The sequence below is a fragment of the Mchenga conophoros genome, linkage group LG19, assembly GCF_057382185.1.
Source record: "Mchenga conophoros isolate Kocher_MC1m ecotype Shallow Benthic linkage group LG19, M_conophoros_male_GT1.1, whole genome shotgun sequence".
NCBI classification, from domain to species: Eukaryota; Metazoa; Chordata; class Actinopteri; order Cichliformes; family Cichlidae; genus Mchenga; species Mchenga conophoros.
This window is the reverse complement of record NC_140544.1, coordinates 12,211,305-12,347,505: the sequence shown is the minus strand read 5'-3', so window position 1 is coordinate 12,347,505 and position 136,201 is coordinate 12,211,305. Positions and strand designations below refer to the sequence as shown.

The following is a 136,201-nucleotide window of genomic DNA, read 5'->3' as shown; positions in this document are numbered from 1 at the left end:
TCGGTATAATGTAAGGCAACGATAAGAAAATGAAATATCGCGATAGAATATGGGTAAAACACGCACGCCTTCGTTTTCATACGCACACGGTGGAAAAAGCATGGCGGCGACGGAGAATGAGAAGAGCGAAAGCGGATCGTTAAATGAAATAGAAGAACCAGAATTGGTTTGTAAAAATGCTGCAACTTCAGTGGTGTGGAACTGGTTTAGCTTTCGTCCGTAAGATACACAACAAAGCCCTATATTTGGTAGAGCGTGCTAGCGGGCCGACGTTATTACCGAACCGTTTTTATGTACACGGCGCTCAAAAATGTTTTAGTACGACTTTGCTAAGCTACGAAGCCGCACCGCTTGATGGATTGTCGGAGCATTACGGCTACCGTAGGCAGGAGCCTGGCGGAGTGATACGTACTGTGCTTCAACATAATATTACCGTATTGTGTGTGTATAACCTCTTTTTAAGTGTTGTGGATATTAAACATGGTTATTCTAGGATATGTCGGCCAGTTTCCAGGGAAATGCCTTTTGGTTAAACTGTCAGCGAGGAATTTGCACTGTTACATTTGTATATAACTGTAATGCACATGAAAAACAGCTGCTTGTTTAAGTGAAAATACATTGTTAGTGCAAAAAACCCACCAAAGTTGTAAAGTATTTTGTTTTGCTTCAGCTAAATCGTTATTGCAAATTTTCAAATATATATCGTGATAAATATTTTTGGCCAAATTGCCCTGCCCTACTCCCAACAACCCTTCCAAAGAGGCCACACTTTGCAGTTTTTCCTAACTTTGAACACATGCAGACTGACACCAAGTCAGGAAGTCCAAGCTGCAGCTCGTGGGATTTTTTTTTTGCAGTTTCCCTGCAGTTCTTGCACTTTTCCACTCAGCACTGCACGGTCTGACGGGGTCAGTATGCTGGGACACCCACTGCTGTGAGGATTCACAGCTGTGTTGAATGTTTGCGACTTGTGAATAATCTCTCTCACTGCAGAATGATGGGCACATTCTTTCACAGACTGATGAGCAGCAGCAGTTGCTTCTCTGAAATTACTGATGTTGTTCCTTCTTGACAGCAAACTGACAGAATTCAGCTTTTATAGCAGTGCTCACACTTCCTGATGATCAGTTACTCAAATGCATTTGATTAACTGGCTGCTACCTACCCAACAGAAACAAAAAGAAACAATAAAATTTTGTTTTTTGCTTCTGCAGCAAATATGGCCTTTCGCCAGCTACAGCAAAAGCAGTGGAGGTTAATCGCTGCCTCACACAGAGACTTTCTACCCGGGAGGAAAATATATGCAAAATACCCAAACCCATGCACTCATCCTGAATGTCAAGGCATGTGTGAAAATTAAGCCACTAGTCAAATGGCTCTCACTTTCCTCCTGTGAGCGGTCTAAAAAAAAAAAAACAAACAAAAAAAACAAAACAAAGGAAACACTTTTATCAAATGCATCTCTGCTGTTGCTGCAAAGAATAAACGACACTGTGGAAACCAGGGTCGGTAATCTTAAAAATCTAAAGACACAAAGAGAGACTGCAGAAACCAGGCGTCCATCTGACTGGTGGATACAGCTCAAAATAATCAGGCCTAACAAGTGGATAAACATTTAGGGAGTATTTAGATGAATCATACAGACGGAAACGTAGTCTGTTTGGAGCTCCTAGTACTGGAATCCACATGTGAAAGTGTGTTGGCTTGCAGCTGGCAAGGAAAAACAAAATTGCAGAGGATCACTGATCCCAGTGGTTTTAAAAAAAAAAAAAGACAGTTGCCCAACAAATTCTAGGCAGGAAGTGAGCAGAGTCAAGAATCTTAAAATAACCTCTCCAGAGTCTGAATGTTTAGTTTCCCCCAATTTTCCCTGGCCTGGGAAGGGGTCATGGGAAAACCAAATAAGCAGTGGGGAAGCAGCGAGTGTGTCAGAGGTGGGGCTGGGAAACACCCAGGAACGCTCCAGTAGGCTAACAAAGAAGGAAAAGTGATGGAACAGATGATTATAGAGGAAAGAGAACAGCGCTCACCTCTTTAGATCCACAGTAGTGACGTTGAAGACGACTCCTTTCAGCCACAGAATCATGAAGAGTCTCTGGGAGAAGGGGCAGTTCCCAATGCTCTCGCCATCACTTCCTGCCTTCAACAAACACACAGACAGAGGAGCAGGATTAACCACCAGAAACATATTCCAGGTACCAGTCCTGAGAACTGAGTACACAAAAGATGGGTGGAAGCATCTCACATTTAATTACCACTGGCATACAACCCAATCTAGCAGACAAAGATCTAAAAGCACCTATGACTGGTTCCCATGGCCGACAGCACTTTGCTTACTGTTTAGTCCAAAACACAAACAGGTCCTGATAACCTTTTCAGCTGTACTGCACAACCTGGGCGCTTTGCTGCGCTCACCCACAGGGGCCCGTTTCACACAATGACTCTTTCAGACTCGAGCAGGAGGCAAAGACTGACGAACAAACTCACATGCCTTTGAAGGCGTCTGCACACTTCCCCCTTCCATTTGGAGAACCACAGCCTAAGAGCAACAGGAAACTTGTAGAGTGATTAAGGCTCAGATAGCCTTGTGCTTCCTTCTTAGCCAGACTGCACAAAAACAAGGCCGAGTTGTGGGGGGAACGAGATCAATGGAAGTGGTGTGCGCTCCAAATGAATGACGCACACTCATCGTTTAGCGATGGGAAGGAGCGCGGTAAAGACGCTATTTGGATATTAAATTTAATCTGTTTCAAACAAACAAATCAATAGCAGCTCAGCTTAAGTACTGTAAAACTAGGGAATGATGCAGCAAATTAATCTGCGCACAAACACACACAGCAGGCTGTTTTATTAGTTTTACACCACATGGGCACAAATATCATCTGGACTCCACATCAGAAGGCAGAGTAAGCGTTTCATCTGATTAAGAGTTTTACACGGTGTCATAAAGAAATCCTGCTTCCTTTCTTTTCTTAATTGTCATTTTTAAAAACATGCATTGAGAAAAATGGCATTTTCTTTGTTCTTCCTCTTCAATATTCACAAAAGCAGACACACAACAACCTCCATCATCCAGCTCGTGCGCTCTGTGGTGACCAACCCTGCCAAGCTATTCTATTAACAAGGACATACATGGAGGTCATTGAAACCCTGGCATTCTGGAATTCACTCATTCATTCAGTGGATGACTGTAGCAGAGCCTCTGAATAAGCTGAATGTCATTTATTTTTTGTTGTCTGCCTCGTGTGACGTCACTCGCTGCTCATTCCCTTCAGCTTTGCTTCTTTCGTCCTTTTCAGCCTTTTTCCACCTGCACAGAGGCGTCTGCTATACCAAGTAATGCAAAAGATATACAAATCACACATAAATACCACCGATTTGCAAAAGGGTGCTGAATGAACATAAGATTCAAATGATTTTTAACTTTACAAATATATATTTGTTAATGTCAGATCTGCAGGTCCTCAATAGGGCACTTTGTTGTGCAGGGTTCAGTCAGTGCAGCAGCTCCTTGCTGCTGCGGACAGGCTGGCTGCTGTTGTCCTCTGTGTGACGCCCAGTGAGACGGCTCTGTTTGATCTGCCTGCTGGCTCCCATTGTACTGCCACTGTCCTCTCCCTCTCTGAATTCAATTTCTGAAAAGCTTGGATTAGATCACTGCCATTGTTTAGCAAATGAAAGTCCCCTTTTCACATTACACGATTCAATTCCAAAATAAGGCTTTAGCCCTGAGGTGCTGGACTAGCATTAGCTGAACCTAAGGGGATCAGAAAGACATCAATGGGATGATTACTCCATTTTCCCCGCAGCGCTACACCTACAGAGAAGCATTCAGGTCTGCATCAAGGGTGGTAACGCAGCACAGCAACTGTTCCCATGGCAATGGCCAGAACGTATGACATGGAAAGCAATGCATGCATTGTGAAAAGGATTACAATGCACAGGTGAGCGGTCTGCAGCCGGCTCTCTTTTGGTGGTGATAAAATGCAAATACACTGTTGAATGTCATTTGTAAAGATGTTACCACTCAGTGAACCGCTTTCAAGGAGAGTTCATCAGAGTTCTGCAGGTCGAGTGGTGAGACAGGAGGCCACAGCAGCTGAGAAAGACATTTCATTTTTTCCTTCCTGTCTCAGTGCGATTTCAGGTTCTGGGCATTCAGACTCCTACTCTCTGGACTCTGCAGCAGAGCAGGCTGCAGACACAGAGAGAGAGATTACAGGAAACCAGAAGGAAACTGGGGATCATGTGGTGCTAACCAACAGGAGGGAGAACAAGTGGTAACGGATGCTTAAAGCGTGACGAAGAGGAAAGATAGTAAGCTTCAGTGTGCTTTTTGGCCCTCTTGTTTCTTCCTCCTCCTTCTCTTCCCTCTTTATCCCTTACCCCTTATCCTGGGCCCCTCTGTGGAGTCAGAGGGGGGTTGGGCATTTGGAGAGGAGGGAGAAACTATTCCAGAAATGTCCTGTTCCTCCCGCCGAAGATGGCGCTTTGTTTAGTTTAAGCAGTGATGCTGGCGGAGCTGCATTTCCGACGTGCTCCTCGGGAGCAGCTGCTAGGCACTAAATGAACTGTAAGAACGGCTTTTGATTGACATTTTAAGCACTTCTGCTTTTAAAATAGCCGAAATAAATCCAGAAGGATCAGAAAACCTTAGATTTCGTGTTTTTCTTCTAATATGGAGCCTATGGGCCCAACTGACACTTTCCAGAAAGCCTATATTAAGGTGTGACATTCAGGAAAGGGCTTCAACACAAAGCACTTTCTGTTTGTAGATCGTCAGGTACGTCATCAGCTAGCAGGCAAAAAAAAGGCAATAAAACTCTGGAGTTAGGGGGAGAAAATCTTTAGAAGGCAAAGCCCACGAGTTTGGAAAGAAGCACATTTTACAAGTAGTACACAGATTCACACAAATCGGCTGCAATAACGTTTGGCCCACAGCAGCAACAGCTGACTGCTGCCAACAGGCTCTCCAGCTTTATTTTAGGCTCAGTGGATGGTAAGTCAGCAGATGCTTGTTTATTTAATCCCAGCGCACACAGCTGCTTGATGAAGGGTGTGAGTCATGTTTAATCTTGGATGTTATCTAGGAGTTCAGGACAGCGTGACGCATCGATGAGCACATTGAGGGTGGGTCTGGGTGGGCAAACACACGCAGCCTTCTCCAGCCAGTGAGATCATACCTCTTATCACTTCCCCTTTCTTCGTGGAGCCAGTGATGTAACAACTAAGCCAAAACACACAAAGTGGTCCTTTCTACCAGCCACTCCCACAAACTCAAGTTTTCCTTGCTAGCAAAAGAATTCCAAGACACAGCAAGTTGACCAAACCGATATTTAGAACAAAACACACAGAGGAATGCAGGCAGCGGTACCCAGGACAACCGGCACAAACTGGCTCCAAGTGTGTGACATGGAGGGAGTGCACACTAGTTTCCGTTAAATCAAAGAGAGCAAGTCATCTTTTATAGCCTGGAAAGCCCAGGTGAGCTGCATCAGCTGATGACCTTCTCATGTCAGCCAATTACCAGCAGGAGTAGGCCAGGACTTCCTTGGGGACACTGGAAGGGCCATGACAAGCAGCCAACTCGTCTTGAACGCGCTGAGGTCACACCGCTCATCGCTTCCTCATCGACGTTTTTTCCTATTGGATGGTTCAACATTACTTCCCTTGCCAGGCGTCAGCGGGGATATTAGCAAAGTGTCATGTTTCTTTGTGTATTATTGTACAACGCCAGCTCACGGTTGGCTCTCAGATGCTACACAGCCACCCCTCACTAGCCTGGGCTGCACCCCAGGAGATCGAATCAAGTAAGGTGGAAATTACTTTTCAACATCCTTCATTTCCAACATCAAAGCACTGCAGAACCACGCTGGGTTGTGAGGCTTTCATCCACCTTAAAGTGGGGATAACACTCAGTTGAGACCTCTTTGAAATCTACATGAAGTGCATAGCTGGTGCTGTGCAGTGTAATATCCTCCTCTTGTAAATATGGTTTTTAATCCCAACAATCTCCATACCCTCATGATCACAAATAAATAAATAAAATTAAAAGTTAGAAGGCATTTAAAGATCTCCACGAAGCCTCTCACTCTAGCAGACCTGCACACCTGAAACTATAACATGAAGTCGAGTCTGTGTGCAGTTTTATCCACAAAAATCCACTCAAACGTTTAAAATGCATTTTCTTTACTTAAGAATCTGATTAATGGTTTCAAATCATCTAAAGTCACACGCAGTATCCGTAGAGACAACGTTCAACTTCATCCATCCATCGCCTGTTGTGTGTCATATTTAAATCACTAAGCCAGTCAGGAACCTGGTAATGTCGCCCAACAGATCTCAGCAGTGATGACAAGGATTCCTGAACGTTTCATTGCCATCTGAGCTCTTAAAGATGGCTGTACTTTTAACTGGGACGCAAGGTATCCTTTTATCCACTGCAGTCCAATAACATTTTACAACCTGGCACATAAAAGAGTTGCTCAATGTGCAACAACACCTTTCTCTCACTCACAGAAAGGCTCTCATCATTATCTAAGACAGACATTCCTTTTCTAGAGCAGCGGTGTGATATCACAGCTTCTACAGTGAGCAGCTGAGGACAATGATCCTGTTCATGCTGGGCCCAGTCCTCCCAATCTCTGCTCACCGCCTAATTTTAGTAACGTGGCGGCCCTCGCCTTCCCCTCCCCGCACTTCACATTCTAAATAGGTTGGGCTGCTCAGCGAGTTCAAGCCACACTTGACCGAATAAGGAACTGACGAAGTAGCGAGCTCTGGAGCTCGGCTGCTTCGACACACTGCAGGAATGTCCGTTTGAGGGTGGGCAGCCCTGCTAGCGTCATGGCAGCGCCTCTCCCTGTTTGCTGGACACACACTCACACACGTATAGGCCAAGGTAGGATTAAAAGAAGCTGGACCCAAAAACTGCCCGCTGTTTGTCAGCTTACGCTGGCATTGAATGATTAAGCTAAACAGAGTCAGGCTGGAATTCATGAGACACACTGTCAGACATGGCAGGGTGAGGGTCAGCTAAAGAACCACAGCCAATTTTAGTATTTAACAATGTAAAATAACTGAAAATACAGAAGTTCTGCTGTAGCATTTTCTCCAGAAACTTTCCTAGTTGTACATGAACTGACTCTGTATATGTCACCGCCTTATTCATAAGCTGACTTCTATGAATAAGACACCAAAAGGAATAAAAACAATAATATGTTCTTATTTTATTTGGAAAGGATCTAATTTTTATCAAGTTTTATTTAAGAATAAAATAAAAATCTGTTTTAAAAACTTTTACACACAAACTATCCAGTGTTTGGACTTCTGAGACATTTTATAGACCAAGCTGATCATAAAGAAGATATAAAAACATAAAGTAGATTATGGATAACAAAAAAAAAAAACAACAACAAAAAAAACAAAAACAAAACAGCATTTTTATGTTAATACCAAGCAGCCTGTCAAGTCTGCCCAAATAAATCAATCTGAATTCAGCAGCCGTTTGATGAAAATCAGAAAAAGTAAGAAATGAAGAGGAGCAATAGTTCAACATGTGAAGTAAGTTTTAGGTACTTAAAAGGGTTCCTGGCAGACTGACCAAATCAGCCGGTCAGATTTGACCTCCTGGTTGAATCACTCCAACCTGAGACACTGTGGGTGCCCGAGCGCGCAGGGGAGTCGGATTCGGCTGGGACATGGAAACATCGCAACATCCTCTCTGTGGCTGTGACTCAGGCTGACATCACTCAGGGGAAAACTTAAGACTTCCACTGAGACACAGGCCTACTGTTCACAGTCAGATTCAGTGGAAAGTTGTGGAAAGCTGACGTCTAAATGAGGCTTACTCTTGCTGTGGCAATGATGTAAGTTTACTGAATAACCAGAGGAGATAAGCAGCAGCCAGGTCAGGTTTCTCCAGGCCCAGGGTGAGTGGAAGTGATGAGTAATGCAGATCCAAAATGAAGGCAGAGCAGACAGTAAATGTGGGAGACGAGCATGAACCGACTGACTCCTCGCTCTGCTGTTTTTTTTCCAAGTATCTAATACAAACAATAAGCTGCATACTCAGGTTGGCCCCGACCCCACCTCTGCAAAAATTTCACTGACCATAAAGGGAGACGCGCTCTTACTCGCAAACACAAAAGCCAAATGTTTGCGTTGTTCCTGCCCGTTTCTCCTCACACTTTCCTTTGAAATGACACAAAACTGGTTCCTGAAAAAGCCTTTAACAGTAAACTTGAAGTCTGCCTGCACAGTGATGTAATTAAAGCAACCCCGAACCCTGTAGTGATTTCTTCAGGACAAAAGCCCCGTCTAGACAGCTATGACCCTTTGGCATCAACACATCCTTAGTGTGCCATTACCACACATGCCAGATACATATATGGCAGCAGAAGCCCAGACCGTGGCTACACAAACACCAGCCACATCATCAGGATAGACTCTGACCCACCGGCGAGCTGCATTTCAGTGCCTGTCTGGTGCATGATCAACAGTTTTTGTTTTACACCATCATAAAAATCTAACATGCAAAACACTCATGGACAAGCCTGACTTTGCATTTCCACATATACAAATGTTTGCCGCAAGTAAAGCATCAAGTCAGCAATAAGCATGCACCTTCATCAATGATTGGGATTACAGTCAGTACTGATGTAGTGCATGTAGTTTAACCTCTGAAAATAAAGGTAATAGAGGAGCTACAGCCAGAGGCTGCGGCAGGTACAGCCTTAACAATAATAGTATAACACATGACTCAGTGATTGGATCCATTCCGTGCTGCTCTGGACTGACCTCATTTCCGGTCATTGAAAAATGCTTTATTAACCATCGGCTTCCTGACTGAACAGCACAGAAATGAGACCAGCTCTTCCGCCCCTCAATGAGATGACTCAAGCTTTTAAATTTGAACATCATTTACATAAGAGCCATTTATTTAGGTACAACTAGGGCCGTGTTGCTTAAGTACATGTTATAGTCCACTGGCAAGAACATAAATTAACTTCTGAGTGGTTCCAAAGCCCCAGTTCAGATTGGTGTAATAACACACTGCCAGATCGATTAGGCCAGTGGCCAGAGAGTCAGTCAACCAGACAGTTACAAAGAAGAAGTTGTGACAGGCCAGGTGCTGCAAAAGCAAGTCCATGGTGCAGAAACGAGGACACACAGCACAAGCTCAGCAAGCTCCACACCACTAACAAGCCATTAATCTCTGTCCTCTAACTCAAGATGCTGACTGCAGCGTTACTCACAAAAAATAAAGCGCTCTATTGATTTTCCTATAAAGAAACAGCACTTAGCTCCCTAGAATACCACCCGAGGGACAAAGGAACGGTTTATTTTATGCTGAAAAGAAACAAACAATAAATGGAACCTCGCTGCTAAGGGTAGCGATACTAAACCTTTCAAACTACCGACATTTTAACGGTTACAGCTTTTGGGTGAGCAGTGCATTGTTACGAGCCGCAGTATATAAGCCATGCATCTGACCGTCACATGCTCCAACTGATTGCACAACATGATGAGCCGATCTTGGCCAGGCCTGCAAACAGCTCAGAGTGTAACGCGTTAAGATGAAGTTAAACCCGAGCTGTCATTGTTCTCTTTTACAGACCGAGCTAACAACGTTTTAGCCTCCTTGACCGCACAGAAGCGCTGCATAGCTGTGAACTCCTCTCTGGGCTTTGTAGGCCTTCATCTCCACTGTAAACAGTCTGCCACCCAGACCTAAAAGCACTTCTTGAACATGTTTTCAACCTCTGCTGGCCTGAGAGCTGGAAGCAGCATAAGGCTTTGCGACCGGTCGTGTGACCCTGGCACAGTCTCAGCCAGCAGACGCACAAATGCGAGTGGAGATAAAGGCTGTTTGTTTCCTTTGGCTCATCTATATTCCACTCACTGTCATCCACCCATGATCATATGCTGGTGCAGAATGACTCATTTGCATGCATGTCCCGAATTAATTCAGAGAATCTTCGTAAGGAAAATTGAATAAAACATACAGAATCATTTGAGTGCAAGTTATGAACACAAAAACAACAATGAAGAATGTAAAGAACCAGCATGGCTGTGCTCCCATCTTATGCACAGCTTTGCATTTACATGTTGTTGCTGCATCCTGTCACCAGGTGGCAGTACCAAAAACATGTGGAATAACCATAAACAGAATAAGGTTAGAGGAGAGTCGCCTTCTACCGTGATAGCCCCCAAAACCAGCAGAAGGGTTGGAGCTGAATGCCATCAGGGCGGGAAAGCTGATCGTCAGAGAAGGAGATGAAGTTGGCGAGGAAATAATGTGAGAACCGTTGAAGAGCAGAATGATTGTGTTAAATGTGAGGATTTAGAGGTTGCAAGTGTGAATCTTTCAGGTTACATTTGTAGCCCGAGCCCGACTGACCAATCACATTTAAGCAGAGGTTAGTTTTATTCACAGAAAAGCCCAACAGTTGGCGTGACCATGGAAAGGGGACCGACAGGAGACAGCACCATTACCACAAAACACTGATCTGCAATGCTCTGCGCTTAGGTCAAAGCAGTCTAATGTGCTCCCAAGTCTGGATGATGTCGTGATTAAGAGGAACAATTTCAAATAAATACAAATACAAAAGATAGATACAAGCTTTATTCTCCCATTTAATTACGACATCTCATTTAGTATTCTAATGTGTTGGGTGGATGCTAGGAAGTCACCCTCCACAGCCCAACAGCTACTTGTGATCAAAAACAATATCTAACCTGCTGCGCTGTGATGAGGTCAAGGGTCGATCCTCCCACTTACAAAGTCATCACATTGTGCTGATGTGACAGAGCAATAAACGGAGACAACACGAGCTTCACCTCCCCACCCTCGATGAGCCCACTCCAAGTGTTCCCATAGCAGTTTGACAACTGTTGCTATAAACACTGGTGGTAAAAAGCTGCAAGATAATCGAACAGTCTCTGAACTGGGTGAGCCAGCTACTTTTAATGAGTAAACAGTGGACACTGTGGCAACTGATATTACGGAAGCATAATTAGTCAGCTTTGATATGTGGCAGAGGCCTAACAGATCTGACAGCTGTGTGTGGAGAGCACACACACACACACACACACACACACTTTGTTATCAGCTGTTCCCAGAGGCCCAGCTAACAGCAATGTGCCTATGGCAACCTGCATGCCAGCCATTGTCTCCCATGGCTGTGTTTAATGCAACACAGTGAAAACGGCTGCATGAATAATAGATGTGTACAAGTCAAACTCTGGTACATGCAACACGGAGCCATGTGAGAGGGAGTGAAGGGAAACGCTAGCACACTTCCACGCAGACGTGTCCAGAAGATACACAATGAAGAAACTTCTGGCTGCGCGGGCTAGAAAGGGAGGGGTTGGGAGGGAAGAGCCGGCCACAAGTGCAAACCTTCCAGGCCTCGGGATGATGTAACCTCTCCTGTAGGCAGTGAAATGCAGTAGTAGAAGCAGCACTGGACGGTTTGTTCCTGTAGTTTTACGCTGAGGAGACCTCCTCTTTAAACTCAGAGTCTACAAAAGCACCACAAACAGGACGGAGGCGGGGTTTGTACTGCATCCAACTGATATGATGTAATGGAGGTGGTTCTCCTAGATAGGGATCCCTTTATAAATTGGGCTTATCGAGGGTAATTGCTCTCATATGTAGCATGTATCAGTGTTTTCAAAGCCGCAATCATCCACTGTTACTGTTATGAGCCTGCCGTTTTGGTCAGTGACACCCTAACGTACCAACACCCATAAACTCCACCACCTAATTCGCTACCCCACAGCCTCCTCCCACTACCCCAGCCCCCTTCAGTCCCAGTGTGCTTCTCCCTCTATTCTTCCTGGTGCCATTTTCCCGCTCTGGGAAGCATCAGGCTCAAAGAAAGAAAGAAAAAAAAAAACAAAAAAAAAAAAAACAGGCATCCACCGCCACCACCTCCACCAGGGTCTCCACTGAGCAGGAGATCATCCATTAAGCTACCCAACTGCCCGCTTTAAACAATTTTAATGAAAATGCACCAACAGCATTGTCTGCCACACACTTTCTTTTGTGTGTGAAACAAAGCTGGAAAACTGGTGAAGCAGTTTGTCCTTCAGGCTCTTTGTTGCTTTGGTGAATCAAACATCAAACACCCTGCACTCTTATTTAAAGCTGAACCAGGGTCAGTTCTCATACCATCTACCACTTAGTGCCCCAAACACGAAAATGCAGCTGCAGCATGTATCCCACTGTCGGGTGGACTCTTGTGAAGCACAGCTGCCGGGCTTTTGTTGCAGAATTAGCGCCCAGTTTTCAGCACGGCAGGTTGATCTGCACCCACGCTGAGGGGTGGAGAGGTGGGAGATGGCCGTATCCGCCCTGCTGGTGACACTGCGGGCTCCACATGGCCACAATGGCAAAGAGGTTTATGGATGTAAATGAACATGTAGCCCCGAGCCTCTCAAACACACGCCTCCATACAGCCGTCCTGCGTGGAGACACTATATGTGCAAATCTCTAACATTACTCGCTTTCGAGGCAGAAATAAAGCGCGTGAGAGCACAATGCGCAGATGTGGGTTAAGCCAAGTGAGAGAGAGAAAAACTTATCCTGCGGTCTTACCTTCACAAACAGCTCGATAACGGGCTCATTATCCGCCTTCACTCCGTTCTGCGGGACCGACAGCGACATGGTAGCTGCTGCTCTGAAGTTTCTCCTCACAAAGATGAGTTTTCCCCGCTACCACGCCCGACTTAGCTCTTATCCGCCTCCCCCCTTTTTGCGCACTCAATCCCGAAGACGCCTTTTTCTTCCCTCCAGGTTCTGCAGAGCAAAGCGGACCAGAGCAGCGGCGCCTTCCAGACAACAGAAATGTTTCCAGGCTACACACGTACGGCTGACCCGTCACAGGATCTATCTGCTGGGTGGGTGGTGATGGTGACGAGGACGGCGTGAAGAAGCTACGGGAATATTTAAAGCGTGACGTCATCAGCGGGGAGGGTTGGAGGTGGAGGGAGTCCGGTCGCTAAGGATCCCAGTAAAACGCAGGGGCGTTTCCAGGACTTTCATAGGGGTGGCACAGGCACCATAAAAAAGTAGTATCATTGTTTGTTTGTTTTTAACATTCAGTAAGTCAGTTGAAATAATAGTTATATCTATCTATCTATCTATCTATCTATCTATCTATCTATCTATTACAGAAAAGGATTAGGGCCACTGGGGAAAAAAAAGTGGGCACGTCTTTTTTCTTCTTCTTTTCCTAAATTCTGAGAAAAAAGTCAGAATCCTTTCCTTTGTTGTAAATATACATTTAAATACATTTTTTAAATTTTTAAATATTTTCCTTTTTAAAAAATTATATAATAATAAAATAATTTAATTTAATAATTTTTCCTTTATTTTAATTTCAGCTTACTTTTTATCTTATTTAAATATTTGGGTCTATTCTGTTTTATTGTAAGCTGCAGGCATTGCTGCTTGAAAGAAGGCATTAAGTTTTAGAGAAATCAGTCAAATTCAAAGTTCTGCTGCTGACTCGAGAAGCAGTTTTTCTATACAGAAACTGCTTTTATGAACAGGTCGTTCAATAAAGGACTCTTCACTGATGTTGAGTTATCAGAGTTCTGGGTGAGGAAAAACTAAACCTTGGACTTAATCTTAATGATATTTTTAAAAAATCAAGCAGAACCTAGAGTCACAAAATTCTTGTTAGGGATTCTATGCAGTCCTATGAAAAAAAAATCATTGTTTCCTTAGGAATTAGGAGGATAAGTGGAAGCCAGGTAATCAAATCTACTTGGTTAACTGATCATCTGCAAAAGAGCAGAAGCTTTTGCAGCCTGCTGGTCTGACACATTCATGCATGTGTTAACATAATGCTACAATTTTGCCAGGTTAGGAAATCCCAACAAATTTACCCAAAGGTCAGACGGTGTAGTACTGAGAGACATTACACAAGCACTACGTCTCAGACTCTTCATGCCTCAGTTAGCATGTTAAATGTTAAAAATCATGACAGTAAAATTAGAAAAATAGTAAAAAAGTATGAATGGAGAAAACTTCTCTCTCTAAAAAAAGAATGAAAAGGTGATGATTTGCACTTGTTTTACAGCCACAGGATCGGGGCACCTCGGAGTCTCTGAGTTGAAAACAAACTCCTCTATGTACCAAAGTATTCTAGAGTCAGATATGAGGCCATCTGTCCAAAAGTTAAAGCTCAAACACATTGGAATGAAAGGAATTAGGGCCCAGTCAAAGTTCTGACCTGACTAAAATGCTGTGGTGATTGCAAACTTCAATGAACTGAAGCAATGTTAAGAAGAGTAGAGTAAAATTCCTCCATAACAATGTGAGAGACTGATAAAATTATGCAGAAAACTGTTACTTTGGGTTGTTCCACAAGCCCCTTCCATCATGAACTTTACTTTTTTCACAGATTTTCTTATTTTTAAAAAAGGACCTCCCTCTTTTTCCTTTTAGCGTTTTTCATCGTCATGAACCTGCAACATATGGAAGCCATCATGAGGAGGAGACGTGCTGCTGAGATCACAACACTGTATGTGTGTGGTGGAGATAATGACATTTACCACAAAATGTCAGTGGTGGTTGAAGCTCATAATTCACAATCATATTTCAGGCAGTTAGAGATCCACCCAGTCAGAGAAATTGTTGCTTTGCTGAGTAATGGTATAGTACTTTTTCTTTAGGCAAATCTGCCTGGGGGTAAATACACGTTCTGAGGGAGGTGTCTCCTGCATCTGCACTGAAGTCTACATCTACTACTGTGCAAATGTTTGTTACCACCCCAAACTTCCTTAAATTTAGCTTCCAAAGAGCCAGACTTGTAATTTTTTTTTTAAAGTGGTGTTCAGCTTTGATCTTTCAAAGCTTTTCTTTGGCTGTTTTTTGACTCGTTTTCAGTCCAATCCTTTTGTTAGATCTTATGAATTGTTCGAGTATAAAAAAGGCTAACTCAAGGGATGAACCAGTGTTGTGTCCACATTTCACAGACAACTTAACAAAGAACCCATTTTAAATTGGATCTTTAGGAACTTTGCATTAAAAAAATAAACACTTCTTTAATACAATCAATGAAAAATGACAAAAGATAGCACAATTTACTGACAGTGATTCCTAAACAGCTATTATCTGAAAACCATTAAGTTCATAAAACAGCATGGTGTGTGTGTTATGAAAGTGGACGATACAGGTACAACAGTGAGTCTGCAGCCATCTGTAAAACATGGTGCAACGCCTCATAGTTTGGGGATCATGTCAAAATTGATAGATCTAAACGTCTTCCAATTTTGATCCAGCATAAAATACTGGAACGAGTCTGTTTACAGCTTCATTTCAAAGTCACAATGATCCCAAACACACTGACAGCGCACTAAGATCATATCTGGATATAATTAAAAAAAGAAAACTTATATATATATATATATATATATATATATATATATAAGTTTTCTTTTTTTTAAATCTATATATCTATCTATATCTATATAGATATATATCACACAATGTAACACGACCGGTCATGGATTGGTCTCCAGAGCCCAGACCTCAACATTACTGAAGCAGTGTGGGCTCATCTTAAGGCAGACAACATCCAAACAAGAGCTTTGCATGTCCCTCAAAAGCCCAGAGAACAATTCCTGAAGAATATTCAAATGTCAGAAGTTACTTAGCTGTCTAAATGAGTTCAGTGCTGTATGTTTGTTAAGCTCACGGCTTCTTAAATTTGATCTCATACATTACATAATATAGAACTGTTTTCAAATTAAATCTAAGCTAAACGAACTCAGGCCTTATACAGAACCTTATTCCAAAAATGTTTGTCCTTTAAGATGGATTTAACAGAATTTTACTGATTTGACACAAAAATGTTTGGCAATTGCACTTTTGATTACGTACAGAAAATAGAAACTAGCATTTTTGCTGCTTGTCCTGACAGCAGCCTATGTTTCCAAACAAATAAAACAAATAACAACAACAACAACAACAACAACAACAACAACAACAATAATAATAATAATAATAATAATAATAATAATGAGGAGAATAATAATAATCCCTTTTTAGATTCTTTTCTACAACATTTTATTACAACCAAAAAGAATGACAAAATGTTCCAAAACCATTAATCCTATAAAAAAGGTTTTAATTCTGAAAGGACAAGATGACAAGAGGCAAAATTACTAAATACAAAGATACTATTAGCAGTCCCACAGAGATTAGCTTGGTACAAGAGTGTCAACACAAACTGCATCATCTATCGGTTTGGGAAAAGAAAAAAAAACAAAAACAAAAAAAAACAAAGCAGGTATCACATAGTCTTCAAACAAGAATTTAAAACTCAAAAATAAGCAGGTTAAATGATGCCGAAACCTCTATTAAGTTACAATATGGGACAAAAGGTTCCGTTACAGCCTCTTTAATAGTGGACACAGCCGTCTCTCACAACTAAAAGGCAAAAGTAACTGTATGTTACTGTATAGTTACCTATACTTCATAAGGTCAGTGGTTCATGCACATCAGAGACAATCACTGCACATGCAATCATTTCTCAACAGAATCTACTGTAGGCTGTGGAAATAATATTTAACCTGCCCAAATCAAAACCTCTGAGCCTAACTTGTTTCCCTGCTGACAAATTAAAATTATGAACATCACAAGCTTCTTTACAGTTCAGATAATACACTAACCAACAAATCAAACCCTTCAGAATGTACCAAACCAGTAAAAAGAAACACAAAAGTCAAGGTTTAACAATTTGTACATTCTAAAGCTGAACCAGGTTGATGACAAACATCAAGAGTGATTGGAAAATTCACGAGTGAGAGCCGCTTGCTTTCAGGACATCTGTGATGGAGACATCTGGGCCTTCCTCATGGAGCGCAGCGCTTTCTCTCTAAGGTGCTTTTCCAGATCATCCAAGGTGTTTTCCACGTCACTGTCCGATTCCTAAACAACAACAACGCATCATTTACTCAACGACCTATATCCGCTGTTGTACCGAACAGAAATCAGACAGAGGGGAAACTGATGTTACCTTTCTGGAATCTCTGTCCTCCTCTGCAGCCTGGTTCTCCTGTGTGTCTCCAGTCACAGCAGCACTACTGCTCTTCTCCTTCTTATGCTTCTTGTGCTTTTTATGCTTCTTCTCCTTCTTGTGTTTCTTTTCCTTCTTCTTCTTCTTTTTCTTTGCACCGCCGTCAACATCCGAAGTCTGAAAGAGAAACATCAGAACTTGACGACACAGGCATGAAGCATGTTTATATCAACACAAAGTTAAGAGAAGGATTATGGCAACGGTGCTGCAGCTCAGCTTACAGTTAATGTGTTTCTGTTGGAGGAATTTAGAATTTACAGTTTCAAGTTTTAAAAACACTGAACATATATGATGACATTTCCTTTTAACAATGCTGCAAAAGTTCAACTTCCTGAGGCTATAACTTGCCATGATTGGCGTGCACAGATTTTAACAGTTAGACCATTAACCCCCACCATCCTTCATTAAAAAAAAAAAATTTCAAATTTTTTTTTTTTTATATCTGCGAATAAGCTCAAACCTTGCTTGGAGATCGACTTCCAGAACCGCTGCTGGCTTTCTTGGCTGGTGGTGGAGACGCACTGGCAGAGCGAGACGGGGAGGGGGAGGCGGATGCTTGAGTCGGACGTTTCTGAGCTGCTGGTTCAGGGGAAACAGATCTGGAGGACGCTCTTCTTATAGGCTGAGGGCTTGGAGATGGTCTGAGAGAGATGACACAGGTGACATCAGATAATTGGCACACAAAAATGTCACAGGTAAACAGAAATTGAAACGCTGTTCTGTCTGATACATAAGTGATCCCTACCTCTGGTTGTCACGGCGTTCTGGGGTGCGTGAAACTCTGCGGATGACTTTATTGTGTGGAGGTGACTGCTGTCTGCGCTGGTTAGACGGAGATGTGCTCAAGGTTTCATAGCGCCGTGGGGGGGTTGTGGATCCTCTAACAGCGTGACTGCGGTTTGCAGGGGATGGGGAGAGGCGTCTGGATGCCGCAACAGGGGATCGAGCATCTCTGCTTCGCCGCCCAGGTGGCAGCATGGGGCTCCTCCTGTGTCTGGGTGGAGATGTCGAGGAGGGAGGGGATCGTCTTCTTGGAGGAGGAGAGCTTCTATGTCTGGGGGATCTGGAGGGACGTCGCTTGGTAGCCGGTGAAGAGCGTTTCATTGGCGAGTTAGACAGTTTCCTTTTCTGAGAGGGCAAAGGTGAAGGACTGTAGCGACGTTGGATAGGGGGAGAATATCGTCTGGGGGATGGAGATCTACGACGGGGTGGTGGGGAAGGAGACCTGTGAAGCAGGAAATACAACCTTTAGGAAATACTTTAAAATTGGTAAGTAATTCATAAAATTTTAAGTATTTCATAAAAACCACAAGACAGGAACAATGACTCCTGTATGAAACACATGCTATTGCCCAGGAGTCTGTTTGCAACACAGAAGTTTGGAGAGATCATTTGTCTAAATTTAAAAGGAAACATTCTTATACCTGCGTCTTTGAGGAGGAGAGGGAGATCTGCGACGCCGAGGAGGAGTAGGGGTGCGACGTCTGCGTACTGGAGATGGAGAGCGTCTTTTCCTGCAAGGAAAAAACAAAATCAGAGTCACCAACTTGTGGCCGCCCGCCTCCCATAACTAGACAAGCTGCAGCTTTATTCAAGGTCTGTAAAGAGTCAACACATTTGTTATACAGACCTTGAAGGAATTTGGTAATAAAGGATTCACTGGCCAAACTAAAGCAATCACTGGATTAAAATATATATACACACACACACAACAGTAAATAACTGCCAGTGACAAAAAAGCTACAAATTCTTAATGTAAAAATTGCGTCACAATCTTTAACTTAGATTTGACTGCAAGTCAGCTTCAGCCACAGTACTGCAAAGCCCAGGGTCGAGACTGGCCCACTGCCAGGCACGAGCACAATGAGCAAGACTTAAAAAAAAAGAGAAAAAAAAAAAGATATTAGCTGTTCTATGAACAACACAGACTGTGATCCAGTGCTCTCCAGCTAGTACAGCCTACGTTACTATGTTATGTGGAAAATAAACATCCACTTTTAGGAAGAGCAGCACCCACGCAGCTCCATTTGTGCCACATTATGGATGACAGTGGGCGGATAGTGATACACTGTACTTAACGTAACACTGTCTGGCCCTGAGTAGGCCTCTGTCGGCGCAGAGGAATAAAATTAATACATACAAACAATATAAGCAGAGCACAAACTATTAAGACTTCGAGGTTAAAGTGAGATAATAAAAGTCAGATAATGTGTAAATACTGTGTTATCTGACCTCGGGGAGGGATCCCTGTGTCGCCTTCGAGGAGACTGTGTACGACTGCGCCTCCTCCTGACCTCACCATTTCTGGCACCTGACCCTCCTGTTGCCCTCTTGGGTGCCTCATCTTCTGAGGATGAAGACCCCGTTTCTGAAACCACACAAACAAATGACATCAAGAGCTGCTTCAGCGAAGCCTTGGCAGTATGCGGTCAGGGAAAAAACACCAAGGTTGGGGTTAGGACACAGCTTCAAAAGTCCATGAGACGATGAGTGCAAGATGACATGGACAGACTCGTTAAAGAGAGAGGGGCGGGGGTATGGGAAAAGAAAGAACGGGGATAAAAACGCTTTTAACCTGAAGACGATTGTCGGTTCTGCCTGCGATACTGACGTCGCTGTTGCACCGAATCTGCTGTTGCCCCTTTCTCATTTTTATCCTCCTCTGAAATGCAGAGCATTGAGTGTCCCATCAGTGTTAGCAAAGCCGGAAACAGACTGCCAAGGAAATGCTACAAGTATTACAGAAGACAGACTTATAGCTGTGATGCTTGGTCTGTCATCATGTTACAACATTTATAGTTTCCCCTTGCATTAGCACACAGTTTCTTAACAGTTCTGGTGGCTCAGCTTCACCCTGTAAAGAGATCCTTCAGGTTACACAGACTCAGCCTTCTCAGTGTGGGAGCAAGCCAAAGGCTGAGGCTTGGGAATGCTGAGAATTTCACACAAGTACCCAACTATGTGTTGGTAAATTAAATTTCTCAATGAGAATAATTACAACTAAGCTCTCCAAGTACACAATACGGTGCACAAGCATGACAAGTGAACATGTACATCCTGCTGAAAGCCACAGTAACTGCACAGGGCGCAAAGTGATGAGTTAAAGTGTTAAACAGTCACCATATTTCGAGATCCGTGAGGTGAAAGGCAGCATGGTTCTTTAACACGTTTTACACTTACCCGAGTCGGAGCCTTCAGATGGTCTGGGCTTGACGTTGTCAGGGGGAGAATCAGCCCTTCCTCCTTGTTTTCTCTTAAACCCTGAAAAACAATGCACAGCAAAAATTATATGCACTTGTCACAGATTTATTAAAATAACAGCAACGAGCTTAGAGATACTCATTAAGTTTAACATTGGAATCCAACATTGGTTGTGCAGAAGAAGCATAAAGTCTTCAAATGTTTTCATAGGTAAAAATATTTTAATATAATGTACAAAGGAGGAACTGAAGCACACCTGATGATCTGGGTGGGGAAGGAGAGCCCCGGCCCCTTCTAGCTCGTGGAGACGGTGATCGTCTGTTCTTGCCTGTGGGACTAATGGAAGTATCAGGATGATGGACCTGTTTTCGGGGTGGTGTGGTAGATATTCTTTTCACTGCTTTTTTAGGCGAGCGAGAGCCTGATGAGCTGCTACCAGAGGATGAAGCAGAGCGGGAGCGCCTCCTGTAGGACAAAAAAAGGGCTTAAAGGCGTCTGTATACCACAGACAACATGAAGTAAAATATTAAATCCATGCCAATACAAAAAAATAAATAAATATGCCGACCTGCGGACGGGGGAACGCCTGGGTCTGTGCCTGGAGCTAGCTGGCGCACGTCTAGGAGGGCTCCTACGACGAGGAGACATTCTCCTTCTGGGACTTTGTCTTCTGCGAGGGGAGTACGATCTGATTGGGTAGAGAATCAGCAAATATAGAAAACTCCTTTACAGACTTTGATTTTTCATAATGAAAGTTTAAGTTAAAGCCACACGTCAAATCACCTAGAGCGCGAGCGGCGTCTGCGAGAACGAGAATGAGAGCGTGAGCGATGGTGTCTTTCCCTCCTCGTGTCCTTCTCCCTTTCTCGTGACCTCGGTCTCTCTTCTTTCTTAAGGGTTTTCTCTGGCGACTGTTCTTTGACTTCATTCACAGAGTCGGCTTTCACTACTTCCACAACTGTCTCACTGCAAAAGAAAAGTATTTAAATGTCTTAAGTTCTAAATAATACCAGTCCAACTAAATGCCCACTTCAAATAAAAGCAAGAATTCCACAAACCAGGTGGTAGAAGCTTCTTGGACGACTGCCTCTGGCACAGCTCTTCCTGAAGTATCTGGTTCTACTGGCTCCTCTGAAGATTTTGTGGACAGCTGCATCAGGGGCGGAGGGGGTGAACTGCCACCAACTGGACTAGCTTGTTTGCGCCTTGGTGAGCGTGAGGGGCTGCGTTTCCTTTCCCGCTTCGCTGGTGACCTCCTCCGTGGTGATGGCGACCTCCTTCGCGGCGATGGTGACCTCGTTTTCCGCCTGGCCAGAGAGGCAAATACAAGAGGTTTGCATGTTCTACAACGAATTCACAAGCTGTAGTTCCATCTATGGGTCTCAAAATGAAAATAATCGTACCTCCTGGGGCTCTTTGACTGAGCCCGTTCTCTAAGGTCCTTTTCCTTCTTTTCCTCATCCACCTTCTTCAGAGAAGCAAGTTTCTCCTGTTCAATCTGCCAGAAACAGATCAATGAGAGATGAATCATTTTGCTCCTATTTTTAAATAATTACTGAGTTCAACATGATATATTTTATAGAGTTTTTTTTTAACAGAAAAGGGGTCTTATTACTGCAATTTGTCAATACTTATTTTACACCATTATATTCCCGTGTCTGTGCTACAGGTCCCCTCCTACATGTAATTTGTTGAGGAGCAGCTGTGCAAACACAACAAAAGCCACCCCCCCACCCAAAAAAAGAAAAAAAGTCTTGTATGACACACTTTCAAAAAAAGATAAATGGAAAGCCACCAAGCTCAGCGTGATCTTGCCCATCCCCGCTTCCACCATTTAGAAAAACTCACCTGTCTCTGTTTGATTTCCTCTTTCTTCTGTTCCAGAAAAGCTGATGGGATGCCCGCAATGTTCTCCTGGGCGCTCAGCAGCAGGGGCCAGAGGTCCTTCATAAACTCCCGGGCGTTCTTCCCGTTCAGAAAGCCAGTCAGGTTGATCTGCATCATCTTGCTATCCGGGTGCTGCAACACACACACGAAGGGAGGAGAGAAAAAACAAAAACGTAGCCATTGAAATACTTGAAGACCAAACAGCAAGGGGGGGTAGGGTCCCACAAACGGGGCTCCCTACCTTCTACTCCTCTATAAATTTATACCTCAGACTATTTAGATAACCATCTTAAAAACATGTAAGACACTGACTAGGCTATTTAACATCCCTGGATCCAATATTAGACTCAACCTACAAAAATGAGACTGATTTAAATTGTACTCACAAACTCAGGAAACTGAGATTGTGAGCTAGCTGAGGGGAGACACATCTAATGATGTTAAAGAAATAAAATAAACACAGCATGCAATTCTGCTGCCCTAGATTTACAATCTACCATAACAAAATATAAAAAGAAGAAAACAAAACCTCCCATAATACAAAGAAATTGTAGTATAATTTGATTTCTTCAGTGCTAGCCCACTACCATACATCCCCTTGGCCGCTACCCACCCCTTGCTTTCCAGTCTCCCCACCGTCTACACTTCAGGAGGTAAACAAACAGCCACAATACAGAGTGCATTAAAACCCAACACTGCAAGTACAGTTCCGGTGTCTTCAGTGAGTCCCGTGGGATCAGTGGGCACGGAGCTCCCTTGGCTTGCTTCCGCCTCCCTACTGCTTGAGACTCAACCACCATGAGCTTAATGTTATATCATTTATCTAAATTGCAAGAGACGAACAAGCAATAATGAGTACACAGTTACACAAAAACTGAGTTTTATTTCAACAACTGATAGAATGATTGTGAGATAGCGTAATCTCATTAACTGTATCAACTGTTTTCCATTATGCAACAGTACCCTTTAAATTTAGCTCAAACAGCCCACCCACTGGCAAGTAAAAGATAAAATAATAAGTAAAAAATAATACACATGTGTGATGCTGGCGACATAAAATATGAAAATACATACATCTGGATTTTCTTAGAATAACGAGCCATAAACGAAGATAAATGGCACTGAAATCAAAACTTGCATTCAAAAAATATACGAGTACACTGACAGTATGGTAATTACAAATACAGAGTATAAATTATCTGAAATGTTTCCTGTTTTATAAAGTATGTCTGTGCAATGGAAGTTACCCAAGTTCCAGACATCTTACATGCTTTGATCTATCAGTGGGACAGAGTAGAGTTTATGGAAAGGAAAACAGCTGGACATAATGCTTAAAATAAAACAGCCTGGAGTGAATGTACACTTTAGTCTACAAAAATAGGATCTACAATATTACAGGTTTACTGTTAAGAGGGGTTTTGTAGAAAATAAGTGAACTTGTACTAACTTAAAACCAAGTTGAAAAGTATTGTTTCTTACGAGGTTTATGCTGACCTCCAGAGGTTGAAGTTCTCAACTTGCTGCAGTGACGTTATAACACTTGTGTTCTTGACACCCTCACATGACTGTTTTGTGTGGTAACAAGTGAAAGCGAAAACACTTCTGACCACACTCAACAGAGTGCAAAAGACAGTAAAAACTTGCAATCAGAGGTGGCCAGTGAGACAATACTTTTCAGTTTTGCGTGATAACCCAATTGGTAGAAAGTACAGAAAATCAGGCTGTTTCAGCCCTTTTATGTCCTGTTTTGAGCCTGTACCTCCTGTTACGTTTAAAGAGAGTTGGGCAGTCTACCGATGGGCTGTCAACACCTACAAAGAATATGATTATGGCATTTTTTTTAATTGATTTATTTTTTTTAGGCGTTTCTTTCACTGACATGATATAGGTGATCCCTGCATATAACTCACCTCAAACCACACACTGCATCATGAAGGGAGAGTTGGGCTCAGTGACTTTGGGCTCAGGAGAGAGCTAATTAGGTGTTGGTGCTATACTTCTGATGCAAGGTATAACATCCATATTGGTTCAGGCCTTTTAAATCATAAATCACATCATCATTAGAAGACTGCTGGATAAAGGCACTTTGTCACATAACAGCAAAACATGGTAATGTCATTATAAATCAGTCTTACACCAACTGTTACTTTTCCCATTCAATCTCAGTTTGACTAGGACGTGTAATTATTTGCTTATATCGTTCTTACTGACTAAGTACTAAGCAATGCCCTTCAATATATGACAGTTCTGAAAGAACAAAAAATAAACACGATTAAAGACATTACCTTCTCCTCAAGCTGGTTAAATATGAACTCTATGACGACGTCATCCTCGAACCCCAAAATCTCTGTGACTCGCTGCGTAATCCAAGGTTTGATGACTTCTAGGTTCACTTTGGTCATGTCCACCTGAGCGTGAAACAGACCGTTAGTGATGAGAAACAGCAGCACCTGTTTATATGCACCTGTACAGATACAAGATATCTTTCATAACGTTTTGTCTCTTCTCTCATCTTAACGGTTTATTTCAACCCTGCGCTGCCAGCTCACACTGTTTTATACACAGCTGCTTTAATTCCATCTGATATTTGCGATTCTGTTTTGTAGCCAGATTTAGTAAGTCGTTTTTAACTATTTTTTTTGCTTTGTTATAAATATATTATTATGTAACATGGATTTTCCTGGCTCAAAATGGGCACAAAATGCAATCAGAGCACAAAGCGATTGTGTTATCTGACAAAAACCTGTCCATTTCACTCTGTCTGACGACTAAATAGATTACACACAAATCCCACAAGACAAAACACAGTGATTCATCTATGGCAAGGATTTAAATAAAGAAGAAAAAAAGCTTTACTGTCCTTAAAAGATCTGACTTACATATTTAAAAATCATACAAGGTAAATTTAAAAACCCTTTTTGTCAAACAAAAGATTTAACATTTTCTCACCACGGATGGCTTTGGGGGGAAAAACGTAGCACAAAGCTCGGCTTTATATTTCTGCATAAATCTATATTTTACTGTATTTATTTTTAATTTAATTTAACGCAAGATATTAGTTTTGCCATATTACATTTACTTTACCAAATGTATCATTCTACTCTATAAAGCTGTCTGGTTTTATGTTTGTTGTACTTGTCTTAACTTTTAGATGTTGTACAAAAAAAGTTCCCTTTTGGGATCCAGTTTAATTTTTATCTCGTCGCACCGTAAATTGTTTTTATCTGACTCTGACGCTTTATATTAATGGACGTCATGGGTCAGTCGTTATGTTGAAGAACCTGGGATCTTTTGCTTGTTAAGACCAATGTGTAACCATGTGTGGACCATGGAACAACTTAGTGGTCATCAATCCAAAATAATACAAAACTTACACATGCCAGAATTTATCAAAAAAAAAAAAAGCTCATTTTCTTTAGAAGCCACTGGGCAAGTAACATGAATCTGATATGTGATATACAAATAAAAATACACAGACAGAAGACAAATACAAACAATGCTTAACGTTAATGTAGCAACTGATCACACATTTGGCTCTTTTAAGATCTGCTTTTAAAATGTCATGTGTCAAGTTTTCCTTATAAGTGATAACGTGTTGCAATAATCACTTTTATTCAAATGTGGTGCGCTCTAGATGGCGTCCTACCCTCAACCGCACTGTCACTTCTTTGTGTCTTTTTAAGAAGTTACAGTGACAAAAAAAGAAGGACTTTAAATCAAAAACTTTTGTGGCTTTCCTTAAATGTTACTCAACTACAGTGGGGCAAAAAAGTATTTAGTCAGCCACCGATTGTGCAAGTTCCCCCACTTAAAATGATGACAGAGGTCAGTAATTTGCACCAGAGGTACACTTCAACTGTGAGAGACAGAATGTGAAAAAAAAAAATCCATGAATCCACATGGTAGGATTTGTAAAGAATTTATTCGTAAATCAGGCTGGAAAATAAGTATTTGGTCAATAACAAAAATACAACTCAATACTTTGTAACATAACCTTTGTTGGCAATAACAGAGGTCAAACGTTTACTATAGGTCTTTACCAGGTTTGCACACACAGTAGCTGGTATTTTGGCCCATTCCTCCATGCAGATCTTCTCGAGAGCAGTGATGTTTTGGGGCTGTCGCCGAGCAACACGGACTTTCAACTCCCGCCACAGATTTTCTATGGGGTTGAGGTCTGGAGACTGGCTAGGCCACTCCAGGACTTTCAAATGCTTCTTACGGAGCCACTCCTTTGTTGCCCGGGCGGTGTGTTTTGGATCATTGTCATGTTGGAAGACCCAGCCTCGTTTCATCTTCAAAGTTCTCACTGATGGAAGGTTTTGGCTCACAATCTCACGATACATGGCCCCATTCATCCTGTCCTTAACACGGATCAGTCGTCCTGTCCCCTTGGCAGAAAAACAGCCCCATAGCATCATGTTTCCACCCCCATGCTTCACAGTAGGTATGGTGTTCTTGGGATGCAACTCAGTATTCTTCTTCCTCCAAACACGACGAGTTGAGTTTATACCAAAAAGTTCTACTTTGGTTTCATCTGACCACATGACATTCTCCCAATCCTCTGCTGTATCATCCATGTGCTCTCTTCAGATGGGCCTGGACATGCGCTGGCTTCAGCAGCGGAACACATCTGGCACTGCGGGATTTGATTCCCTGCCGTTGTAGTGTGTTACTGATGGTGACCTTTGTTACTTTGGTCCCAGCTCTCTGCAGGTCATTCACCAGGTCCCCCCGTGTGGTTCTGGGATCTTTGCTCACCGTTCTCATGATCATTTTGACCCCACGGGATGAGATCTTGCGTGGAGCCCCAGATCGAGGGAGATTATCAGTGGTCTTGTATGTCTTCCATTTTCTGATGATTGCTCCCACAGTTGATTTTTTCACACCAAGCTGCTTGCCTATTGTAGATTCACTCTTCCCAGTCTGGTGCAGGTCTACAATACTTTTCCTGGTGTCCTTCGAAAGCTCTTTGGTCTTGGCCATGGCGGAGTTTGGAGTCTGACTGTTTGAGGCTGTGGACAGGTGTCTTTTATACAGATGATGAGTTCAAACAGGTAACGAGTGGGGGACAGAAAAGCTTCTTACAGAAGACGTTACAGGTCTGTGAGAGCCAGAGATTTTCCTTGTTTGAGGTGACCAAATACTTATTTTCCACCCTGATTTACGAATAAATTCTTTACAAATCCTACCATGTGAATTCATGGATTTTTTTTTTCCACATTCTGTCTCTCACAGTTGAAGTGTACCTCTGGTGCAAATTACTGACCTCTGTCATCATTTTAAGTGGGGGAACTTGCACAATCGGTGGCTGACTAAATACTTTTTTGCCCCACTGTATATTAATTGTTGTCCCACCTGTTACTGACCAGGCAGTCCCCTGCAAAGGATCAAAAACGGCATTTGGGTGGAGACTAAAAATATAAACAGGTTATATATAAATAAACCAAAGTTAAAGTAATGACTATTTAACAGAAAAATGAACATTTACCTTTTATTTTTTGCTACCGGATTAAGAAAAAAAAAAAAAAAAAAAAACCTGACTTAAGCTCATTAATCACAGGCCTGGTGAGGTGGTGGCCATTAAAATGTCTCTCACAGACACCCTCATACCTGTGGTGTATGAATGTCCAGGCTACACAGATTGCCATAAACTGCCTCATGTTGATACAAGTTTGTAGATAACTATTTAACATGATTTTTTTAACAATTATTTGAGAAAATAAAATGTAAAAACAAATGTTACCTTTTTGTCCAAACATTCTGCAAATTTCAGCTGCTTCAGCAGTTTCTTCTGCTTGTTGCTGAAGCGGTTGTCCTGCTCCGCACTCGTACCCTGCAGAAATAACAGCCAACATCAGCGGATTCGTGATGATCAGCTTTCATCGGAGATGTCAAATCAGAGAAGAACAGAAACCCGTCTCGAACAGTGTTTTTAGTCTCAAGCTGCACAGCCTCCTCACTATTGGGCCCATGTTAGTTACAGCAGTCTTACTTACCGATAACATTAACGAGAGTCAAAGTTTAAGATGGAAAAACATTACGTTGCTCAAGCTAACGTGTCTTAAAATAAATACTTAAGACACGTGTGTTCCCTAGAGCGCCACTTCATGTTCTTTTTAGCTCATCTAACTGAGCCGCAGGCGACACTGACACCAGTCGGTTAGCATTAGCCATGCTAACCACTTGCTTAATCCTCGAAAGCGAACGCACAGGCTAATAATAGGCACAGCCCGAAGGCTACTTTGACTGACAGCGGAGTTGACATTGACAGAATATTAAAAGACACATTAATGTCATTATTCAGCAAACACGGAGGGCTTGCTAAGGCCAGCACAGCAGCAGTCGTGACTAGCTCATGGAGACAGGAGCGATGCACCGCCCGGGCGCCATCTTTAGTTAGCTAGCTAACTTGACTCGTCTATTTCCTGTAAATTTGTCTGTAAAATAACACGTACGGGGTTTTAACGTAAGAAGTTACACACTTTCATAAATTATAAGACAGAAAACATCAATATAGGGAACACGCAACAACTCCCAGAATACACCAAGTGAAGCAGACTAATTGCAAATCCTGAGACTGTTGGCTCCCAGTTGATAGTCGAAGCCCTGACCGCTGTTTAGCTAGCTGCATGGCTCTTCACTGAAGACACATAGGAAACATCCATCCCATAAAACGTATATAGATCTACATGCAGCTAAATAATAATATACCAAATACAAAGATAAAAGTTTGAAGAACTTACGCGGAAGAATCCCGCGTCCATTTTAGGTGAAATGGATCGTAACTTGTGCTGTGGAGAAAGCTGTGTGCTGGTCCGCCGGTGAAATTCAGGGTGACGAGCCGGATGAATGGAGTGCCCCCACAGGAAGCAACAGGTACTGCAGTTACAGTGGGAGGAGGAAGAAGATTCCGCTCATCACCTGATGCACGAAATATGGCAGACTAGAATGTGCCTCAATATGCAGAGACAGCTTGCACAGATATTATTAAGACCCAAACCTTGGTTTAAACTGGTTTGCTCAAATGTTGTGGATTTAAAAAGGTATTTTGTTTTTATTCATTGTCCAGTTAGGGGCTTGTCAAAACCTGAACCTCACCAACCGCCATTCACCAGTAAGAATAAATGCTCAGATAAACAAATGAGAAAAACAAAAAATGATAAAATTAAAGAGCTTCCCATGAAAATTCTGTGTGCAGCAAAACAAGTGTTATGTTGGAATAAAAAATAAGAGGTAATCTGTCATTTATATCATCACTCTTGTGGTAATTGGGGAAATAATTGAACATTTTTATCAGTTTTTTGTCCTTCAAAGCAACTTCAGTAACATTTTTTTAGTTTGCTTTTGTCAACTGGTGGTCCATTTCCTACAGAATACTAAACATTTGCATGCATCATAATGACGATCATTAAATTAGATTTCTGAAACTGAGACTAATTGCTTTTTCTGTAAGAGAACCAGTTGTGTTTACATGCAGTAATCCCCCAGACTTGTCAACCACGCAATGCTTTTCCAGTCTTATTTTGTCCAAATTTGCTGAGCTTGTGTGACTTGTAGCCTCAGTTTCCTGTTTTTAACTCACCCAGTAGGACTCAGTGTAGTCTTCTGCTGTTGTTACCCATCTGCTACAAGCGTTGATGTGTTGTGTATTCAGAGATGCTTGTCTGCAGACCTTGGTTATAACTTCTTTTGTTTTGTTTTGTTTTGTTTAATTTACTGTTGCCTTCCTGTTCGCTAGATTTTCACCTGAGCGGCCACTCTCTTGATATTTTCTCTTTTTTAGACTTCTGTAAATCCTAGAAATGGCTGTGTTGGAAAATCTAGCCAGTCTGAAAATAACAATTTAAAGTGTCTTAAATCATGTTTCTTCCCCAGTCAGATGCTTGGTTTGAACTCCAGCAGACTATCTGGACTGTTTCTACATGCCTTAATCGGTGTGATTGGCTAGTTAGATATTTAGAACAGGTGTACCTAACAAAGTGGCTGGTGAATACCTTAATTTTGTATATGTTACTCAAACAAATTAGAGAATAAAAGCATATGAGACAACTTTAACTATTTCTTAAATAGAAGTTACATTTTTCATTTTATAGCGTTCTTGTTTTTAAGCTGATCGGGTGTTTTGGATGCAAAAACGACACAGAAAAAAGAAACTTTGGCAGCGTACGGTATTCAATGCTCTTTGGGTAAATAACATTTTTATTATTAAAGGTCTGATTCAAAGTACACAGCATTTTTAATATATTGTTTTCCTAAGTAAATACGGCCTCATTTGATACTGTTACTCATTCATATTTGTAATCACACCGCTGGCAAAAAAGTAAAGGCTTCCTGTTCTGTGCCACGGCAAAGGTAGTGCGGTTGTATATACTGTGAGTTTCGTTTGATAGCCTATATTATAAAAGAGTGCTTTACAAAACAGCCAGGATACATGATTTTTCATTACAGTCCAAAGTCAACTGAGTCAGTCATTCCAGATGATCCTGGATTCAAAATGTCCAACAGATTTGTTGTTCTACACGTGGAACTTGTCCATATTGTGTTAGATATTGTAACAGACGCTGAAACACGCTGGTGTGCTCATGCATGTGATCAACATCTGAAACTCTTTAAAGCTTAAGAAATGTTTCTGTTCCACCTGAGGCAACATGCCCATGTGTAAAGTGATGCTTATACCATGAGAACAATAAAAACCACAAAGATGAAGAGAAGGTTTGACAGCATCTGATTCCCTGAAAAGACTGAAGTGTGTGTGTGTCTGTGTGTGTGCATGTGTGTGTGTGTGCACGTGTTTGACATCTCACTTTCCACTGAATATAAAGAGGTTATGACTGAGAATTTCCATTTTACAATCAGTCCCTGGCACGGTGCAGCAATGCTCCAGACAAACAGATGATACTGGTTGACAATTTGTAAAAGTGAAGTAAAACAAAGTGTGCTGTTGGTAAATGTAGACTGAAGAAAAGTCAGTGGTAGGTAGGGCATTGGTTAGTCTTGGTGCAGCAGGTTTTGCTAGCTGACTGGCAAACCCTCGCTGGTCCTCTTGTCTCGGATGGAGCGGAGCATGTCCGACACCAACTCCTCAAGCCCGAAGGCTGGCGCCCAGCCCCAGTCTCTCCTGGCATTGGTGTCATCAAATCTTACAGGCCAGCTGTCTGCTGCAAAAACCATCAAGGACAATTTAGTTTTATATTGGTTTATTATCAGTCCAACCAGTGGTTTAAAAACAAAAAGATACCATACCAATGGTCTGGCGGACAGTGTCAGGATTGTAGGTGACCTTGAGGTGAGGGAGATGCTTGCGGATTTCTTGGGCCACCTCTTCAGGGGTGAAGCTCATGGCAGCTATGTTGTAGGTGCGCAGTGACAGCTGGCACTCTGGAGCCTGCATGAACTCTACCGTGGCACGGTGGCAGTCAGAGATATGCATCATGGGAAGACGGGTGTCGGGTCGCAGGTAGCACTCATGGTGACCTGTGCTGAGAGCATCATGGAAGATCTGAACAGCGTAGTCTGCGAAGACAGAGGTCCGGAGCACTTAGTCTATGACATCCAATGGATTGGAGTACATTTGCACAACACACACAGGTAATACCTGTAGTTCCACCACCAGGAGGTGTGTTAACTGATATCACTCCAGGGTAACGCAGGCAGCGGAAGTCCAAGCCGTATTTATGATGGAGATACTAAAGAAAGAGAAGCTGATTGAAAATGAAATGGAGTCACAGGCGTCTCTGTAAGCACGTGTACAAAAAACATTTTACCTCCCCCATCAGTTCACCATGCACTTTAGACACGCCGTAGATGGTTCGAGGTCTTTGAACACAGAGGTCAGGGGCCGGGTCACGTGGAGAAGAGGGACCAAATGCCCCAATAGTACTGGGGACAAAGAGGCGCAAACAGTTCTCTAAGGCCAAGTCCAGCACATTATGTAGGCCTGGATGGGCAGAAAAGAAGAGAGCATGAGTTCAACCCTGATTGTTCCTTAAAACCTGGTTATGTGTAAAGGATGTGCATGTTCAAGCAGACCTGTGATGTTGATCTTTCGTGCCAAAGCCACATTAGCCTCACCCACAGCACTAAGCAGAGCGCTGTAGTGGACCAGCCAAGTGACGCGATTGTTTACAATAAGTTCTCGGAGGTGTTTGTAGTCCAAAACATCAGCGTATACAAACGGGCCTAAAAAACAACAGTGATGCCAGAAAAAAAGTAAAGTAATCGGTAACTTTTAAAGTAATATGCATACTTGAATTAGATTTTACATACCATTGGCGTAAACGTGAGGTGGAGGCTTCTTGATGTCTGACAGGATTACATTGTCCCTTCCATACTGTTTTCTAGACATTAACAAAAGTATGATGATATTTAAACTTCAAACCTTTTAGCAAGTTTCAAGAACTCAGGAATTTCTACAATCTCACCTCAGCATCTGTGCAAGTCCCACACCTAACTGCCCAAGCCCACCTGCAGACAAAGGCAGGCGTTAGCTTTCTACCTGTGCACACAGATAATCTGTATTTGTGGAAGACTGGTAAATCGATAAAAGTCAAATCCATGTTGTTGGTTTTCACTTTCAGATGAATAAAGCTTTTTGTTTGTTGATCCTAGGACAAAAAGTGACAGCAGGCTATTATTCTCCCCACAGTCACCCATTGGCCCTTTTATTTCACTAGCACTGTCTGTACACACTCTATTGTGATGAATCAAAATGGGCTCCCGCTGTTGGAGCAAAGTGAACACAACTCAAAAAACCCTGCAGCACATGTTTGTAGCATTTCACACTGATACTCCAGTAAAACGAATTCTTCATTATCATATTTCTACACTTGATTTGATCTGAAACTGGGGCTCTGCTTGGAAACGATCCGACTCATTCTCTCTCACAACAATTCAGAACAGAGGCAGCGCAGTGAAAGTGGTAGAAAACAATGGCAGCTTCCCAGGCTCAGTGTTTGGGCAACTGTGGAAAAGTCCTTTCCTGAATACATCGACGTCACACACAAGCAACTATTGTGCGTTAATGATGGATGGAAATTTGCATCACCTGTGATGAGCACGCGCACGTTTTCCTGAGGAGATGGGGGGCTGGTGTCCTGGCTGTTCCACCTGCTCATCTCCCTGGAGGTGGAACTGAAGCTGCGGCCGGGCCAGCTCCGCGACCTGCTGAGACAGCCTCGGCAAAACAGGCCCAGCACCGCCGCAGAGGGCACACAGACCCGCACACCCGGTTTCATGTCCAGGAGCAGTCCTTGACAAAGTTACACCAAACTTAAGCAGAGCAAATATATTACACCAAACCCTTTAAAATCTCTCGAATGACACCTGGACACAAACAAGATGTTTCGAAATGTTTTAAAAAAGGGGGAAATGTATTACCTGTGTCCTTATGATTTAGAAAAAGAATCCCAGGCAGATGATTCTTGTTCCACAAGCAGCAGATGTAACAGTGAATTCACAACTAGTCCACTAAACTAATCTATAAAATAAGAGCTGATAAGACAGCATTTAGGGGTGAGAATCAAAAAGATTACCAGCCCATTGGTCACCGTTTCAGTTCACCCAGTCAAGCTGGATAAATAAGCAGGTGCGTTAAGTCATGCTGGGCTATGTGGTTCTTCTCCACTTTGTGTAATCACCAGGGCTTGTGGCTCCTGACTGAGCAGGACTACAGTCTCCAGCGTGCAAAGCAACGTGTGTGCAAACATGCTGACTTGCTGTGCACAGGGATTTGCATTGTGAAGAGTGTTTAGCTGAGCTTAACAGGACTGGGAGGTGTGTCTGTTATACAGCTGACTTCTATTCATAATATTTATGAGTGAATACATATCATGAAATCATTATCCCTTTGCAATTATGCTAAACACTGGAAAAATAACAAAGCTTTGGCAAGTTTTGTCCTCTGTATTTAACAGCTCCAGAGTTCTGAAGGAATCACTTAGACATGTTGGTGAAATATGCCTGTTCATAGTGATGCATGGGGAGCTGTAAAGGTACTCCTGCTTCAGTCTAGTAAATGTAAATCTATAGTCATAAGGCAGTCAGGCTATCTTAGCATACAGGTTAGAAAAGAGAAATCAGAGTAACATCAATCATTATTTAACACAATATGGGATAAATATATATGAAAATGCTAGACCGAAACACAAGCCTAGTGTATTAAAATCACACAAGCACCACATTTTTTGTAAGAAAACTTTTATGCAAGTGTAAAAAATACTGTACATTAAAACACATTAGGCATTGCATATTGTTAACATTCATCAGGTTCATCTTCTCTAATTCACACAAGGTAGGATCACAAAGTTCTGCAACTCTGTCAATAAAAAGCACCTAATTTAAATTTAGCTGATCTTTCTCTCAAGTTTGTGTCACCTCCGGACCGCTGCGGTTTTAAGATCCTGTCTAAATATAAAGCATCGAGGACGCCAGCCATTTCTGTTTGTTCTGCTAAACTGGTCTGAGTCTGACTGAGGTAGGAGGGACACTTCATATACTCTATACTGTTACGTCTTTACTGCCGTTTTGAAGGCAAGTCTTCACACGTCTTCAAAAAGACTAAGATTTTCCACTGCGGTAAACAGAGCTGAGTGGTTGGACAGCTTCACTGTTGGTGATTTTTCCTTCTTTGAAAAACATTTTAGTTACAATTCAGTGTGCCATTTTCCTGCTTAACATCTCTAACAATGGGTATCCACAGCTTTGTGAAACAGGTGAATTTAGACATGTATCCAAAATCTAACGGTTTTGTCCAAGTCAGTCTAATCCTCATCGAATTCTTCTGCCCCCTGCACATTTCTGAATGTGATGCGTGTTGGAACACATCTAAAATCGTGAGCCTACAACTTGAATATCATTCTAAGGGAGGAACATGAAGATCGTCTTGCCTTTTCAACGCACTCACACTCCTCACCTGACTGGAACACTGTGGAGTCTGCTGTTTGGTCTGGTACACTGTCCTCTTCACAGGTAAGTATCTTTAATAAAAGCTGGATCATACTGGCATAGACGTTTTTAAATCCATGGTGTGCAATAAGAATGGGACTTCCAGGTTCAGAGTGATCTACAAGTTTCAGCCAGGGCGAAAACAGTCCAGAAGTGCCCAGCGGGCAACCTTGAAGGCGACAGGTCAAATCAAAATCAGGTATTTTGTTTTAACTCCTTGGAACCATGTGATCCCACCTCATTCACACGAACGAGGCATCAGCTGCGTGCTAACTTCCCCCACTCAATGACCATGTTCCTGATTTCCTCCTGAGCCTCTTCAAGGTGACGAACCTGCTGGGTCCACCTCAAAAAATAGCCTGAGGGTTAGACAGCGGGGCAGAGTGAGCACCAACACTTAAACTAAACTAAAGCGGTAACAACATAAGCTCAGAACAGCAACACTGCAATTACATTAAAGGCTAAAAAAGATGAGGTCTGAAAACAAGTGCAGGGCAAAGCTCACCTTTCCAGAGCTGCAGGGACTGAGGATGAACTGAGGGCCAGATTGCTAGCTCAGTGCGTTCATACAGGGGGTTAGAGTAGTAATCCCTCTCCGTGGGCCTTAGCAGAGCCCGGAACAAGCAGTGAGTCCTTTCCTTTACTTCCAAGGCACACCTGATTGAAGGGCAAACAAAGTGTGAATCTTAGTTTGAAATGAAGACACTCGGCAGCAATCTTTAAATATGTAGAAAAAACTGACCTTTCCTGATCACTGTTACACAGAAAGGTGCCATAATCCGAGGCATAAACTTCAGTCGCCAGTCGCAGGAGCAGCGCCTCAGAGAAGCCCAGAGCCAAGGGGAACTGCCGCCAAAGCTGCCACACGCAGTCCAGCAGCAGCAGGAACACCGGAGACTCCTGCTGGAGACGAGCATGGGAGTAAGCTGAGTGAGCGCATCGCTGCTGGAACGGGTGTCCTGCCTGCAAACACACAAACACGTGTCAGCTTTTAGGATCTAATTTTGTGGCAACAGATAGGCTCAGTCCTGTAGTCGCTGGGTGTGCTTCTATTTTTAAAAGCTCACCGCTTGTTTGGAAACTCGTGTCAGAAGTAGACAGAGATCCCCGATGTTACAATGCATTTCTTTGGATTCTCGACAACATTTATGGGAGCAAATCAAGAAAAAAAGACATTTAAAATTCTTTGTAATCCTCCCCGACTTAAAACCTGGCACGCGCCTGTATCCACTCTCTCTCCAGCAGTCCCAAGAAGCCCTCCACTGTGCGGCAGCATGGATCCATGATGAGCTGAGCCAGAGTGCTGATGAGCAAAGAGCAGTCTGTCCCTTCAGAGCCGTGAACAAGAACAGAATGGCCATCCCTGGAAGAAACAACACTCATTAACATGTACAAGAAAAACAAACCTGTGTGTAAGGAAGACAGTTATGGCCTTCTTTCTGTTTCTTCAAGATTTAAAACAAGTGGTTGTTGACTTGCCCTCACTTCCTTGTGTCTACATTCAATTCAATTCAATTTTACTTATAGAGCGCCAAATCAAAACAACAGTCACCTCAAGGCGCTTTGTACTGTAAGGTAGACCCTACAATAATACATACAGAGAAAAGCCAAACAATCACATGACCCCGTATGAGCAAGCACTTTGGCGACAGTGGGAAGGAAAAACTCCCTTTTAACAGGAAGAAACCTCCAACAGAACCAGGCTGAGGGAGGGGCGGGGCCATCTGCTGTGATTGGTTGAGGAGAGAGAAGAAAAACAGGATAAAGACATAATGTGGAAGAGAGAAAGAGATTAATAACAAGTATTATTCAGTGCAGAGAGGTCTATTAACACAGTGAGTGAAGAAGAAAAGCCCAGTGCATCATGGGAATCCCCCAGCAGCTTACACTTATTGCAGCATAACTAAGGGAGGATTCAGGGTCACCTGATCCAGCCCTAACTATATGCTTTAGCAAAAAGGAAAGTTTAAAGACTAAGCTTAGAGTTAGAGCAGTCAAGGCAGATAGCTGCCTGTCCCTGATCCTGATTATGTCCGAGCTCTGTTCCTGTTAAAAGTAATTTCTTCCTCCCCACTGTCACAAAGTGCTGATCCTCGGTGGGTTTTCTCTCTAATATTATAGAGTCTTTACAATAAAAAGCACATTGAGATGGGAGTTGCTGTAAATTGGTACTTTCCAGATAAAATTGAATTAGTCACAAGATATTACCATAAAGTTTTCCAAGTCATAAGAGTGTGGGTGTTATTCATACCTCTCCACACACTCCACCAGCAGGCCGGCAGTAGAAAGAGCATTTTGGACGTGCGACAGCCACTTTGAATTCTCCAGCTTACTGAGCCAGCGGTCCATGTTGTTGGACTCATCACCACAAGCCTCCACCAGTTTAATTAGGCTCTCCTGGAGAGCTTTACCCCTGCACACATATGAGGCAGTGTGTAGCGAAGCAAGTTTGACAAATCAGTATTATCAGACAGTCAGCAAACACACCTTTCCATCTGTCTGTGAAATCTCTTCCAGCGGTCGTAGAACGATTTAGACTCAAACCCTCCACCTGTCATCCTGGCCTGTTGAGCCTGCTGCATGGAGCGAGTGTCAATTATGTAGCCTTTGTCCGAACCCTCAATCACAGCCTGGAGGAGCAGCTCATCTTCCTTGCAGCGCTTCCTATTGGCTCCTAGCAGCGGCTGACTGCTGCGCATGATGACCTACAACATTTTTCATCCTGTTAACAATGTTCAGTCAAATGTGTAGCCTTAACCATAACAGTTTTTTTAAATTTGGGACTTTAAATTCTTTTATTTTCGTGTGATTGCTTTGATTTTGGCTCTCTTGTATTTTGTATCATTATCGAATGAGTTTCTCTATGGCTTCCTGGTTTCAAGTGTTGCAGTTTTCTGACAGTTTTCTTCTGTTCACTGGTTTTATGAGTGTTAGTTTCACTCTCTTTCCTCTGAGTACTGGTCTATCCTCCTGTGTCAAGCTCACCATGTTCAGCAAATCAGTTCTTTTATTTTGGTAGTCAGTTATATTTTATCCTGTGTCTTGATTCTCTTCACCCGTGTCTTGTCCTCAGCCGTTCCCACTTCCTTCGACTATATATTGTCCCCCTGTCTCTCCTGTGTTAGTCGTTGGATTGTTTGTTTCCTCGGATGTTTTCTGTTCATGTTTGGACTTTTTGGACATTTTATATTGCTTTTAGCCATTCTGCCACAAACCGTGACACTAAAAGTGAACACTAAATCACCTCACCATGCCGTTCTTCTTGTGGTAGTAGCAGAGAACAGGGAAACGTCCTCCCTGTCTGAATTTGGCTGCTTTTTTCAGTGTGTCGTCGTCTATGCTTTTTGGGACGATGACTGCCGGAGGGTAGGAGGGACAAACCGAGTAATCTCTGTTCACGGTGCTCAGTCTCCACTTCTCATACTGAAAAAAAGTGAGAGAGAAGGCGATAAAGGAAAATGTGAGCTTTAGTATCAAGTAACCTGTTATTATTCATGCTAACCTCCCGGTTGCTAAAGTCACAGGGGACTTTGAGCTGAGCTGGACTGGGAGTAGTCCAGTTCATAGGTGAGGAAAGTCTCATTATTTTTATTTTGCATAAAGCGTGTGCTTATGCTCCAAGCTAATCCTTAGTGGATCTTTAATTAATAACAACTGCCCTATTATGGCTTATTTGATTTCTTAGTAAGAGATTAAGAAAAATAAAAGACCATGACTACTGCTGGACAGACTGTTTTCCAGTTGATGAACTCAGGGATGATTTTAGGGAGATCTGAACCTTTCTTCATGTCCAGACTGCAGGATCACTCCTGTGTGGCCTCTTTTAGGGACATGTTTTCTCAGTAGTACCCACACCTGATTAGGTGCAGTCCTGAAAACCCAAATTGTGGAACTTGATTCTAATCGGTTAACCTCATGAATAGGTACCATTTCCTCAATATAACAAATAAAAATGTACTCTAACCAGCTGGTTACTTAAGCATAAGTACTGTAAACAGTAGCTCGGCTCTCTCCCAAGTAAAGAAAGCTCCTTTTCAAAGACCTCTACTGAATATCTGCTTTCCTTAATGTGCACAAAACCTAACGTGGGGCATGTCTCTTTTTAAGTCTTTTTAAGTCTTTTTGGCACTGTGAGGTTGGTGACCAGAGGAGCCTGCCTATAAAAACAGGTAAAATCAAAAAAAGACAGCATACTAATCAGTGAGCTTCAGAAATGTTGCTTCTGAAGCTCACTGATTCTTACCCTTGCAGGGCGCCAGATCAGCTGTTTACAGCTACTTCTAATGTTTTTGTAAACTAAGCTAAACTAAAGTCCTTCTGGAAGCCACTCAGCAACTATCCTAAAACATCCCTGCACTCTTATTTGAAACATCACAATGACATAAATCCATAGAAACCGTGCATCAAATCACCGGTCTGCGCCAAAGTAAGGTGTCACGCTTCTTTCACCATCATTGCTGTTGAAGAATTCTCCTATAATGTATCAGGCTAAGTTAAATCACTATAGCTCTGTTTGCCTTACCGCTATAACAACTTTCTCACTTTTCTTAATTTTATCAAAGAAACTTAATCATCAAGTTCCCTAAATTGTAAAAGGTATTCTTAAAAACTCTGTAAGAATGGTTGAAGCTCGTAGTTTATAACTAGACAGAACAGCTCAGCTCCTGTCGTGATGGAAAGAGTCGGTGGGAGAGAAATAATTGGGACTTGCAAATTCCAGCCACTTTATCATGGGTGAAAAACACTACTCAGGCTGGTCTGGTTAAAAGCACAGATATCCTACATGTTCTGGGAATTTTGTGTCTGTAAAACACATGCAAAAATGCTGCCCTCAGCTGCGACCCTTCACCATAGCAACATGCCATTCCCACGGGAAGACGTTGGTGTGTTATACATGAATTCAAGCTGTGTGCAACACATTCTGAAGTTAAGGGGAAAACAAATGAAAGCTAAGCAAGAAGGATATCCTGAATCCCGACCCCTACACTTCCCTGGCATTTTCCTGTCATGTGGTTGTAGGGACATTATTGGAAAATGTTACCTGAAAAATGTCTGTGTCTACAAGTATTAAATTATCTACAGCAGAAAACAAGCATACAGAGTTTTATATGTTGCTTACAAGTTCCTTCATCTGACTGTAGTGCATTTCAGGAGATGAGAGACCCCACTGCTCCGGCAGGCTGAGATCAACAGGTCGGTAAAAGAAAGGGTACATTGCGGACACGCAGTCCAGACAGGACAGTGTCTGCAGAAAGTTAAAGAGAGATTACCGATACATGCAAAGAAGTGAAAAACATATGCAGAAAAATAGCAGGCTACTCTAAGACCAACAGTTATTTTCTTGTGCCTGTGTGTTTCAGGTTGCATTAGTTGTGTACCTCGATAGAGTGTGCAATGTTGAGACACTGTTCCATGCCTGGGATGTCAAGCTGGAGCACACGCAGATCTTTACACTTCATCGTAATTGTTCCAGATGAACCAGACATCCTACACACACACACACACACACACACACACACACACACACACAAATATATGATTCTTATACAAAAGAAAACATGCACCCCCTCTAAGAGCCCCATTTATTGCCTATGGCGGTGCATGAGGCTCGACTTGCAGCAGAAAAAGTGGGCAAAACGAGTCAGGTAGGTTGTGTGTGTGTGTGTGTGTGGGGGGTGGCAATACCTAACAAAAGGTTTCAGAGAGCTACGAAGAAAAAAAGCTGTTAGTTGCAAGCAGTACACAGCTCTGAGCATGTGGAGGGTGGCAAACGGAAAAAACGTTGCATTAATCTTGTTGGGAAATGTTACTTCTTCAGAATTGCATCAAGAGCAGCACACAGCATGACATGGCAACACAGAGGATGTCCAACCTTTCACTGTGGCTTGCATTAGAGAAGAAGCCGGAATAGCCCGTAAGGTTTTCCACACTGGTTAAAAAAGATTTGAGGAAGGAATGAGAGATCAGAGGAATTACCGGCAAGTTCACACCGTTTCGTGTTGATTAGTGTGATTACTGGTTTGATCATGCGAGTTATAATCATAATAAATAAGTTCTAAGAATCACAAGTCCACCATCAAATATTTAATCATCAATTTAATCAATTAAAAAATAACTGAGATAGAGAAAAGTGCGACATTGTTCTTGCAGGATACTCGTTACTTTTCTTATAAGACACGTTTTTGATCTGGTTCCTTATCACCTTTCTGATCTCAATCCTCCCTCACCTTTTCTCAATGGCATCGATGTTCCTAAGGAGCAATAAAACCTGCCGGGAGTCACTCTCCTCCCTGTCCGAGAAGAGCAGGTGGTGGCCGGTGATGCACAGGGTTCCTCTGCTCGGGGGTTGCAGCGGCTGTCGGAGCACAACATCCTCCACATTGGCCGTCTTGATGTGCTCAGCAAACTCCATCAGCTCCCCTTCAAACACCCAAAGTCCGTCTGCAGAACTTTGTTTCTGTTCTTTCTAAACTACAGAAGTGGCCGAGCACCTCAATCACGTCCTCGCCTCTCTTGTAAGAAAACGAAAGCGGGCTTCCTCCTCTGCACGCACAGCTGGTTGGGCAGCGTTGCAGCCGCGCTCTGTTTGATTGGCGATAAGAAGTCTATAAATAGAAGAAGCTTCATATTTTCCTGAACATTGTCGTCCTCTTATGTGGCTACACCTCTGCACACACAGCTGGCTAAGCTTAACTGCCGTGGGAGTGGAAAATGTGCTGCTTTAGGCGACAAAAGGCGGAAGTCTACGTTTCCTGAGACAGTGAGTGAGAAGTGACACTTATCACAACTTGTGCGCACTGCAGAGGGGGGGGGGGGCGAAAGAGAGCCACTGTGAAGTACCTGTAGTATATTAGGTTGTCACTAGATGGCGCCATACTCAAGCACAAAAAATCGTCAATCACAACTCATCTGCCAAGTTGGCTTTTGCTGTGTGTAACTATTGAAATCTGTCAGCTACAAAATATTGACACAGTATCACTTTGCTGGTATTACGATGCATTACAGTGTGAACAAGTGTAGCTGGTACTGAACCTACAACTTTCAGCTTTGACTAGTTTCATTATATTTTGCAATTTGAGATGTTTTGCATTAAATAAAGTCACCTGTAAAATATATAAATAAGTATCTAGCCTTATTGTAAAGAGTAAACGTAACGTAATAGAGTACAGTGTATCAGCGCACCCACGTGTGGGCTATTGAACCAAGTGGAAAATATGATGCTTTGTCCTATCCCATCCATCCATTTAAACACACATTTTGCCCCAGGGAATATAATTCATGCAGCATAAACCACAATAATAAAAACAGGAACACTGATGCAAGAAAACACACCACAAACAAGTTTTAAAATGAAAGAAAAAAGTGACCAACATAGGCCTAAAATAACTAGTTTAGATATGCATCCAGTAAGTTTTATATGCAGTCATGGTGGGTTCCACCTCCATGATTCAGAAGCTTGTAGAAGTACCTCTGGCAGTTTTCTGTTTGACTTTATCGATGTGTCACATCATTGTGGAAGAGTTTTAGCCCCGCTCGTCTTTACAGCGTTGCTTCAGCTCATTGAGGTTTGCAGGAATTCATTCATGCTCAGCTCTTTTCAGTCAGGTTGAGTTTTGTACTTTGACTGGATCATTGCAGCACATTAATTCTTTTGCTTTTTTTTTTTTTTTTTTTGGCCAATTTTTATCTGTTGGACAGATGTCTCCACATTTCATTCTGCATTGGTATACAGAGGAGCTCACGGTTGACTCAGTGACTGCTAGGTGCCCAAATCAGCACACTTCCACCACCATGCTCACAGTTGGCATAATTGGTTTGGGCTGATAAGTTATGTTTGGGTGTCTCCAAACATGGTGCTGTGCGTTATGGACAAACAAATGGATGTTGTTCCAGAAGTCTTATGGACTGTTCATTTGCAACTTTGCCAACCTAAGCTGTGCTGCCATGTTATTTTTAGAGAGGAGGCTTTCTCCTGGCAACCCTTCCAAAGAAGCCAACGTGTTCTGTCTTTTTCTAATTTTATTGTCATGAACTTTAACCTTTAACATGCTAACTGGGGCCTGTAGAGTCTGAGATGGAGCTCCTGGGTTTTTGCAGTTTTTCTGAGCATTGCTCAGTCTGACCTTGAGGGGAATTTGTTGGGAAATTGCACAGTAAGCCTGTAGGCTACTTACTGTTTTACATAGCTGAACAGAAAACTTGGTTTTTCACCTGACTGTGTGTAAGTATGTAAGTATGTATAGATTTTTCTCATACATCCAGGCGCAGGTTTGTTGTACTTTACTTGATTATTTCCATTTTCATACTGCAGATGGAAATTTAATCTGTACTTCAGTGCACGCAGTTAATTGACCCACTTTTAGATCAAAACTACCCCAGAATGCAAAGCAAGGCAAGCAGAAAGAGAAAAGCGATTCCTGCACATCAACCTGATGTCCAGGAAATACATGCATACATCTGTATTCGTTTCTTCTTTTGGCAGTTTCACCTGTAATATAAATGTAAAACTATTTTAAATAGTTTTAAGTCATTTAACTTGTGAATGCACAGTAATAAAATCTCAGACTTTGGTTTCAGGATATCTTTTTCCCTCGCCTGACAAAAGCTTGCAAACTCTCCAGCCTCCCTGTCCTGTGCGGGATGGGCGGTCACTGCGCTATTTCTCCCTATAAAGGAGAGGAGGCATGGACCTGTTGCGCTCTAATCGCCAAGCTGCCAGCGCAGAAAGCGAGCCTGCTCCCTGAATGCTCAGCGTGTATCAGCAATCTGCTGCACCGATGGATTTTAAGGAGCTTGGAGACGGCTCGTCCTCCGAGGGCGACACGGAGGATCTGGACAGCGTGAAAGCGCTCACGGAGAAGCTGAAGTTACAGACCCGCAGACCGTCCTACCTCGAGTGGCAGGAGCGCGTACAGAGCCGAGCGTGGAAGGAAAGAAATTCCGCGGACGGTCCCGAATCAGGAGGACAACAAGTCGTTTCCGTGCCGGCAATTTTGAGGAGGTCAGAACTGGTTGTGGGCAGCATCTGTGGCTTTGACACTATGGACGATGCCCTGGAGCATCTTAGAAAAGAGCTGGTGAGTTCCTCCAGAAATTTGATTTGATTTTTATCTAAAGATGCGTCACGCCCTGAGAAATAATTTGCACTTCTTGATAATCTCCAATCATTAAAACTAATTAATGAATAAGTAAATAAATAAATAATACAGAGTCCTTATCCATTCTTGAGAAATACAGATAGCTATCTATCTCCTACTTCACCTTTAAAACAGATAGGCATCTCTTTAGGTGTCAGTGATCTTGCTTGCATGACTGCTTGTCTTAACTTAAGGGAAAGAAGTCTAAACACACAGATTGCGAAACAATATGGTGCCTGTTTTCTCATAAGCTGCAACCCATGTAGTCCACATGATTTTTACCCTTTGATGAGGAGATAGGCACCATCCAAATCCAAACTTCCACATATGTTCTGCTAAACTGAACACTGAAACTCACTTTCTTCTCAAACGCGCTCCCTCCATCCCTCCTCTACCCTCAGAGGGAAATGCAAGTTCAGGACAACCGACTGGCCCGTCAGCTGATCCGTCTGCGGGTGGAGATCCATCGGCTCAAAGTGGAGCAAGTGTGCCACCGTCACAAGGAGATGCTGGACGACGCAACGTACGAGCTGGAGGAGTGCGGAGAGGAGTCGGACCTGCTGTGTGATATCCCCATGAAGGCTGCCTTTGCTCTGTCCACCCCTCTAAAGCATCTGGGCCTCACCAAGATGAATATCAACTCCAGGCGTTTCTCACTGTGTTAAAGACCGCAGGCCTCACTCATGCCACCGAGGACGCTCCGTCACCTCCTCTGTGTTTGTGTAGGCATTATTGTTATAAAGGGTTATTTCCGTTGATGGCGCAGTGGGGCAAAAGTAAAGATGAGCCACTAGCAGCTGTGAATGAAAATGAAAACGTTGATGACTTTGATGTGTGCCTTGGTATGACATGCATGAGGAAGCCTGTGCATACAGACCTGCAGGGGCATACACCTTTATCATCACGCAGCTTCCTGCTGGATGAGGTCTGGGCAGCTCTGCTGTTGACTGAGAGAATTAATGAAGACTAAGAGCTAGACTGAAGTATACTCAGTGAACTGAGTATATTTTTAATATCAGAAACCAAGGTGATTTGGTGATGCAAATTCATATTGAACAAAGAAGTTTAAGCGGGACAATAACTCATTTATAAATCTGTTCATATTCTTGGACTCTGCAGGAGTGCAGTAGAAATTCACATTTCAAATATGCCTTATTTACCTTCTACTGAGTTCACTCCACCCACTGTTAGAAACGAGCTCCCCGAAGCCACCTTTATTGTGATTGGCTGCCCCTCTTGAGAAGAGGTGAGGCGATTTTGTTAAGGTTATCCCCTCTCATTGAGGTCATTAGAAAAAACTGTCGGAAACTGTGTTTGGAGCAGTCTGTGCCTGAGCTTTTGGCTCACGGGGATTACTTTGCATACACTGACCTCATTATTGGGAACTTAATTCATGTTTAATATGACTGTTCTCCATTGTCATGTGCCTAGAACAGATATAACTTATATATACAGTGATTAACACATGCATTAGAGCATGCCTTCGAAAATTACCAAATGAACTTTTAATTTTCTGAAATCTGTCAGCACGTGCAGGCGCTTTAATCAAATTCATATTTGCAATGAAAATAAAATGAAAAATATAATTAATGTTATCTGAGAATTACAGTCATTTACTTGCATTCCTGAACAGAAGCAACAATTTGCCTGATAAAAAAAACAACAGAAAATCTTCTTCTTTTTTTTTTTTTTTTTTTTTACAGATTTCTAAATCATTTCTGATCTTATTCATTTGACAGAAAATGAGGAAATGTTAGGTCAACTTTAAGGTTATACAGAAATGAAAGTAGCCCTCCCACGTGTTCAGGTCACACTACCTTACATCACCTCAGAAATTATGCTGCCAGCCTAAATAGGTCTTGGAACAAAAGTGAGATGTTACAATTTAGAAAATGAAATAAAGACAAAACATATTGAAGCTGTTTTCAAGCTTGAATGAAAAAAAAATATCACATATTTCCCCTGTGGCCTGCAGTGCTACTCATGCTACTCATCTCTCTGGCTGTGAGTTTCTCACTTTGCCTGGCTTCTCTTCAATAAAATGGAATCTAATAGCGTTCCCCTAAAATACATTTAAATACCTCAGCAGCAACGTCTCTTCTCTGAAATCATGACTCAAGTTTTATTTTTAATCTACCGTGATCTGCCATGTGAGGACTGCAGTTAAGCAAGGTTAAAGCCTCTTTACTTCTTATTTGCCATCATGCTTTTACAAGCATCATGATTAGATAGATGATGTTCACGTCTGCAGATTTTTATTCATTTATTTTTTAAGTAACTGGGTCATGACCTCTGAAAAGAGTCAGATGTATTCCCATCAAATATATTTTTCGGCACTTTGAATGTCAAGTAAGATTTAGGCAAAGCCATTAACGACCCTTTTAAAAGGTCACGAGCCAAAAAGTTTGGGAAACACAGCTTTACTGAAACTGATGCATGAAGGCAGCTGCTCCTGTCTGGTCTGGGCCGATACAGAAATGTTCAGCAACACGTTGAAGTAAACAAAGTCCTTTAATGCAGACACTTACAGCAGCCACAGGCAGGTCACACTCCAGCATTTTTTACACCTCTTCTTCACAAACCAAAAATATCTCTGCAACCTAGCAGCTGCAGTGACACAAACCAGGAGCTCGTGTCCGATGTTCTTTGTTTTTCATTAGCACGTCAGGATGCTGCAGAGCACTGATTTTAGACTATATGTGGCTGGCCAGTGACCAAGTATATTTTATGTTTTAAATGATTTTGTCTTTAGTTTAGTTTTTTAAAGAATGAATGAATTTAACTTTGGTTAAATTCATTCAGATGTTTAAAAGTGTAAAACATCTATTAAATGTATTATTCTATGCAGATTGTTAAATCAAGTTGTAATATGAATGTAATGACTTAACTGAATGAATATATATAAAAAACGCCTTAAAGTGTAAATTCCTAAATCTTTTTCTTTCACATAAAAGACATATTAAAGAGGTTTTATTTATCATATTTGAATCAGTTATAATTACTATATGATGGGAGACAGTGTTACACCTGCCTGTTCAGAATGGGTCACAGCTTTCTCAAAAAAACCTCTCATCTGAGCAACGTAAGTGTCTCAGGAAACCACACAGCGAATAGAGTGAAATGAAAACATTCCCAGCCATCTTTTTCAGAAACAGGTTGAGGTTTCAAGCGTTTAGAGTCATGATATTTTGTAAAAGCTTGAAAGTTTTGGTTAGATATCTCTTTTCTTTCTTTTTTTAAACAGCCTTTTTGTAAGTAGTTTTGGTTGAAGTTAGAATTAGAGTTAGGCTTGTTCTGAGATGGGAGGAGCAGACATGTGTATGGATGAACAGAGATATGAAATGCTGATGATTGTATGATTTCTGTCGGTGTAAGTGAGGGAAAACATCCCCACATGTTCCAGCACATCCATCTCCATCATCCACCCTCGGTCCTAAAGCCACCCAGGCACAACGGTATCTTCTTTCCTTCCCAAGAGACAGCCATGACCTGCTATAACACTCAGACGTATGAAAGGGGCCCTGGAGGGATGTGCAGAAGCAGACATAGTCAAGCTCGACACCAAATATGCCTTGGCAGAGCGCGGACGCCGTGTTAAATGAGAGCGCAACTAAGACTGTTGAAATGATCACAAGTGGCATACTTCAGGAGTTGTGTGATCTCATGTGGGTCGCGGGACCTCAATAGTTAGACACATGGAAATGAGTATCATATGGAAGACACAGAGGATTAAGTACTACGGCTTGAGGCCGTATTCTTGAGTGAATGCTTTCAGAATAAAGGGCTGCAGACTTGTGTTTCTCAGGCTGCTCATTCTTTGCCCTGTAGATACTTTCCCGTGACCCTTTTTCGCCCGTATCTTTCTGCTTGCCATCAAACCAGCAGAAGATATTACAGTGTAAATAAAGAATAGTAATCCATCTGTTTATCATAAAGCCAAGTAAGCCTACATGATGCACATGAGTAAGCACTAGAGGCAAAAAAAAAGAGCCCTCATTTACATTCACGAAAGAGGCCAGCACCTGCATCATGTAGCAGGAGGTAGGAGGTCTGGAAAACTTTCTGCACACTGATAGCATCGCAGTTTGATTGCGTAACAGAATGTGATTTCCAACCACATTTGGAAGTAGTGACAACTGTGGTCGAGAGGAAGAAAGGAATACCCTTAAAGCTCCAGAAGGCCTGGACAAAGCTGATCTCCAAACATGGCGGGACACTTTTTCTCCCAGCACGTATCAAAGAAGAGTTCTTGGATGATTAGACTTTATCTTCTGTCACATGCACCTACCTATTTACATCACTCTCAAAGTAAAAAAAATAAAAAAAATGAAGCACGTTTCACACATCCTCCTAGATTTATACTCTGCACTTTAACGGAAAAAAGAGTGAACTCAGGTGGTTTCATCATGAGTGAGACTTAATCTATGCTGTGGCAGTCTTCTAAGCACATATTTCTGTGCACTTCCTGTAATGTTTGGACTGACTTCCTGCTAGTGCACGCTATGTAGCAGCAGCCGTTCACCACAAGAGAAGAGATGCGGTCCACGGCTAGAGTTGTATGAAATGTCGAAAATGCGACAGCACAGGCTTAGAGGGTGTTAACAGGCAGAGAGGTTTTTACTTTATGCCTTCTCTCGAGTAGAAATGTGACCATGAGACAGCCTGCTAGAGCTAAAATTATGATTCTATGTTACAAAATGTTCTTTAAAGGAGACGTGGAGCTTGTGACGAGGCTTTTCTCTTCATATTTTCACATTTTTTAATAGTAAGCTGAGTAAACCAAGACCAAAGGTTAATTTTAAAGCCTTTTTTGGCCACAGACAAAAATATCCTCAAACCACATGTTTGACTAAAAAAGAAAACTTTGTAGTCTTGTTGACTTAATGCAACTGTCCCGAGTGCTGCAAGATATTCAAATATCTTTTGAACCGCTCTGGACCAACACCTCAGCTGCACACTGAAGATGTTCTTTACTTTAAAGGTCAGCAAGTCGCACGTTAAATGCAAACAGCGAGCGACACAAAAGCGCGGCCTACAAAAGCCCCCCGTCTCTAAACTGTTTTGGAAAATTCATGTCTTGTTCCGTGTTTGGGAAAGGTGCTGTCCTGACCCCTTTACCGTAGAGCCCATAACGTTCCCCCTTGCTCTCACACAGCTGCACAGTAAGCACCTGTTAAAAGCCTGCAGAGCAACCCTCAACCTTTCAACGACAGGAAACTCTCTGGGTTGCTCCCCTCCATAGTGCGCATGTGTGCATGCAGGCGCCGCACAAGTGCTCCTGTGATAGTGTTATAATAAGAGAAGCGGATGATGACATCTTCACACCTAGGCTCAAGTGCTGAAAAACTTGCTTGCTGCACTTAAACAGCTCTTTTTAAAAAAAAGAAGATTTAAATAAGATTTCCCAATGGCGGCACCTGAAATCTGACATTATTGGACATTATTGGACGCTTGAGGAGACGTTTCATATCCAAAGAGGTGAGTTTCACACGTGTGATTCTTCTTACTTTAAGATTAGGTCAAAGAAGTAAAGTGAAACTGTGATAAAGGTGTAACAGGAAAGGATTTAAACATCTTTCTTGTCTTAAAGCAAATATTCTACATAAATCTGGGGCTTGTTTTCAAATTTGGTCTTTTCTATGAAGTTTACTGAACTTAAAAAAATAACAAATAGCAGCAACGCAAAATAAATCCATAAATAAATGAATAATGTTCAGCCTGCTTCACAACAGTACCAAAGCGCATTCAGCTACTGGTTATCTCCTCTGTTGATATAAATCTGCATTACAAGGAAGATGTGACCACAAAAGAACAAACCGTTTTCTTGTAATGAAATACCAACGCTTCTGTAAATCTACTTTATTAATCTGTCTTTAAATAACATTTTCAAAAAAAAAAAGTTTGGGTATTAAAGTATTTTGATACAAAGTTGACACTTCCTATACAAGTTTGTCTGTATATGAAAACAATGTCGACAATGACAACTGTTAAAACGGTAAATAAATTTAACAGTATGCTGTTAAAATGGTGTACCAGCAATTTACATAAAAACTTAAATCAATCGAATATCTATTCCACTCTATTAAAATCTATTCTTTTTTTACAAAAATATGATTTTTTTATGGTTTGTTTCTTCAAGCTTCTGAACTGACAATGAGTGACTGAAGTCAAAAGTCTTAAAATCTTGGTTCATCACATCATTTCTGGTACACTTAATATCTGAAGTAGCCTTGGTTACATTGGAAACAATAACAACAACCATCAGTATGATTTTGGAAAAGCCTTCAGATGTCGATGATAAAAAGCAGAGGGTAACCCCTCAGTGGAAAATGCTGACTTGTATTACTCCCCGAGTGTGTGTCAGTAAGTGTAGGAGTGCTGATGATAAAATAAAAACATCTTTATGATCCCTCTGTGATTCCTTTCTTGGGGTCTCAGGGCAGTAGTGGGCTGTTACTCTCCAGATTTTTCTCACGGCTTTGAGCCTTTGGGACAGACGGCTGCTGCGATTGGCCCACTGACCTTCTTCCATGAATGGTCTGGTGGGAGCCAAGCGAGCCTGAGAAAGCCGGTTCATACAGAGTACCAGTCTAAAACACAATATACAGAGCACGTGCAGATGCTGGATTATACCAGATTAACACTGGTACACTTCTGCAGGGCCTGCTTTACTTTCTCCAGAATGAGAGCAGGAAACGCCCCGATGTGACTGAACATTGCTGAACATTATAGCAAAACTGTGTCAGTTCTGGATGTGATTTTGTTTAATTGACGCAGGGTAGCATTTAAAAAAAGTCCCTTCAGGTCTCAGACTCTTATTTCTGAGCCCGATTTCCCTCTGAGGCTCCATTTTGAGGCGAGGCCCTCAGTCACATCCGACTGAAGCAGTTTTCGGAAGCAAAAGCTTTTTAAGAGCACACAATTTCAAATTTAGCCAAAAAAGATTTACTCAAACTGTTTTTCTTTAGATTTTCCAAGAGAATTCGACTTACATAATTTTAAATAGTGATTATAATATGTGGTTGTAAAGCGACGTGGAATCATTCGTTGGTGAATCTAAGATGCCATTTCTTCCACTGCTAATTTGTTGTTCCCATTTTATGAGCATCAGATTTTTTTGAAAATAACCACAAGTTTCCGCCGTGCAGAAAAGATGGGCTGCAACTGCAGTTCGGACTATTCAGACAGTGAGTGGATCGAGAACTTGGATGAAATCTGCGAACACTGCAACTGTCCCATACCGCCACAATCATGCAACCCAGTAAGTGTTCATCTTGTGTGTAGTATGTGCACATTAGTGTGAGTGTGTTGGTGCACATGAATGAGCGTCCATACATGAAAAGCTTCTGGTTTGTGGTGTGTGTGAGAATGACCACTTGGGGGACAAACACATAAGCTGTAAACCCACAGTGTATTTTGTGTTGTGTGGATTGTTGTTGATTATTGTCATATATTTCTGTATAACTTACATAACTGTGAGGAAAGTTTCCTTTTGGTTGTGTAACTAAATGCGGGCGTAACTATCCGTCCAATGTTGTTTGTTTCCTCTCTGAGAATTAGATTTCCCATTAGACTGGAAATGACAGAAATAAAGGAGAAAACCACATGTCTTACGATTTACCGTCACGATCCACGTATGAAACCGTAGAACTTCACGGTCTTACAGTGAATGTGACGTGCGATGGTGTCTTGTTTGACCGCATAAATCTTACAAAGTATAAAATGGAAATCTAATCTTGTTTATTTCTTCCCAGTACACAGAGCAGCTGATTCCATATCCATCGCAGATGACACCTCCTACATCACCTTTACCAGGTAATAAGTTTTAGAAAAAGTAAATTTTGTCTATAAACTTATCCTGATGGAGTTAAATCCATTTTTAATTATTTCGCTTAGTTACACACGACAGCCTCAGTTTAGCACTTCAGACATTTTCCTGCGGGCTAATAGATGCACTGCATGAGTACAATTTGAAAATAACTGTATACATAATTATGTAATATAGTTTTTTTTATTGTGTCAGTGTCAGTACATCTGGACTTTTCCCTCATCCCATCACATTATAAATATTTCCATTTCATTGTTTATGAACACAAAGTTTTCCATTTGCTTTCCATTCTCTGGTTTCCGCGGTGGTTCCTCTTGCTGTTTACACAAATATGACCAAGTATGCATGAAATTATTCAAGTAACTTTGGGCTTATTGTGTACTCAAGTACCACAGCCACACTTTGTTTCCTGGGTCCTTTGTGTAATAATGAATGTGATCCAGGATCAGTTGCAGCAAGTAGTTACAGTAAATCATGTAGTGACACATTTTTTATGATGATTCACTTCCCCATGCAGGAAACAGCTTCCGCTAGTTTATCTATTATATTTTTAGCCTCTAAGTTGGAGTTAGTTCTATAAATAATGAAAAGACAACAATTTATAATGCCATTATCTTGCCCTATAAATAAATCTTTAATTATTCACCTGTAAATGTCTACTTGCTGTTCTCGTACACTCTGACGAGAGGGGATTATTCGCCATCGCCAGCTCACGCTCACAGGGGATCGTTTGCTTTTTCTGTGTAATGTAATGCATTACAATGTGCCGCCGTGAAAGGGCCCCACATGTCTTTGTCAGATATGTAAAATGGAATAGGTTGAAATAAGCTTGACATAAGCTTTTCATGTTAATTGTAAGTAAAATTGTATCTAAAACTACAAATTTTGTCTTGCAGTCAACGTTGTGGTGGCCATTTACAGCTATGAGCCCACTCATGACGGCGACCTCGGCTTCGACAAAGGAGACAAACTCAAGATCCTCAACAAGTAATCTGCTTTTAAACACACAGCAATGTCTTGCAACGAAACCAAGAACTAATCTGGTCCATTATCCACTCACCCCATAAATAGTGGAGCATAAGCTATAAAACCTTAACACCAGGACATTTAACTGATGATTGTACAAAGACAACCCAAACTGAGAAACTGCATTGTTTTGTTTTTAATTATATATACACTCATTTTGACTTTAATACCAGAAATATGTTTGAAAAAGTTGGGACTGACACACTTTCCACTGTGTATCGTGACCCTGTGTATGTTAGGAAAACGAGAAAATCAATCGTTGCAGTTTTGAAAGTGAAATCTCTTTTTTGTTTGTTGATTGGAACAGCTGGGGTAATCTTGTTTTTGGGATGGCTGACACATCTGGACCACAAGTGAAGCCAAGCTGCTGTAATAATAATACAGAGTAGCAGTGTTTTGCTAAAATAAGCAAGAATGTCTGTCACCTGCATGGCAGTACGCATTGTTTACTACACCAAAAGATGGCTGTGGTGTTTTTAGATCATGGGTATCGATATTTCAAGTGCTCAGCCTCGCCCTAGGGTTAAATACGAAAGACTCAGATAAAGACTTAAATTAGAAAACATCTGCGCGACGCTCGTTATAAAAACGATCGTGTTTCTAATTAACATTTCTAGCTTCATGTTCCACCAACTGCTTTTTTTGCGTATTACACAGTTTTTCCAGTCTCTAACTGCTCTGTCCCCACATTTTCTTTTAATGTATTGTTGACGCCAAATTTAAATTGAGCACATTTTTTGCTATATTGTCTTTGTACGTTTTCAGTTAAATATTGGGATTAACTTATTTGCAAATGACTTAAATTCAGCTTTTAATCATACTTGCACACAGCTGTGGGTCTGCTGGACTGCCGAGCACCCACTGTAAATACACGCCATATGTTTTAGAATGTATTTTCAGATGGGAGATGTTATGACTACATGATCTCACCCAACACTTCCTGTCAATGTGTGCTGTTGAAAATTGAATAAATGTAAAAAAATGCCCCCAAAAAATTCAGACGTGTGATTTTGCGGGTTTGAAAGAGGAAACACAAACTTTAACAAGAGAAAAACATACATATAACAGCAAAGGAAATAAAGCCATATGACATACTGTGCTATATATATGTGGGTAAATATAAAAATGTGCAATAGAAACTCATTCGAATATGTGTATGTACGCAGAAAAGAAAATAATCTTTTGCTTGAAAGTTAAAGTTAATATATCAAAATATAAAAAGCTAGTGTTCTGCATGCACACTTAATGTAGCAAGATTTACCAGTTTTTTAGTAAAAAAATATGTTTGTGACATAGAAAACATAACTTCCTGGAACGACTGCTAGCTAATATTGTATTAAAACGTGTGACAATTGTTAATGATTTTAGGCAGAACTCCAACGACATAACAAGATTAATTTATGTAGCTCAAGATCTTAAATCTTTAATTTTTAGGGCCGTTTACAATTAAGTCTGTGCTGAGCATCCTTCTTTCCCTTCAGCGTCTTCTTCTTTTACACAGAGCAACACATTTTTCTCCCTCCCAGCGATGCGCTTCATTTTATTCATGTAAAGACTATTGAGGCCTTTTTGGGGTTGAACTGAACCTGTTTTCTGAAGCTGTGTGACACACATCACGGCTATGATAACTAACTCAGAGTATTGTTGCTGCCTCTTCTGACATGCAGGGATGATCCAGAATGGTATCTGGCAGAGTCTCTCACCACAGGCCAGCAGGGCTACATCCCCTACAACTTTGTCGCATTGTCCACCGTGGAGACCGAACCGTACGTCACACAGGAAGCACGCTGACACGCCTTTCAAAGCCATGTCATTCAACCTCAACACCATCTCATGTCATGCAATGCATTATCTGTCCCTGAGGGAAGGGAAGTGGTTAGCTCAAAGTGTGAAGCATATGGTGTGTTTGCGCTGCAGGTGGTTCTTCAGGAACATTTCGAGAAACGAAGCCATGAGGCTGCTCCTCGCTCCTGGGAATACGCAGGGTTCCTTCCTGATTCGAGAGAGTGAGACCGCCAAAGGTAAAATGCTCTACAGAAAACCGACTGCGCAGATCAACAGGCGGCTTCTCAGCAGTCTGTTTTACTTCACATTGAGATGCACTTAAATGCTATATGTCACATTTTAAACCTTTAATAACCTAAATGGAACAAGTGAGCTCATGAACAATATGACTGGTTTCCTCAGTAGCAGTCAGTTTTGTTATTACGTGCATTTCCCGTAATCCCACTACCTGTTTCCCAATTTGTCTCATCTGTTTTGTTTCAGTTTTGTTTTCCTGCTCCTTGCTTAAAATAAAAATATGACTTACATGCTGCATTAATTTCACTGGAAATGAAGCCACGACTGCTAAATGCTCACCCCCCTGAAGTGTGCCACGATTCATTATTTTAGCCACTGGCACACAGTTCTGTACGGCGGTCTACACTGTGCTTTTTTAACATCGTCGAATGAACCTTATAATTGTTAAAGTATTCGACTGTGCCCACGTACAGCCTCACAGAACAACGCAGTACAGTGTGATTACCACAGATATTTAACTCTGACTCATAACACACTGGAACACACGGTGACTCACATTTTGTGAGAAAAGTGATGTTTCTATGCATTGTAGTAAAATGACTATAAAATATAAATTATTACAATCAATCAATCTTTATTTATCCCAGACTCATAGTCCATAAAAACAAGATAAACCTCATAACACATAAAACAATAAAAACAGATTAAAAAACCCACCCAAATCGTTTTCCAACAAAAAGACGACCACACCAGCGTCTCTACAATGTAGGCTGGTTACTGAGGGGTGTTCCCATATGTGCATTAAGCTTTACAAGAGGACCCCAGCCACGTAAACCAAAACCTGTCTGAGAATCATTGTCATGCTTTCTTCATTGCCAGCTTAATCGAGTGATGGTTGCATCATTTGGTTGCTTGTAAATCCTTTTTTTTCCTCTTACTTTTGAAGCGGTAAATTTTCAGAAATGTAACAGGATTCAAACTCTTACCTTCAGCTGAATAAAACATAAGCTGTGTATAAAAGATAGATGATTGCACAACTATGTTTTTCAGCTTGAAGTTTGGCATTATGGCCTTCACTATTGTGGAGCAATGAGTGATAATACTTGGACCAGATGGTTGAGTGCTAATATGAAAACCACAAGTCGTTAGCCAGTGAGCATCCTCTCGATAAACCCGCTCTCTGACACTTAGAATGATAAAACTTTACAAAATGGACTTACGGTAACGTTTTACTCAACAAATCGAAAATCTCACCAAAAACCAGCGACTAAACCCATAAAACCACCAGGAAACTGTTAACAGAGACCAGGGCTGGGGCTGTTTCTCACTGAGAAAACTGTAGTCTGTTTGCAAACACCACTATCACCCCATCACGTTGGCCATCTTTGATATGGTCAGTGAGTGCTATATTAGCTAGCTTAATTGCCAAGATGCATCCAGATGCACACACAGCTACTCGCTGTTAGTAAGTCACTCACCAAAAAACTGGAAGAGTTTGCTGGACAGTCTGTTAACATGGCAGCAAACATGCTCAAAAAGTCCATTTCGGTGACAGGAAGCGGGTGAGGTGACACCTGGAAGACAGCTAGAAGCTACACGTATTATCAACCTGTCACTCACAACAGCTGAGACCCTAATACTGCCTCATCAAAGCCTTTTCTTAATTTTCAAGCCCCAGAGGTTACCACGTGTGTTCAAGCTATAACAACTCCATGACACCAATATGCTTCCTGTTTAAAGCATTATGGGAAACAAAGCAAACATTATTATGTTACATGGGAGTAGATAGTGCATGTATCTCAGGTTTGTCAGGTGGAAAGGATTTTCAATGCTCCTGGTTGGTAAAAATGATCAGATTAGCAACTTTAAGCATTAAAGCTGTCACGATGTTGCAAATCTACGCAGAGCGAATCAGCCCACAACATTATTTCTGCTTCAAAGGCCATTTTAGCATTAAACTTTGTCTATATTATGAGAAAATTAAAATTTTTTAATAGTACTAATGTACTGATGTATTAATATTGACATTTCCAATACATTAGCTACTAATTTCATGCGTTGTAGTGGATTATGTATTTTGGAAAGCCTTAAGTGTCTGACAGTGAAAAGCTTAGTTAGGACATTTTAGAGTAAATCATCATGGTTCTAACTTCCTGTTCCAGGATCATACTCGTTATCAGTGAGAGATCTGGACCATAACACAGGTGAAGGAGTGAAGCACTACAGGATCCGCAACATGGACAATGGTGGCTTCTACATCACAGCGAAGATATCCTTCAACTCGCTGAAGGAGCTCGTCCATCATCACTCACGTGCGTACAGCCTCTTGAGGGGATTATCGATATTGCTGGTTACTGTGGAGTCTTCATTCTAATAATTTTATACGTTTCTTTTCTTTGTCATTCAGGTGATGCAGACGGGCTGTGCACAAAGCTGGTGAAACCATGTCAGTCTAGGGCACCGCAGAAGCCCTGGTGGCAGGACGAGTGGGAGATTCCTCGTGAGTCTCTGAAACTGGAACGCAGGCTCGGAGCTGGGCAGTTTGGAGAAGTCTGGATGGGTAAGTGCATTTCCATTTGCATGACTTTTAAAGGTTTGCAGAATTTTGCAGAAAAAGATCGTGTGTACAAAGCCCAGTTGCTCAATCTGGCTGTGGCCTTGACTGCGTGGCTGCCAGAAAGTTTTCGCCAGGGTTTTTCTGCAGTGTATGCAGAAGCGTTTCCTCCATGCAGTCTTAATTGTAGGCTTGTTTGAGCTGGTTAACTGAAGAGTGATGGGAGGTATTAACCGTGTTACACAACATCGCTCAAGCAGCATAAATCTGGCTTTCCTGTGAAGGATTAAGGTAAACAAGACACAAAGTGTTTGGATCACATGGGTATCAGTTGAACTAATCTGTACCACAACCCCATTATTACTGAATTGCAGGGGTAACTTTCCCTCTATTCCCCATCCTCATTTGCCAGCACAATTTAACATCCCAAACAAACCTCTCTTTAAGAGCTAAACATTACCAACAATGGAACTTCTCCACTCACTGCCACTTTATACTTACAATGTTTGCTCCCATGTAGCCAGAGCTCTGTTTGTTTCTTCATCCTCATCCAAACATTGGTTCAGTGACATTCTTGAATTGTGGGTGCGACTGTCCCTGGCTTTGAAATGTTTATTCGCATGCACATGAAAATACACAACTACGTCTTCTAACGAGATTTCCATAGTAGATAAAAGGGGCAGAGAGATGCTTTGAATAGTAAAAATAATTTGCTCACAGTGTCGCTGCACTTCATGTTTGGTGTGAATTGTTCAGCGCTTTGTGTAACTGAAAGTGAAACTGCTCGGTTGTGGCTTTAGTTGGCATGAGGAGGGTGTCAGTGTTCCAGAGCTGGAATGAGAACCTGTTTGCATGAAAGCCATTCAAAAACTGTTGCTCGCCTGGCCCACGTTGAATCGCTCCACTGGTGACAAAAGAGCTGTGTTTAGAGTCATCAAATCACCAGCCGGCAACTAGACGGGCTTAATTACTCGTGTGGACAGAACAGGACATTCTTAGTTGGAGTAGAGGCATAGCTTTGTTTGGCAATCAGTTCAGGGTTATAATCTAACATTTGATTGTGGATAAAAGTTGTTACATTTTCTAAAAATGAGTAGAGTGGAGTCCTGCTGACTTTGCTTTGTTTGACATATTTGGCACGATATGATATCAATCGGCCTTCATTACAGGGAAGGAAAAAAAAGACAATAAAATAAAGATAAAACATCTTATTAAAAGACAGCTTTACCAAATGTCTCCATAGCTGGGATTCGTGCTGTGCGATAATAAATCTTCTGTTGTTACACCCACAATGATTTCATTTTCAGAAGCACGGAGCCTGCAAACATTTTTATACACCGCATTTCACCATTCAGCTTTAAATGCTCCTCCCCTCACCCTCAACCCCAGACACGGCAGATGGCTGCCCTGAGGTTCTGTCAGAGGCTTCTTCCTGTTAAAGCTGAGCTTTTCCTTCGAGCCACCAAGTACTTGCTCATAGGAGGTCATCGGATTCTTGGGTTTTCTCTGTATTATTCTAGGGTCTTTACCTTACACTATATAAAGTACTGGGTGACTTGTTTCAAGCAGCACTCTAACATTTGACTTGACTTGGTTAGTCATGACCGCACACAAAAGTAATGATTTAGCATTCAATGTTATTTAATCAACGGCAAACGTGGAGTCACCCACTTCATTTTAGCCATCTCACTGACAAACCGCTCAGCAAGTTACAGTCATAGTCTGTGCTGGTGCACTGCACAAATACTGGACTGGTGGTGGGTAACAGATTAAATATTAAGACACTCAAGGCAGACACACCCTTGTAATGTGTAACTCCAAAAGGCTAAATGGATGTGTATTTATATAACACTTCTTTTGTCTTTTTCAAACTTCAACCCACAGTCATGCGTTTGCATGTCCTCTTGCCACGATTTAAACAGTGAAACAGTTAGAAACCTGTTTTTGCACCAGACTATGGGAAGGTTGTTAACTATGGGAAGGTTAAACCAGCCACTAGTGGCCATTCAAACACTTGCCATTTTTTGACACTTGCTTGTTAGCTCAATTTTTTCAGCTCTGACATACTAAAGTAAAAAGTGCTAAGTGGTAAACACCAGCATGAGTTCACCCTGTGATATCTATATGCCCATATGTTTTCAGGTGTCTACAACAACGACAGGAAAGTGGCAATCAAGAATCTGAAAATGGGCACTATGTCAGTGGAAGCTTTCTTGGCAGAAGCCAACATGATGAAGAACCTGCAGCATCCTCGCCTCGTCCGCCTCTTCGCTGTGGTTACCCAGGAGCCGATCTATATTGTCACCGAGTACATGGAAAATGGTAGGCAGAAACACAACATGTGTCACAACCTGGAGAATTTTACTAATGAGCTAGTAGCGCCCAACACTCAAGAGGGAATTCCACATGTCAGCTGAAGCATTAAAGGAAAATAAATCAGTGTTTCTGAGCAGTTCCTATTTGAAGGTAAATTAAAGAGATATGCGTTTGTAATCACACCAGCTCCTTTCCATTCAATTAAGTAATCTAAAATATGTCTAAGCCTGTCTGACATCTCCTGCCGTGTCAGGGTGAGCTCTGTGCCTGCAGCCTGCAGCAAAGACAAAAGAATTTCTGTTGTAAGTTCTCGCGCTGTTATAGACGCTCAGGATTAAACATGTTGATCTCCTATCAGACTTTGGGTGAAAGCACATGCTCGAACAAAAGAGCGGGCAGCCCAATGCGTTTCTTCTTTTCCCTGAGTCATAATGTCGTCATACACCTGCTCCACCTCAGTGAGCCTGTTGAATCAGTAGAATAGGTTTTGATGGTACATCCACAGCTGCCCTTCTGTTTGTTTGACTTTGATCTTTGATAAGAGATGAAGCTCTGTAATTTTTACATGAATCGAGTCGTGTGAGGAAATCTGAATGAGGCAGCCACAGTAACTCACGGGCCCTTTCCTTCAAAACTTGCTGCTTTGATGAAGCGGCCAAGCTCTGATAGGCCATTTTCGGCTTCTCCTCGTGGCCTTCACTGCTGGCTGCTAAAATGTTTCAAAGCAAACATGAACTTTCACTTCTTTGCTGGGCCCCTTCCAGACAGGTTACTGGTGTTTACGCATCGAGGGGAAGTCTCTCCGGCCCGTCTGAGACGAAGGGTGTTAAATTAGGAGAGGATGAATCACTGTGTTATTGTTCACACAGACCCCTGATGGTGCCTGGCTCTTTTCCAGGGACACATTTACACAAATGTCGGCACACTGCACCGCTGCGGCCGTAAACAAACATGCCGCAGCGCTTTGAATAACAGTTTGTTCAGCATCTCGCCACTGTGTCTTCCTCTTTTCCCCTCTCCTCTTACATAACATATGAGGAATTGCAGTGAATCACAAATCATGTTAGCAGTTTCAGTACTCTCAATAAAGGTTTACTGCCCACAAATCTTTCACTGAGAGGAACAATCGCAAAATGCACAGAGAGATGCTGTCACAAACACAACAACGGGCCTACAGCTGAAATGAATGGCGTGCCTTTGTATAGTCGTCTGTGAGTAGCTTGCAAACCACCAGCACTGGTTCTATGTGAGGCCGTGTCTTTGTCTGGGATCCACATGTTAACGGGACACAATTGTCGCTTCTGTTGTGAAAAGAAAGGACGGCTCTGGAGTTCCCATCTTTTCCGCTTCTCCCTTTTTTTTATTATCAGAGACAACAAAGATGGAAAATAACAGGCGTGCCATCCTAGCTTCCCTTTGTGACCTTGACAAAGAGCTTTACCCTGGTTCTCATACTTCAAAAACTGTCCTCCGGACTTAAGCAGAGGAGTAACTGCCTCTTCTTTCCTGGCACAGTCATTCCTCTGAAACTATTTCCTTTGGTCTGACTTGGTTGGGTGGTGCACAGAGGTATTGTTCTCTGCTAATCAAAGTCAACACAAAGTCAGCTATCAGAAACATATCTGATGGTCTCTGCTTCCTCCAAGTAAAATGTTCACTGATTTGAGGTGCTATTCTGGTCCAGCTCGCTGTATTTATGGCTGCGGAGAATCGCGAGGGCTTTTGTTGTGGATAAAGGGAAATATAATTAGTCTTGTGGACAGTGCATGGTTTTTTCCAATTCATTTTAGCATTCATTGTTGCCTAATCTTTGTTGCATAACAGTCAGTAATGTGGACGCGCCATTATGCAACCTGTTATTCTTTTTGAATGAATGAAAACTTAAGTTGTATATTTTTCTTACAGGTAGCCTGGTGGATTACCTGAAAACAACAGAGGGGAGCAATTTGCCCATGAACGTCCTGATAGAGATGTCATCTCAGGCAAGACATTTATTGTTACAGTGAATATATCTGCCCACTTATCTCCATCCTCTCTTCAAGTTATTTACAAGATTTCGTTTTTCACTTCCTATTATTCTAGCACAGCACTTCCACGCAGTAAAGTACCCACTGTTGAGGCTTAGTTTAATCTGGTGATAATATCAGAACCGTGTGTGTGTGTGTGCGTGCAGATGTGAAACCATGTTGATGAATGCAGGCTGGTCTAGACACTGTGGCACATATACCACAGAGGCTTATTACCACCGAACAAGGGGGCTATTGCCTGAACATTTTATCTTGTGTTTTTTTTAATCACACATTTGCACAAAGATGCCAACGTATCTAAAATTTTAAAAGTATGGCCTTTGCCACCGAATACATGTGGCAGTGAAAGTATTATAATAAGCTTAGGTCGAAAACGAAAAAGTGTAGTTGAAACTTCTTTCAAGTCAGACCCACTGCTTCCTTATCTTTCCAGTCTTAATGCAAAGCAAAGCTAAACCAGCCAACTGCTGACTTCACACTGGCTTCAGCTGCAAAATTTTAAGCATACATTACTATTTGTACCCACTCCTACTTTGTGAAATATAACCTGTCAAAGAAGTTAAATGTGTAGGTTTGGGAATGGAAAACAAAACCACAGGAAGGCAGGCTGAAGCTTCAAAGTCTAACCTGACGAGATTCTCGATGTGCAAGAGGCAAATTCTCGAATGCCTCAGAGCTCGCTGCAGAGGGCTGGAGTTTGTGCACAGCAGTGAACGCATTTTTACAGAATCAACGTTTTCAAGCCAGTTATGCACTGATAGATTTTGTGGTAACTGTAACCACCATGCAGTGGACCATAGAGACAAATGTGATTTATTGCTGTGGTCACAACCCTACCTTATGTTTAAATCAAAGTACATGCATGCAGTTAGAGGAATTAGAGATTTTACTCATAATATTTTGAGAGTGGCAACCACAAATCTAAGTGTGGTTTTAAGAACTTTTTAAATGCTTTCCATTATTTCTTTCATGCCACAATCAAATGAATGGAACAAAGGTGTAAAGAGGTATAAAGAGGTAGAGGTGGAGGTCACACTGCCACTTTGTGAAAGACGCAAACATACGTACATCTCAGGTTTCTCCCCGCCTATGTGACACATTCTCACGCCTGAAATATGCACCGCAGCTTCAGAAAAACTAGATAAAACTAGAGAAATGAACAGATCGCCATAAATGTATCAGATAATTTGTGTTTGTGGAGTGGTGAATTCTGTGGAAATCCTTAGCATCAATTTCCTTATTCATCGGAGTGCACTATCAGAGTCCCTTGTAGGTTCACGTCTTTCAAAATGAGCTGTGTTGTACCTGAATGAGTCACAGACTGCCACTGTAATAAACTCTCAGTCTGTGGGAAGGCAAAGCAAGGACTGCAGCATTTTGTTTTGGGAAGTAGAGCTGGTGTTGTGCACCTGGGTGGAGCACAGAGGTGAAAGGGTAGAGAGAACTGACCCGAGGAAGTAGTCAACTCCCTACTTTGGGAATCTGTCTGGTTCATGTGTCTAACACACAAACATTGCACAGTGCTAAAATACACACAGGCCGTACACAGCCATTTATTTTGTGCTTGAACACACACACACACACACACACTCATGCTTCTTTTGTCTTGTGCTGTCCCCTGCAGGTGGCTGACGGCATGGCATTTATTGAGCAGAAAAATTACATTCATCGAGATCTGCGAGCTGCCAATATTCTCGTCTCTCATGAGCTCATCTGCAAGGTTGCCGACTTTGGACTCGCACGACTCATAGAGGACAACGAATACACAGCGAGAGAGGGTAGCAACAGCTTTACCTATATCATCTCTTCGGCTCTATTTCAAAGCATTTCATAGATTCTTGTTTAATCTTCTCCATTGTTTCTAGGTGCAAAGTTCCCCATCAAATGGACGGCCCCTGAAGCTATTAATTATGGCACCTTCTCCATAAAATCTGATGTGTGGTCATTTGGGATCCTCCTTACAGAAATAGTGACATATGGACGCATTCCTTACCCTGGTAAATGATCACACTCGTATTACTCATTCTAGTAATAATAATAATTGTAAAAACATTTGATTTCTTATTTGTTTATTTATTTTTTATCAGGTATGTCCAACCCAGAGGTAATCCAGAACCTGGAGCGGAGCTACAGAATGCCACAGCCTGACAACTGCTCCGATGCTCTTTATAGCATCATGTGTCACTGCTGGAAGGAGAATCCGGAGGAGAGACCTACGTTCGAGTACCTGAGGAATGTTCTGGAGGATTTCTTCACATCCACAGAGAGGCAATACCAGGAATAGCTAGGAATAGACACATACAATAAACAGATTCAAACTAAGGCACAGCCTGTGACAGTGGATGCTGGATTTTGATTTTTTTCTTTAGAAGAATGCATGCCTTTCTACTGATAGGGATAAACAGACATTTTCCAAGTTTCTGCATCAAATATATTCTGACATGACCACTTAGATATGATACTATTACCTATGGAACTATGAATATGAACCAGCTGGATCAGAGCCAGCAGCAGAGGGGAGCGTGATCGCCAAGCTGCTTGAATTAACTGGGGACTGACTGATGTAGCTGGATAACCAGCTGCTCTCCTGGTGCTTGTTGTTAACGTGTAAATACTGTTCACTGCTTCAGCTGTGTTTTACCTCTGCTGTTTAATAAATGTTTTTGAAAGTGTTTTAATTTCAGTAAAAAAAAGAGAAGCTGTTCATGAATGTTGTTTGTTACCAGATGACATGTGCATTATTTTAGTTTATCATTGCTGATGTTGCAGTGCGTTACCCTAAAATCATGAGAGCCGTCAAACTATTGCTATTGCTCGAGTACTGTAAGTTTTGGGGTAACTTCTGAATCTTCCATTGATCTTGGGTTCTTTAAACTTGTACTGCATTTCGTTTTAAAGGCAAATAATATTTTTACAATGCTGTATTTATTTTAGGGGCAGCGCTACTTGCTTATTGTAGGATTTTATTTACATAACACAGACGTTTATATTTGAGAAATTTGCCTCTGATTAAATATGGAGAAAGCAGCTGCATCATTAAAATGCTGTTTACAACACAGTCATTTTTTGTTTTTTCTATATATTTATTATTTCTTTTTAATTTTTGTTTTCCATTTAGTTTTCTTTTCCCGAGTGGGTTTGCTTGAGTAGGTTTACTGCTTTTAGTTTAGTTTATACTAATTAAAGCATCAGTTCTAGCTCAGTTTTTCATAATAATAATAATAATAATATAGGGAGGCTTTCCCCAAGTACTGTAATTTTTTTTCCCTAAACAATTTATTTTTGTAAGTTAAATAAAACAAAATCAATCTGAGTTTTAGCTTTGACTTTACTTATAGTTAAATATACTAATTGCTTTGCTTTTTGACCAGACAAAAGCCAGCATACCTGTAGTGCTGGTTCCAGTCCTGGATAAATCGAGAGAGTTGTATCAGGAAGAACACAGTAAATTTTTTGCCAAACCAAAAATTAGATCTTCATACCTTTTCAGTCAGATCCCAGTTTAACAATGACTTCCTTTGGTGCTGTTGGGCAACAGGGTGAAGGTGGAAACTGTGCAAAGGTCGGCTGAAGACAAATGAAAAAGAAAAGAGAAGGTGTGTTAGGCAGCAGAGAGAGAATGAAAGGCAGGGCAGAGGTGAGAGTATGTACGTTAAATTTAAAGACTGACAGGTAACGGAGGAGAGCTGCTGGTATGATGGAGAGAAGCAATGGTGATGGAACAGTTGACCCACACGATCAGACAGCAGGCTCTGAGGGCTATGAATCATAGTCCATAGTCCATCTTTTTCTATGATAGAAAAAGATGGAAAATGGAGATAATGATAGTAACAAAAAAGTCAGGTGGTCAAGCTGAAGATTTTCATTGATAGAAAAGATAAGGAATGCCTACATCAGAAGGACAGAGACAAATAGAGACAAAGTTGGAGAGGTGAGGCTGACAGGATGCTGACAGATCGGCTGAGATGGAGGCAGATGATCCACTTTGGCGACCCCTAAAGGGATCTTTATCTTTATTATACTTCTGCTTCTATGTTAATGTTGAGATTTGGATGAAGCAAAATCTCTTCTAACTAAAAACAATTATGATATTGCTGTCTTTAATGAGGTAAACTACAGAAATAATTTCATCCGCGCTGTAGTTCATGTTCATGTTGTGGATTCTGTCAGCCTCTCCCTCTGTCGCCCCCTGTGGCGAGACTGTAGCATCACACTCCATTGATTGGCCGTGGCACAAACTCTCCGCCTCTTGTCGCCGTTGTCTCCTGCGGTGTGTGTGCGGCGGCGGTGAAATTCAGCTAAAAACGGACTAAAAATGGCGCTTACTTCTCAAGGAACAAAGAAAAAAGTTTGCTACTACTATGATGGTGAGTACTGGGGTGGCTGCACTCTAAACCGCTGGCGTGTTGATGAATCAAACCCGCCTCTCTGCACTAACAAAGGTTACCGTTTCTTTTTTTTTTAACCTCCTGCTAACCTGGCACTGTTGCTAACGTAGCTAGCTCGAGTCGCAGGCGGCTTTGCAGCATCTGAGCCGCTCACAGTCCCGCTGTGTCCGAGCAGAGCCTTAATGTTCCAATAATATTTGCTCAGACTGTCTAAATACTAGGGTTTCTTTTCAGATGTTGCTTAAAAGCGTTTTCTTCCGGACCTTGTTACTTTAACTGGACTAGTTAATGTTACTAGCTAGCAGGCTAACAATGGGTACTTCATTGTTAATACAGTTGGTTAATAGTAGGCTAACACTTGGTTAGGTCGTCTTACTTCCTTCAGATGTCGGTGGTTCTGGTTAAAAAAAAAAACACTTTTCATCGATATTGACCCACAGTGCACTAAATCCTCCGTGTACGCCACGACTTTGGACTTTAACAGAGACTCTTTGATCTGCGTGTCTTGGCTTGAGGTCCTTAACAGACCTGCGTGAAGTTACAGCTGGATACCTTCACAACCTTTTCCGCTGCATGGATGTTTCATACGTGCAAACCTCTGTACTTCAGCTCTGCTTCTCCTAACTGAGGTCGTGCCTGTAGAGTAAAATAGTAATCCAGTGTGTTTTTATTTGTTCTCATTTCAGGTGATGTTGGAAACTATTATTATGGACAGGGGCATCCCATGAAGCCCCACCGAATCCGCATGACACACAACCTGTTACTGAACTATGGCCTCTACAGAAAGATGGAAATATATGTATGTGAAAGTTACAGTCTGGATGTGTAAGTTTGGTTTTAGTAGCTGTAAGTAATTTGCCCTTTTTGTTGCAGCGTCCACACAAAGCGAGTGGAGAGGAGATGACCAAGTATCACAGTGACGATTACATCAAGTTCCTGCGTTCAATCCGGCCCGATAACATGTCAGAATACAGCAAACAAATGCAGAGATGTAAGAGACTTGCTGTTTAGCTAAAGTCAATTAAACTGATTGTGTACGTTGACTAATTTTGTGCTTTTCTTTACAGTTAATGTGGGGGAGGACTGTCCAGTGTTTGATGGATTATTTGAGTTCTGCCAGCTGTCAGGCGGGGGCTCCGTTGGTGAGTTTTCTTTATTTGAACTCTCATCAGAGAGGCATGCAGCATCTTTCAGTAATAATGTCAGTAATCTGCTAAATTCAACCTAATCTGATTCTCAATTCTCACATCCTCGCGGTCCTCCAGCCGGTGCTGTGAAGTTGAACAAACAGCAGACAGACATTGCTATCAACTGGGCTGGAGGCCTTCATCACGCCAAGAAGTCAGAGGCCTCTGGGTTTTGTTATGTCAATGACATCGTGTTGGCTATCCTGGAGTTACTGAAGTAAGTCAAAAATGCTACAGCAGGGAAAAGGGAAGTAAAAGTCTCTGCAAATTACTTCTCCAAAAGATACAGTTTTAGATGAGTAGATTGAAAACAAAAGTTGAGGAGGTCCCACACTCTTATCAGTGATCAGTGCAAGACAGATGGGTTGCACGATACAAACAACTTTCACACAGCCTTAGATGAAGAATTATAAGTATGCACAAATTGGAAAAGGCAAAATCAGACTCACTATACTCAGTATAAATCCATCAAAAGTCATACCAGGAGGTGTAAATAAAGGCATGAATGATGACAAAAACACTGTAGAAGTCAAGTCAAGGCCCACCAAAATCCAAATTCGATTCAAAAGACCACATTTGGGAGGGCAGAAAAAGAAAAGGCAACACTGCATACCAAAACCTCATTCCGGGTGTAAAACATACTGGAAGAAGCATCGTGGTTTGTGGTTTCTTTGGTACCTCACAGCTGATAACAAACTGTTCTTTGAAGAAACTGTGTTGTTGCAAGATGAAGGAAGCCACTGACCCAAAGCACACATGTGATATAGCCTCAAAAGTAAATGACGATATTTCTGACATTATGTGGATTCCAAGAACTTTTCCTTTTATTTTCAGATACCACCAGAGAGTTCTGTACATAGATATTGACATCCATCACGGAGATGGTGTGGAAGAGGCTTTCTACACTACAGACCGTGTCATGACCGTGTCCTTCCACAAGTATGGAGAGTACTTCCCTGGCACCGGTGACCTCAGGGTAGGTCTTTGATGAATACATTTCAAAATGTCAGTGTGGTAATGCAGCCAGTTGATATTTGCTTTGTTATCTGTAGGACATCGGAGCTGGAAAGGGCAAATATTACGCTGTGAATTACCCGCTGAGGGATGGGATTGACGATGAGTCCTATGAAGCCATATTTAAGCCTGTGAGTAAAAAAAACTATTGTTAACTTTTGCACTTTGACATTTTTGTAACGAAACATTCGTGATAGTGTTTGTGCTGTTTGTGTAGATCATGGCTAAAGTGATGGAGATGTACCAACCCAGCGCGGTGGTTCTCCAGTGTGGAGCCGATTCGCTGTCTGGAGACAGGCTTGGTTGCTTTAACCTCACCATCAAAGGTTGGCTAACTAAAACAAAAATCCTCTTCTCTTGATCTAAATTGGACTGAGACTCTAAAGAAGGCTTAATGATTGTTTCCATGTTGTTTGCTTTAGGTCATGCTAAGTGTGTGGAGTATATGAAGAGCTTCAACCTGCCACTGCTTATGCTGGGTGGAGGAGGCTATACTATCCGTAATGTGGCACGCTGCTGGACGTATGAGACTGCCGTGGCCCTAGATACCTCCATCCCAAATGGTGTGTTTAAATGTCTTTGCTGTAATTAAGACACAGACGTTGGGTAACATTCTTCTGTGCTGGTCCCACGAACTAGCAGCAAACTTTGGTTTCATAGCACTAAAGGAGGCCAGCAGCCTCCTTAAAGCATTAACATACTTTTAATAAAACTTGCTTCACAGAGCTTCCATACAACGACTACTTTGAGTACTTTGGGCCAGACTTCAAGCTGCACATCAGCCCCTCCAACATGACCAATCAGAACACCAACGACTACCTGGAGAAGATCAAGTAAGCTCATGAAAATAGATTAAATTAGTATTTTTTAACCTTTTTTGAGCCACGACACATTTTATAGAACAAAAATATCCCGTGGCACCCTGCCAGCAAAACATGTTCCAAAATGACACATTGTAGCCTAAAACAGAACCTAAATCAGCAATTTGGTCTGTTTGCTTACACTCAGGCCCAGGTTTCACACAGAGTGAAACCTGGGCCTGTTAAATGAACACAAATCTGGTATCCTGGCTAGAATTGAAGAAAGGCATACACAAAGCTCTTCCTCAACAGCTCTTTAGTTTTTATAGCAGCCTTGCTGGAAAAGAGCAGCTCACATAGGTTGTGGAAAATGTTTTGACTGAAAAATCCTCTTTCTCCCCTCTAGGCAGCGCCTGTTTGAGAACTTGCGGATGCTCCCTCATGCCCCTGGTGTCCAGATGCAGGCCATTCCAGAAGATGCAGTGCAGGAGGACAGCGGGGATGAGGAGGAGGAGGATCCCAACAAGCGCGTATCCAGTAAGAACCTTCACACAGACCCCAGTTCAGTTCAAACTGCCAGACGGGAGAGTGTAACATGTTCAAATTTAACCCCTCAGTTCGTTCTCGTGACAAGAGGATAGCCTGTGAGGAGGAGTTCTCTGATTCGGAGGATGAAGGTGAAGGAGGCCGCAGAAATGCTGCCAGCTTCAAGAAGGCCAAGCGAACTAAATCCGAAGGAGAGAAAGAGGGAGAAGAAAAGGAGAAGAAAGGTGAGGGAGAAACAAAAGGTATCTATGCTTTTCATTCTCATCTCACCTATCTCATGTAGTTCTGTAATATCAAGAGCACTTAAATATGATTTTTATGGCTCTCGGGGTGGCTGATGCTATTTTTGTTTTTAACAGAAGTCAAAGAAGAGGAGAAGGTGCCAGAGGAGGAGAAAATGGACACATCAAAGTGAGAAAACAGTGCACACACACACATTGACCCTGCTGTCCAGGAGGTGGTTAAGTGGGAATGCTAATAATGTCCTTACTCGCTGTTACTCTGGGTTCTTTAGGCCAAAAGAGGAATCCAAGACACCTTGAGGTCCTCAGCACCCAGTGACGCCAATACAACAGATCAGAACGGAGATTTTGTTTGGATAAGACTGCTGCAGTGGAAGCAAATAAAGGACTTTGACTTTACAATGAGACCTCTCTCCATGAGAATGGAGACGGGTTCTGTGTTTTTCTAGAAAACCTTTTCAACTTTGCTGTTAATGGACTGAAGTGTTGTTTTTGTATACGGTTTCGTTTTTTTATGCTCTTATACTTGCTTTCCCCCCCTCTTGTGACCAACATTGTAAAAATGGCTTCGCAAATGTCTGCTTTTATATATCTGATGGATTTAATTTATTTAAATCATGATATTTTGGCTACTTTATTTTAGGTATTTCAGTCCCACTTTTGTCCTGTGCCTTTGAATATGTAGTTGAACAGCATGCTGGTACCCTAGATCCTTTTCTGTAATGTTGTGTCACTGGTCTTGCCTGCCAAAGTCAGTGAGACGCTTGAACATAACATTCACAATTAGCTTTTGTGGCACATCGTAAGCATATTTTTATATTTTAGGTTCTAGTTTCTGTCCTTTACAGCCACGATGACATCTGTCTGATTTCTGGGGCTCCCGGGTTGTGATATTGATAACGTTTTGGCAGATTGAATCAGACTTAGTGTAAGGCTTAGATCTCACAGGAACTTGAGAGGCAAGACATGTCAGAGATCATCTGTTGTGTGTGTATATATAAATTTGTATTCTGAAAAACATCAGTAAAAGTGTTCAACACAAAAGACGACAGCTTCCAGATGTTATTGAGCAACAAAAGGTCCCGTAGTTTTCAGTTTTGTTTGGAAAAGTTTTAATTCTTTAACACAAGAATACAATGCATTTTGATATAAAAAGGCTAGCCCTATTGTCAACTTGTCTTCATACATTAAATGTGTAACAATCCACGCTTTAGCCAGTGCAGCTCAGCACTTTGTAACCTATTCTCTTAGATTCAGCTGCTTCAGAGTAAGTCACTCTGCACCCCAGCAGTGTTGCTGTCCAGCAGGTCATCCTGCTCTGTAGATCCCACTTCAGTGTCCGTCTCCCTGTATTGCAGTGCTGGTGTGGTTTCAGCAGATCTCCGCATCTGAAATATGAATGATTTCACATGATGTTTTCCAACAGTGGGGATGGGATAGAATTAATAGCACAGGTTTACTTCATGGTGGTAATAAGATGTCAACTTCTAATCTCTTGGTTAGAGCTACTGCAAAGCTATATATGCAGAAATTGGTTCAAAACAGATCATTACGCTGCACCGATGCTTCAGCTGAAAAATAAATAAAACTGTGTTACGCACAAATATTAATTTAATGGAAGAACAATTTTAATGCATCAGATTCGGTATTAATTACAGGGCTACGATGACAGCGATACATTTCTTGCGTAGCTGGCTTTTTTCCTTACTTCAAATAGGTGAGACCTTATTAATATGAGCACTGGAAAAGTGCTTATATAAAAGTGCTTAAAGTGCACACGTTCAGTTTTTAATATTGTTCTAGCGCACAGAGACACTCAAAGTCTGCTGCTATTTCTGCATCAACCTCTGTGTTTAATTTCTTCACTTTTTCTTAAAATTATGCCATTTTTTTCCTAAAATTAATCATCGCTTCCCTTCTTTGCTCTGCTGCCACTCAAAAGTGATCAGTGACTGTAAAAACAGAACCAGAGAAGGATAGCTGTACATGTATGCTGGATGGATACTCTAATTCCACCAACGATAGTTATCCAGTCAGACAAGCAAGAGATATTATTCACACTACTGCAAACAGAAGGCACAAGTGATAAGAATAGGAAACATGGTCGTTAAAATGATCAAATAAAACTATTCTTGTACACAAACTTTCTCTTGCTAGAGAGACCAAGAAGGACGTCCCACAGATGGCGATATGACATCTTCAACATCTTTGCAAATTTTCTTTTCAAAGTATTTTTCAACCAAATCTAGACATGTGACGTCTGGCTGATGATTATTCAGCATTTACATGTCTGCCTTTTTAATATATATTTATTACAGAGAGATATCATTGTAAGAATGTCAGGTAGAAAATTATCGTTATCATTTTCCTCACAGAAACAAAATCTTGAAATTTGTTACTATGATGTGACCCTAATAAGTAATGTACCGCTAACGCTGCTGACAATGATCTGACTGTCGCTTACCCTGTTCTTCACACGTGGCCTCTTCCTGCATGGACAGAGGTAGAGGAATGAAGTGCAGGCAGCAAAGCAATGGAAGGAGAACACTGCTTCCACAACAGACATAAAGATGAGCGGCAGCCACAGAATGATGGTGGTCGCCTTGATGAAACAAAGTGCAAAACTGATCACCATACAACAGTTCAAATCAGAAGTGCGGTCACTAGATGAATGTTTATATTAAACTTACGTAGATACGGGTGGGATCAAAGGGGCATTCGTTTGTGATGCTAAAAGAGCTAATATTCTGAACGGCTGCGTTGCATTGTGACAGCAGGGCCTTTCCTTTGGACATAATAGCTGTAATCACAGAAGCTAACAAGCCCACGGTGGAGGCAGACGCCAGGAAACCTGCTATGAAACTGAAGACCAGCAGGACCCATATCTGCAAAAACAACACGACGAAAACAGAGTTGGTACAATTCGAATGATCTTGAAAGTCAATACTTGAAATGACCACCTTTAAGTACTATTCAGGAAAAGTTCTCCAGGCTTCTTGAACGACATTCAAAGCTTTGTGGGACTGTGGGGAGGCCAAGCCATGACTCAAAATGTCCCATTGTGTGTTTTTCCATCCAAGTATGCTTTTTTGCACTGCCAAAACAGCGCTGGGATTATTGTCATGCTAACAAATAAATAAATCAAATGAAGCTGTGGCCAATTAGACACATTCCTGATGGAAAGTGTGTGATGTGACTGCACATCAGGCTAAGATATGCTAAGATCTAAATTTTCAGCCAACAGCACTCTGGGTAAAACTGCTATTTTATGCCTGTCAAACTGTTATTTTTAAACTGCAGCATTTTTCATAGAGTCAGTTGAAGAAACTGGAACAAACTATGTGATTTTTGTGACAGGCTACTTGTAACAAAGTTCCTAAAGAAGCAATTTGAAATGTGTTCATATAGGTCAGTGTTACGTGGATTAACAAAAAAAAAAAAAAAAAAAAATCTCAAAAACAATCTGAAAATTTTCAGATACAGATACAAAAAAACCAAAGCAAAAAAACAAAACAACTTTGGACGCTAGCTTTAGAATGCCTGGAGAACTATTGCTCAAGAGTCTTGATGCATGCTCAATCATCCAGGTAAGTAAATCTCCAAAAGTTGATTCTGTTCATCTGGACTGAAAACGCTACGTCCAGATGATCAGAGTCAACTTTTGAAGTATTGCTCAAGAGCACTCCTTGGTAGCACAATATAAAGAAGTGTGAGTTGGCTAAAGCCTTTTGAGCTGTAGTGTATGTTGGGAAGTGATAGAAATATTTCTCCATGATAGAAAAGATGACATTTAGCATGTAGCTGATGGCACAGATTGTTCAGTGAAAACACATCCAATGTTTCAAACCTGTTTGGAGCTTACGCTTGCATGCAAGTATGTTACGTATTTAAATCGTTATCTACACACACACACGCACTGAGTCACAAACAAAAAGCAGGTTCTAACAGCAGCCAGGAAACAAGAGCCGTTTGGCAAAGTGAATATTTACCAGGATCCTGTTTTTCTTGTTTCTGGATAGGACTATAACTGTTATTCCACAGATCCCTCCCTAAAGAAAAACCAGAAGTTCAGCAAAAGAAGATGATTACTCAGACAGATGACGCAACATGACTCAAACATTCAGTTTAACATTCAAGTGACAGAGAGGACACTCCAGCTGTATACTGAATGTGCCATTGTGATGGTTTGATCATGTTTCTGATTGTAAATTTGTCTCTGTAAACCTGCTTCTCCTGCAGCTTTTCAATGGGTTTGTTTGTTTGTTTGTTTAATCCAGGGATTGGCCCTTTGGTGTGGTCAGGATAAAGCCATTAATGACCCTTAAATATATGTTCTGTAATTTTGTCTCTTTTTTCCCCTTTTAATATGCAGTATGTAACAGTACGCAGCTGTCAGTCCTAGCCCTTACCAAAAGACCTGCCACGATAGCGATGATATTGGCGATGGGGTACACCAAATTCTTGACCTGGCGTTGCAGACTGATGTGTCTGAGCACAGTGCTGTGCACCAGTGCTCCAAGAATAAAGTTTACATGGCCCACCAGCACCAGCGCCAACCCCATCTTCATCAAGACTTTGTTGTCCTTGAGGTTGGCACAGCATAGTCCTGAGGGAAGCCAAAACCAAAAATATGTTATTTTGAAATCATGAGCTTAACTTAGCTTTGAACATGATGATCTCTGCCGGGGGGAAACGGATAAACAGCTACATCATCATTGCATTGTGTGTGCAGCAGTTCATACTTTCTGACAGCTGTGTGCACATCAGCTTGACGCGTGTGCATACAAGTTTATTAAATGTGAACTGAAATACGATCTCAATGTGAAACACTGAGACCTTGTGTGAAGTTAGTGCAGACTTTACCGTGACTTATGCAGAGTTAAAAAGGAAGCGGGGCAGCGGTTAGCACAATATGAGAACAAGGCAGTAACCACAATTATCCCCAGCCCCCTGCAGAGAGGCCTGAAGATGTCTTCCACTGCTTGCAGAAAATACTGCAGCTGTGGTAAGACTGCAGGTCTCAGCAGGCTCACGCTGCACTATTCTGTGTCCCTCGTTTTAAGAGTGAAGCACACATGTTTAGAGACCATGTAAGAAAATCCTGAACCAAACAAGACAAAGCTCAGGGTGGGGTGTTCAAACATTTATCAGCACACAGAGGTGGCCCAATGGTCCGCTGCTCTCACGCACAGGTGGGTGCTGTTGAAATACTTGTTTTCAGTCATAATATTGGCAGTTTGTCCTTTGTTGCCACACATTTTCCCACCACAGTGTGAAGTAGCAGTAACAGTACTGAATTCCCAGTGTGAATAGATAAAGTATAAGCTAATCCTTTCACCTTTGTTTGGCTCCATACTTTTAAAGGATGCTTAGAGGGGTACAGGCTCCATACCGTACTATCCTATCCAAACTGTTAGCATCCAATAATTCACAGCTATCTAAAAGATTCACTTGTATATCAAGGAAAGTCTAAAGAAATATCACTGATAGTAAAACCCAACCATACGATGGGTGGATTATTCTTAACTGGTATAAACGGCGAGAAAAACACTAAAATATTAAGTTATAATAGAACAATAACACTGTGGTTTGATTATGTCTCTTCCTCACTGAGCTCCATGTTCAAAAGCACAGACCACGCCTAGAAACTTTAGCACGTACATTCCCCTGCTCGGTACCTGCCAGACTACGTGAAAGGTTAACTCACCTGTGCCCGTCTTTCTGTTTCCTTTGTTTTTCATATTATTGTCGTTTGTAAATTCATTCTCGACAGCTTTCTGACTCGACCGTTTTTCGGCGGGTTGTCGGTTTCTTCTAAACGCCGCACACCTGGGAACACACGGGCTCTACCTGAGCGGAAGCTCCGCCCACGATACCTTAAAAAAACAAAACAAAACAAAAAAAACACTCCAGTGTCGGTCGGAGACAATAACAAGTATTCATATGTTTACAAACAATACAGCTTTATTCACATACGCTATTGTTATAGTTTATTAGATTGTTTTTAGATTTTAAAAAAGTGTCATGATCGTGATCCCATCCATTAACCTCCTTGTCAGGGTCGCAGGGGGACTGGAGCCTATCCCGGCTGTCTTAGGGGGAGAGGCAGGGTACACTCTGGACAGGTCGCCAGTGTGTCGCAGGGCTAACACCTAGAGACACACAACCATTTCCACTGACCTTCACGCACACCTGTGGGCAATTTAGAGTTACCAATTAACCCAACCCCACTAACTGCATGTCTTTGGAGGGAGGGAGCCGGAGTACCCGGGGAGAACTCCACACAGAAACACCCTGATGGATTCAGGACCTTCTTGCTGTGAGGCAACAGTGCTAATCCCCATGTCACCGTGCTTCATGATTGTGTAATTTATTTACCACAACGGCAGGTTTAAGTGGACTCAGACAAACCTTGTCTGTTGCTGGGAAATACTCTTATACTTATGAATGCTGTTGACTGTAGCTTACATATTCTCTGCAAAAAGTATAAAACTAAACCTGGATTTAACCTTCCTATTCTCCCAGAATGAGAATATAGGCCAATTGTTATTTACAAGACCAAAAGTCTTGAATCACCCCTCATTTCTTTATATTTTGCAAGGAAATTGGGAATTAGTGCAGCTACTTCTTAAAACGTGTAGACTACACTATATGGAAACAGATAAGGCACAAGCAGAGTTTGTACAAGTCTAACAAGCCTTGAGGGGCCGGGGAGTATTCCTTTGTGTGTTTTTATATTCAGGTATGCTATAATGCTATACTGCATTGTTAGTGCGCTTGGGATCATTGTCATGCTAAAAAAAATGAAGCTGTGGCCAATCAGATGCTTTCCAGATATCAAAAAGTTTTTCTACATTAATAATCCCATTAATGGGAAACACACCATGTTTGAAATGGAGCCCCAAACATGACAGCACCTCCACTGTGTTTTACAGATAGCTTTCAGATACTGTTTCGTCCTCCTCTTGTCCAGTTTCCTCAGTTTTTAAGGACTGCATGATATATGCCAAGGTTTCAGCTGATAGCTTTCTGGGAATCCCTTTGTGCAAAAGTAATATTTCATGCCTGTGAATATATTTTATCTCTGACAAAGATTCTACTAAAGAAATGGGAACAATCTGTAAAATTCTTTAAGACAAAGAGCCAAAAGTTACAATTTAAATTTGTTTTTTGTTCTAACGTGTCTATTATGTGTAGACAAAAAACTGGTTCCTATGAGTTAGATCCCTTTTTAATGCTTAAGTGACTCATATGTCAGTGTTAAGTGTCTTAACGAATGTAAAAAACATAACAAAAACAACCAAACACTCTTCCAAAAATTGTCAGGTACAAGGACGGGACTTAAAATGAGTGAAAATGTGGCCAATGTTCAAAGAAAACCTTTGAAAGACCTCCAGAAAACCCAGTGGAAAAAAATGTCTGTTTGGAAGCTAAATGTAAAGAAATGAGGGAGGCTCAAGACTTTTGCACAGCACTGCATTTGCCTGCTCAAGCCTTATATTGCTGGGGAGATATAAAATTTTCCTGACTTTGCACAATCCATCACAACAATACCAGTGTCAAATAAAAGAAGAAAGTGTTGGGCAAATGATCTGTATTCATCGGGTCTTAATCGATTAGTCAGCTGCTAAAAAAAAAAGCAGATTAAAAACCACATTCAGTGCCCCAAATTCAAAATCTGCAACTATCCTTTGAAGCACCGCTCCTCTAAAACAGCAATAAGGATAATTATTAGGTTATTTACATTATCAAATAACAAAATAACTTAAAGCAAAAATTGGGAAACGTAAAGTCCGAAGTCTTTATATTAAGGGCCATCAATCAAACAATACTGTTTGCTCTGGGTCTAAACAGAGCGCCTTGTGTGTGACATCTTTTGCGCTTTGAGCGTTCACACTAGAGCGCGTTTGCTGTCGCGTTTTATTTGTAGTGTGAACGAGCAGAAAAAAAAATCGGATTTGATCAAAAAATCGGAATTGAGCATTAAGACCTGCAGTGTGAACGTAGCCTTAGTCAGCTTTTTGACAATGGCTCCACCTAGATGAGGCAGAAGGTGGTGTGCTCTCAGTTTATGTCTTTCTTTAATCTTTTATAACCAGTTTCCTCTTACGTGCTATCCTTCAACTCCTTTCATTCCTTGAAAGTATTCCAGAATTATAGTGTGATTTTGTTTTCTGCCATGTGTGCCGACACACATCTAACACATGTAATCTTAAATCTTAAATCTCGAGGTTCGCTCAACACAGAAGAAAAGCCAGAGTTAAATTACATGTCTTTCATCTACTTAATAGAAATATATAATTTTGAATATTTTTGCCTAAGAAAATTCTGTAACATAAATACAAGTTTTTTGGTGTTATAGACATTAGATTAACCCAAACTAACCAAGTTTTCACAACTTTTGGTTTGTTCAGATTGTAGCCGAGGAATGGCCTGCCAGATGACTTAACCTACAAGTTTTCATGTTATCGCCAAGCCCACAAACACCTTACAAACAGGCATAATTCTTATATCCAGCACCATATTTTTTGTGTTTGGAGTCTACTAAAACAGTTTTGTATAATTTATAGTTCCAAATAATCCTGACTTATCTTAAACTGGGCCTTGGTGCAGCCCTTCAGTGTCCCTCTGTCTGAAACTAGCTTTTTTCAGCTCGTCTCCATATAAAGCCATCCTGTCTTTATGCCTTCTGGTTAGAATAGTTCTCAAGAACAGGTTTAAACGGCAGCTGGTTGGGCCTTCAACGGAGTGATTTCTAAAACCAAGTTCTGAAAAACCACAAATGTGAACAAGATACACATTTTGCTTCATTTATTTTTGCATTTTTCACTAACAGCATCTTAGATGTGTCCCATCCACCTGCCGTGGTGTTAACACTGAATAAAGAATCATTTCCAGTCAGCTTCATTGGCTTGATTGCCAGCACCTGTCTCCACTATCGCTGCACCTTATTAATGATGCACTTGTCAAAGAGAATGAGCTGAATTGTTGGTCCTGTTTGGGGCTCATGATGGGGACCACGCAGATATCTTTATGTGTGTTTCTTGGTTGTGTTATTGCTGTTCAGTCTGTTCTGTATCACAATGGCAGATTCACCCAGGATGTTGTGGGAGTTTATGAAAATCGAGTGCCTTTTTCATTTGGAAGAAACTTTGATTTTACTCCGCAAGGCACAATCTTCAGCTCCTGGCGATCCTGGACCCCTGACTTTCACAGGCTAGCTGGACTCTCTCCCTTCCTCAATGTTCCCAGAGTACAGGTGTATTGTGACGCATCTACACTAACCGTGCTGGTTGATAAGAGTGTCAGTGGTCTCAAACTGACTGGAGAGGAAATACAGCTGGGCAATGGCTGCTTCAGCAATGGAGAGCTTGCAAATGAATTTGTCTTCACTTATGGTTTTGGTGAATGTGGAACTACACCTATGGTGAGCATAAAGTTCTGTTGCAGTTCTGCATCTTTTTATGAAGCCTTTACCAAAACTGCACCATCTTACAGGTGGAGGATGACTTGGAGGTGTTCACCAACACCCTGTTCTTGAATCTGAGAAGAATTTCTCCCACCTGGTGGGAAACTCCCTCTGCAGTCCACGTGTTCTGTGTTGCAAAATGGTATGTTCTTACTTCAGTGTCTGCAGCTAGTCACCAACCATACTTACAGTAGGTCCATGTATTTACAGGTTGAACAAGATTCCAAAGTTTAGCGACACAGCACTTCCTGAGAATGATGACATTAGCATCAAAGCCATGAGTCGTAAGTAATAAAACACATCCAACAACAAGTTTTAGCTGCAGCTTAATTTGTAAACACAGTTCTTTCCTGCAGCGTCCTGGACGAGCGCAGCAGAGTCAAATATCTACAAAAGAGGCCAGCTTGTCAATCTTCAGGTTTTGGCTAAAACCAGAATAAATCAAGAGGCTTTCATCCAGTCCTGCTTTGTCTCTGTGTTCCCTGAGCCTCGGGCCAAACCAAGGCAAACAGTCATATTTAACAAAGGGTGAGTTTTCAGTTGGGTGTCTATCTCAACTGTTTTTGTTATGTCTAACCTTCTGATTGCCTGTGATATCACTGCTTACTGCAGGTGCGTAACCCCACTGGGTTCCTCCACTACTAGAGTGACGTTTGTGGCCTCCAACAGCGCAGATGCGGTTAATTTTGTTCTGAACACGTCTTATCTCATTTCTGAGGTAAGTCTCTATAAACGGATTGCACTAATGTGCAGCTCTGAATCTTCTCTGAACTGAGTTGTGTACTCTTCTCTACAAGTTGTATATCCACTGTAGCGTGCTGATCTCAGGCCAAGGTGTCACCCCAGGCTCTAAATCCTGCAACTACAATGTGATTGAATCAAGGTATCAATATTCACATAATGTATGTGTTTGTTTCTTTTACCAATGTCCTATAAATGAAACTTTCCTTTCAGATGGGAGGAACTAAGTGGTGATTTGGAGGCATGTGAGTGCTGTAGCTCAAGGTGTAAAGGCAAAAACCTTCCTGGTGGTAAGTGCTTTGGTTTTCTGTCTGAAGGTGATGGAAGACAGAAACTTTATAACAGACTTGCTGCGTGTCATTTCAGATGCCAAAGCTGTGGTCAGCACTGGTCCCTTTGTCATTGTGGATGAAGATGGTGAGAGAACTCTGCCTTCAATCGCCGAAGAAGAAAGCGCTAACGTCCCAAACTCCATGCAGTCTGCTCTTCCAGATCTTGCTGATGTGATAGTTTCTTCTGTTCCAAGAAGCAAGTTCAATGCTGGCCCAGAGGGTGTAGTGGCTGTAAGTCAGGACCCTGCCACCAGGCTGACGCTCTGGCTACCTGAACAGGTGCCTCCTCAGTCTGACTCAAATGACATTACCAAACTGCATTCTTCAACCACAAATCAAGAACCTCATCCGAATCCGACCAATGAGATCAAAGGTCAAAGTTTCAGTAGTGTTTCTCCGTCAACTATGAATTTGCCAACTATGGTTAACGGATGGAAGAGTCCTCCACACCCAGCTGTTCCAGAGGACTTCAAAAGAAAAAGCCGGTCTGGAAGATCTGGTAACTTTGACAGCAAAGAGGAACCGGTTAACTTTTCTTTGCCAGCTGAGATTAGTGTAAAGTACCTTATGCTGGTTGAACGGCCAAATTCAGCAGAATTGGACAACACAGCTGCTGTAGAGGAATCCCAAAGTGAAAAATGGCTGCAGAATGAGATTAAGGACCCAAACCATGATGACCTGCCCCAGATGCTGACAGATGGTGCTATGATGCCTGAAGGAACAGATGAAATCCCACCAATAACGCGCTCCAAACTCTCCTTTTCCAAAGCTGCTGATGGGTCGCAGACACTGAGTTATGAGGAAGAGGCAGTGGTACACAAGACAAGTCCAGTGGAAAGAAAACAGTTGAAACTAAAGGGGCTGCACTCAACTTTCTTGAATCTGTTGAGGTAAATGACTTGTTTGCAGTTAGCTGGCAGACTGTTTAATGCATGTGAAGATGGCTGATTTAATTTGGTTTTTGTTTTTCCTCAGGAGGATGAAGAATGCAGAATAACCACGGCTTTAAAAGACTTTAAACTTGTACTTGAGATAAATAAAACTGATGTGCACTTATCTGGTCTCATTACACTTCTTTTATTTAAAAAAAAAAAAAAAAAAAAAAAAAAATTGTATTAGTCCTTTATTTATCCAGGTAAAAATCTCATTTCCAAGAGAAACCTGGCATCATAGCAGCAAGTCTGAAATACAAGCTGCATTTTTAAATGACACTGTCGACTAAATAAGGCAGTCATACTCATTCACAACATTTCTCCACCGGTGCTCAATAGTGCATCACATTATTAGCCTGTTTATGAAACGCCCCATCCTGGCTACAGTGAAAGGCTTTTATTCCCACCCAGATGTCGCTGTGGGGAGCTGGGCGCTGTAGTTGGGACAGTACCATGTGCGCTCTCCCTTTTACGCCGCATGCTCAGTGTTTTTTCCACCCCAAGTTTGACCCGGGCCACTATTTCCTCCGCACCGTCACTCTCTATAAAGTGCCCATGCTTCCCCCCACGCAGTCTCTTTCCCCGGCCACAAAACAACCGTGAGTGTCCAACTCACTGTTCCTGAAAAACTTAAAATAAAAATAATATAAAAAATATAAAATCCACAAAATCTTAAAAAGTGCAGATCTACTTAAAGAAATAGAAACCTTTAAAAAAATAGCAAAATATTATTTAAAAACAAACAAACATCAGGCCTCCGGCTTAACTCGAAGTTGTCGTCTTTTTTAAAGGAAACACTTCAGAAGACACACGTCTTTATCGCGCTGCTTTTTCCAGGTTTGGCATTTTCAAAACGCCCGATCAGCTGTTTGTGCAGCGTGTCTTTAAACCAAAGCGCAGTTTGGATCCGGATTAGAGACCATACCGACATTTTTCTGGCGTTTTTTAAAACGAAGCCTTGCGTTCATCCTCTGAAATCAGCGATATGAACACAGCGACGGGGAGTTATCCGATGGCTTCTCTCTATGTTGGCGACCTGCACCCCGACATCACGGAGGCTATGCTGTACGAGAAATTCAGCCCAGCCGGACCGGTGCTCTCCATTCGGGTCTGCCGAGACATGATCACCCGGCGGTCCCTGGGATACGCTTATGTGAACTTCTCACAGCCGGCTGACGGTAAGCAGGGATGGGATAGCTGTGCTGTGTGAGCACGTTGCCTCCACAAGGCGTGAACATGTTGACATTTCCAGCCTGCCATTGAAACTGTGTACAGAGCCTGAATTAAACGCAAATAAATGTGGTTAATTTTGCAGTGTGAAATGTTCAAAGCAGTTCTTTAGACTGTATCAGTTATTTGACCTACATAAGCACGTCCCAGTTCTCGTGTATGGTTGGGAATATAGCAGCCTGTGTGTGTCTCTGATGTAATTCAAGCCCCCAGAACATGCAGAATTTAAACTGTCCTTAAAAGTTGGCCAAAATCAACAAACCATCCCCATAAATCACAGGCCTAGATTTGGGTAAATGGAGTCTTTTCCTACACCTTTTTAAAAACCAAAATGACCCATTTCTGTGCCTATTTAAAGGGCCAATGAGTTGAGTGAAACTAACTCCCATTGCCCTCTGCTGGCATGTTCACTGAAAGCATGAAAGAGACAAGCACAGCTGAGCCCGCTGCACTGCTTGTTGCTTGTTTGTGCTGCTGCTTGTCTGTATATTCACTGCAAATGGAAAAACCTGATCCTGTTTCTATTTGAATTGAATCCCAGCTTTAATAGCTGGGATTAGTTCACTCACACTGTTGGGTTATCTGTTATATCCTCACCACTCAATGCTGTTAATCTGTCATGATACACAAAAGTGAATGTATATGTAACCGTATCAGCAGTGCTGTTAAGTACCTTTTGTGATAAAACTGTTTCCAGTTACAATACAGGAGTATCAAAGCACTGAGCAAAGGTAGCAGGTGTTGTGGTTCTTTTTGGCGGTGCGCTGACACTGTTTGTCCTATCAACAAAAAACACCTGTCACAGCTTATCTGCGCTCGAGTTGGTTACCAAAAGCCAAAGTAAATGAGAGGTTACGAGTGGCTCGCTTTCAGGATATCGTTCCGTTACAAATGTGAGAAGAGCCAAAAGTTAGAAGACACCATTTGTTACAAGAGGTGTAGACACCAGGGGGGAGGGGGTGTTGGCTGCTGGGCATTTATATGGAGTCCTGAGCACGTGTCTGTGGGGCAGTAGCTTTGTGCCTGAATAATACAGCTACTAATGCAAAACTATAACAAAGCAGTTGTCAGTAAAGAGCGTTTCATATGAAACAGCGGTCTTCATGCTTCACTGTGTTCCCTGCTGCATTTCTTAATCTCACAGTTGTATCTGTAAACAAACACAAACCCGGGTGTCGCTCTTCTGAGCATTCTTTTTAAACATGTCTCTTCCCCATCAGTGGTAGAGAATGCCCTACTCGCACTCCATGCCAGCACATACCTCTCAGGACCCCTCTCTAAATATAGCTTTCCCCTGTGCAGCCCAAAACGTGCCTGCTCCGTAATGCTTAAATAAAAAGTGGTTAACAATAATGGGTAATTCAAGACCGTTAATGGCTCCATTTTCTCTTCTAAACAACACATCTGATATATGAGGTCAACAGAGGTCACTTTGGCCTTTTTTGAATAAAGTTCCCAACTCTGAACCTTCCTGAAGTCCCGTTTTTTGTTTTTTTTTGACGGTGACCACACATCTTCCCTGAGCGCACAGGTTGTGAAGTACAATTGCAAACCAAACTGCTGATGCCAGCAGACGCAAGGCAGCTCCGCTTTGTTTACCAGACACTTTCAGCTGGAAAGCTGTGTGTGTGTGTGTGTGTGTGTGTGTGTGTGTGTGTGTGTGTGTGTGTGTGTGTGTGTGAACAAAAGGACGTTTGGCATGTGCCCACATGGTGTGTGTGTGTGTGTGTGTGGGGGGGGTACATTTGTTCGCCTGGGCCTACAGATCACAGAATAAAGGTCAATGCAAACATATTACTGCTCATCTCTACCACATGAGCTGATATTCTGATAGTGTTTAAATGAAGGCCTGCTGCATTGCTAAGTGGCATGTGGCTCAGCAGCATGTGGTTAATCAGAACAGGGAGACATGTGCTCCAAGCTAGCCCACTGCAGCTGCCCCCCACACTTTTACCAGCTGCTTGCAGAAAGCTCATCAGCCTTATTGTCTGCTGCAGTACCTTCACCCCTTTGAACATGTTAGCGGCCTGTTTTAATGCATTTAAGCAGTTTCTCTCTTTTATTATTATAGTGCATGCATTAAAAATGGCTGCATTATTATTGTTGCATGGTATCAGCAGATAACAGACTGAAGCATGACACATAAAGGTGACTGATATGTTTTCTGACATGTAAATAACCACCAGTGACCTTTCCTGTGACCTCTCTGCTCTTCCTCCGGCAGCTGAAAGAGCCCTGGACACCATGAATTTTGACGTGGTGAAAGGGAAGCCAATCAGAATCATGTGGTCCCAAAGAGATCCCTCCCTCAGGAAGTCGGGTGTGGGCAATGTTTTTATCAAGAACCTCGACAAGTCCATTGACAACAAAGCCCTGTACGACACCTTCTCTGCCTTTGGCAACATCCTCTCCTGCAAGGTACAGTTGACATAACACTGATTTATTTATGTATTAATTTATTTGCTGGTTTGAAATTTAACACATACATAAATAAAGTGATCAAGTTTAACAGAAGCCTTTTAGAGGACAAATGTAAAAAAACAACGCCTCAACTGCTTTTTGCCTCAGTTTCTGTAAAATGCACCAAGTTTGCAACTTTTTGGTAGTTGCACACGTTCAAAACAAGAAAAGGGAACAGGAATGTCCCCACACCTGTTTCTTCATTTGGACCTGTTAGGCCTTTCTTTAGTTTTTCTGGTCTGATGGTGAAGAATAGGTTCTATCCAATATACCCCCATATTGATGTCATAAATTAACTTTTCTCATTGTTGCATATTTTAATGCTTCATGCTATACTTTTGTGGGTGAATAACATGCACCTGAGGGAAAAACCAAAATGAGATGCTTTGGTAAATTATTATTTTGTAAGATTGACAAATTAGCACCTTTAGCACAGAATTCTATTTGATACCATCAACAGTATTGTTTCTCCTCCAACCCAGCATGCTCTGTTGCTTTCCGATGAAGATTGTAATACTTTCCTTAATTACTTTGTAAATAAGGTGATGGACTTGAAATCTAAAATTTCCTCAAGTGCCTCCCCTTATGAAGATACCCCTTGCTGTCCTGGATCATTTACCTCCTTTTTTCCAATCACACTAAATGACTTAATTATAGTTTTAGGTAAAATGAAATCCTCGTCATGCTCTGTAGATATATTACCTCACTCTGTCCTGTCTGGGTCTATCACCAGCATTGGTCCCACATTACTATCCATCATCAACAGTTCACTGAGGCAAGGCTGTGTTCCATCTTATTTTAAACATGCTGAGGTAACTCCTCTGTTAAAAAAACAGAATCTCGATCCTAGCTCTGCTAGTAATTACCGACCTATTTCAAAATTGCCATTTGTCAGTAAATTACTTGAAAAAATTGTTGAAAATCAGTTCAGGTCTCTATTATGTAAATTACAGATTCTTGACCCTTTTCAGTCTGGCTTTCAAAAGCAGCACTCTACAGAGACCGCTCTCTTAAGAGTCTATAATGATCTGTTAATGGCATCTGACGCAGGGAACTGTTCTGTGATCATTTTGCTTGATCTTAGTGCAGCCTTTGACACCATCAACCACAAAATCCTACTTAACAGGCTGAAGGTTTTGGCTGGTGTATCTGGCTCTGCCCTAGACTGGTTTTCTTCCTACTTATCAGACAGGACCTTCTCTGTTAGGACTGATAGGTTCTCCTCTAACACTGCTGCCCTGACCTGTGGTGTCCCACAGGGCTCAGTTTTAGGTCCATTACTATTTTCTTTTTATATGCTTCCTTTAGCTAGTATCATTCAATCTTTTAGCAACCTGTCTTATCATTTTTATGCTGATGACATTCAGCTCCATATGTCCTTTAAGCCTCATCAGCTGGATAGGCTGTCCACCCTAGTCCAGTGCTTAACCCAGGTTTCTGATTGGCTTTCAAGCAACTACCTTGTTCTAAATACTAACAAGACCGAGACCATGATCATAGCTCCTCCTGAGCTACATTCTAAAATCAGTCAGGTTCTTGCCTCTTTCTGTCCATCTGTCAAGTCAAATATTCGAAATCTTGGAGTAATATTTGACTCTTCCCTGGGCCTTGACTCTCATGTAAAATCTTTGTCTCGTTCCTGTTTCTATCATTTAAGAAACATATCTAAGCTACGACATATGGTTTCCTCAGCTGAACTGGAAAAACTCATTCATGCATTTGTGTCATCACGCTTAGATTACTGTAATTCCCTGTTTACTAGCTTGGATAGATCATCTCTCTCTTGCCTCCAGACAATACAAAACGCAGCAGCCAGATTACTAACTCGCTCTACCAAGCGTGTTCACATCACTCCCATCTTATATTCTTTACATTGGCTCCCAATAGAGTTTAGAATTCGCTTTAAAATTCTTGTTTTAACATACAGAGCACTAAATGGCCAGGCTCCAGATTACTTATCCAAGCTTCTTTTAAAATACACTGCTGCTCGTCATCTCCGCTCACAGACTCAGAGTCTCTTAGTTGTTCCCCGTACACGATTGAAGACAAAAGGGGACAGAGCCTTTCAGTCTGTTGCACCAAGGCTGTGGAACAGTTTACCACTACAATTACGTTTGCTTGACTCTGTGGATTCTTTTAAAAAACAGTTAAAAACTCTTCTGTTCAAACAAGCCTTTTGTTGATCTACATATTTTATTTTATTTTTTTTACATTATTTACTTTTTATCTTTTACATTGTATATAATGTCTATTGATTTTATTGTTTATTTTAATATTTTAATATTTGTGTACAGCGCTTTGTGATTGCCTGTCTGTGAAAAGCGCTTAATAAATAAAGTTTACTTACTTTACTTACTTACTAGTTATTTATCACACATTAAATTTTATAGCCAGTAAATTATTGTTGTGGATAGGTGACTCCCAGGCAACAAACTAACAAACACCGGGCAACATGATGGTATAATAATAGATCATATATCATTATATTCAGAGAGGATATATACATTTGATGTTTTTTGTCATAAAATAAGAACGATAAAGTGCCTTTATATGGTGTTAAAGGTGCATAAATATGAAACCTGTGGCAGCTTTAGCTGTTGGTGGGTGGTTGTTAGGCAACGTGATCAAAATATCTGATATAGATAAGAACCTTCAGAGGTCTGAGATGTGCATGTTGGTTGCTGAACTCCTGACAGATTTGGTGTATTTGGTGCAAGATTACTCTTCCTGTGGTGGATGCTCACATTACACATGAAAAGTGTTTCCAGTAATGACGTCAGTTTATGTACAAATAATCCTTTAAAGCCAAAACCTCAGGATTCACTCCAAATGTTTGATTTCAGATAGTTTATAAGCACCCCTCAAACTTTCTGTTTGTGAAGGTATTCCATTTGGAAAATGGATTTATTGAGGAGATAGACTGGCTTGTTCCAGACAGGCAATCATGCAAAGCTACTCTAGGAAAAAAGCATAATGGATCCTTTTGAGCAATACTTAAACAGTATTGCTGTTTAAGCTTGTAGCCGATAGCAGCAGCCTAGAATCTGTTATTGTATCTTTAAGGGGGAAAAAAAGAAAAGAAAGGAAACTTTAATTAAAATCAGTGAAAAAATATATGAAAAATTACAATTACATTAAAGGAGTTTAACAATAAATCCATTTAAAACAGCAAAACATAATTTCTTCACTGGACACATCCAGAGAAGTGATAAAACCGATTTGAGTCGCCTTACGCCACTCTCCAAATGTCGAACTTGCTTCAAAATGAAAGAACTGCCTTCATTCATAGTCGTGTCTATGTGCGTCTCCCTGCACTGTAGGTGGTGTGTGATGAAAACGGCTCCAAGGGGTACGCCTTTGTCCATTTTGAGACCCAGGACGCGGCTGATCGCGCCATCGAGAAGATGAACGGCATGCTTCTGAATGACCGCAAGGTGTGAGTGTCTGATAATCTCTGAACTGGAGGTGTGGATGTTTAATGTTGTTGGAAGACTTTTGAAGAATTTGCCTGAATTTCAAGATGACTTTGATATAATATAAAAGTTATCATGATATTGAAAACCGCAGCTTATGTGCATCAGATCGTGTTGTTTTCTGTGTCTAATGTATAAATCTGACTTGTGTGTTCTACGTTTGTGTTGCGTCAACTGACTTTTTGTGTCTTTTTTTCAGTTGGTGAGCTTGTGTGTGAATAATATGACTAATACACTCATCTCTTACTGCCGCCAGTCTGACGATAGCCTCTAAACTAAGAGACAACAGACTAAAAACCTCTTACCTTTCCTTCCTACCAGTTGCATTTTCTGTTGCCTCAGTTCACTTGCTGGTCACCCATCTTGGAGTGTTTGTGTGTGTGTGTATGACCATGCTTGTGTGTTTTAGTGATGGATCGAATGCAGGAATGCAATACTGGATGGCAGAAGGGGAGAGGTCATCATGGCAAGGTATATAAGATCATTTGGTCCTCCTCAGCTTTCGTTTGTACTGTTCCTCCATCCCTCTCCATCTACCTCCACATCAAGTTTTGGACCAAGAATTAAGATGGTTGCCACTGTGTTGTCTAGCATGCCGACATATCTGCCTGCGTCTGGTGGTATTAACAGCAGTTGAATGGATTGTACACGTTGTTCACCCCAGGAATGATGAGTCCCATGATGAAACGTAGCTGTGAATTTGTGTTGTGGATGTTGTCCCTGTTCTTGTGTTTGCGGGGTTAGGTTTTTGCTGATCATTCTTAACGTGGAACCCCGGACAGCCAGTGTTTTTGTAGACTGGAAAGTGGAAGTCAAAAGAGATGGAGTCTGGTTTGTTGTTTTTTGCTTTTTTCTCTTTTGTCAAGCCTGTTTTCCAAGAGTGTGCCTGTGCTACTCTCCCTCTGTCTTCAGGTTTGTGGGTCGTTTCAAATCTCGCAAAGAACGGGAGGCTGAACTCGGTGCCAAAGCTAAGGAGTTTACTAACGTTTACATCAAGAACTTTGGGGACGACATGGATGATGAACGCCTGAAGGAGATTTTTGACAAATACGGTAAATCTAAATTTGTTTCCTGATCATTTCCAGATGAAGAGCTGCAGCATTTGCAGCGCTCCTGCTACTTTTAGATCGCTCTGACCACTGGTACTTGCAGTTTCACTGTAGACCTGAAACTTGGAAGGACTGCAAAACAAAACTTCTGTGTCAAAACTGCTCATCCTTCTTGATTAGGATCATTATGAGCAGTAGCGCAAGCCTGAAGGTGGTGCATCTGATTAGTGGGGCACTGAGGAGCATGCGCATCGTGTACTGTGAATTTGTCCTCCAGGGGAAGACCTGGGAGTGATCAATCAACCAAAAAGACCTAAAGTGTGGTTTATTGCTCCACAGTCTTTCCAGACTTGGCTCCCTTTGACTTTGACCTCTCACCCAGAAGTAAATCCAACTTGAAGGGTCACTGTTTGGAAATAGTAAAGATAATCCAGTGCACACTGCAGATGCAGAAATCCAGAACAGAACTTCCTGGGGGGGGGGGGCAGATCTGGTCTTGGCCGGTGCACTGGGAGCAATTTGTGAATTGTACTTTTAATGGATGAAGTTGAAAAGTGTTGTGCTTCACTGATATTCCTGTGCAGCCACATTGTTTCATTTTCCATCCACTTTTTTTGGCCTTTGCAGGTAAAACACTCAGTGTGAAGGTGATGACAGACCCCAGCGGCAAATCCAGAGGGTTTGGATTTGTTAGTTACGAAAAACATGAGGATGCCAACAAGGTACTTTGTACTTTTGGAAATGTGTCAAGTGTGCGTTTGTCTGTTTTCTCTGACAAATGTGGCTTCATTTTAAGGCTGTAGAGGAGATGAATGGCACTGAACTCAACGGCAAGACTGTGTTCGTGGGCCGAGCTCAGAAGAAAATGGAGAGGCAGGCGGAGCTGAAGAGGAAGTTTGAGCAGCTGAAACAAGAGAGGATCAGTCGTTATCAGGTCTGCCGAAACTACTGGTTGTCTGTCAAAATAAAAATCAATTAATTTTATAAACATTTATATTTCAATGTCAGTAAGTAAGCTGATGGTTCTGGATAAATCGTACCTTTTGTTTCAGGGAGTTAATCTTTATATTAAAAACTTGGATGACACAATAGATGATGAGAAACTGCGCAAGGAGTTCTCTCCATTTGGCTCAATTACAAGTGCTAAGGTAAAAATGGCTCAATACACTGAATAAATAAGAGACTTCAACACATAAGTTACCTCCGCTGTCTGTATTTTAGGTGATGCTAGAGGAGGGGCGCTCCAAGGGCTTTGGCTTTGTCTGCTTTTCCTCCCCTGAAGAGGCTACCAAGGCTGTGACTGAAATGAACGGGCGTATTGTTGGCTCTAAACCTCTCTACGTGGCTCTTGCTCAGCGCAAAGAGGAGCGCAAAGCCCATCTCACCAACCAGTACATGCAGCGAATAGCTGGCATGAGAGCCATGCCAGCTAATGCCATCATTAATCAGTTCCAGCCCACTAGTGGATACTTCATGCCAGCTGTGCCGCAGGTGTGAGAATCAAATTCAGGCTTGATGTGCATTTTAAAACTGATTGTATTACTGTGTTTAATATGAAAGGGCTATATTACAATCACAAATGCACAGATGCTTTTCACCTTCTTTGTTCAACTTTACTATTTTTGTTTAGAGCTGTAGTGCAGGTGTTATTGTGAAAAAGCTCCAAAAAGTGATTTCAGTCATGACCACTTGGTTAAAAGATGACTTCTTTTGCAAAAACAAAGAAAAGACAGAAGCTGGATGAGCAGCAGCGACACCTGTTACAGGACAGAGCAGGCAGTAATGCCATGCAAAGTGGAGATCGGTTGCAAAGTGCATTGCAGAAGCAGCAGCAACTTAATTCTTCTCCCCTTGAAAGCCTACAAGTAGGAACGCATGCATGTTCAGGGTGGTTTCTGTCATAATTCAGGCCTGCTTGAAGAACAAAATGACTGGGTGTGCATCAGAGGTTAGTGAGGGTGGTCTCTGGCTATGAAGCTATCCTTGGAAAAACTCAGAAACTATTCTAATGGTCGTCCCACCGCATTTTTATTGATATATATACTGAGGTGTCAAAACTGATCATTGAGGGTGCTGGGGTGTCCTCGAATGTCGTTTTTATGGGGGAAAGAGTTGATTTATGAGGACTAGCTACTACGGCCTGAGGCTGGGCTCAACATGGAGAGAGTATGGTGCTGTCAGGGTTGTTCTGATTGTCTCCAAGGACCCAAAATAATAAGTTTGTATTGATCACACATTTGACTTTCTTGCATTCATCAGGCTCAGAATAGGACTACATACTATGCACCCAATCAGATCGCTCAAATGCGACCAAATCCCCGATGGCAGCAACAAGGTGGACGAGGTCAAGGTGAGCCTGTGGACCATGATGGAGCACATGTCTGTGATATATTGAACATTATGCCCATACTCACATTGTTTTTATCTGTTCTTTCATCACTTCCAGGGGGTTTCCAAGCAATGCCCAGCTCGCTGCGTCAGCCAGGGCCCCGTGCCAACCTCAGACACATGAGTCCTAGCAGCAGCACACAAGGCCCACGAGGTGCATTCACAAAAAAATAGCATCAATTCGTTGACTATGGGTTTGGAATTTGAAATCAATGATATTGATGTTATACAAATGTTTTCCGTGTTATTAAAACTGTAATTTCTTCCTCGTGGTTGCTAGCTGGTGGTCAGAGCATGGGTCCTCGTCCTTCAGTTGGAGTCCCCGGTCCTCGGGCCATGCCTCCTTACAAATACGCCACTGGTGTCCGTAACCCCAACCCCCAGGTGGTGCAACCTATTGCCTTACAGCAGGTATCACATTAACTTCTCCCACATTAAGCATCCAAATGTTGACACATTGTTCCTCATTAAGTCTTAACTGTGCCTTCCAGACTCAGCCAGCTGTGCACGTTCAGGGCCAAGAGCCCCTCACGGCCTCCATGCTGGCTGCTGCACCTCCTCAGGAGCAGAAACAGATGCTGGGTAAGACTGACAGATACAAACAAATGCTGTTCAGGGTTTTGGTTTTTGGGCAAATTTATACTCACTCACAATTTTTTTTTTTTTTTTTTTTCCTCCGTAGGGGAGCGTCTGTTCCCACTGATTCAGGCCATGCATGCCAACCTAGCAGGAAAGATCACTGGCATGTTGCTGGAGATCGACAACTCTGAATTACTACACATGCTTGAGTCCCATGAGTCTCTACGTTCAAAGGTACCTCGCTACCTCAAGCACACTAAATAGTCCTGTATCCATTTTCTAAGCTGCGTCATGCTCATGTTTGTGTTTGTACAGGTAGAAGAAGCTGTTGCAGTTCTACAGGCTCACCAGGCGAAGAAAGACGCCACCCAGAAAGTAGGTGGCATGGCTCCTACTGCTGCTGCTGCCACATCCTGAAGACTCTGAGCTATTCTAACTTGGTATGGAAATCCATGTTTAGTCAAGCTAATCAATCAGGTTCATTAGGCTATAATAAAGATTGTGCGGCACTAATGGGAAGACATTGCGTTGTTTCAGAGCATAGAAAACTGAGAGGAGATGGGAAGAGACGCACTACGCTGGAAAGCCCAGAGTCTTCTGAACAATCGCACAAAAACAAAAATCAAGAAAAAAAAGGAAAACATTATTTTAAATGTACACTTTGAAAAAATATTACATAATGCATAATTTTGTAGTTCTGTAATACTTTTAACGCTGCACGCCAGATGCAGTGATGCAAATGAATCTTGAACAAAGGCCCTTTATTTTGTGGCAAAGGAGAGGAAGTAAAAAGAGCCTTGTTCTCTGTCTTTGCTTGAAAGCTTCATGTTGGTGTGAGATGACTCCTCCATCCTAACACGTTATCAATGGGTGTGTGGTAATTTCAATAAAGGGATGATATGTCCAGGCGACTCACCTTGTGTTATTTTAATTGAGAAGGAAAGTGTGCAGAAGCGGAGAAGCATATCAAGTAATCTGTGAAACGTGATGGAGGTAATGTTATGGCACGAGCAGTGGAACTGGACCACCAGCTTTAATGATCATGTGACTGTTGATGGAAGCAGCAGGATGTGATGTGGAGTGTGCAGAGCTATAGACTCTGCTCAGGTTCAGACAACTGTAATAAAGCCGCACAGAGAGCACTACAACGTGCAAATGGAGAATTACACAGAGCTGCAAAAGCAAGAGTTTACTCCAGGTAAATAAATCTAGATAATCTTCAGTGGCCAAGTCAGGCATCTGATCTCAGCCCAATAGAGCAGCCTTTTCTCATTACTGAAGATAAAACTGAAGGCACAGACCCACAAACCAAGCAGCAACTGAAGGTGACTGCAGTGACAGCCTGGCCGAGCATCTCAAGTGATGAAACGAAGCACCCGATGATATTCATGGGCTCTAGTCTTTCAGCAGTCATTGATTTTTCATCCAAATATTAAAAACAAGAAAAATTATTAAGTTAATTTGTCCAGCTGCTATTAAACCTCTGAAAATGGGGAACTATGTTTTTAAAAATGGTTAAAGTCACTCCAGTCACATCTTGACTGTTTGACATAAAATCCATGGTGGTGGTGTGCAGAGGCAAAATTGCAAAGCCTGTTATTGACCAAACACACTTAAGTGTGTGTCTGATAAACACTTTGGTACAAAGTAATACTGAAACATGATAACGTACTTATAAGTTGTGTTTGGTGTTATTTAGGGTGTTTCTTTTTTAGCATTTAATCAAAAAGAAGGAAAAAAGTTAGGAAACGTTTCCCTATATTCAAATGATCCAGTGTGGAAACTGTCAAAGTGGCTTTGCAGTGCTTACACATTACTTCTGAAAATGCAAATTTTGCAAAGAATTAAAAGGTTGTAGTAAAATGTTAAACTCTATCTTTAGCTTGTCCTATTAACAGTTTTGAGGAATTGTGAAGTTTGCAATTGTTTTCTACTATTTGTGATTAATTTCTCTGACGGATTAAAGGACTGGTTTCAGGCAGAGAGAAAATATTTGATTTAGGAGAGACATGTGGAAATTAGTTTGACTCTATTAAAAGTTAATAAAGAGAAAACAGGAGCCTTTACGAATTTTATGCCCAAAGTAATGGAAACTCTAGGTCCTCCTGCCATTTTTGCTAAGTCTTCTATTGGAAACCTCGGAGTATGTTTTAACTCTGCCTTCACGTTGGATGCTGCCATTAAATTTCTGCTTTGCTCTTGTTTTTGCCACTAAGCAATCTTACCAAGTTATGCTCCATTGTTTTTACACTGTGAACTGTAAGTTGTTGCTCGTGCCTTTATTTAATCAAATCTGTACCCACATCAAATGATTTTTATTTTTGGCTTACTAACATGGAAGCTTGCCTGTAAGGGTTTCTTCACTTGTTTCGAGGAACCCAGTGATAAAATGGTTTAACATCTTCCCTCTACACCAATTTAAAGTGGCAGTTTAAAGAGAAACAAAAAAGTAATCCATGGCAATGTAACTATGATTTAATGGCACTTTTCAAGTGTGACCCAGGCTGATAAAAGTTACTTATTTCCTGTAATTTGATTACATAGGCTTGATAACTAAGTGGGACGGTCTTGGACAAAAATAGATTAATTTAAAAAAAATCAAAGCAAAGATCAGATTGCATCGTGGCTTTAAAACTACAAATATTTAAATCCAAATTGAAGTAAAATTCAGAGTTTATTGTAATAATGGGAGATTCCTCCGACAGGGGGCGGTAGAGTTCAGTAATCCGAGGCTGCCTGTTTTAGTTCTGGTTCTCTCCACCAATAGGAAGCTGCTGGGTTCAAAGTTGAAGGGTTAAATCCAATATGGCGGCTAACAAGCGGGTGTTGTATGTGGGTACGTTATGGCCGTTTTTGTTAAATTTTCGCTGTTTGAGTGTATGTAGCTTACGAGTTTACGACTGTATTATAAATCTGTATCGTAACAGTAATTCTGCGCATGTCAGGAACACGACAAAGACGCGCGAAAGCGAAGTTTAGCCCGAAAAATGAGCTCACGTTTAACCCGGCATGTAAATACTGTCCGTTATCCCAGCTCTCTACACTGTATTTGTTGAAAGTGTTTTTCCCTTTTTTGGAATGCGGATCTTAAAAATGCGTGTTTACGTCAGGTGGTTTAGCAGAAGAGGTGGATGAGAAGGTGCTCCATGCTGCCTTTATTCCCTTTGGAGACATCATCGACATCCAGATCCCGCTGGACTATGAAACGGGTAAGATCAGGACCGTTTTAACCACGATTAACAATAAACCCTGCAGCAGCACAAGATGAAAGTGTTGGCTTTGTCTTGTGCTTTACATTTTCAGAGAAGCACAGAGGTTTTGCATTCATCGAATTTGAGCTTGCAGAGGTGAGTCCGGCGTATACAGCCTACAGTGTGCTAATATTAGCCTATTAACGGTATTATGTAAATGATACAGCAGTGGAACAAGTATCGTTGGGTCATTCTATGTCAGGTCAGATTTTCCTGAAAAAAAATTCCAGGCAAAAATTTCTTTTTAATAATGATTATGCAAAATGTCAGGTCCCTGCTGTCATTAAAAATCTTACTAAAAATACTTAATGGGGATGAAGATAGGCAGCTGTTTGGATATTCCTCCGATGTCATTTAAAAAACCTGTTATCTACAAAGCTAGATAACAGTCATGTCCTGGTGCTTTATATGCTGTGAGTTATGATAGAAACAAATAAAACACTGCTACTTTTTTTTCCTCCTGGGTCCTTGTGCTTGTATGATCAGTTTTTTTAAGGGTCAAACATACTTGTCCCTCCAGTTCTTCCACTTCTTTGTACATTCTCTCACATCCACTCTGATAGTTTCAGCCATCATCCTCCAGGAATTTGCTTGACGGCGGCAGGCCACTCACAGTAGCTGTGGGCTGCATCGACCCCACATGTAGTTAGATTTTGTGGGAGCTGGACATCATGTTATGCTGTAGGTTAGGATGTAGGGTTTCAAAGGGGTTTGCAGTTATAATATTTCTCACTGAAGCATAAATCCCCAGTAAGGCACATAGTATCTTTAAGGCCAGGGTTCACATTAGGTGAATGGTTTTACACATATTACAAAAACACCTTTTCATTCATCTCGAGTGTGTAATTCCACAGGTATGACACTACCTACCAAATCCAAGTCATCGCTTTTAGGAAGAGGAAGTTTGTGTTCATATTATATCAAAAAAGGTTGATGTTCTCTCTCGTTTTTGAAATATCCATCTTTTTTTGTTGTTGTTGTTTTAATTTGATGAACTGAGGTAAAATGACCCAATCACAGATTATTTTATGCACATGATGATCTTGCTCTGTATACTTTTATTTAAATTAAAAATGACAATGTATTAAATCTTAATATGATCTTCCACTTCCTTGTTGAAGTAGTTTTGTTTGTTCTCTGGCGTGGCATCATCACTTAGTATTAACTTGGGTATTCGTCATTAATTAGCGTTCATCTGCATCTTGCCGTTTTAAGAGCTGGGAATTTACCAAAGTGAGTCATTTGAATGGTTATTGGTGACTTCAGGAGAAACATATTTCTGTCCTCATAACCTATTTACGGCTTCTTTCTCATCTTCTGCAGGATGCTGCAGCAGCTATTGATAACATGGTAAGTTTCTCATATAACTGCTAGACCAGAGACGTTATTCCCATTGAATAGCCAAAAAACAGCATCAAAAGAACCCTTTTACCTGTCCGGGGTGTACCCCGCCTCCCGCCCTATGACAACGGGGATAGTCCCCAACCCCACCACGACCCTAAATATTAGAAAGTCGTGGCACATGATTGAAAACACAGCAGTCACCTGATCATTTGTTTTCATTAAGTGTCATAAAGGACAGTCTAGCGTATCATCTGCTAAATTAGGTATTAAAGGAAGCACTGAAGCAGGTTTCCTTAGTAGTCTGAGATCTGGAGCAGCTCTTAGTATGGTTGTTATGCAGACACTCACAGATAACGTCACTCTGTTAAAAACCTTAATCTGCTTGATTATTGTTAAAATGTTTTTTTTATCCCTCTAGAATGAGTCTGAACTTTTTGGAAGGACTGTCCGCGTCAATATTGCCAAACCCATGAGAATCAAAGAAGGTTCTTCTCGACCAGGTGAATAACAAACATTTCATACATTTTGTTTGTCTCTTTAAAAAAAACAATAGCGGTTCAAACTTTAAGTCTTCCTTTCCTGCAGTGTGGTCGGATGATGACTGGTTGAAAAAGTTTTCTGGGAAGACCGTTGAAGAAGCTGAGGCAGAGGCAGCAGCTGGAGAAACACCCCAAACTACAGCTCAGGAGGTGAGAGGATTTCACTTCTAATCTGTGTCTCTGTGAGGTCTTCCCTTTATAAATCTGTTAAGATGTGAGGCGGTAATTTGTTCTTGCAGGGTGAGCCTCCGGCTAAAAAGGGCAGAGTAAATCCTCAGGTCTACATGGACATAAAGATCGGCAACAAGCCAGCAGGGAGACTGCGCTTCCTGCTCCGGGCTGACATTGTTCCCATGACAGCAGGTGTGTATGTGTATATGCTACAAATCCCAAATTTTTCCTCTTTTTTTGAACTGGTCTCCATGTGTGTAGAAAGAAACCTGTGTTATCTGTTAGAACAAGTCTTCTCTTTAATTTTAGAGAACTTCCGCTGCTTGTGCACTCACGAAAAGGGCTTCGGCTACAAGGGCAGCAGCTTCCACCGCATCATCCCTCAGTTTATGTGCCAAGGAGGCGACTTCACCAACCACAACGGCACCGGCGGGAAGTCCATCTATGGCCGGAAGTTTGATGATGAAAACTTTGTCCTTAAACACACAGCTCCAGGTGAGCAGTCGTTTATACTGTTCTGAGAAGGTGCAGTGAAGCATGTCAACAAGGCTCCTGGTTTTTAGCTGATTCAATTCAATTCAATTTCTTTATTGTCCCACAAGGGGAAATTAGTTTAGCAGCAGGATATAAATAAACAGAACAATACTATAAAATAATAATGACAATAATAGTGATAGAAAGTCCAAGGACAGTTATTTGCCATTGAGGAGAGAAGATGCAGTGGGGATAAAAGAGACCTGGAGTCCTTTAGTCCTCCTCGGAGGTACTCTAAAACGACGGCCGGAAAGCAACAACTCAAACTCACTGTGAAGTGGTTGGTTCAAACAATTAATAATAGAATGAGCCTTTCTAAGCACATTTCTATTGTAAATGGCCAAAAGTCCATCTTGCCAGCGCCCTGAAATTTTGCTAGCAGTTTTTACCAGAAGTCCCAACCGATTCTTATTCTTCACCGTCAGGTTACCAAACCAGGCAGCGATACAAAAAGACATCACAGATTTGATAAAACTTCTATAAAACAAAGACAACATCTCGGATGAGACATTAAAAGATCTCATTTTCCTTAAAAAGAACAGTCTTTGTTGAACTTTTTTAGTAGTGGCATCAGCATGAGATTCAAAACACAGTTTATGGTCAAGTACCACACCTAGATATTTATAACTCTCAACAATCCCAATAACGGCAGTTTTAATGATAGTGGGTGATGAGCTATAAGAGGACTTCCTAAAATCAATAATCATGTCTTTAGTTTTTGACATATTAAGTGACAGGAAGGACTCATCACACCAATTCACAAAATCATCTACAACCTGTCCATGGCCTGACTCGTCCCCCACTAGAAGACTGACGATCACTGTGTCGTCAGCAAACTTCAGGATATGTCTGTTCGTGAAATTGCTGCGACACTCATTCGTGTACAGAATGAACAGAAGGGGAGAGAGGCAACAACCCTGGGGTGATCCAGTAGAGGAGGAGAGCACATCAGAAAAGACATGATTTACCCTCACGCACTGTGACCTATTAGTCAGAAAGTCTGTCACCCAGCCGACCAGACTAGTGTCAAGCTTGAAATGATTGTAAAGCCTGTCAGCAAGTAAGAGGGGTTGAATTGTATTAAATGCTGATGAAAAGTCAGCAAATAATAATCTTGCATGGGTGTGAGGGGCCTCAAGATGCTTATACAAGAGATGCAGGAGTGTGACAACAGCATCCTCCACACCTCTTCCTGCTCTATAGGCGAACTGGAAGGGGTCAAGATGGTGTTCAACCTGCATTAAAATCTCCTTCTTAATTATCTTCTCAAATGTCTTCATCACTAAAGAAGTCAGAGCCACAGGCCTAAAATCATTCAGTGCCTTAGGAGAACTGCCCTTAGCAACAGGAACAATCATAGCATGTTTCCAAATCTTAGGTACCGTCTGTAGCTCTAAAGAAAGTGAGAAGATATAGTGAAAAATCCCACTCAGCTGATCAGCACAAGTTCTCAGTACCTGTCCACAGATGTTGTCAGGTCCAGGACTCTTGCTTTTAGTGTGTCTAAAAAGATTATCTACCCCCCTCTCATCAATACAAATTGATGGGGGAGTGATAGTCTTTTCCCTCAGTGTGCTGGTCTGCCTAGAACAGTCAAAGTTCTCAAAACGAAGGTAAAAACTGTTAAGACTGTCTGCCAGATGTTTGTCAGAGGTAAACCCCTCTAAGGTAATATTACTTTTACCTTTCGTGTGTAGCCCTGCCATTGTTTTCATACCAAGCCAAGCTCTTTTGAGGTTGTTACTGCTGAGTTCTGCCTCAATCTTATTTCTATACCTCATCTTGGCAATCTTTATTGCAGCCCTCACCTCCTTCCTTAATATTCTCATAGTGGGAACGTCTCCCTCGTTGAAAGCAATTTTCCTTTTAAGAATCAGATCCTTAATATCTTTAGAGAGCCACGGTTTGTTATTAGGGAAAGTCTTAAATTCTCTGACTGGAACCACAGAGTCTTTGCAAAAAGAGATGTAGCTAAACACCACATCGGTGAGTTCATCCAAATCAGAAGTGCTCTCTTGAAACAAGGACCAGTCAGTGCAATCAAAACACCCCTGAAGGGCAACACAACTGTCTTTTGTTCAGACATTAGTCCGCTTCACACAGGCCTTCTCCCTCCTAATCACAGATCTGTAAGCAGGGAGGAGATGAATAACATTGTGATCCGAAGAACCTAGCGCAGGTCCGGCCACAGACTTATATGCCCCCTTAATTGGTCCATAACACAAATCCAGCGTTTTGTTATTCCTTGTAGGACAAGTGACATATTGAAAGAAATTGTTCAGTGATTTCTTAAGATTACAATTGTTAAAATCACCAAGAATAAAATTAGGAGCATCCGGTGAGAGTCTCCAGATTTGTTAACACTGGAAAAATGGGTCTTTCAGTGTGAATCATTTCTTTTGTGATTTACGTCAGAAGCGCAACAAAAGACAAAGGTGTGTTGGCTCGTACTTCCTGTTCCTACGACCAGATTGGACACGCCAGCATTTTTGTTTCAAACCTGTGATTGCTAAAGCGTTGAAAAGCAACGTGGCATGACTGAAGAGCTGTTGCTGACATTTGGAATTCTTTGCATATGTAGCTGAAAACTCGTAAATCAAGTGAGGAAACACAAATAACTCGCTGACAGACTTGTGTCAAGAATTCAGTCACAGGTTAGCGAGTGTAACAGATCAGTCCATCCTCCAATCGCATTCACACGAGTCAAACAAGTGGGATTTTTCATGACAAACTTACTTTTCTCACCACTTTTCTCATACCATCGTAACTAAGAGCTGCTATAATAATCTTTTTATCTGACTTTTAATTAACACTTATTTAAACTAACACTACTGTCAATTACTATTTAACATAAATGGCACTAAGTGTAATTCTGGCACTTCAGGATTATTAGCCTGAAAACTACAGTAATGCCTTAACAAAGAATGAACCTTAGTGGTGGATTTTTTGAACTTTACTGACGCAAAGGCTTTTTTAAAATTAGCGTTATAGATGAAATTGAGTTCTTTTTAAAGTAGTTTGCAGGCTACATGATTAACTATGTAGGCACAACCCACTCAACAAACTGACTAAAGGAAAGTAAATACTGGAATAGCTCACAGTTTGCAGTAACAAATCCTACATGGAAGACTCATCTCAGTGACAAACTCGATCTGTGATCACTTGAAACCTGGCAGGTGTGTTACTGTAATATTCGTAGTGCCACTTCTAATCTATAACTTTTTGTTACCTGCTGAGAGGCTAAAAATGTAACTTCAAGAGTCTTATATTTTTATTAGCGTGTTAACGTGCGCATTCCCTGTCATAACACAAAGAACGTTACCCAGCTATCATGGTGCTCTAGGTTTTTGTTTGGGTTATCAGCACTGCTATATGTAGGCAGGTTCTGCACAGAAGGCATGATTTTAGACTCATGACATAGAGATGACTGATAAATCATAATTTCTTCATCATTGTTATATGAACGTGCAGAACGAACATTGCAAAATCCACAGTGAATAAGAAAAGCTATTTTATTTACTCGTGGCATGTATTTACCCTCAGATTTTTGACCTCAGTAAAAGCATGTTTGAATTCTTTTACTTTTGTTGATTGAGTGGATCGAGGCTATTCAGCGTTTGGTGCTTATGCGAGCAGACTGGACCTGATAAAGAAGAACAATAGGCCTGTATAGCTAATACACACGTTTTATCATTGCAATACTGGTAATGTTATCACAGACTTTGTGCAGACATATTGTAACAACATATTTTCCACATTCAGTTGAATGTGGTGGGTGGCATGGTGGTTAGCACTGTTGCCGCACAGCAAGAAGGTCCTGAGTTCAATTCCACCATCAGGCCGGGGGCTTTCTGTGTGGAGTTTGTATGTTCTCCCCGTGTTTGCGTGGGTTCTCTCTGGGTACTCAGGCTTCCTCCCACCAAAGACATGCACTTATTGGGGATAGGTTAATTGATTAATTTAAATTGCCCAAAGGTGTGAATGTGAGTGCGAATGGTTGTCTGTCCCTGTGTGTTAGCCCTGCGACAGCTGGGATAGGCTCCCGTGACCCTGAAAAAGGACAAGCGGAAGCGAATGGATGGAAAGAGTTGAAGCTAGTTTTATTGAAATGCTGCCAATTCACTAAAGCAGATCGTTTATGGTCTACGGTATTTGATCTAAACCCCCAAAATCTGATGATCCCCTATGTGCAGCACCTGATGAAAGTGGAAAGGAATAACTACTTTTTAATAGGAAGCAACCTCGAGCAGAACTAGACTCAGGCAGGGCTGACTGACTAACTGTTGTCTCCTATGCACACAGGGCAACTCTCCATGGCGAACTCTGGGTCAAACACAAACGGCTCTCAGTTCTTCCTCACCACTGACAAAACGGACTGGTTGGATGGCAAACATGTGGTGTTTGGAGAGCTGGTGGAGGGGATGGATGTACTCAGGGCAATGGAGGTAAGGGTCAAAGCTGCAGTAGGAGTTTTCTTTATAATGGTGTTGGCTGTTTCACTTTGTAAAGGTTTTTGTTAAGAAAAAACTGTTCTTTTTCAATATACACCAGTATTTGTGCTCAATAACCTGGGAATGCACCGGATGGGTGCACAGACCTCTCCAGCACAGTTTTGTTTCGCCTTTTCACGCCTTCATTTTGCATCTGGAGCGTTTCAGTGGTGGACCTTCTGTTTAGAAAATTCTCAGGAACAGCCCAGGTTGTGCAGCTTGGAGACAAAGTTAAGGAAGCGATGCTGAGATGTTTTGGACATGTGCAGAAGAGAGATGGTGGAGAGCAAAGGATGTTGAATATGGGGGTGGAATGTTCAGTATACTAGTATAAAAGCTCTCACAACATTCAGAACAGAATCGGACAACAACGCTTTCAAACGCGTGGCTCCCTGTTTCTGGAATGATCTGCAGAGACAGCTTGGACTACTGTGGCCCTGTAGATGTCACTTTTAAATCGTGGCTCAAGAGTTGGGAGTTCGCCTTGTAATCGGAAGGTTGCCGGTTCAAGTCCCGGCTTGGACACTCTCGGTCGTTGTGTCCTTGGGCAAGACACTTCACCCGTTGCTTACTGGTGGTGGTCAGAGGGCCCGGTGGCACCAGTGTCCGGCAGTCTCGCCTCTGTCAGTGCGTCCCAGGGTGGCTGTGGCTACAATGTAGCTGCCATCACCAGTGTGTGAATGGCTGGATGACTGAATGTGTGAAGCACTTTGGGGTCCTTAGGGACTAGTAAAGCGCTATACAAATACAGGCCATTTACCATTTAAAGGACTGACAGTGAACGATCGTGTCATGTCAGATAACTTGTTGTTGTTTTCTCTCTGCAGGCTCAGGGAACCAAAGACGGAAAGCCGAAGCAGAAAGTGATCATCTCGGACTGTGGAGAGTATGTGTGAATAAAAAGCACTGTGTGTGTGTGTGTGCGTGTGTGTGTGTGTGTGTAAGCGGCACATGTCTGAGAGCAAGATGACCTTTTGCTGTTTTGTACTTTGAAACCAGATCTTCTGCCATGTAAATATTTCAATAAACTCATTTTATAATGAAACATGTTTCTTTGATTGTCTTATCTGCTTACCTATTCAAAGCTCCACAGTGAAGGCCATTTTTTGCACATATTTACTGTTGTATGGTTTTGCAAGGTTACAGGGACCTAATATGCTTCGTAATTTTATTCTTGCATGATTCAAATAATCCCAATTAATCTTAACCTGGGTTTTAGTGCAACTCACTTAAAGACCATCCTCCCTTTAAAGCTCGCTTCCTCCGTTTGGCTGCCCCTCACAAAAGTAGAGAGGGGCCGGTTCCAATCCAGGAATATCTAATGTGAACTGCAAAATATAAAGCAAAGAGTAATATGCAAATTAGGCATAATATACTTAAATAAATCTAACTCTAATGTAAAGACATTTAGAACAAGAATGAAAGTAGACGTTTGGCGTTACAGAAAATTTTAATGTTGAAATGACTTTTGTTCGGGAAACGTTATTTAGCGAATATGCAGATAAAAAAAACTGCAAATTAGCACAAACGTGCAGCAGACAGTGTAAATAGACATATGCATTCTTTCAGTTTACCTTAACTTGTGCCTGTTGCCTGTCTCTGCTTAAGCTTGTTGTTTCCCAGCTGAACAGGATCCACCACATCATTGATTTTTAATTAGTCTTCTAAAAAATAACAGCGAGGAGGAAAAAAAGTTGCATCGGAATTATTGTTGCATATTTCAAAGCAGCCAAAATAACTCCCCATGACTGAACACGTTCTAGGTGGAGCAGTTATTTCACCTGAACACACTGAGCTCGAGGCAGACGAGCGACTCCGCCCCTTCCACTCCCATCCTGTCGGGAAATGTTCCGAGAGTGTCATCGGAGAGGTTCGTCCAAACTCCGCTCCGACTTTGAACCGCGACATCTGGGTTTAAACTGTGAGTATTCACAGACATGTGTAAAGGAGTTGCTCAGATATTAAAGCGAGTTTGTTTCAGTGGATTTTTAGTGCTTGTTGTCTACTTTGGTTTGCGCTATTACGCGTTAACTGTTAAAACTGTGTGAAGTGGAAAGGCTGGTTTGACTTGACGGATTGAGACTCCGCACGCAGATGATTGCCAAAGTCAGACATTTTGCAACTGAAAACACACTGTATACGTTTTTAGTCTCTTTTCTGCTCGCGTTACACGGATTTGTGTATTTCACTGTCGCCCCAAATCCGTGTAAACACGCAAACGTGTACGCTTATGACCCAGCTCCTCCACACTTTGTTTCTTCTCCCTTTTTATGCATTTGTGATTCGACTGCGTTTTCTTCTTGTTTCAGGCTAGTTCATCCCTCACGTTGGTCTGTTCCACCAACGGCTGCCTCTCTCTTCCATCAGCAGCAAGAGAAGACAGACTGTGAACAAAAGTCATCATGAATTGGGTAGTTCTCCAGGGCCTCCTCAGCGGAGTGAACAAATACTCCACAGCCTTCGGCAGAGTTTGGCTCTCGGTTGTTTTTCTCTTCAGAATTATGGTGTTTGTGGTGGCAGCAGAAAAGGTGTGGGGAGATGAACAGAAAGACTTCACATGCAACACAAATCAGCCCGGCTGCCATAATGTCTGCTTTGACCACTTCTTCCCCGTCTCCCATGTGCGCCTGTGGGCCCTCCAGCTTATCTTCGTCACCTGCCCCTCATTCCTGGTGGTGATGCACGTCGCCTACAGGGAGGACCGAGAACGGAAAAATCAGCTAAAGTATGGCGAGAACTGCAAGCGTCTCTACCCAAACACGGGCAAGAAGCGTGGAGGCCTGTGGTGGACCTATATCCTGACTTTGGTCTTCAAAATAGGCGTGGACGCCACCTTCGTCTTCCTCGTTTACCACATGTACGAGGGCTACAGCTTCCCCAGTCTCATTAAGTGTGCACAGGTTCCCTGCCCCAACACGGTGGATTGCTTCATCTCTCGGCCTACTGAGAAAAGAATCTTCACCATCTTCATGGTGGTCACCAGCTTGGCCTGCATCCTCCTCTCCTTTTTTGAAATCCTCTACCTAGTCGGAAAACGCTGCCATGAGTTTCTCAGCTCAGCCCATCACTCTCGTCAGGTCATCACCCACTCAATGTCCAGTGGAAGCAAACTGATGGAGGCAAACGCTCTAAAGTCAGCGGAACAAGGCACCACTGAAAAGAAGTCGTACTATGTCGTCGTATCTTGAGATACTGAGAACATTACACAGACTTTATGAAAAAGACATGGGAAAGCAAAGCTGTCTCTCGCCATTCTACAGCAACTTCCTTAAAAGACTTGACAGAAGATTTTTCTTCTTCTCAGAGACTGAACTGCAGTGTAGTTTATTCTATATGGTTTTAAAAGTTTAAATTCTGCACTCCTCTCTGCTGTAGGGACTTATTTTACAGTTTACATTTCTTTAGCCCTTGCAGAGAATAAAAAACAATTTGTGCAAAGCGGTGTCCAACTGAGCCTTGAGATCAAATACATGAGTCACTCGCTGGTTTGGCGAGTAAGGTTTTACAAACACATGTGGTTTGTGTGTAAGATTTTCCTTCTGCTCTTGCCCAGCCTCAAGATGTTTGGTTCAAACTGTGTGCAGTCTTTCCCTCTGACTCAGACACTCAGTGTGTCAGACTCTTGGTGAACTGTATTTTTCATTATTTATCAAAAGGTTGGAAAGTTGCTGCATTTTACTTTCTGTATTTCCTGTGTACATGCAGTAGAGAACAAAGAGCAGTCAGTGATATCAGGGTGTTTATATTTCACTGCACTGAGATGCAGTTTTGTTGTGATTATTTTTCATTAAAGATTATAATTTTGCATTTTGAGTGTGTTTTTATTAGTGCAGGGTTGAGTCCTAGAGGTCCACACACTGCAGCATATACTGTATTAACTTCAGAATGAGAGCTGTAGTTCCAGTAAACAGATAATCTTCCCATGCAGAACAATGTAAAGCAGGCGGCCTGTCCAGAAAAGGATTAGAGGTTCTGTGGTTGGACTAAGGCGTCAGACTTTCTTCTCTTGTTTTCTTCCTTCATCCGTGTGTTTCATAAGGCCCTCTCTCATTGGCTGCACAAATTGCTTTGTTGCCATGAGCAGCGCCCTCATAACTTTTTACAGTTGATTGGTACTTTAAAACGGGCAGAGCAGGAACCTCCCACTCCTCGGTTTGTTTCATCCCTGCTGACGTGTGGATCCACCCAGCACAGGAATTTGCTATTCTGAATGGACAGCTTCAGTATTTACACTGTAAGAGAAATGAAGTAGATCTAAGGAGAGAGTTTTTTGCTCTCATTGAGACATGTAGACGTGAATGTTCAACTGGAAGTGTTAAAGTATATTTTAGTAGACACTCTTTTCAAAAATTACCCCTGAGGTCTGTAGATTATCGTAATAACATTCAGGAAAGCCACTTTCACCTTCACTGTGGAATGCCATCAGAAATATGACAGATGTGCACTAAGCAGAAAATTTTGTTTTGGTATGTGTGTACATGACTTAGGTCAAGCGATCCTTAAAATTACCTGAACTTTCAGAAATATTCTCCAGGCTGCCAGAGGTCCTTGTTGGGCCCATCTAGAGATGAATTAAATATTGATTGAGAGAATCTTAAGTAGTTGAGATTATTTGACTAATGCCCCCAAAACTCACTGGTACCGTCTGCCACAAATGAGAATATTTGCAAGTTTACATTGTCTTATATATTTAACTCGCTGTTGTTGAGTTTGGGGCTTTTGGTAGGAGAAACTTTGGAATAGGTGGTTGTTTCCCACCAGGTCCAGCACAATTAGATGCATTAGAAATGAGAATAACTGTAGTTAAGGCCATAATGTTTTCCTGTCATGGAACAATGCAGGTTTTCCTGAAGCAGTGTGACCAGTCATGATTTGGCTTATTAACATAAATTAGTCCAAGATTTTTTAGAGGATCCTTCCACAAGGGAAAAGGCACAAGACGAACGTGGACCTTTGATAGTTGATATTTTCTGGTGATGACAATAACCCAATAATAACTTTATTAACCTTCGTCACATAAAGTATTGTGTAATATAAACTGGCACTGAAATTTAGAGCAGCTTTATGTTCAGCTCTGTTCTGTGCTTGTTCTATGTGGTCTGTTTGTGTGGGTCTTTTCTTTAATGAGCCTCATCATCAGACCTTCCCTGGTGTATCTTCTCATCTTGCACCAACTTCCTCTGTTCTGTTTCCTTACTTTCATCACAACCAGAGAAGTGTTTATCCTGTCGTTTTGGCCTCTCACGTAAAGACTTGCCACGGTTGAGTCACAGACTGCATTTTTCCAGGCGTGCCTCATCTGCCTTGACTAGTTCTTCATTTAAAGTCTAGAAGACTCTTTTTTTTAACCCCTCCCCGAATTGAATGTAATTTCTGTCCACTGAATTGATCTAAGTTGTGAATTGCTGATGTTGTGCTGCCCTGCCCTCAGAGGATTTCCTGAAAAGCTCAGCTACAGCTGAAGCTTCAAGTTCAGCCATGTCATTTAAAGAGAGCACCACTCCAACAATCTGCATCTAGTGTTGCTTTTACATTTACAAAATGACACAAAGGTGTTTGTTGTTTGAATGCAAGACTGGAATATGTAAAGGAAGTTCTTTCTAAAGCATTTAAAGATATACAGTTGAATTAATTGTGGTTGTGCACATTTTCACCTGGTTCTGGTTCACAGTTCTTATTATATCTTTGTCTTTTAAGCGGTTTACAAGGTGCAAAGAGTAACAGTAACTTAACTTGATGATCAGGTTTGGTTTTGCACCGTGCATGTGACACCTGAACAGGAACTTCTGTGATTTCTGCGAACTTTTCCTGGACTTATTTTAACTTTTGTGTTTGGTGGGGAGACATGGCTATTATGAGCCTGTATCAAACCCATTAGGGCATTGTGTTTGTGATACTAAACAGTACAAACAAACCTGACTTATGTTATTGCATTATATTATTTGTATTCAAAGACTGAATAGAAATGCTTTCAGCACAAGAGCTGGCAAGTTGTAGCAAGGCCCTGGAATTTCAAACAAACAGACATTGGATGTTCCAGACAGGATCTTCATCTGCAAAATAATACAATAGTTTTTAACCTACAGATGATAAAGAGGAGACAAAAGCTGCAGCTTATGATCTTACAATGAAGAGGAGCTTGAGCGTTCTGGGAGTTTGTGAGTTGTTATCTGAGACGAGTAGACGTTTCAAAAAGCATAAAGGAAATACAATATTCAGCCTTGAAAGAAGAAAACGGATTCATTTACAAAGAAAAGAACACAAATCAAACAAATATATAAACTGATCTCCCCGCTAACAAAAGTCTAATCTTTTGCTTTAACCTCGTTAAAAGAAGAAAAAAAAAAGTAGTGTAGGGAAAGTTTCAACATGAAGAGGAAGAGTCACACATAACAACAAAAAATGTATTCACCTTAGGGTGTGTCCTCCTTTTAGTCTACTCTGTTAAGCACTCAGAAACAAGTTGAGGCAAGGCAGCAAACCCTGTTCTTGGAATCCTCAAACATAAAAAATGAAGCTAAGTGCTTTGCCTTTTAACCCTTTGAAAAATAAATAAGTAATATATTGAAGGGGTTTAATGCCCGTTAACGCTGTTCGATGAGATTTAATCAGTCAGATTAATATTGGTACACCTCAGAAGGTACATGTGTGGGGAAGAAAACTCTTATTCATTGTGAAGTGATGATAAGTCTGATCTTCAGACCCTCACAATGATTCCTGGTGGTCCCCAGATTGCCACCAGTACATTTGAACCAAGTGTGGTGATTGCTCCCGTATTTTCAAATCCTACCAGAATTACCCGGAAACAACGCAGTTCGTTGCTGTGATAGTTTTTATACTGTCTTGGCGAACAAGAGGCACATGGAGAGAGGGAGATGAGGAAAATCTGGGGGTAAGTTCTAGTCTTTCGTATTAACCACACCCACAAAGACATTTCTCAGCACTGCGCTCCCTTACCTGGCGAGCAGAGCCAAGTCTGTGCACTAAAGGAGTCAAACGAACTAAAAGAAACGACAGATCATCGGGGAATAAACACGTGCTTGCATCGGTTTGGAACAATTATGGATTAACCTTCTTGGGTTAGTGAAAACCTTTTTCTTCCTCCTCTTGATTTTGACATTTAAACTTCGTAAATGTACTTCGCGTTTGCGCAAGCTGGAAATGATCGCAGGCTGAGTGATCGATTCGCGGACTTTTGTGGAGCAATTTACGTAACTGTAATTTATCTCTGGTGAATGAGAAGAGCCATGTACGTACCGCGGTGTCCAAAAAGTCAAAAAACTAAACAAAACCCAAGACAGCCCGTGCGTAAAAGGCTTTTTTAACGACCTGTAAAGATTCCAAGAACCCGCGTCTACTCATAAACAAATTAACATGATAGGACTGGTGCTTATATATCTCCTTTTAATGTTTAACTGTTTAACTATAAAGTTCCAAAAAGTACATTTTATGTGTATAAGGTTGGGTGTGTTAGTGTTGGCTCAGCTATTTCCTTTTTGATCAAGCTGGCACGAAGCCGCCTCATAATTGCGTTTGTGGGTGTTTCTGGTAGCACTGATAGATTAGAAGTGGGAGCTGTTTTTAAATAAAAAATCAGCTTTACAAGATCCAGTGCCATTTTTTTCCTTTTAAGTAAGAAAATGTTTTTATTTTTAAAGAAAGCCTCGTATGTAAGAGCTCACAAACACTAACGTTCAGAGTCTCAAAGCAGATAATTCAGGTGATAGTGAATATATGCTCAACCATTCTTCATTTTACCACATCCAGGTCTGAAGAGAAACTGCTACCAAGATACTTAACTGCCAGACTAGACCATGGACTGGAAAACCTTTCAAGCCCTCCTCAGTGGGGTGAACAAATACTCCACGGCATTTGGGCGTCTTTGGCTGTCAGTGGTGTTTGTGTTCAGGGTGTTGGTGTATGTGGTGGCAGCAGAACGAGTGTGGGGTGACGAGCAGAAGGACTTTGACTGCAACACCAAGCAGCCCGGCTGTGCCAACGTCTGCTATGATCACTTCTTCCCCATCTCCCACATCCGCCTATGGGCCTTGCAGCTCATCTTTGTCACCTGTCCATCATTAATGGTGGTCATGCATGTGGCGTATCGTGATGACCGTGAGCGCAAGTACAAGGCCAAGCATGGTGAGAACACCAAGCTGTACAACAACACGGGCAAGAAACATGGCGGCTTATGGTGGACTTACCTGATCAGCCTCTTTGCTAAGACGGGCATTGAAATCGCTTTCCTCTATATCCTCCACCGAATATACAACAGCTTCTACCTGCCAAGGCTGGTCAAGTGTGAAGTGTCGCCTTGCCCGAACATTGTGGACTGCTACATTGGTCACCCCACGGAAAAAAAAGTCTTTACATACTTCATGGTCGGAGCTTCAGCCCTCTGCATCGTCCTGAATATCTGTGAGATCTTTTATCTCATCTACAAGCGCATTGTACAGTGTGCAAAAAAGGTTAAAAGACGCAACCGCGCCATGGACATCCAACATGACGACTTTGAGGACCCCTTTAACAACTCCAACCGTGTTGGGTCGAAGCATGATCTAAAGGAAAAGCCTTCATTCCTCAAATCTTCATACAAGTCTCCTCCATACAGACCATCTGCAATCAGACTTGAGGAGAAGATACGAGCCTCTGCTCCTAACCTATCTATCTCATGATCAGAGCTGAAACCAGGCCAAAGAGCAAAAGCTCTGCAGAGTTTGGGCTGCAATCCAAAGACAGAACTAAAAAAATGAGAGACTCAGAACAATGAGCCAAACTACATTCTGTCAGAGCCTGGAAGTTGAGTCATCAGTACTGGATTCATCCTGTGGACCCTTGTGTCCACATGCAACACTTAAGGAGCACATGAACTTTTGTTTTGGCTTGAAGCAAAATTGGTCTTTTAGTGATATGCGGTTTGAATTTTTTAATAAAGGTTCACTGCGCGGTGAGGGGTTGGTGGTGGTAATGAATCCTCCCTGCCAGTATCCACATGTCTGAGCACCCTACTTCCCGTTTTGCTTCTGTGATCCCTTTATTTTAATTTGAACTTAAATCATGGATTTCCTTTCCCAGTTTTATAGTAAAGTGTTGTGCAGCAGAGTGTGGAGGCTCGTTTGGTGATACGTATGTTTGAGGAATAGTAGAAATTGTGCAAACTGGCTTAAAAAATGAGTTTTCTATTGCATTTAGGATCAACTATGGTAACAAAAAATGCATTTATTGTTGTTGCATTGTTCCTTCTGAATCCTTGGTAGACATGTTGCTTGGTCTCAGTTTATGCTGTAGACACGCTGTGTTTTGACGTACTTGTACACAACGCCGTCTGATCCAAGACCACTGTTGATTTTAAAGGTGAAAGGAATGCTGCTGTTTAATTCAGTGCTGGAAGACTGTGGACACACACACGGCTCACGGAACTGTATTCAAGTATTTTTGTGAGTCATTCATTGGCGACTGTGGAAGCTCTGAGGAATTGTATTTCCTGTCCTTGTTATTATTTCATTTTTATAATTGTAAAGATGTTAAATGTTTGGAATATGTTTCTGTTTGTTCTTTTATCAGAGCGTCACTCCATGCCAGTTCAAATGCCTAAAATGTCTAAAAACAGCCCTAGCTTCATCCTCTACTTTGTTGCTATTAAGAGCTGCCTTTAATCCCCTTGATTAATTTTTTTTTTAGGCCGATCTGTGATCAGGTGGGACGTCTGCTTGTCATTATATTATGTTCAAGTTGTTTCAAAAACATACGTTGATTTGAAAAATCAACATACGTTTGACAACTTTCACATTTGTAAACAAGTTAGAATTTAGATAACTACATAACTTAGATTTTGGTCACCGACTCATTCCTACGGGCTTTGTTTGTCTAAGATCTTTAGCGGACATTTCTGGAATCTCAATCTGCCTGTCAGGCTCACAAAGCCGGTTTTAAAAGGTGTAGCAGGAACCGTTTTTATCCTGAGTCATTTACGCAAGCTGGAAAATTACTATAGAAATGGTGAAGATGCACTCTCACCTCCATTGACTTGCATTGCAAACTCATCGTTACAAGGTACTAGTTTGAAACCCAGCTGGGGCCTTTCTGGAGGAGTTTGCATGTTCTCTGGTGCCCAGAGACGTACATGTCATGTTAACCGATGACTCTAAATTGGCTGTGGGTGTGAGGTACGGTTAAAAAGCACAAAATAAATGTGAGTATAGGTATAGCTACCTTTCAGGCCACGAATCATACCAAATAAGACACAGGTGATCCTTAAGATTCAAGACAATTTATCAATCTTTATTTTTAAAACAAAGTCTACAGAAACATTTGCATTTTAGATTTGAAAATAAATACATTTAAAATAAAAATAACCTGTGTCAATACAGTTTTTCACCAGCCAGCTCAATGCCTGAGTCGAGGATGGAGAATGATGGAAACTCAAACGGTGATGTCATCCATGCCCACAAGATGCTTACTGGATAATTTATTGTTATAAACAAAGTCTGGCGATCATGTCGGCTTCGCCAGTGCCTGGAAACTAATGCAAGCACACTATTAAAACACAGGCACACAGGTCATGATGTGATTACACTTACTTTACATAAGGCACCGTTCCAGCAATGCTGTCATATTAATATCCAATTAGATATTTTACTCCGATTTGACTGGCATAGCCTGCTGATCCCGATCTTCCATAGAAGATAAATTAACGCCGCCCCCCCCCCCCCAAAAAAAAAAAACCCAACAAAAAACACAGACAGCTCCAGGTTACATAATCACGCTTTAGTGTTCAGTCTGAGAGAGAGAGAGCCTCTGGTTTGTCGTTCCTCTACAGTTTGCAGGCTGCCTGTGCCACCTTGGAGCTGGTTTTCCTGTTGAGGGTTCGACAGATGAAAGCTCCAGCATCCATCAGCTTAGAGAGGTCGACTCCCTGGGGTACAGACAAAATTTAAGAGGTCATATTAGAGCACTTAAGCACGGAAGTCGTAATTATCTTCAAGCAGCCAGGTAGCAGATCGAGCAGCATCGACGCAGACAAAGTCTGAAGTCCTCCTACCGTCTGAATTCCAAGTCCGTGCAGCATATAAACTACATCTTCAGTTGAAACATTCCCAGAAGCCCCCTGGGCATAGGGACAGCCTCCCAGTCCAGCTACTGATGAATCCACCACACTGATTCCCATCTGAAAAACAAACAAACACAAAGCATAGAAATCAGGAAAACAGACAACAGTGACCAGCTGCAGCTATTCAAAAATACCAGGTTCTCTTTTAAAGAGACTGAGTGGTAATCAACAGCAAAATGGGGTGATTAAGAAAAAATACACACAAACAACATGGCACCACCAGCTGGAAGTTAATGGCTGTCATGTGACTTCCTCTATATAATCACACAGAAAGAAAATTGGAAGCAACAGAACAACTCTTCCTTTTCCCCCCTTTACAAACAATAAAAGCGTCAGCCTTGCTGCAGCTCACTCGGTGTACAGAGAGGTGTTCCTCACTCTCCTGCTCCGAAAAGCAGAACCACAAATAATGTTTTTCCTCTGTATTTTTTTAAAGAAGGTTAAAAAGTAGCGCCCAAGCTGGCAACAGTGAGGCAAGCCTGATGATACAAACCCCGCCTAAAGAAATCAAATATTTGAGTACAATCCTGCAAACAACAGATCAGCTAAAAGGACACCCAATTATCCTTCTGCATTACTCAAAGATTAACCCTAGAACACTAACGTCAGGTGATTTTCACCCACGTGTCTTAGAAATGGTTGAATTCAAGAACAATTTTTTAATAAAGTTTTACCTAATCTAATCTTTAATAAACTGTCATCATATCTTTATTTTTAGGGAGCACATACCTTAAACACTTTAAGCTGTAAGCTAATGATAGTTATGTAAGAGCAGATACATGCTGGAGCAATAAGCTGTACATTTCAGGTCCAATGGATGCATGATCTGACAAGTCGACTATCAAAATAATCGTTTGTGGCAGCCCTAAAATATGTGTGTGTAAACAAAATAGTCTCAAACCAGCCTGACCTGTAAAGCTACAAGGATGTTAGCCAGAGCCTGGCCATAGGTGTCATGACAGTGCACCGCCAACGCACTGACGGGCACCTCTTTAATCACTGCCTCCAACATTTTAGTCATGCTGCCTGGAGTTCCCACTCCGATGGTGTCACCCAGAGAAATCTCGTAGCAGCCCATGGAGTATAGCCGCTTAGCTACCTGTGAGGCAGAGGACAGATTGAGCGGCAACATCAATTAATGCAAAATAGTTTTGCTTTTTTTTTTTTTTTTTTTTAAAACAAGCCATAACTCACATGTGCCACTTTTTCAGGTGCCACCTTGCCTTCATACGGGCATCCGACGACACAGGAGACATAACTGATGACAAGAAGCACATAAGCAAGAATTAGAGGGCAATTGAAGTGATTTAAAGATCTGCTGACAGTTGAGGGGAGGCCACTATTCTTACCCTCTAACTGGCACACCGGCCTCTTTAGCCGCTTTCATAACCTCGTCAAAGCGCTGTAAACTCTCATCTACTGAGCAGTTTATGTTCTTCTTGCTGAAGAGCTCAGACGCAGCACCAAATATGGCTACTTCTGGGGCTCCTGCCTTGACCTGAAGTAAATAAGAGCATTTCTTGTGAGGAATTAAACTGAAGCACCAACGATTGTGTGTGAAGATGGCGATGGAGGATGTTTATGTAGTGACGGTTGATGAGATTGGATGCTTGACACTCACAGCAGCCTGGAAACCCTGGAGATTGGGGGTGAGGACTTGATAAGTCACCCCGGGCTTCCTGCTGATACCCTTCATCACCTCCACCTGGTCTGCCATCTAACATTTGGATGACAGAAACCGGTCAGCAGTGACAGAAAGAAGTCATGCAGTTTGTGTATTGCCCTTAGCCGGATGTGCCAGCACTGTGTGTGCGTGTGCATACTCACCTGTGGAACCCACTTTGGGGAGACGAAGCTGGTAGCCTCAATGACGGACAGCCCCGACTCTGACAGCATGTTAATTAATTTAATTTTGGCCTCTGTTGGTACAAGAGTCTGAAAGTGCAAAGAGTTGGTTATGTAAGGATCGACATAACTAACTCGGGTAACTCTGTTATCACCTGGTGACGCAAAGCACGAACTATGCGCCTGCGCCATCGTAAACACACGCTACCTTCTCATTCTGAAGGCCGTCTCTTGGTCCCACCTCCACTATTTTCACCTTCCCTGGAAAAGCCTGGGCCGCTCTTACTCCAGCCTAAAACACGAACAGAAGAAACAAGTGGTGTTAAATTACCATCAGCTAGGGTTAGGGGCCTCGAACATGTAACGACAATTAGCATAACAGCAGGGGACGCTAACAGCTAGCGGACAAACACGGCCGTGCATCTAAGCAGCGCGTCATATCACACACAATTCAAACTCACTGCTCTGTGCGCCGCCGCGGAGCTGAACGACAGGCAGTGCTGCCCCATAAGCGACGTTAAAGCGTTCCTGTGGACGAGCTTCATGACAGTCGCCATGATGGTCCAGCCTCCGGTTTGACGTCACGACGTCCCTTCCAGGCGCGGAGTCCTCACAGGCTCACGAAAGCACCGCGTGGACGCCATCTATGGGCGAAAGGGTGGAACTGAAAGAATTGTTTATGATTTATGACGCGCCAAATCACAATAATAGTTTCCTCCAGGCGCTTTGTATCCTCTACAATACACTCAAAATCAAACGACCCACTGTGAGCAAGCACTTGTGGACAGTGGAACGAGAAAACTCAATGTTAGCAGGAAGAAACTTCAAGCAAAACCAGATTATTAATTATTATCTTTTAATTTTTAATTTAGCTCACTTTTGGTTTTCCTTGTGGCCAGATATGTTTCCTTTCCTTTTAAAATATAATTAGGTCCACAATATTTGTAATTTTGCATCTGTACACTATTACAGTGGCAAACTATGGATGAAAGACTATGTGTTCGTGGTCCTTCATTTTCAGAGCTTCAGTGGTAAATGGCAAGGCAGTTTAACCAGATAAAACATATAGAGTTGATTTATTGTCGAAGTGTTGAACTTGTGTTTGGTAGCTTTTATCTGTAATGTAATGGGGAAAATTCTAGTTTTCACATTATGTGTCAATATGACCTTGTGAAACAATGTTTCACTGTGTTATCTGCTAACTGTAAGGGCGTACAAGGACGAAACTCCCAAGAAGACCAGTGCCGGGATCTTCATGGGAAACTGCTCTCTGCCCAGCAACAGCCCATGGGACAAAAAACCTGTTGTAACGGAAAAGATACCGAGAGCTGTGTGTGGGTATAAAAGAGACCTGCAACATCTTAAGGGCAGAGCTCGCATGACTGTGAACTGTGATGTTTGATGTGTGTTGGCTCTCCTGCATGCAGTAATTAAAATAGCCTGACCACAGCTGACCGTGTTGCAGACTTTATTACTAAAAAATTCCACGACAGGAACTTTCAGAATAAGGTTTAAAGAACAAAAGTAGGTGTATCAGAGGAATAGCAAGAAATTCAGCAGACAACTAAAGTGAATGATCACAGAATTATTTCCATGGTTAAGAAAAACCTCCCCACAACATCGAACCAAGAACATTCTTGAAGATGTAAGAAAATCATTGTCAGCGTCTACAAAACACACCATTATGAAAGCAAACTATAGAAAGTTTACATCGAGGTACAAGAAAGTGAGATAATTAACTGGAAGATGACTGAATTTTTCATCTTGATCCAATTTTCCCCTGTTTAAATAGGTTATATTCAACATTGTTGTAATATTTTGTCGTTTATTATTTAAACTTTTCCATCACAGATGCCGTAATGACTCCAGAATTGATTTTATTGGTAACATGCAATTTGCATTCAGAGTTGTAAAGTTTTTGTATATACTGATGTATTTGTTCCAAGATGACAAAACTATGTACAAAATTTTATAATTTTTTCAGGTTTAGTTTATTGCACTTTTTCACTGTTACCAGTTTTCCCACAATCGTTGTCCTTTATCTTATTTATTTTTCTATGACTTTACTTCTATCTTACTTTACACCATTTAATACTCCTATAAGAATAATAAAAAACAGAGCCTCCTTTGAATGAGAAGTCGTTCGGTTGTTCGTGATTAAAGTTAAAGACCCAGAAACAAATTTATAAAAATATCTTTAATGTGTCCAAAAGTAAAAAACAAACAAACAAACAAATAAATTATGCATTTGTATCATACTGCATATCATAACAAAACATTTAAAAAGACTGTCCCTACAGGATACAGGTGATCATTCTGTTCTTCACCTTTTTGCTGAAAGGCTGGCAGAAAGCAGCCAAAAGGACCAAAGCTTTTCATGCACGAGAGAAAAAAAAGCTTATTGAAAAGATTATAATATCATATTATGATTGAAGCAAAGGAAACACATAATATGCATGCTTCAGATACTGCATATCTTTATGAAGCTTAACAGAAAACCTTCATTTTTTTCTGACAAAGCTCAACAAACTGATAAGAAAAGACTAAACTAATACACAACATATCATAAACGTATGTTTTTACATGAGTGAATCCCACATTTTATGCATAAACTCTCCTGCATGGCTTTAAAGTGCCCCTGTTAAGCTTTTGGGGTTTTTCCCTATTCTTCACACCTTTATTAAAAGTAAAGTTTCACCCACCCACACAAAACACTGAAGTGAAACTGCCTGTGAAACTGGCTGTTCTTCCGTTACTTCTCTATGTCACCATGTAAAATGCCAGTTTAGCAGCTAAACAAAGAATGCCTCAGCTACATCCAGTTGCACCAACTGCCTAAAAGTCTGCCATTTTTCTCTTTTCTACAAACGAAATGTAAAACATGTCAGCAAACCAAGTATTCTGCGAGGCTGGAAGAATGAAAACAAGCTTTTGTGCCCTCCGGCTGATGAACTGAAGACCTGGTGAATTTCTTTTATTCCATTTTTAATTAAAAAAAAAAAAAAAAACTAATGACAGTAGAAATCACAAAAATGCTGCACGGCTAACCATCTTTAGTTGTGTTATAATACAGCCTAGAAAACAGGTTTTATTTTTCTGTTGTGTTTTAATTGTAACTGTTATATAACTGTTATATTCATCCACTATTGAACCATTTGAACTGCATATTCTCTTAGCTAAAGAGTTTAGCTGTGCTTTTAGCAGGATATTTCATTTTTGATCATTTCTTATATGTTTGAATCATTTATGCATGACTATTTTCGCCCAATTCTTCTTTTTAACCATTACTTTCAATTAATTATCTGCCAAAAATTCTTTAAGTTCAATCAATTCTTTAATGAAATTGTAATTTAATTAACTGCTCTTGCTAAAGTACTCTCTGGGGTACTTGTAACTCTGGCTGGATACCTCGCTTTCCTAGAACAGATCATTTCAGGCCGATGGTGAAAAGAGAAGCAGCAGTAACACTATGCACAGTACAATATGAGAAAAATGATTTTTGAATACTAATGAATGTAAACTTATTGTAGTAAACCCCTAAACTGAAAATAAGCATACCAGGGGCACTTTAAAACACAAACACTTCAAATATGGTTACGCATCTGCACACACACAAACACACGCACACTTTGGTCCAGTTTCACTGCAGCTCTTCGTCGCTGACGTCCACTTGCTGGATGATGAGGTCGGCGCCCGAGTCTTCTGCCAGGTCATCGTCGTCAGTCACCATCCAGCTCCTCTTTGTGTCCCCCTCCTCCTCCCCGTCCACGCCCAGTAACAGTGCCGGCTCCTCGTTGTGCCCCTCCAGGCTGTTCATGGGGACGTCGTCACAGCCCACTTCCTGGATGCACGCCGTGCACATGCGGTAGCGTCTCGTGCCCTCACACACCACATGCCCGGTCTCCTCGGTCACTTGACACTTACACTTCCTGCACACCAGCTTCCTGGCTTGATGAATCTGGGAGATTAAAAAGAAAAAGAAAAGATCGGATAAAGATTTATTCAATATTAGAGTAAATTTGTTTAGCAGCTTGTTTTCCTGGAGCTGTAAGCCGACACAGACACAGAAGAAAGTGTAAATTTACCATCTGCTGTGAAAACACCTACTGTCTCAAAATGGCTGCGTAGATGCTCCAGGCGAGTAAAGCGCTTATTGCAGGCCTGGCATGGATACGGCCTCTCCCCGGTGTGACAGCGCAGGTGACGCTTCAGGTCTGCTTTCCTCTTCACTGTGTGTGTGCAAAAGGGGCATTTGAAGCGCATGGTAGGATTCGAATCTGCAAAGAGGAACAGAGAAATTGTGACATTTGACTTTTTCCTATCATCTCTGTCCAAGTATTCCAGTCATCATCATCTTCTGGCAGCACACACCTTTATTAAAGTGTCCAATAACACCCACAATCGGTGGTAGAGTAGCGTAAAGCTCCTCTGCCTTTTCAGCCTTTCGTGTCCGTGCCTCCTGGATGTCCAAGTCTTCGTGCTGGTTGGACCGAGCGCTGTTGGACGCTCGCCTCTTTGTGCTCCCTTTTCCACGCCGACGCTCTGATCCAGGCAAGGTGTACAAAGGGTCCTGAGGGTCCTGGAGGTCTTCTGCATCTGCACTGAGCTCGTTAACAGGGCTGTTAGGGTCAGTCTTCAGGGCTGAGGCCGAAGGATCCTGGTCCGAGTCCTTTCCCATAAAGCTAGACTGTGATCTGGAGTTGTCCCGAGTCCAGAGCGCAGGTGGAGGGCTAACAGAGCAGGGGCCCTGATGCTGCTCTGTGGAGTCTTCTCCTGCTCCGCTGGTAAAGCTACAGGTCTCAGACAAGCTGAGGCAGCGATCGCTGTCTTCATCTTTCACACTGATGTCCAAGGAGGACTTGATGAAGTTCTTGCAGTAGCTGATGACATTGTTCATCTGCAGGTAGCTGGCTGCAGACATAACTTCAATCACATTGTGACTGGAGAGGTCCAGCTGGCCGGAGTAGATGAAATCCAGGATGACGGTGAAGGTCTCGGGGCTGAAGACGTCGAAGGTGGCGTTGACAGAGTCATCGGGCCCCTGGGACAGCAGCATGCGGAAGTAGCCGCTGCTGGCGTACAAAACATTGCGGTGAGCCCTGAAGAGCTGGCCCTCCACCAACACACTGCAGTCACAGAAAAGCTCCTGGCGACGCTGCTGGTTGAGCTGCTTCAGCATGTTGCTTTGGTGAGACACTGTGATGTCGGCCGTGTTGAACCACCTCTGAGGCTGCCTGCAGGAGACAACATGACAGCTTGCTCACTAGCTCTGTATGCAGGACACACTCACTTCTTTATCAAGAAAATAAGAAATGACAGAGGTCCCGCAGACCTGGTGGACATTTATTACTGAACTTCTCCCAATGCCAAATTAACAGATAAATAAAGGAAACACGGGCTCCTGGATTTTAATGGTCTGGTAACAGCCTACAATGGTAATCATGGCACACTGATCTGAGCATAACAAACACAGCAGCATCACCACATGCTTGCAGCTGTCAATTATTGCATCTTTGTCTTTACACGGGCTCAGCAGAGGGCCCGCCCACCTGACTTTTTTCTGCATTTTGATTTGTTGAAGGATCCTTCAGGCAAAATCTTCTCCTAATGGGTTACACCCGACTCAAGTCAGTCAGAGAGCATCGGGTGACAAAACCTTTAATCATTTCTGAGGTCTCACGCGCTCCGGAAACCCCCGATGGAGTAAACGCGTCAGACTTGTAGGAAGAGAAAATAAAACACTGCAGCCGGACACGCAAAGAGAAAAAAAATGTCCAGCACCCTGATTTTCAGAACAGTTCTCATTTCACGGTAACCTGTTCAATCCGTGCTCGTGCAGGCTCGGGATTGCACGCTTTCGTGTTTAATGAGCCATCAGCGCGGCTGTGTGACAACCTCCGCAGCGCCCGACAACCCACGGTGCAACGCCCGCCCGCAGGACTCCACGGTGCCTTTCACGGCACGCGAAATCAAGACTACCGTCCCCACCGAGCTCTTCCGCGTAAAATCAGACATCCTTCGACCTACAAAGCAACACGACAGTGCTGCAGTCCTGCGAGAGGAAAGCGGGCAGCCCAGTCTGTCTGTCCTGGAGCGACGCCCACTTCAGGCTTCAGCCAGCACACAATAGAAAAACAGACACAAACCTCCGGCAAGTGAGCGCGCTGCGAGCTGGAAAAACACATCTATTCGCATTGTGTAACAGTCTAGGGCAACGACGCACTAACACGCCCGTTTTCATCCTCAAGACCACCCCCACTTCTCTCCGGAGGTCCGGCGAGCAGCGGGGAGGATTTGACTGCTGCCCAAAGCGAGCGACTGCTTCGCAGGCGCGAGGTGTCGGCAGGACCCGCTTACGCCCCACGCCTTCTTACCCCCCCTGACAAAATCCATCGATACTCACTGGTGGCTCGATTCACCCGGCGCCCTGTACAGCCTGCTCGCCCCCATATCCATGTTTAATTCCCGTTTGCCTTTCCCCCCCTCCGCTCTTTTCTTTGCTCGTCCAGGGTCCACAGTCAGGCACTTCCTGCTCAGCCCTAAAGACCGAAACCCGGTTAGACCGACTGGAGCACAGTGCTGACGTGGGTGTTTATTAACTGGGTGCCCGAGGGTTCAAGGAGCCATTTAAAGTCCCAGTGCCCCGTTTAAACAGACGCCCTCGTTGCGAAAGAAGCGATATTCATACAGTATTTGTGCAGGGCTCATGATGCTCCTCTAACCTTACCACACAGGTCCGAGTCTTTAATCTGCCCCCGTATTTCAGAATTTTTTTTATATGTATATAACAACAAAAACCGGGGTCACAATCACTCCAGACAGTCAAGGCAAAGTGCGCGTTTCAGCTATTCAGTAAGAAAATTAATTTATTCTTTCATTGTTATGGCTCACAGATCAATACATTTATAGAGAAAATATCAGTTGTTAAGTCTGATCTAACAGCAAAGAGTAAACAAACATTTAGATACTCTTCTTGTAGTCAGCTGAATCATTAGAGTTTAACAAAAATAAAAACAATGCAGCTTCTCTTGAGGTCTTATGTGTCATTGCGCCAATGAGGAAGCTGGTGGTTCCCTTTGGTGATTTTAAAAGAGGATTTTTACGCAACAGTCTGCTCGGGTTGCGTCAGCAAGTGCCGTTAGAAAATCCGGTGGGGTTCATGGACTGCCAGCGCCACAGGTCCTCACCTGCATGGAAAGGAGTGCAAAGAAAAAACACAGAGATCATACGGGAGATGCTACAACGCATTTATTTGACTGTAGAAGAGCAATCATGGAGAAGAATCAGATTTTCCAGCGTGGCTGTCCTTACACATTCTTTCCAGGTCAAATTGAGCCTTCCAGCCCAGCTCCTTCTCAGCTACGCGAGGGTCGGCGTAGCAGGAAGCTACGTCTCCGCCTCTGCGAGGGGCGATCTTATATGGGATCTAAACAGAAAACACATTATGTTAATTACATGGAAAAATAAGGTGATCAGAGGTATTTCCACAGTGCCAGATTGGTCGTGCTTTGCGTCACTTCTAGAAAACAGACTATAAACATGATTCAGCTCTCACAGTAACCACGATGACTCACCTCTTTTCCGGAAGCCTTCTCCATGGCTTTCACCATCTCAAGCACTGAGTAGCCTTTTCCTGTCCCAAGGTTGTAAACCTACAGACACACACACACACTAATAAATATCTAAAGCATCTATGTGACAATGGTCGTGATGGAAATTTGCTCCAAGTTGTTATACCTTGCACCCGCAGTCCTCCTTCAGCTTCTTTAGAGCAGCTATGTGTCCCTTTGCCAGATCCACAACATGAATGTAATCTCTCACACCTGCAAAGAGAAAGGAGCCTCGTTTTCATGGTACCGAGTATCTGGCTGCTATTTAAAGTGCTATTTCAAAGCAAGTGCAGTGATTTGCAGTAATTTCGTTACCTGTGCCATCGATTGTGTCGTAGTCATTCCCATATACGCTCAGACACTCTCGTCTCCCAACGGCGACCTAAATTAAGCAATGCAAGCAAATCGGAGTCATGTGATTCATGGAGACAGATGAAAGACTGAAATACAATCACTATGATGAGCACAGCGTGGCATCTGGCAGAGACTTTAGATACCTGGGCAACATATGGCAGCAGGTTGTTAGGGATACCCTGAGGGTCCTCTCCTATCTGACCGGAGCAATGAGCTCCGATTGGATTGAAATAGCGCAGCAGCACAGCATTCCAGTCCTGCCCACAGAGAAGGAATAATGAGACAACTCAGGAGATGGAAGTGTGTGCGTCTGTGAATGTCTTTCTTCTGAGTTTACCTTCTCAGCTTTACAGTGGTCCTTGACCATCTCCTCGATGAAGTACTTGGTCTTCCCGTAGGGGTTAGTGCAGCCTCCCACGGGGTGCTGCTCATCTATGGGGAGGCGCTGGGGGTCTCCATATACTGTGGCGGAGCTGCTGAAGACCAGATTGCGCACTCTGTGAGCCTGCATCACCTGGGGGACGTGCAGATACACATAAACACGGCACATACACACAATCAGTGGCCAGCGAGTCAGCAGTCCACAGCTCAGGGCCGAGGAAAAAAGGCTGATTCTGGCTGTTATGATGAGCTCCACATGCATAACATATCAGAAGGATGCGGTTTTAGAATTTATCAGCTCATTTTCAAATGAACACACGGGTGTGCGCTCAGCAAACACAGAATAAGGTCAGAGCAGGGATTAATAATGAGTGCAGAGCAAAGATTGAAAGTGCAGATCTGAGATCAGTTTACCCAGGAGCTACTGACTGACCTCAAGCAGGTTCATGAAGGCGGTGAGGTTCACTTTGTAGTAGAGTAACGGCTTCTCCACCGACTCGCCCACAGCTTTCAGCCCCGCGAAGTGAATCACAGCACTGAAGGAATGCTGCAGCACACAAACAGAGAAGCACATGTGTGACACAGGCCGGTTTCAGATTTAAGGCATGCAAATACTACAAATGAACTGCTTTTGATGACAGTTTATGCAGGCCAGCAGGGACATTTTTAAGGAAACAAACAAAGGCTAAAAAAGTTAAATGGTGGTGCATTTATCTTCTTGCTGATTGTTTTATGTGTGTAACAGTAAAGCAGAAACCGGGCTGGTTTTTTTTAGCCAAACAACCCCAAACACACTGACTTTACAAATCAAAGTGTGTACACTGTTGGCACTCTCTAAAACAGTAGCAGATGCAGATGAATAATTAGGAAAAACAAACCAAGTGTAACAACTTTCTGACCTTTTTGAACAGCTTTTCCAAGCCGGGGCGGTCGAGGAGGTCCAGCTCATGAAACTCAATGCTGGTTTTCAGGAGCTTTTCTATCCTGCGTATGCTCTCTGGCACATTCCCTTCTCCTCAATCCAAAACACAATGGATACACACACACACACACACACACACACACACACATACAGAAACACTAGGTCTAAGTATCACGCTGATTACTTTTCAATTCAATTCAATTTTAATTAATCCAAATCAGTTGCCTGTAAGGTAGACCCTACAGTTTTTTCAGTAATTTTCTCAGTAAAAGCTCTTAATTGGTGAGCTCACCTCGCACAGCGTTACTGAAGTTATCCACCACGATTGGCTGGTAGCCTGCTTCAATGAGCTCCACCACACAGTGACTCCCGATGTAGCCTCCTCCACCTGTGACCAGCACCTTCTCTGCCATTCTTTGGGTCTGATGGATAAAAGATACAATAACATCAAGTCAATCAAAATCCTCTCTCAGTCTGAATGCTGTAGTGGAAGCAAAACTATGCCACCCTGACTGGAGGATGAGGAGATGCTTTATCCTGACACACCTGTTTAAAGCCAAGTGACACACCTGTATTGTCCCACGTCAGCAGGTTCAAGCCTTCACCTGTCCAACCACATGAAACAATTATATTGCTCGAAGAATAACACGTCAGTGACTACTGGCTATTGTTAAGAGCCATCTTATCTTTCGAGAGAGTGATATTCTCTTTCCAACAGGCCACAACTTCCTTGCACTTTGTATGATGAAACTTTATCACTCAGTTCCAGTTATTACTCAGCTTGAAGACATCCTGTTTGTTCCACGGAAGCAATCAGAATATCTCAAGGCTTATACTTTATCTCTCTACAGAACTCCACATATTATAGTTAATTCAAATGGATGAAATATTGGATCAGAGCAACGTTGAAGGCTTTTTGTTTTTAAAAAGAGAAAAAAGTAAAAGCTGCTTCTTCAGGCTAAATAACCGAAACTGATAATATTACTTGAAGAATAAAAACATAACCTAAGTAATAAGTGCTAAAATGACACAACAGTTCACTTTCATTTAGAGTTTCTGTAAAATACTCACCGTTTCTCTTTGAGAGATGAAAAGGCGTTTCCGGTGGAGACTCTTGATAAACGTTGTCGGAAGCAGAAGCAGAAGAGGTGAGTGTTGAAGGTTTATCCGTCAGTTCATTCAGTGAAGTCTTCTAGTTTTTCCTGTAGACATTTCTTTACTTCCTGTAAAACGTGGGGCGGAGTCAAGCGAAAGTTTAACAGACAACTTCCTATACGCCTACTTTCAAAATAAAAGCACAAATGGTAAATTCACTTTAGTTTCAAGAAAGCGAAATCAACTTCTGTAAAACCATATGGGATAAATATAACTGATGGACTTCTTTACAGTCCATCAGTTTAGTTTAGTTTTAGATCTGTCGCTTTTTCCTTTACTCCTTAAATTCTGACATCCATTAATGTTACACTGATAAATACTTTAACCCCACTGGCCATCAGATGCTTTATTAGTAGCAGTCTATCCATCCATTCTCATCTGCTAATCTAATTCACCAAAATTTACCTATATACTTACTTTACTAATTGTCTTTGGTCTGTCGGAGGAAGCCAGATAGGATCCAGGTAAGCACAGGAAAAACGTGCGAACTCAAGACAGAGACCCCCAGACTGGATTCAAACCCAGAACCTTCTTATGTGAGGCTAGGAGGCTAGTGACCAGAAGGACAGCTCAGGTTTGGAGTTAAAGTTAGAGGGATGGGGCTGAGACATGTGCAGGAGAGGAACACTGAATATATATTGGATGCAGCAGGAGGAGGAAAACAGGTTCATTGATGGAGAGTGTTGGGGTGACAGAGGAGGACGCTGGAGAAAAGGTGAGGCAGATGATCTGTTGGGGTGACCCCTAAATGTGCAGCCTCTGTGCTCTTTTATAAATGTAATATTAACATTTATTGGGAACATTAAACAAATTTATTTCTTACTTTGAAGCATCAAACGGATTTTAATGACGCATCTTCATTAACTTCACGGATCTCCAATCCTCTTGCCGTGCTACGTGAGCGACGTGACGTGTGAGGTAAGCCACGCCTCTTTGCCATTTACACAAGGAAGCGTTTGTGCAGAGCCTCCACCTCTGTGTACGCACAGAGCCACACTAGATGGCGAAAGGAAAAGTGCCACGTTACCTAAACACCGGACTTACCGGCAGTGCAGCTTCGCAGGAGTAAACACAAACACAGAAGGCTTTTAAACCAGGCCTCATAGCATTTAAATGCCTCATATGATATAGTATTACAACGTATTATTATAGCATGTTTATGGATTTGATTTAAGCAAATGACATTAAGACGTGGTTGAACAAACTGCCCTCCACCCAGTCTCAGCCGCTGCTGGTGACCGAACCCTGCTCCAACCCAAATAATTAAGTCACCAGTGTCTTTATGACACAGCAGCCTATGAAACTCAGTTAAGCTACACAGCACATCTCAGTGAACACTTTAAAACATGTTTTGGGAAGCTGAAATCAATTATATTAACCCCTTAATGCCTGTACTGTGAAATAGTTGCCAGAAATCAATTTTCTTGTAAACTGGAGTATTTATTAAACACTCTGAGAAATTAAAATAAAACCACACTGATTTAGAGATATGGTAGTGTTACAGGGTTAAGACACAAACTGCAGGCTAACATTTCAAATCCCAAAAATAATAGCAGGCTCTGTAAAAATAAACAAACAACAACAACAACAAAAAACGAACACGCAGATGCAAAATGACTTCATGTTTTAGTGAATCTAAACATGATGATTTTCCTCACTGGTCAGATACAGCACCTTGAATGTAAGTTATATCTGTTAAAGTTTCAGTCATAATTCTAAGAGACGTGAATATCATAGCTGACAAAAGTTCTTCAACCTGAAACCTGCAGACTGCACAGAATCTCCCGTAGCTCTTGTAAATCCCAGTTTCCAGTCCTGTCTCACTGGCACACGATGAAAGGCAGCAGAATTGTGAGTAAAGCAAGAAAAAAAAAGGAAAGAGATACCTGAGAGATGAAGTTTGCTCGCTTCATTCCCTGTAAATTCCATCTCTTTGTTAGGAAGGAATCGAAGCTGATGAAGAAATCTCAAAGGAGGGGCACGAGCATGGCAATATAATTCAGCAATGTTCAATGGTATTAATAAAAAAAACTAAATCAACCATTCAGAAGAGGACAGAGGAGAGGAGACAGAAGGAAACATTTAAAACTCAGAGGAGGAACAACATGTTTGACTGTAAGAGAGCAGAAAAACAGGAATGCAGTCTCTCTTATGAATGTGGTTCATTTTGCAGTTACATTGTCTGGCCTCAGTTGGTTACTTTAGACTTCATTTTTGACTTTGTGCACTGATGTGTGTTAGCAGCAGGCCTCAGCTCTGCTTGTGTCTATGTATGCATGGATGTAATGGTGCACGCTCCCCCAGGCTGCAGACCCAGCACCATATTCGTCTGCGGCTGTGGGAGGAGGTGGAGGGTCGCAGGGAGTGCGACGAGCACCTCTGCCCTCCAGTGCCGGACAGCTGCTCTGCAGACTGGGTGCAGGACACTTACAGATGCTGTGTGCAAACGTGTAACGTGACCCAGATGGAGCTTAGAAGTTATATGACCACTGTGGAGATTGCCTTGGTTGCCAGATTAAATTACCAAAGAAGGGACACAGGACCAAGCCAGAGCCTTCATGTGCGTGCCAGGAGAAAGTCCCTGTGTGTGGCTCAGATGGGTGGACCCACCCCAGTATTTGCCAGCTGAGAGAGGCTGCCAGCAGCAGTAACACAACCAAAAACCTCAGCAGGAGGGGACCCTGTTATTCCAGTTAATGTACTTCTGTTTTTCATACATCATAGTTTAGGAAAGTTCATATTTTAAAACTGTAAATGGATTATTATCTTGACATGGAGCAGTTTTAGGCGATTAAACACTGGGGTGTTCCTTTCCTTTTACTGCAGTTTGCTGTATCCTTTGAGGTCCCATAAATCTCTCCAGCTATCCAGGGAGTGACATCACCTTTGGCTGCGAGAGCGCAGCCTACCCTCTTCCAGGCTTGAACCGGAGGAGGACCGGGACTGACTTCCTGACAGGAGATGATCCCAACATTTCTGTTCAGGTTTGAGCAGACCTTCAGTTTTTATACACAACTGAGTGTTTCACTAAGAATTTCTGTTAGATTAAACTGTGTCCTGTGCCAGTTTAACACCCCTTCATCCAGAAATCATCTAATCAAGAATACTAAAGAATATTTAAACTGATTTTGCACAATGGAAAACAACAAACACTGGATAATAATCACCAAAATGACTTTGTAAAAGATACCAGACCCTTTATTTCTGGAATACCGAATGATCCATGTGGCTTAAAAGGTAGGTTACAATAAAATACGCTTTTACATTGTTAACTGTTACCTGTTGTTTGACTATCATCTTGTCAAAGTATAATAGTTAACCAGAGAAGTATGAATTTAAACAGGAAAACTTGTGCTATCTCAATTTATCTGCAAAAATATAAAGTATTTAAGCTGCTTCAACCTGCATGCAGTTGTTGCACACTCTGCAAGCTGTTTTTTTTTACATCCCGCCTTTACACTGACTTAATGTCATTCATGTTATTTCTGATCTCACAGTCTGTTATTTATGAATCCCCTGTTCTGCGAGGGGTCTGTGTACATTTTGATCCATAGATTTTTGGACAGTGAAACTTTTCCCCCCTAATTTTACTGGTTTACAGAGGCAAAATTACAAAGAATGTGTCATTGTCCTAAAACATGTGGGCCTAACTGTACGTGCACAGGCAGGGATGAGTGCTCTCCCTACCTTAGGTTTTTCAGATATGGATATGGAAGTGTGAAAAGGTCCCAGAAAATAGCCATACCACAAAATATAAATTACTGCAGATGGAGAGAAAGATCTATTTTTACTAAAGAGAGAAAAGCTGGCGTTGAGTCATATGTTCCATCATCCCTCAGTAAAGAGCCTCTGTTTGAAACAAAACTGGACTGAAAGCTGAGATGACACAGTAGCAACAAAATGTGCAGACCTTACTCACATGTGTTGCACCATCATTCACCTGCATTGACTTAAACTGCCAAGACACAAAATTGTCTTAGGGTCTATCAAAATACTTTCCATCCTATTTTCTCCTCCATCTCTTCATTTCTTTATCTTTTTAGTCCCATTTCTGTTCAGCCTTGTTCGAGACAGACAGACTCGCTCTGCTGCTGTCGCATCTCCCACAATACTTTCAGAGAAGTGAGTTCTCAGACAACAAGGTCTGTTAACTGTTCTCAGCTGGATGGCAAACCCATTTTAACTACACCATACATATTTTATTTCTTTTTTTTTTTTTTAATCTTCTTTGCAAAGATGAAGTCGATGAAAGGCCGTGTAGCCACGAGGAAGAAGAGGAAGAACTCTTTGATCATTTGGAGGAAGGCAGTGATGCTGCACAGCTGGCATCTGCAGATTACCTGCCATTAATTTAAGTCAGTTTAGAGGAGCAGCTGATGAGGAGGCTTCAGGAAAAAATGTCTCAACCAGCACATGGGATCAGCCAAAAAAAGAAATAAAATTAAAAGACATGATGTTTGTCAGTCGTGCTTCATTTGATATGATGAATGACTAATTTGACAATGCCTCTGCATATAGTTGACTTTTTTACAATGATACATTAGAGCACAAGAGTAAATCACTTCTACGTTGTGGAGCTTTTTAAATTTGTCTGATCATATTTTACTGATCTGTAAGGAAAATCTGGGATGTTCTTTCACGGCAGACAGATACTAGATCCAAGTCCTTCACTATACAGGAGAAGCTTTTGATTTGTCTTCTGGAGGACAGATCCAAATTAGAATCATCAACAGATAGAGAAGTCACCCCTAAAGTAAAGCTTCTATCATTTCCTCCTTCTTTCGCCACTCCACTTTTAAAACGGCGGAGTACATTTGTTCATCAAAAATAAAAAGGAGTGTGAGAGATGGAGGGAGAGAGGGTGTGACCATCCGCGGGGTCTCCGTCTGATTCTCTTCATCTCTCTCCACCTGAGTGCCCGTTAATCCTCCCCTCATCCCCCGACTCCCAGCTGGATACACCGGCTCCTTCTGAATGGCAAGCTGCATTAACGCCGAGGAACTTTCCCCTGCTGTCTGTTAGTAGAAGCTGATTGGAGATTACAGGCCTGCTGCAAAAACACAGCCCTCCATCTCATCTCAAATCACTTTCCACCCCATTTTCTCCTCCATCTCTTCATTTCTTTATCTTCTTAATCCCGGCTCTTCTCCTTTTCAATGTCATCAACTTTTTGCCTGTTACTACAAGTCTGCCCCCATTAACTGCGCTTTCTTGACAGCTGAATGACAAGAAAGATGAGTAAGAGGGAGCGAGGGGAAAAAGCTTCCCCTCCTGAGTGGAGCCAGAATGATGTCATGGGGGCATTTGTCCTCCTGGTGTGGAGGCTTCCCTTCCTCTGCTAATTACCTTGTACAAACTCGAATCTGATATGGCGGATATGAGGCCCAAATACAATTATTGTGGGCTAACAAAGAGATATTGAGATTCAGGGAATGAGGGAGAGACCGCAAGTGAGATAGAAGGAAAGGCACGAGCACGCACGCACACACACAAGCTTGAATACCCTCCCACACACAAACACAACCACTTGTCCTTCCCCTCCATTCCCTCAGATAGGCTAATGTTATTACGGGGGTAATTATCCTCATTAGTGCCAGCAGCTGTAGAGAGCCCATTGCTTGCTGTTCAAACTCCACCCCGAACATTTCTGTCTTCACATCCCTCTTGATAAATCCTAGATCTTATTTAGAGTTTGCATCCATCCTCTGCGTCCTAGTTGCAAAAAACAGACACGATCAGATATTTAAAAACCCGAGGTGCCTCCGTTTCCTAGCCTGTCCGGCCTCTTGTAGCAATGTGCGTTAGTTCAGCTCCACAGGAGGTTTGACAATAATGAAAAACTGTTTGTAGAGCAGTAAGGAAGCTGGTGTGATCACAAATTCAGCAATGTGACATTTGCAGTTTCAGAGTTTAACAGCAGAACAGTAGATGGCACTGTTTAGTCAAATAACCTCCTCAGTGGTTTTCTGTAGATATGCGTCCACATCTAGAAGTAGACGTGGTTTTCTCCTCTTATCTGTCTCGCACTTTTTCATGTTTTTCCATCTTTCTAAACGAGCCTATCCATTAACTCTCGCGGTCCGTTTGATTATTGAAAACTATTGTGCATAGCAGAAAAAAAAGAGCTTTTTATGCTGCTTGATGTTTATATGAAAATGATCCTCTTCCTTGATGCTCCGTGTGCATCTTTATACAGATTTTATAAGATCAACAGCTGAAACAGGCAGCTTTATGCACAGCATCCCCCTCACTCTGTGAGATTGGCTTTTGTTTTATTGCCAGAGGCTGGTGTGGACAGTAGGTAACCTGTATACTCCTAAGCCCCACATCAGGCGCTAAATGTCATGCATAGCCTGTTTTTATTGGCTGATATGGCCTGTTGTGCCCTTCTCCTTTTCCTGGAAGCCATTGTTAAAGAGCTAGTTGTTAATGCTGCTGACCAGATGGGCTCCTTCTCCCTGCAGGTCTGACTCAGGGTGTTTACCATGCACTGGGCTGTGGAAAACAGGTGAGACTACTGCTGCATTATCAACCAATCAGAAAGCAGCAGATGTCTAGCCTCTGCCAGTAAACCTTTATTTGGCATTTGGGGCCTCACAGGAGTGGGCTTGATAATAACACTGAATCAAAGTGAAATCTGGTTTATATGTTTTTGTACAAGGCTATTATGTGAAATGGCCACGCAGGGTATAAGTCCTCCCACGAGCCCGAGGTACTCGATATTTCTGCAGCAAGAAATTCGGGTTAAATAAAGAGTCTCTATATCTAATACATCAGATGCTAAACCAACCAGTTCATTTTCATTTTCTAAAGCTCAGACAAAACTTCCAGAAATGTTCCCTCGGCCGCTGTGTGACAAAATGTTTCCAGCATTAGCTGGGCAAACAGTGAACATTCCTTTCCCTTTCCAGTTCAGGCCATCTTGAATTACTGCAATTTGGTATCGTGGCAACAGCAAAGGTAAGGCCGGGTCAGGGATTGTTGAGGAACAGTCTTTTAATGCTTTGAATCAATCTGCCTTAATGGATGACCTGTGTCTGGCATGCATGTATGGATTAGTTTGGCTGGTGCACCTGTCCCTGTTCTGTCAACAGCAGCTCAGGTTACTGGCTACACATTGACCTGGCTGACACAACTTCCTGTGACTGACAATATGCTGGCCTTATTCACTGCTGGCCTCATAATATTAAGGTCACACGTATTTGAGACAATGTTTTTGGATAAAATCTAAATGGACAAAAACAAAAATATATAAATCACGATGGTATGAAGTGCGTCTCGCAGCAAAAAGGTTCTGGGTTTGGCTGGCTACGGCGTTTGTGTTTGGAGTTCCAGCCCTGCGCGACCCTCTAAAAGGGTAAGCGAGAACGGCTAATGGATGTTTGGGTGGATAATAAAAAGTAAACAGCAGATAACCCCCCTCATTATATAAAAATGCAGCCTAACACGTGCAGTGTATTTCCTAGCAAAGCTGGTCTCAGGTTGATTATGGAGTTAAGCTGCCGGAGCGGCCCAGTGAAGCGAGGCTGCGGCTGGGCTTAACATCCATCCTAGAGCAGCTTGTGTCTCACACCAGGCCTGAAGTGGGAGAAAAAAAAAACAGCGGGATGAATATTTTCTGTCTGAACTTTGCTCCTGAGTACTGAGATTTAAAAATGAAATTAAAAAAGAAAAAAGTGAAAGCCATTTCCCTCTGATTTCCACTCAGATATTGTGTATTATGCATATCTGTCTGGGGTCGGTAATATTTAGAGGAGAACTGGGAAATTGGAGCATCTGACAGGATATCAAATATATCCTCTTCACTCTGGCCATATTTTAGTCTCCTAATCAAGGCAGACACAGTATGTGCCCAGAGTTTCTGAGAGCACAATATTGGAAAAATCCTGATTCAGAATCCAAAAATGAAGAAGCTGTTCATTTCTAAGCATCCAATCAGCTCTATCTTACACTCTTGGTGTTCATATGTCTTGGAGGTAAATCCGGGGTGGTAATGTCACTCATTCTTTCAGTGGGTTAAACCCACTTTTTTAAGCAGCTGGCACGACGCCCCTCATAGGGGCTTATATTTTTTGATGTGGCCTCCCTGCCCCTCTCTATTCACACTGATCGTTGCTGATGATGGATCCCCCTGATGATGAACAATTAGCAGGCAACTGCTACGCTGCCCACAAAGCCGGATGGGTGATAGATGGGTAAAGTGATGGACTCGGGCGGTTGGTTGTCTGCTGGGGAAGAGGGGCTTTGTCCTGGATCTCTGACATCTTCTATCTTGTGATCCACACAACCCCCACCTTGCTTCTACCCACCATAGTTACCCCCACCAGCTGCCTGTGACCCCTCATCATAGCCCTGCCTCTGCTTGCCATGTGCTGGGAGTCAAAGGGTTCCCACCTATCGCTCATCAGAAAGGAACCCCACCATCTCGTGCCCCGTGCACTAAATCACAATCAATCGCTTGGCAGACAGAGATGGATTGGGACATCCGCGACCCTGTACCTTTCAGGGAGGCCCCCGCCCTCCACGGGGCTGCTGTCATGGACTAATAATAGAGGTGATTCTAGTAGGAGTGTGCGGGTCAAGTCTGCTGGCCCTGGAAGGAAGTTATCACAAAGCAATGGAGGGAAATTCTTTTCTCCTTACGAACAAGAGTCACAATGTCAAACAGCATGTCTGACAGAAGGCAGAGAAAGCTTTAACACTAAAAAATGACTTTATTTAAAATCAATCTAAATGTAATTCAGCGCACAGTTATGAGTGATAAATAGTGGGGGGGAAATATGGGGAAGCATTTTACGCTTTTTAAATACCTAAAAGAAAAGAGCGCATTTAATGGCTGTGTATGATAATGTGCGTTTGGCTGGGCCCAGTCGACGACACTCTTACAGCATCCTTTGGAATTCTTGTTTCATTAGCACGAGCATTTCAATAAAAGATACACGGATGCATCCATTTTATGGCATTCCCAGCTTGGACTTGTACACTCTTGCACACCATGTAGTGAACCCAGAACATATTTGTTATTTAAAAGCAACTGGAAGCAACTAAAATGTAGCATGTTGTTGACTGTTGATGCTAAAATTCAGTTGTAGTTCAAGTGAAGGTTTTACCGGAGTTTTAGATGTTTTGATTATAGTGAAAATGACTCAAAATATTTTTTGAATCTGATTTAAATGAACTAGGTGAGTCACAAAGGAACATAACAGAAATGTTTTTGTGCAGAGAAAACCTACACAAGCCATTAATGCATTAGCAAATTAATGCAAACTAGTAAAAATGTCCAGGAGAAAAATTTATTACAGAAGGACAAAAACCAGGCGATAGACTGTATATGAAAGATGGACCTAACTTCTGGGTCAGACAAGTGAAGTAAGTGGCTTAATCTACATTTGTTGTAATTTCCTGTAGTTGCAAAAACAAGTCCTTAGTGTAGAAGCTTACGGAAATTTAAACACTGGCTTCTTTGATGAGCGAACTCAATAAGCACATTCCTGATGACTCTATGGTCCAGTTGGTTCTGGCATGGCGTTGCTTCGGTTAATCATGGAACCCAGTTGTGTCCAAAAGAACCAAAAAGGATGGATGTGCCACTACTGCCGGTCACTAAGATATGAGTCAGCAGATCA

At 42.0% G+C, this 136,201-nt stretch overlaps 16 protein-coding genes and 1 long non-coding RNA gene across 26 annotated transcripts in view; 8 read left to right on the top strand and 9 right to left on the bottom strand.

The window, feature by feature from the left end:
• Positions 1-12,944, bottom strand: part of clic4 (CLIC family member 4) — a 17,956-nt gene extending 5,012 nt beyond the window's left edge. Inside the window, exons 1-2 of the mRNA XM_085257074.1 lie at positions 12,605-12,944; positions 2,031-2,140 (exon numbers count right to left, since the gene is read on the bottom strand). Of these exons, the coding sequence (XP_085113200.1) occupies positions 2,031-2,140; positions 12,605-12,673 (179 nt within the window). The 5' untranslated portion in view covers positions 12,674-12,944. The remainder of the gene's footprint in view (positions 1-2,030; positions 2,141-12,604) is intronic.
• A 3,184-nt stretch (positions 12,945-16,128) lies between these two features.
• On the bottom strand, positions 16,129-29,005 carry srrm1 (serine/arginine repetitive matrix 1). 2 transcript variants are annotated; one of them, XM_085256937.1, is made up of 17 exons: positions 28,931-29,005; positions 27,931-28,020; positions 24,470-24,592; positions 22,146-22,316; positions 21,701-21,795; positions 21,356-21,604; positions 21,081-21,263; positions 20,866-20,985; positions 20,554-20,762; positions 20,277-20,357; positions 19,672-19,758; positions 19,329-19,464; positions 18,521-18,610; positions 17,842-18,321; positions 17,557-17,737; positions 17,037-17,213; positions 16,129-16,948 (listed from the first exon to the last, which is right to left on the bottom strand). In XM_085256937.1, exons 1-17 carry the CDS (start codon positions 28,949-28,951, stop codon positions 16,838-16,840), a joined length of 2,604 nt encoding a protein of 867 aa, XP_085113063.1. In that variant the 5' UTR covers positions 28,952-29,005; the 3' UTR covers positions 16,129-16,837. The 2 variants fall into 2 exon arrangements, with proteins under 2 accessions (XP_085113063.1, XP_085113062.1); XM_085256936.1 differs by lacking the exons at positions 24,470-24,592; positions 27,931-28,020; positions 28,931-29,005 and adding an exon at positions 24,095-24,419.
• A 1,363-nt stretch (positions 29,006-30,368) lies between these two features.
• tdh2 (L-threonine dehydrogenase 2) lies at positions 30,369-33,814 on the bottom strand. 2 transcript variants are annotated; one of them, XM_085257444.1, is made up of 9 exons: positions 33,564-33,814; positions 33,232-33,455; positions 32,609-32,651; positions 32,454-32,524; positions 32,217-32,366; positions 31,952-32,124; positions 31,783-31,873; positions 31,431-31,700; positions 30,369-31,345 (listed from the first exon to the last, which is right to left on the bottom strand). In XM_085257444.1, exons 2-9 carry the CDS (start codon positions 33,419-33,421, stop codon positions 31,200-31,202), a joined length of 1,134 nt encoding a protein of 377 aa, XP_085113570.1. In that variant the 5' UTR covers positions 33,422-33,455; positions 33,564-33,814; the 3' UTR covers positions 30,369-31,199. The 2 variants fall into 2 exon arrangements, with proteins under 2 accessions (XP_085113570.1, XP_085113569.1); XM_085257443.1 differs by having other exon boundaries at positions 33,232-33,435; positions 33,564-33,813.
• A 571-nt stretch (positions 33,815-34,385) lies between these two features.
• On the bottom strand, positions 34,386-41,863 carry LOC146551838 (myotubularin-related protein 9). Of its 2 annotated transcripts, XM_085257441.1 has the most exons (11): positions 41,357-41,863; positions 41,002-41,058; positions 40,508-40,616; positions 40,249-40,374; positions 38,379-38,552; positions 37,617-37,834; positions 37,381-37,542; positions 36,347-36,492; positions 35,872-36,088; positions 35,635-35,786; positions 34,386-35,488 (listed from the first exon to the last, which is right to left on the bottom strand). In XM_085257441.1, exons 1-11 carry the CDS (start codon positions 41,539-41,541, stop codon positions 35,388-35,390), a joined length of 1,647 nt encoding a protein of 548 aa, XP_085113567.1. In that variant the 5' UTR covers positions 41,542-41,863; the 3' UTR covers positions 34,386-35,387. The 2 variants fall into 2 exon arrangements, with proteins under 2 accessions (XP_085113567.1, XP_085113568.1); XM_085257442.1 differs by lacking the exon at positions 41,002-41,058 and having other exon boundaries at positions 34,388-35,488.
• Positions 41,864-43,769: 1,906 nt separating this feature from the next.
• On the top strand, positions 43,770-45,963 carry fam167b (family with sequence similarity 167 member B). 2 transcript variants are annotated; one of them, XM_085257876.1, is made up of 3 exons: positions 43,770-43,856; positions 43,892-44,206; positions 44,668-45,963. In XM_085257876.1, the coding sequence occupies exons 1-3, from the start codon at positions 43,770-43,772 to the stop codon at positions 44,929-44,931; spliced, it is 666 nt and encodes a 221-aa protein (XP_085114002.1). In that variant the 3' UTR covers positions 44,932-45,963. The 2 variants fall into 2 exon arrangements, with proteins under 2 accessions (XP_085114002.1, XP_085114001.1); XM_085257875.1 differs by having other exon boundaries at positions 43,817-44,206.
• Positions 45,964-49,576: 3,613 nt separating this feature from the next.
• On the top strand, positions 49,577-65,097 carry lck (LCK proto-oncogene, Src family tyrosine kinase). Its single transcript, XM_085258139.1, has 13 exons — positions 49,577-49,744; positions 51,415-51,527; positions 52,021-52,081; positions 52,991-53,081; positions 54,788-54,886; positions 55,038-55,141; positions 57,305-57,454; positions 57,550-57,702; positions 59,839-60,018; positions 61,918-61,994; positions 63,664-63,817; positions 63,905-64,036; positions 64,127-65,097. The coding sequence occupies exons 2-13, from the start codon at positions 51,420-51,422 to the stop codon at positions 64,321-64,323; spliced, it is 1,506 nt and encodes a 501-aa protein (XP_085114265.1). The 5' UTR covers positions 49,577-49,744; positions 51,415-51,419; the 3' UTR covers positions 64,324-65,097.
• On the bottom strand, positions 64,164-66,992 carry LOC146551835 (uncharacterized). Its single transcript, XR_014890051.1, has 3 exons — positions 66,804-66,992; positions 65,522-65,606; positions 64,164-64,323 (listed from the first exon to the last, which is right to left on the bottom strand). It is a non-coding gene; the product is annotated as an uncharacterized LOC146551835 (long non-coding RNA).
• Positions 66,252-71,260, top strand: LOC146551834 (putative histone deacetylase 1-B). 2 transcript variants are annotated; one of them, XM_085258141.1, is made up of 14 exons: positions 66,252-66,406; positions 67,114-67,226; positions 67,301-67,418; positions 67,495-67,569; positions 67,693-67,831; positions 68,449-68,590; positions 68,667-68,759; positions 68,846-68,954; positions 69,051-69,191; positions 69,353-69,461; positions 69,835-69,965; positions 70,046-70,198; positions 70,334-70,385; positions 70,489-71,260. In XM_085258141.1, exons 1-14 carry the CDS (start codon positions 66,355-66,357, stop codon positions 70,514-70,516), a joined length of 1,455 nt encoding a protein of 484 aa, XP_085114267.1. In that variant the 5' UTR covers positions 66,252-66,354; the 3' UTR covers positions 70,517-71,260. The 2 variants fall into 2 exon arrangements, with proteins under 2 accessions (XP_085114267.1, XP_085114266.1); XM_085258140.1 differs by having other exon boundaries at positions 70,046-70,216.
• A 34-nt stretch (positions 71,261-71,294) lies between these two features.
• tmem54a (transmembrane protein 54a) lies at positions 71,295-76,092 on the bottom strand. Its single transcript, XM_085258142.1, has 6 exons — positions 75,924-76,092; positions 74,626-74,822; positions 74,206-74,265; positions 72,907-73,101; positions 72,681-72,818; positions 71,295-71,604 (listed from the first exon to the last, which is right to left on the bottom strand). The coding sequence occupies exons 1-6, from the start codon at positions 75,955-75,957 to the stop codon at positions 71,479-71,481; spliced, it is 750 nt and encodes a 249-aa protein (XP_085114268.1). The 5' UTR covers positions 75,958-76,092; the 3' UTR covers positions 71,295-71,478.
• A 3,094-nt stretch (positions 76,093-79,186) lies between these two features.
• Positions 79,187-81,862, top strand: zpcx (zona pellucida protein C). Its single transcript, XM_085256871.1, has 9 exons — positions 79,187-79,643; positions 79,715-79,827; positions 79,896-79,969; positions 80,042-80,213; positions 80,298-80,403; positions 80,483-80,568; positions 80,640-80,716; positions 80,793-81,648; positions 81,734-81,862. The coding sequence occupies exons 1-9, from the start codon at positions 79,224-79,226 to the stop codon at positions 81,753-81,755; spliced, it is 1,926 nt and encodes a 641-aa protein (XP_085112997.1). The 5' UTR covers positions 79,187-79,223; the 3' UTR covers positions 81,756-81,862.
• Positions 81,863-82,251: 389 nt separating this feature from the next.
• On the top strand, positions 82,252-93,773 carry pabpc4 (poly(A) binding protein, cytoplasmic 4 (inducible form)). Its single transcript, XM_085256872.1, has 15 exons — positions 82,252-82,868; positions 85,145-85,338; positions 88,701-88,816; positions 89,766-89,905; positions 90,530-90,624; positions 90,699-90,836; positions 90,955-91,050; positions 91,124-91,393; positions 92,162-92,252; positions 92,349-92,444; positions 92,571-92,701; positions 92,782-92,872; positions 92,973-93,103; positions 93,185-93,309; positions 93,407-93,773. Exons 1-14 carry the CDS (start codon positions 82,676-82,678, stop codon positions 93,284-93,286), a joined length of 1,884 nt encoding a protein of 627 aa, XP_085112998.1. The 5' UTR covers positions 82,252-82,675; the 3' UTR covers positions 93,287-93,309; positions 93,407-93,773.
• A 1,840-nt stretch (positions 93,774-95,613) lies between these two features.
• On the top strand, positions 95,614-104,243 carry ppie (peptidylprolyl isomerase E (cyclophilin E)). Of its 2 annotated transcripts, none has more exons than XM_085256807.1 (10): positions 95,614-95,705; positions 95,980-96,078; positions 96,173-96,216; positions 97,444-97,470; positions 97,883-97,964; positions 98,050-98,153; positions 98,243-98,366; positions 98,484-98,669; positions 103,011-103,153; positions 104,026-104,243. In XM_085256807.1, exons 1-10 carry the CDS (start codon positions 95,675-95,677, stop codon positions 104,092-104,094), a joined length of 909 nt encoding a protein of 302 aa, XP_085112933.1. In that variant the 5' UTR covers positions 95,614-95,674; the 3' UTR covers positions 104,095-104,243. The 2 variants fall into 2 exon arrangements, with proteins under 2 accessions (XP_085112933.1, XP_085112934.1); XM_085256808.1 differs by lacking the exon at positions 95,614-95,705 and adding an exon at positions 95,743-95,880.
• Positions 104,244-104,987: 744 nt separating this feature from the next.
• Positions 104,988-107,003, top strand: gjb10 (gap junction protein beta 10). The gene is made up of 2 exons (XM_085257561.1): positions 104,988-105,119; positions 105,508-107,003. Exon 2 carries the CDS (start codon positions 105,601-105,603, stop codon positions 106,384-106,386), a length of 786 nt encoding a protein of 261 aa, XP_085113687.1. The 5' UTR covers positions 104,988-105,119; positions 105,508-105,600; the 3' UTR covers positions 106,387-107,003.
• Positions 107,004-110,126: 3,123 nt separating this feature from the next.
• On the top strand, positions 110,127-112,740 carry gjb3 (gap junction protein beta 3). Its single transcript, XM_085256455.1, has 2 exons — positions 110,127-110,277; positions 110,966-112,740. The coding sequence occupies exon 2, from the start codon at positions 111,013-111,015 to the stop codon at positions 111,871-111,873; it is 861 nt and encodes a 286-aa protein (XP_085112581.1). The 5' UTR covers positions 110,127-110,277; positions 110,966-111,012; the 3' UTR covers positions 111,874-112,740.
• A 718-nt stretch (positions 112,741-113,458) lies between these two features.
• Positions 113,459-116,757, bottom strand: hmgcl (3-hydroxy-3-methylglutaryl-CoA lyase). The gene is made up of 9 exons (XM_085256454.1): positions 116,615-116,757; positions 116,362-116,445; positions 116,136-116,243; positions 115,930-116,025; positions 115,658-115,806; positions 115,503-115,566; positions 115,219-115,407; positions 114,240-114,365; positions 113,459-114,113 (listed from the first exon to the last, which is right to left on the bottom strand). Exons 1-9 carry the CDS (start codon positions 116,708-116,710, stop codon positions 114,012-114,014), a joined length of 1,014 nt encoding a protein of 337 aa, XP_085112580.1. The 5' UTR covers positions 116,711-116,757; the 3' UTR covers positions 113,459-114,011.
• An 854-nt stretch (positions 116,758-117,611) lies between these two features.
• zbtb8a (zinc finger and BTB domain containing 8A) lies at positions 117,612-122,688 on the bottom strand. Of its 3 annotated transcripts, none has more exons than XM_085256452.1 (4): positions 122,557-122,688; positions 120,525-121,387; positions 120,261-120,430; positions 117,612-120,111 (listed from the first exon to the last, which is right to left on the bottom strand). In XM_085256452.1, exons 1-4 carry the CDS (start codon positions 122,607-122,609, stop codon positions 119,794-119,796), a joined length of 1,404 nt encoding a protein of 467 aa, XP_085112578.1. In that variant the 5' UTR covers positions 122,610-122,688; the 3' UTR covers positions 117,612-119,793. The 3 variants fall into 3 exon arrangements, with proteins under 3 accessions (XP_085112578.1, XP_085112577.1, XP_085112579.1); XM_085256451.1 differs by lacking the exon at positions 122,557-122,688 and adding an exon at positions 122,300-122,501; XM_085256453.1 differs by lacking the exon at positions 122,557-122,688 and adding an exon at positions 121,703-122,484.
• Positions 122,689-122,987: 299 nt separating this feature from the next.
• gale (UDP-galactose-4-epimerase) lies at positions 122,988-127,296 on the bottom strand. 2 transcript variants are annotated; one of them, XM_085257679.1, is made up of 12 exons: positions 126,993-127,296; positions 126,492-126,643; positions 125,713-125,842; positions 125,398-125,513; positions 124,932-125,045; positions 124,455-124,631; positions 124,261-124,374; positions 124,079-124,145; positions 123,891-123,976; positions 123,728-123,805; positions 123,465-123,579; positions 122,988-123,340 (listed from the first exon to the last, which is right to left on the bottom strand). In XM_085257679.1, the coding sequence occupies exons 3-12, from the start codon at positions 125,831-125,833 to the stop codon at positions 123,279-123,281; spliced, it is 1,050 nt and encodes a 349-aa protein (XP_085113805.1). In that variant the 5' UTR covers positions 125,834-125,842; positions 126,492-126,643; positions 126,993-127,296; the 3' UTR covers positions 122,988-123,278. The 2 variants fall into 2 exon arrangements, with proteins under 2 accessions (XP_085113805.1, XP_085113806.1); XM_085257680.1 differs by lacking the exon at positions 126,993-127,296 and having other exon boundaries at positions 125,398-125,510.
• Positions 127,297-136,201: the final 8,905 nt, after the last annotated feature.

Bases quoted from the DNA above. Each gene is read 5' to 3' on its own strand.
- srrm1 (XM_085256937.1), bottom strand. From the start codon at position 28,951: ATGGACGCGGGATTCTTCCGC. The intron at 21,264-21,355 runs GTTTGTGGAATT...TTTCTTTTGCAG, and splicing joins CAAGAAGCTTCTACCACCTG to TGAGACAGTTGTGGAAGTAG. The intron at 18,611-19,328 runs GTCAGATAACAC...TTTTCCTTGCAG, and splicing joins CACAGGGATCCCTCCCCGAG to GAAAAGACGCTCTCCATCTC.
- tdh2 (XM_085257444.1), bottom strand. From the start codon at position 33,421: ATGAAACCGGGTGTGCGGGTCTGTGTGCCCTCTGCGGCGGTGCTGGGC. The intron at 32,652-33,231 runs GTGATGCAAATT...CTTTGTCTGCAG, and splicing joins CGTGCGCGTGCTCATCACAG to GTGGGCTTGGGCAGTTAGGT. The intron at 31,701-31,782 runs GTATTACCTGTG...CTGTCTTCGCAG, and splicing joins TCCTGGTGGTGGAACTACAG to ACTACGCTGTTCAGATCTTC.
- LOC146551838 (XM_085257441.1), bottom strand. From the start codon at position 41,541: ATGGAGTTTGCTGAGCACATCAAGACGGCCAATGTGGAGGATGTTGTG. The intron at 40,375-40,507 runs GTACACAACTAA...AACTTTCTGCAG, and splicing joins ACATTGCACACTCTATCGAG to ACACTGTCCTGTCTGGACTG. The intron at 36,089-36,346 runs GTGCCAGGTTTT...GTTTGCAGGCAG, and splicing joins GAGAGAGTGGATACAGGCGC to GACACCCGTTCCAGCAGCGA.
- fam167b (XM_085257876.1), top strand. From the start codon at position 43,770: ATGGGCGGTCACTGCGCTATTTCTCCCTATAAAGGAGAGGAGGCATGG. The intron at 43,857-43,891 runs GCGAGCCTGCTC...AGCGTGTATCAG, and splicing joins CCAAGCTGCCAGCGCAGAAA to CAATCTGCTGCACCGATGGA. The intron at 44,207-44,667 runs GTGAGTTCCTCC...CTCTACCCTCAG, and splicing joins AGCATCTTAGAAAAGAGCTG to AGGGAAATGCAAGTTCAGGA.
- lck (XM_085258139.1), top strand. From the start codon at position 51,420: ATGGGCTGCAACTGCAGTTCGGACTATTCAGACAGTGAGTGGATCGAG. The intron at 54,887-55,037 runs GTACGTCACACA...TTTGCGCTGCAG, and splicing joins TCCACCGTGGAGACCGAACC to GTGGTTCTTCAGGAACATTT. The intron at 60,019-61,917 runs GTAGGCAGAAAC...TTTTTCTTACAG, and splicing joins CACCGAGTACATGGAAAATG to GTAGCCTGGTGGATTACCTG.
- LOC146551834 (XM_085258140.1), top strand. From the start codon at position 66,355: ATGGCGCTTACTTCTCAAGGAACAAAGAAAAAAGTTTGCTACTACTAT. The intron at 69,462-69,834 runs GTAAGCTCATGA...TCTCCCCTCTAG, and splicing joins GACTACCTGGAGAAGATCAA to GCAGCGCCTGTTTGAGAACT. The intron at 69,966-70,045 runs GTAAGAACCTTC...TTAACCCCTCAG, and splicing joins TCCCAACAAGCGCGTATCCA to TTCGTTCTCGTGACAAGAGG.
- tmem54a (XM_085258142.1), bottom strand. From the start codon at position 75,957: ATGAAAAACAAAGGAAACAGAAAGACGGGCACAG. The intron at 73,102-74,205 runs GTAAATATTCAC...TTGTTTTTGCAG, and splicing joins ACAAGAAAAACAGGATCCTG to ATATGGGTCCTGCTGGTCTT. The intron at 72,819-72,906 runs GTAAGTTTAATA...TGTTTCATCAAG, and splicing joins TTGATCCCACCCGTATCTAC to GCGACCACCATCATTCTGTG.
- zpcx (XM_085256871.1), top strand. From the start codon at position 79,224: ATGATGGGGACCACGCAGATATCTTTATGTGTGTTTCTTGGTTGTGTT. The intron at 80,569-80,639 runs GTATCAATATTC...CTTTCCTTTCAG, and splicing joins TACAATGTGATTGAATCAAG to ATGGGAGGAACTAAGTGGTG. The intron at 80,717-80,792 runs GTAAGTGCTTTG...GTGTCATTTCAG, and splicing joins AGGCAAAAACCTTCCTGGTG to ATGCCAAAGCTGTGGTCAGC.
- pabpc4 (XM_085256872.1), top strand. From the start codon at position 82,676: ATGAACACAGCGACGGGGAGTTATCCGATGGCTTCTCTCTATGTTGGC. The intron at 90,837-90,954 runs GTCTGCCGAAAC...CTTTTGTTTCAG, and splicing joins AGAGGATCAGTCGTTATCAG to GGAGTTAATCTTTATATTAA. The intron at 92,702-92,781 runs GTATCACATTAA...TGTGCCTTCCAG, and splicing joins AACCTATTGCCTTACAGCAG to ACTCAGCCAGCTGTGCACGT.
- ppie (XM_085256808.1), top strand. From the start codon at position 95,808: ATGTCAGGAACACGACAAAGACGCGCGAAAGCGAAGTTTAGCCCGAAA. The intron at 96,217-97,443 runs GTGAGTCCGGCG...CATCTTCTGCAG, and splicing joins TCGAATTTGAGCTTGCAGAG to GATGCTGCAGCAGCTATTGA. The intron at 98,367-98,483 runs GTGTGTATGTGT...CTTTAATTTTAG, and splicing joins CATTGTTCCCATGACAGCAG to AGAACTTCCGCTGCTTGTGC.
- gjb10 (XM_085257561.1), top strand. From the start codon at position 105,601: ATGAATTGGGTAGTTCTCCAGGGCCTCCTCAGCGGAGTGAACAAATAC.
- gjb3 (XM_085256455.1), top strand. From the start codon at position 111,013: ATGGACTGGAAAACCTTTCAAGCCCTCCTCAGTGGGGTGAACAAATAC.
- hmgcl (XM_085256454.1), bottom strand. From the start codon at position 116,710: ATGGCGACTGTCATGAAGCTCGTCCACAGGAACGCTTTAACGTCGCTT. The intron at 116,026-116,135 runs GTGAGTATGCAC...TCCAAATGTTAG, and splicing joins CCCCAAAGTGGGTTCCACAG to ATGGCAGACCAGGTGGAGGT. The intron at 115,408-115,502 runs GTGAGTTATGGC...TCTGCCTCACAG, and splicing joins CACCTGAAAAAGTGGCACAT to GTAGCTAAGCGGCTATACTC.
- zbtb8a (XM_085256451.1), bottom strand. From the start codon at position 122,394: ATGAAAACGGGCGTGTTAGTGCGTCGTTGCCCTAGACTGTTACACAAT. The intron at 121,388-122,299 runs GTTTGTGTCTGT...TGTCTCCTGCAG, and splicing joins AGCGCGCTCACTTGCCGGAG to GCAGCCTCAGAGGTGGTTCA. The intron at 120,431-120,524 runs GTGTGTGCTGCC...TCCTCTTTGCAG, and splicing joins TATTGGACACTTTAATAAAG to ATTCGAATCCTACCATGCGC.
- gale (XM_085257679.1), bottom strand. From the start codon at position 125,833: ATGGCAGAGAAGGTGCTGGTCACAGGTGGAGGAGGCTACATCGGGAGT. The intron at 124,632-124,931 runs GTCAGTCAGTAG...CACGTCCCCCAG, and splicing joins CCTTCATGAACCTGCTTGAG to GTGATGCAGGCTCACAGAGT. The intron at 124,375-124,454 runs GTAAACTCAGAA...CTCTGTGGGCAG, and splicing joins ACCACTGTAAAGCTGAGAAG to GACTGGAATGCTGTGCTGCT.